Raw genomic sequence first — 119,562 nt, 5'->3', positions numbered from 1 at the left:
AACATCAGTCATCCTTTGCTCAATTATTTTATATATACAATTATCAATAATGTTAGAGTCCCATAAATAACTTAGACCTAGTCTTCCCAACTCTTCTTTGATGCATGTAATCTAATTGTCATTACGCAAAACCATATCCTCATAACAGGCACTGATTATACAATTATCAGACCTTCTTAACTTAAGCCAATATTTAAATTTTTTTTTGTAATCGACGTTACATGACCTAAATACATAGAGAAAAACAAAAAAGGTTCACCGAATAAAAACGAAATTAAAAGCATTTTGTAGCGGATGTTGAAATGAATTATCTTGTACATGTTTAATAAATTAAATTTATTAGTGTTGGTCATTTAATCAATACATATTTCAAAAATGAGTTGCTTTTTTTTATGTCAAGTTTGTTGCCGCTGCGGAAAAAGAAGAGAAACTAGAAATGACAGACTTTATTAGTGAATTGGAAAAGGTTGGTCTAAATAATTGAATTATAATTCTCTAACAATAACTCAATCATTAAAGGAATCAAACAGTTCAATTTACTAAAGTACCTGCCAATTGTTCTATTATGGTTTAGCTTAAATGTCTTCGGGCAGAAGTTTTCGAGGATTTATTTGGAGACAGAAATCCCACAGGAGTATGGACATATTTAACACAGAGAAAAGGAGGCAAGGTATCAGTCATTTGCAATGCATGATCTGTAACTCTTCAAGAGGGACTTGAATACGGTAAAAAAAAAATAGCATAATTATGCTTAAAATATGCAAACTTAGGGGAAAATTCTGGAAAACTAAATTAGACAATGACTGACAGAAAGGGAGACAAACGGACAGGATACTTGCACATGTCAGTCATTCTACGATATAAGGACCATTTCAGGATATAAAACATGAAAAAAAATTTAAATTGTTTCAAATAGCAAATTGACATATCAGTGAACTTGAAAAAAAAGAACTGTCCACGAATCTGGTATAGTTAACTTTTTACATCAATTTCAATGTACAATTGATTTTAAGGTAATGTTACGGAAGTTGAAGCTTGAGCAAGTCTTACTATTTTTTAAATAAAGCTGAATTTGACCAGTTTTTCGTTTTTTCTATGTTCAGAATAGAAGGCTGGAGTATGATCTGGCATGATTCCCATATCAAGTTAAAATTTCGGTAAAAATATCGTTACGGAAGTTAATTTCCAGCAATAAAAGTTGAAATTCTCGACAATAGTTAAAACTAAAGTTTAAAATGTTTAATCTTTAATGCAAAAACATTCCTAAAATACCGTTACGGAAGTTTATTTTTTAAGAGAGTCTAATACATCTTGTTATGTCGAAAATGTAAGTAGCTGAGTCGCAGCTAGAATAGATGATATAAGGTTCCATGGTCACTTTCATATAACTTTAAGTTCTTTTTGAAATCTGCATTCTGTGCGTTTAATTTAAAACAAAATCGTTTGAAGTTAATTGATTTTTGAACAGCGACATCCTATGATTTCGAATGAAAGAAGATCCATGCATTTCTTTGTGAGAAGTGGTTTGTTTACTTTTTATATAGGAAAAAAACTTTTTTAACATTCATTGCAATCTATTCAGAACGCTTTGTGGCAATGCACTTTGAAAAAATTACGCACTTTGAAAAAAATTTTCAAAGTGCGTTAAAATTGTGACAAAATCAATGCACTTTGAAAAAAAATTTTCAAAGTGCGTTAAGAGTGTACATCAACATTTTTTTTTACCATGGAGACACTTAGCGCACTTTGAAAAAATACGTATAAAACAAAAGTTCTGGACTTAGATTTTAGTAATAGATAGCATTAATTTGTTATATTTCTTCCGAAAAACTGATGAATTGATCTACCCTCATCGAGAACGAGGAGAAGACAGGTAGAAAATCCCTCACCCCAACTCTCTATCTTTCCTCCACAAATATATGTACATTGTATATACATAAGTGGTATGACATTGACTTTATTTCTCTCAGTAAATTTGAGTTAACGTAAAATAGATGAAAAAATTGAGATGAGCCGCATAACCTTTATTCAAAATGTATCCACAATGATTCCTTAGAAAAAGGGGCATTTACATGGTAATTAAAACATCATATTTGACATGTCTAGCGTTTTAATGATATCAAATCACAGATTTAGAAGTAATCTGACTGCGTAATTTTTTTGAGTAAAAGTTATTATTGAACGAGGTAAAAATTTCAGTCAAGTGAGTAATGTGGCTAAGGTTTATTTTCTTACTATCAAATAAATGAGTCAACCATTGTTTCATATATGTTAACAATAGATAGATAGATGAACATGATAGAAAGATAGATGAGGGAGAGAATTTTCATGGTATGGAAAAATCATAATTGCTCCCTTTTCCCTAAGAAAAATGCGATGCGTAAGTCACTTATCGACACCTACATCTATCGAACTTATTAGAGATTGGATAAAATTTAAAAAAAGAAAAGAAAAAAAAGAAACGAAACTGTGCTATTAATAACAATCATTCTTCCGTTATTTCTAAAAGACCCATTTCCCTTTTATAACAGCTACGAGAACCTTTGGAAACAAGACAACTCCTAAAAATCTTTAAAACGTCTTTATCTCAGATCCTGAAGCCATCACCGAAAAATTATCCAATCAGGTTCAAATACATGTAATAAGCTATCATACCTAAAATTTGCAAGAATATTGACCAAGCCGTGCACATTTTTTTTTCAAAGTGCGTTAATATGGTCAATATTAACGCACTTTGAATTTTTTTTTTTCAAAGTGCGTTGACGTGGTCCAAAATTAAGGCACTTTGAAAATTTTTTTCAAAGTGCATTGTAACAACGCTTATATATATATATTCCTATATATTTACAAAACCATGTATACATGTTCAGTCTTTGAGTTGAAATCGATCTTTAGAATTGTCGTTAAAATATTACAACGAAAAAATTTGTAAGCGACATAAAAAATCTTAATTGGGCATGTTTATATAGAATAACTGATGTACATCATTTAGTCCCTCTTTTTCCAGCGGTAGGAAACAAATAAGATAATGTAAACTGTATTTTTTTTTTACATGACGACTACCTCCATATCGTTTTTTTCTGAATTCCCAACTGTATTATACATTTATAATATAAGAATTAATTGTTTCATTTTAGATGGAATTTTCAGATATAAGTCGATTCATAACAAGGCACACCGGTCACAGTATAGATCAATGGTACAGCGGCTTCTCTTACAAACCTTCTGGCACAACAACAGAGTTCTTAGGTTCTCTACTCACTACAATGATACTTAATTCTAGCAGGATCTATATGAAGGTAAGTTATAACTTTATCATGTTGTAAATTTTGAATTAACTAGGTGGGCGTAAATGCAAAATTTACAACACGATGCATTTACCCCCATGTAGTAAATTCAAAATTGACAGCACAATGTATTTACCTCCATGTAGTAAATTCAAAATTGACAGCACGATGTATTTACCTCCTTGTAGTAAATTCAAAATTGACAGCACGATGTATTTACCTCCATGTAGTAATTTCAAATTTTATAACATGATAGTATCACAGAATGTCACAATTTTAATATTTCATTTTATCGAGATAGGTATTTATTTATGAATGTATTTCATTTCGCTTTTATGCCTCCGTAATCGAAGATTCGGTGATGTATTGTTATTACCCTTTTCCCTTCGTCTGTCTGTTTGTCCGCAAAAACTTTAACCTTGCCAATAGGTTTTGATTGGTTGGAGCTATGGCTTTTATATTTCACATATGTATTTCTTGTGACAAGACCTTCCTTTGGGTATCAACATATTTGACCTCTTGACCTTGACCTTAGAGTTTGACCCACTTTTAAAAAACTTTAACCTTGGCCATAACTTTTAAACAGTTAGACTTGCGCCTTCAAATTTCACAGGTATATTCCTTATGAAAGGACCTTCCTTTGGATACCAAAAATTACCTACTTTTGAAAAATTTTAACCTTCGCCATAATTGTTGAACAGTTGGTGCTAGGGGTTTTATATTTTCCATTTTGAAAAACATTAACCTTGACCATAACGTTTGAATGTTGGTGCTTGGACTTTCATATTTACCAGGTATATCTATTGACACAAGTAATTTCTTTGGGTAACAATATTTTTGATCTCTTGACCTTGATCTTGGAGTTTGACTTGCATTTGATCTGAGAAACTCAACCTTTGCCATAAGCTGCCATACGGGGGCATCAGTGTTTCACAAACACATTTTTTTTTTTTACTATTATTTGAAGTGTGTTATTTCATTGAAATACAATGTATCAGGTATATATATATAAATGTAATGATATATTTCAATAGTTACACAGTTCAGAATTCATATCAAAGTTTGGACACATACTTTAGATTCAAGTTTGACTGTAAGAATTGTACAAAGGCCCTGGTCATTAGATTTTTGTGGGGAACTTAATAACTTAAATATTCCAGTATTTCAAGAACTTAATAGTTGTCTTTCTGATTTACCTTGACCTTTATTTCGTAAAACAGGACACAGATATCCCCAGAACAGTCGGAATTAACACAAAATACATCACAGCTCTCGACTTTGACATGGAGGAGGATGACAAAAAATTATTGGTTCAAGTATTCTATCCTTTTGAAGACTTGAATTATATCTGGATCGTTTTTATAGTCTATCTCTTTTTTTTTCAAAATTACAGATTTTGCTTATTCCTTCATTTCAGTGTGGAAGAGATGCGACTATAGAATTCTTGAAGGACAGAGGCTATAAATTTTAATTTGCACAGGAAGCAGAATATATTGTGTTAACTCGGACTGCTACAGAAAATTATGTACTGCATAGTACCTTGTCATTGTCACTTATTATACTGTAATAAACGCAGCACATTTAAGGCTACAAAAAGGGGGTGAAGCCTAAATTGTACGGGAAATGTTCACTATGACATCATACAATACCAACAATTCTTAAAAATACTACAAAATGAAATAATTTGCTATTTTAAACTATAGGAAACCATCAAACTACATCTAAACTTACTTTAACATGCTGTTTTGTCTTTAGTTAAATTCCACATAGCAAGGTATAAACGGTGGAACTTCGTTTGTCAAACCGGCTACGCCGAATGCGCCGTTTGGCTTTTTGATTACCCGGCTTGTTACTTCATTTGACCAGGGAAGGTTCGCCGGCGTACGCCGATCTAGCCGGTTTGAAATGACAGGCGACGCGGGATTCGCCGGTCTTAGAAATATGGCGGGAAGATAAAACAACTGTTAAAATGCAGATACTTTTTTACCAACTCGGCATGTTCTTTTAATTGTTTGCATTTCTTGAACAAATCTCCATTCATATATTTAAAATCTGTTGTTATTTTCGAAATTAAAATTTTTCATGAGGTCCATGATTTTTTTTTTAAATACATTTATGAATTTTGAATAATTCAACCTTTTCCCGCTAAAGATATAATGTAAAAAGTGATAGATCATAATTAATTGATTATTATTTAGTATAATTATATTTTATTTTCGCCGGTTTACTTTATTTGCCACTTAGTCGTTTTACGCCGGTCATATGACCGGCGCAATTCGGCATACGCCGATCTGTAACAAATGAAGTCGGCCCGTTCACTGATCGCGATGCACTTGTCGATGTGACGTCATTTCGTAAAACCTGACGCAGTTTGTATGCAGTGAGTGGCGGATCTATGAGGCGCCGTTTTGGTATTTACTGCCAAAAAGTGATATCACCTATTCGAATAGGTGATATCACCTATTCGAATAGGTGATATCACCTATTCGAATAAGTGATATCACCTATTCAAATTGAATAGGTGATATCACCTATTCGAATAGGTGATATCACTTATTCGAATTGGTGATATCACTTATTCGAATAGGTGATATCACTTATTCGAATAGGTGATATCACCTATTCGAAATGAATAGGTGATATCACCTATTCGAATAGGTGATATCACCTATTCGTGCTGAATAGGTGATATCACCTATTCGAATAAGTGATATCACCTATTCGAATAAGTGATATCACCTATTCAATTTGAATAGGTGATATCACCAATTCGAATAGGTGATATCACCTATTTGCATTTCTTACAACAATAAATAATGAATGCTCCCTTCCTCAAGATTATCTACATTTTCATAATGGAACCAAGCAAATTCGGGCTGCATTAGGGTCTGTAAGTCTCGTCACGTGACTCGCGAGATTTTTCGATAATATTAACTTCCGGGTACCTCACACATGGAGATGCAAGATGTGTATTGCGTTGTGCATGTTTATGGTTTACACAAAGCGTATAAGGAAAGTTAAGCAGTTGTACAAAGCCGAAGGGTTCTCCGACTTACGATGGATAAATTGAGGGTCGTAAAAGCTTGGGTGCGAGCAAGTAGGAGGAGAATTTCAATCGAAGTACAGGTAAACAAGTCAGAGAATGTCACCTGTTTCTTGGGTATTCTTGGGTGAAATAGAAGTCTTATATTATACATTTGTATCTGATTAGAATAGTTTTGTTATCATCATTACAACTAATTTATTAACAGATTTTTCTTGAAATCGAGGATAATGATATTATTACCAGCTGATTAAGGAGGAGTAGTGTAAGTGTCAGATGGGTACGAACGTCATCTTGTGACAGCATCACCTTTGTTTGGGTAAATAATTTGTTCAGAATACGCTTCATTTATCAACAGAAATTAAGCTGTTGCATGTCAGTGGGTCTAGTTTTATAAGTATTCAATGTTTGAAAGCACTTATCAGGTCCAGTACAATCTTTTGATTTAGCTATATTAAGCTTTATTAAGCTATTCAGAATAGATAGAACGTTCTATCGTTAAAATGATATTGTCCTACGGACCCGGTTTAACGATAGAATTTGTTCCGTGTATTCGCAATGTAGCAAAATAAACACGGGCGATAACTCGAATTCTCTGCATTTTGTATGAAGAATCCAGAGAGTTCCAAATGTCAACATGGCGTTAAATTTGAAGCGAGGAAAAAACGTTGAGAAAATGAGTTGAATTTTCGTATATATATGGATTAATTTGTAGGTTAAAAGGCATATACAATCTCAAAAATGTTTGTTATGATTAATTTGGTAGTTATTTTCAATGCAACTCCTTTTGTATTCTTCAAAATCATTTCGAGTGGATCCACTCCGATTTGCTACGTTGCAAGTATATGGGACGTATTCTAACTGTGGTGAGGGCTTGTCCCGAGACACAGTTAGATTATTCTAACTATATTCAGAATAGCTTAATTTAGCTATTTTATATCAGTTTTTCTTAAATGTGTACTTTTCTCAGCATGCACAAAAAGTCGCACCTTGGTGCAGTGATGATACTCAACCTTGAACTCATCTGAAATTGATGCATTATAAAACTCACTCATTAAAATCTCCTTGCATTCATGTAATAATTTTTAGGCCAAATACTGTACAGCAGTCCTCAAAATACTGGAATTTGGGTGAAAATACTGTACATTGCTCATAAAAAAACTGTAAAAAATATCAACCAAAAATCAATGTAAGAGGTTCATTTTTAGCTCTTCTGAGCCAAAGGCCCAAAGAGCTAATGCTATGGCCATTTGTGCGGTGTGCGTAAACTTTTTAGAATATGGGCCATAACTCAAGAACCTTTTGGCCAATTATTGTCAAATTTGTCACAGGGTATCCTTGGGCCAAGGGCTTCCGTTTATACTAAAACTAGGGTTGTGACCCTTAAACAAGGGGAGATAATTAGGAAAATAGAAACAAAAGAGACTTTGTACTCAAAGTTCTAAAAGTTTTTAGGCTACATGCGCAATTGATACAGTTACTTCTTCAATGAAATTATAAAGGAGGCCAATTATGGTCAAGAAGATAATTGATTGGTAATAATTCAGTACAATGAGAAGCAATCATACTTATCCATGCCTCAATGCACACAAGGTAGTGGACAGTTACTCAAATAATAGAAATTTATCTTTTGCTTAAAAGTATTCAAAAGTTGCAAAGTTGGAGATATCTTTGATTTTGCTTGTTGTTTCGATAGCCCATAGCACATATATGAATGGTCAAATACATGCGACTTTTTGTTTATTTCTTACCAAAATAATTTTTGTGAAAAACTGCATATAAATAGCTAAATTAAGCTATTTTGAATAGCTTAATAAAGCTATATAGCTATTTCAAGCTATATAGCTAAATTAAGAGATTGTACTGGACCTGCTTATTTCCCAACGATAAGACTTTCTTTATATATTCTGCAAATTCTCTCTGCATTTATCATTGAACAAAATTCATATGACTGCAATTATATGACCATACTCTTCAGTTTAGAGAGCATGTTAAAGAGGATATTTTGGTTAAAGTTTTTGTCTGTTAAGGTTTCAGTCTGTTTCAGTGTTTGAAATATTCTTTCATCTTACACAATTGTATACATTAAAATTTATTTTATAGCTAAAGTACAAGAGAACTGCAGCATGTAAGACTACATGTACATCGACTTTGAATAATCTACCTGGTATATCCTCAAAAAGGCAACTCAAATACAGGTATGAAATTGATGTCACAAAATAAGTTTTTGGACTTACATTTACTCTTATAATTCATATACATATAAAGCATATAAAAAATAGAAAAGAATTAAAGGTTCATCAGGTGACAGCTCAATCATGTATGGAATATTATTAGGCCAAATAAAAAAATATGTGTGGTTCCCGTTACCCGACCGTTGCTATTTTAGATCCCCAACCCTTAACTTTTTTCTGGCAATTTTCATATTTATTTTCCGGAATTTTCCGTGATTTCCGTCATCCACTTCGGTATTAGTTTTAGTTCCAGCAATGGCGACCTCCATGCAAAAATCGTTTCAACACGTAGTGCAAGTGTTTGATGGTGTTAAATCTAAAGCAAGCTAGCATGGCGCAGCAGTATACCTTTTTCCAGCGCCATGTTTTTTGTTTGTTTGTTTTTTGGTTGCCAAAATTAAATAAATATGCCCAAGAGTGGCGAGATTCAATTAGTTGCTCTGTTTACAGCTGGTTTATAACAAGTGCATGCTGATTAGTCCCTTTATTATTAATGCACGCAAAGGTGTGAAGTCAGGATAGGAAATCACTTCTCGCTTGAAAGCACACAGACAGCTGGCCAGGTAACGTTTTTTGGAGTTAGAGGGAAGATAACATGAGAAAACATTTATTTGATTGCATTGATTATGCAAGAATTAGCCCAATGTGTAAGATAGATTAACTTGTAAATTATTAAATAATTTATATCAGGATCGTTTCTTTTAAACCGAAAGTAGAAAAAAAAAACAGTTCATGAGGAAACGTGAAAAAGAAGACTGCTGATTTCACCTGAATAAAGTCAACTTGCAAAACACCAATATATATGAGAAATGAGCTTGGAAGTATGAAGTTTTCAATGAGGCAAAAAGGTTTCATGAAAGGATTTAAAATTTTAATAATATTAAATATTTGTAATTCTGACGAATTTGAATCATTCTATGTCATCTTGCTTAGGTGATTTATTTTGTTTTAAACATTACTGTACAAAGTATAGGTGTCACATTCTTTTCCTCTGACAGCTCTTAAAAGTTTATCTTTCAAAATTTATTATTAAGTAAAATAAGAACCATTCTGGATAAAAGTAATTAATTTCATTTATAAACACTGATTTTGAACAAAAGGATGTTCACCTTGGACTTTATTTTTTACAAAAAGAAAAGATTGTGTTTTCATTATTTTTATGCCCCTGGATCGAAAGATCCCGAGGGTATATTGTTTTTGTCCTGTCTGTCTGTTTGTCTGTTTATCTGTTTATCTGTTTGTCTATCTGTCTGTTGTCAATTTTAACCTTGCCCATAACTTTTGATTGGTTGGAGCTATGACTTTCATATTTCACATGTGTATTCTTTGTGACAAGACCTTTCTTTGGGTACCATCATATTTGACCTTTTGACCTTGACGTTGGAGTTTGACCCACTTTTGCAAAATTTTATGAGACTTTAACCTTGACCATAACTTCTGAACAGTTGGTGCTTGGGGTTTCGAACTTCACATGTGTATTCTTTGTGACAAGGCCTTTCTTTGAATACCAACAACTATGACCTTTTGACCTTGACCTTAGAGTTTGACCTACTTTTGAAAAACTTTAACCTTGGCCATAACTTTTGAACGGTTGGAGCTAGGGCTTTCATACTTCACATATGTAATCCTTGTAACAAGACCTTTCTTTGGATACCAACAACTTTGACCTTGACCGTGATGTTTTACTTACTTTTAAAAAACTTTAACCTTTGCCATAACTTTTGAACAGTTGCAGCTAGGGCTTTCAAATTTAACATTTTTTATCTTTTGGCCTGGATTTTGACTTGCATTTGAGAAACTTTAACCTTCGCCATAAGATGCCATATGGGGGCATCAGTGTTTCACAAACACATCTTGTTGATTTAAAAATATTTGTTTCATATTCATAACTAGGGTGCCCCCTACCAATGTTGACTAGTATATTTCACGCCACATCGAAATGCCACTTATTTTCTCCTTCACTCTGTTCATCCACAAATAAAACATTTCTTTTCTGAACCATAGTTGGAAAAGACTGAATTCAAAATAAACAAAACATTTATTAGTTATGATTTATATACTCAGCTCTTCACAAAATATTTCTGTTTTTTCGCATTCTATAATATACAATTTTAGATTTTATATACCTGTATAAAGTTTAAGACTTCCGCAGCAGATTCCGATGGAGAAATCATGATCTATATTTAAGATTTAATGTAAAATGCTTAAGATATCCATTAATTTTACTTATAATATACAATTCTGAAATTAATATCATCCTTTAAAAACAAGGACAGCACTTATCATCTTCGTAAAAACTTAACATTCTAAAAAAAGAAAATATAATATCCAAATAACAGTTAAATAATTCAATTTGCTCATGCTGATTTTCTTCAAACATTGTATTTTCTGGATGAGTATGAACTCGAATGAATAGAATCAGCAAACAACTGTTTAAATACCCAAGACATTTTATTCACACATTAAAGCACATATCTAATCCATATGCTTAAGAGAAAACATATCTAACACTCTACACATAAAATAGTTCACTTATGCTAACGAAAAGAAATAGGTATTATTTGGAAAAATTTAGAAAATCATTTTGTAATAATAATAAAAAAAAAAAAACCCTACCCACCTTCCCTATTTTTTTTTGGAGGTGTAACCAGAACCACACATATTTTTTGTTTGGCCTTAACACTGGGTTTCCAAATGTCAAAATTAAGGGTATTCGATATATTCCATACAAGTTGTCAATCATTTATAAGTGATTTGTACAGAGGTTCATTTGCATATAAATGTTGTTAACATTGTTTTACTGTCTTTATTAACTTGTAATACTAAATTTTATAAATTGACAAATTCATTCTTTTTAGAAAGTGCATATAATTTGGAAAAGAGACCATCAATCCACTGGGGGGTATCGCATGAAAGCAATGATTATAGAATATTGTAAGGTTGGAGGATCGAGTTATAGTACAACAGGCAGGCAAGTAATGGTACTTTGTTCTGGAAATTTTTCGCCCCAGTTAAGTTTTATTTTTCTCATTCTGCCCTCCTTACAAGTAGGTGAATTTAAAACGGGACAAATTCGAAGAAGGCAGCATATATCTTTTAAACACAAATGTGTCTGATCAAATTTTAAAAGGGCAAAATTGTTTTCAAGGGTGAAAGAGTGAATATTTTAAAAATTAGAATGGGGTGAAAATATGCAATAATACAGGTTATATGTATTAAAACAGTACATATGCATTTCTCTTTTCTTTAAAATGAAAATAATTTGTTCTGTAAAAGGACAAATTTTGTTCTGATTTGTATCAAATAAATAAATATGTGCCAGATTTATTATTTTGCAGGCACCTAAGATACCATCAGTTGTGCGTCAAGCTGTGCAAAAATTCTATGTCATGTTACAGAATCTTTCTTAAATACAGGTATATGTCTGCTCATCTGGCAATCTTAGGACATCACTGGATGGTTTTGTTTAAAAAGATTACAGAGTTAACACACACTTCCAGCATGAAGACCAGCCAGTTGCCTCACCTGTCCTGACATTGTTAAAGGTAAATGGCCCTTTCAGAAAAGGATCTGACAATGCAAAGGCTTGCTAATCAATTAAAGATTCCTATTTACTAATAGGTAATTAATTTGAATTTCTGTAGCTTAAAAATTTAATGATGTGAATTAAAAGAAATATTTTAATCAAAATTATTTTTATTTCAGTACTTTGTGACAGTGAAAAGACATGGCTTTAAATTACTGCATCAGAGATCAGTCCAGGTTATAAATCTGAGGAAAACAATAAAGCATCACTTCGAGCTACTTATATCACTGCCTTAATAAGTTGTCTGCATGTGTAACTAACAAAGGACAGTGACCAGTTGTACCTATGATATCAGAGGGCATCCTGAAAAACACTCATCACTAAGAACAGAAAACTTCAAATGACTTTTGTATCAATCCTTTTGAATTTCATCTGGCTTGGAATTTCAGTAGCCTTTAGCATCCTTCAAGCATTTCATGAAGTACATGTACCAATTTGCAGGTATAAAATGTTTGAAACAGATTGCTTGTCCCAAATAAAAAAAAATAAATTCTCTGCCAATTAATAGTGTCATAAGCAGTTGATTGATATCACAGTTCCACTGGCATAGTATTTGTAGTTGAATGGTGCCATTTTTAAGAAAACTTTTCACAAAAACCTGGAAAACATCAGATGGAAAGGAGCATCTACAAGAAAAACAGTGAACACTTTCTTGAATATTAACAATGATATGTCATGTCCATTTACATCCTTTATATAAACTAATTAACCAAATCATAGAGAATTATGTACAAATTTGTCCTTTTGTGTATTCATAGTGTATTAAATTGATTTTACTAATTTATAAATATTTACGTTTTTCACAGTCATTAACATTTACAAATAGAAGTACATATAACATGAAAATATTACATGTTTAGTAGGATAACGTGAAATTGTTATACCACAAAAACCATCGCTGACCTCGCCTCGGTCAGCAATGGTTTTTAAGGGGTAAGAATTTCACATCACCCAAAATAAACAGGTAATATTTTTCTTGTTATAGAATGCATTTTAAAGAAAACAACAAGGTGAAACGAACGTGCAAACATTCTGCACAGTTAACATTTTTTATTACTATATATACTGTTACCCGTAGTCATGCATTTTCAACCATTGGGATGTAATGTCTGGCATGCAGTATGGTAATAGTACTTGTTAACAAATGTTTTTTAAACCAATCAAATTTGACTATTTAACATGAAAGTGTATAACAAATTTATCTAGCATAATGGTGTTGTAAGTAACCATGGAATGTGAGCTTGTGTGAACTTGATCCTGAATTATTAAGTTTTGAATATTGTAATAAAGAATTGTGCAGCCTAAACTTTAACTTGTACCTGATTTAAATGGAGTTCCGTCATTAACAAGTTGGAAGTTGTTACACTCTCCATGAGTATAATAACTGGGGGATCTGCTTCATTTGCAGATTCATGGATAACACATTCACTCAAAGCGCTGTCCCTTTTTCAGTACCTTGTGCAGCCCTGTAATATGTTATGACAAATGGAGAAAAATGCCTATTTCAAGAAAAAAAAGTCTGTCTCATAATTGTAGAAGTATTGGAAAAGGGGGGGGGGGGGTCATGAAACTTGGCAGTTAATACAGTTTGTATGTGTAAATGAAAAAAATGCCTTCTTCTTTGTAGAATAAAAAATAATTATTTTTTGAGTGTATGTGACCATTTTTATTTCTGAATAGACAGGGTAGCCTACAGAATGACCAATTTTGAGCTGGCCATTTTTATTTATTGTAGTAATTAAATTTTAAAAAAATGTGTTTTCTACAAAGATCATATGTTATCGACGTGGTATTCAACTTTGTATTCCCATGGTCGATGCATTTGGGTACATCTATTTTTTTATTTGCTTTCAATGACATCGCATTCAATATCCCAATCTCATGTATACCTGTCCAATACTCCAAATTATACCATACTGTAAGCTAAATCAATGCTTTAAATTTATGAAACCAATCTGTAGATAAGCGTACCTTTTGAATACAGACGATTTTAGAATAAAAACGATTTAATTTTCCCTTTATGCTTAAGTATGTTGGCTAATCTTGGCCCCCTCGGAATAGCTTGTGTTTACGTTATGTAATGAAAAAATAAAGCAATTAAACGCTATTTACCTGCATCTATCAATCCATTTTCTCCTCTTCTTTGCAACAATCGGGAATCAAAACAAACTACAAGTTTAATAATTCCACTGCGATGCTTACAACTTTTAAAGTAATCCATTGTCTCCAAGAACGCTCAGGTACCCGGGAGTTATAAAACGAAAGTGAAAGTCAACGAGACCTACAGACCCTTTGAATTTTCCTATAGTATACATGATAGATAAGTGTAATAAATATAATTTGTGAGCAAAACAAACTACAAACTCTACTGGGCTGCTTAAAACTAAATGCGAAGCTGTAATCCATTGTCTGCAATAATGGTAAGTTATAAAACGAAAGTGAAAGTAAAAGAGAATTAAAGGCTATAGTCTTGGGAGCAGTTGTTATTTCATAAATAATTTGAATAGGTGATATCACCTATTCGAATAAGTGATATCACCTATTCAAAATGATTAAGTGATATCACCTATTCGAATAAGTGATATCACCTATTCGAATAGGTGATATCACCTATTTGATTTGAATAGGTGATATCACCTATTCGAATAAGTGATATCACCTATTCAAAAGGAATAAGTGATATCACCTATTCGAATAAGTGATATCACCTATTCGAATAAGTGATATCACCTATTCGAATAGGCGATATCACCTATTCGAATAGGTGATATCACTCATTCAAATTGAATAGGTGATATCACCTATTCGAATAGGTGATATCACTTATTCGAATAGGTGATATCACCTATTCGAATAGGTGATATCACCTATTCAGAAGCTGAATAGGTGATATCACTTATTCGAATAGGTGATATCACCAATTGAATAGGTGATATCACCTATTTGAATAGGTGATATCACTTTTTGGCAGTAAATACCAAAACGGCGCCTCATAGAAAAATGTATTCTATAAATTAAATAAAATTTTATTTAAAGATATTTAAGAGGTCATTAACTTGGATGCAATGTCTTCTTTATGATTTTATTTATATATATATTACGTATATTTCCTATTTAATTGATACTGCCGTATATTTTGTATGCAAATACATCGGAGGGTAATGTAAGGGTCTTAATAAATCGATCAAGTGCAAGGGCATACTCTCAATGGATCACAGCATAGACATATAGGAGGCTCTATTATATGTCTCTGATCACAGTTATCTTTTACATATAAACTCTAGAAGTATTAAGGTATCTGAAAAGTGCAGCGATCCTGGTGAAATCATTATATAGATCTATATTAAATGCCCTTGACCAGCCAAAAAAGAAAAACAGAATGTGGTCATATAAATTTGATTTTAACAATGAAATGGTAGAATCTATAGAGGATCGCAGCACTTTTCAGAAACTACGATGCGTGTTGAAAATATTTATACTCAGTAACTCTAAAGGACCAGGCAAAATTTATCACAATCTGACGGGACCAGTACAAACCGGCATGGGACAATGAATTTTTTCATCGAAGAAAACCATGGGACAAAAACATTTTTAGCCTAAGTACCCATGGGACACAAACTTTTTTTTCAAATGAGTTACTTAACTCAAGAGACACATTAATTATTTATAAAATGATTTTTTTTTAAATTCTTTAAAAAAGTCATATCTTTTAAAGTCAAACGAAGGATACAAATGGAAACATAAATCTTCAAATTAATGGGAAAAAAATAAGAAAGTAATAAACAATGTTAATAAGAGTTATGAATATGAACAAAAAACTTTCATCGATGTTTGAAATATCTGTAATCTAAAGACCCCTAATTTGTTAACATTGTACTTTTTGTTATTTTTGTTCCAATAATCTCACGAACTTCAAGATGAAACCATGGGACAGTAAATTTTTTGTAAGTCTAAAGATATGGGACAAATATTTTTTTTAAATACGAATGTCATGGGACACGTAATTTTAAAATGAGAATTTTGTTTTGTACCGGTCCCATCATTGTGATAAATTTTGCCTGGTCCCTAAATTTAGAATTTTAACTTGAATATGCCCTTGCACAAGTCAAATTTATACTGAGGTGATCTCGATACTGCAAGTATATATGCTATATCACGTGGCTGCCACATCACGTGACAAGTCTAAATATAAAATTTTATCGTCTTTAATATGTAGTTATTATCCATAATTACATTTGTCGGATGTCAATAAAGTACTGAAAAGAATCGCCATCCTGATTAAGAATATATTCTCAATCACAAAAATTGCCGATATTTCCATTGCGCACCTTAACTGTACTGCGAAGAATGAATGTTTATCATCACAAGGAGAATTATACACATATACATCATAGTACATGTACACGTATATACGAGGGGTTATCAAAAAGTTCGTGGACTAGCGCCATAAAATTAAAACCGCTTGAGGTACATCAATGAATATTTAAACTATAAATAAGCATCATTTTTTCTATCTATAAAATATACTATGTATCATAAGTTTTATTTTTCAATGAATTGTTGATGTTTTTGTAAGCAATGGTATGTCCAAGCGGCGCAACCTCCAACATGACGTATTTTCTACCTGAGTGTAACTGAGAAAAACTCTTTTGAAAAGAGCATTTGTCATCCGAAAGTCCCATACATTCACTCATGTGATATGACACAATTGATTCGTAAAAGTTGCAATTTCTACCTCATTCTGTAAGTTCTATGAAGTTTTATGGTATAATCTTTATATGGAATGTTCGAACAATCAAAGGGTTAAAAATGACGTCAAAAAGGGGGGGGGGGCGTCATTTTCCAACATTCTATAAGGTTTCAGCCCCGAAAAAATGGGCGTAGACCTAGAAAATGTTTAAACGGGCTACAGAGAAATAAAATGCATCCAGAGTACTTGTTTCTTAATTCCAAAACAGTTCCAACTAGAGAAGAGACGCACAATTAATGTCGATTTGTAGTCAGGGTGTCCAAAGTCAGTCACGCCGAAAAGTGACGTTAATTATGTGAGGTAGACATTGAACTCCGAGAAGCAAATTATGCTGGCATACTCAAGCGAGGACCTTTTCCTATGTAAAGTTTTATTTACATTATTAATGCATTGAAATTAGCTGTTCATGACATTGTAAAGTCATATAAATAAGACGGGTTTAGGTTTTTACTTAACTACACTTAATCTCATCAAGATAAGTGTATTGAGACAGAGGGAGCAAACAATGAGAAATAATGACGTTGTCCGACGTTATTGAATTCAATGGCGAAAGCGCCGGGTGATCATACAATGTCTTTTTTATTTGATGATAATTTGGCAAATTATTAACGTATTAAGCTGAAATTTTCAACACTTCTTTAACTTTTATTGTTTTATGTACCTTCTTAATTTTGTAATCAACGACGACATAGTAATAATTTTATCGCATCAGTCCACGAACTTTTTGATAACCCCTCGTACCCTTTTCCATGAAACCAATATCAGCCAGAGGGCCGAAGGTCTTCAGTCCTTGTGCTGATATGGGGCCACTCGGGCTGATATGACATATAATATGGATTTTGGTCTGTAAAATTCTCTATATAATTGATTTGTACATATAAACAGGACGTCTTGTATTGACTTTAGTATAATAAATAATAAATTCTTAAGAAATTGATTTGGTTTTTTTTTTTCAAATTTATGAAATGTTAACAATAATTAATTTTTTGAGATATTTTAGTTTTATACCCCCGTAGTCGAAGATTCGGGGCATATAGTTTTCAAGTTGACCTTGGAGTTTTACCCACTTTGCAAAATTTTATTAAACTTTAACCTAGGCCATGCATAACAGTTGGTGCTAGGGCTTTCATACTTCACTTCTAAATTTCTTGTGATAAGACCTTTCCTTTGGGTATAATATTTTTTACCTTGTCATTTGAGTTTGACCCACTTTTGATAAACTATAACCTCGGCAATAACTTTGAACCAGGCCCATAGGAAGCAATTTCAGTGGGGGGGGGGGGGCACAGCCATACACTTTTCAGTTGACAGTTGAGGGGGCACTACCAAAAATTTCCTGACAAGCAAAAAAAAAACAAAAACAAAAACAAACAAACAAAAACAAAAAACAAAATAAAAAGGTCATCAGACGTTTTTATTGAAGGGGCACAAGCATATACATTGTAGTATCTATGTTTACTATAGTAATCTATATATCGGAAAAATTATTGGGGGGGGGGGCACGGCCCCCCGGTTCCTACGGCCATGCTGAACGGTAAAGTACTAAGGCTATCATATTTCACAGGTGAATTCCTTGTGACAAGACCTTCCAAGGGTATGAAAAATTATGACCCTTTTACTTTGACCTTGGAATTTGATCTATTTTTGAAAAACTTAACCATTGAGATTTTAGCTACTGTTGATAGTCTGAGTCTTTTTCTTTTTCATAACTACATATATACACAAGGTACCTTGCCAACTGATAATTTTTTTTTCTAGATATGCTTAAATTAAGACTATAGTGCCATCGGATGTTCGTAGACAAAAAATCAGCATGCATTACCAGGGGTTTCTAAAAGATATCATGATGAAAATTCTTGTATAATGTAAAGAAAAATATACAAAAAATACTAAACATATATTCTAGATGTTTTGTTTTATCCAAACTTGTTTTAGAAGTGTATGTACAACAGCATGATATATAGACATTAAAATGTAGCACACAGTTCCTTTAAGTATTGGAACTCTTCAACTCCAGAGTAAAAGTCAATAAAGTTCAAACTACGTTGTGTAATGTTATGTCCTTAAAAACCGCGGTGTACCTTTCTATCATTTATCCGGGAAAAAATCGGCTTGTTTAGACGTTTTTGTAACTATAAATTTCTGTAATTTTTATCTAATTTTTTTATTCTTAATCTTGATTTCCAAAAACTTTATATTTTTATACAAATAACTGCTATATGTATATATTCTTTCCTAGATAATTTGCAAAACAAATTAAAATAAAAAGATATTATTCCCGAATGACCGGAAGTCAAAAACACGCACATGCAACTTCCTGTTGACTGAAGACTTGGTGGCAACTTACTTAGTGAGTTGGTCACTGGAAAAGTCGTCGTATCGAGAGATGGAAAGTAAAACCCTTGAAGTATCTACACCTGAGGTAAATACAAAAGCAAAGAAATGAGTATTTATAATGCAATACACAGAGAATGTCATTCATAGATCTCACATTTTAGTGTGTTCAGAATATGTGCATAAAAAGGAAGGGGGGTTAATAAGACTGATCTAACTGCAGTGCACGATATATTGGGACAGGCCTTTGCTAAATACATTGTATGACATTTTGACAGTATAACACTATCTTGCGGAACTACAAGAAACCATTTTTTCGTTGTTTTTTTTTTACAAAACAGTGTTCAAAAAATTACTCTGACAGAAGTCAGAGATACTCGGGGGATACAGCTGACGTTAATGAAGGATTAACCTGCGTCATCTTTCAGAGTTGCAAATGAACTTGTCCATGCATTGACAGTTTTTGGAAAAGTTACCTGAGATTCCTACGCAAACAAAAGAGCGAAATCTCTGTATAGAAACTGTTGCGACTGCGGAACATCACTCATCATTCCTTCGTCATAGAATTTAATAGATATATAACACTTGTTATCTTTGAATATGTAGATGTTTTCAAGAAAAGCTAAAAAAAAATTTCGTCTAGAAATGTTTTTATTTACACAAAGGATATATTTTTGTGTTTTTAATCTGGGTAAATCAATTACCAAGTATCATATTAGATAACTCAAGCCCCTCAATGGGTTTGAGTTAAAAAACAATGAATCCTTTTCTATTATGAGTTTCAGAATGGAGACTAAAATAACAAATAGGTAATATGTTGATGGTGCAACCGTTAGGGCGAGCACAGATACCTGTTCAGTTTTAATTTAGATTGGGCATGCTATTTGGTACAACTACACTCTGACGTCACATAACACCATTTGTAAGTTGCATTTAAGACCAAAAAAGTCTGAACAATGCCAATTTTTATAGCTCGCTGCGTCCGCTGCATGAAGCACTGATCGCAGTGTGAGCTTTTACGACAATGCCTGGGCAAAGAGAAAATTTGGACTTTGCACATTGATGCAAATGAATTTTTTCTGCAGTAACCTCTGGACCCACAATCCTTTGTGAATTGCATCTCCCTGCAAACTACATTCTTGCTGTAACAACAGAAGTTCAACACAAAAATAAATTCACCTTGATTTACTGGATATTTTAGTCGATTAAACATTCTTTACTAAAATTAGCACTGTTCAGACTTCGTTACGGTAATGAAACTTATTCATACGTCATGTGACGTCAGAGTCTAGACATACCAAATGTGCAGGTTGAAGAGACTGATCTAAAGTAAAACTGAATAGGTATCTGAGCTCGCCCTAATGGCCGCACTGTCAACATATTAAAGAACATTTAATCTATTATTTATCTCCTATATATCCATTAAATCAAGGTGAGTTTTTTTTTCTTTGAGCTTCTTGTTACAGGGAGAATGTAGATTGTGACAAGATTCAATTTGCTAAGAATTGTGGGTCCAGTGGTTACCGCAGAAAAAATCATTTGGATCAATGTGCAAAGTCAAAATTTTCTCTTTGCCCAGGCATTGTTGTTAGAGCTCGCTATACTCGCTATTATATCTCTTGTCCTAAGGCATGTAAAGAAACAATAATCACTAGTGTCTCTTGGGAGAAAAAAATTAATAGAATAGCGATGTTTAGTGGTTGAGGTGTTGGTATTGCTTTTGTCCCTTCGTTCCTTCATAAAGTTGCTAAACTGAAATGCCAAATTAAACCAAAGACATTCAGGGATCATTATATCTCAAACATAGACACTAAATATGTACCGGTATGATAACAGCAGAGGACTAGACATACCAAATAGCAAAACAATTCAGAACAAACATTCATTTTGCATTGACAAAATTTATCTACGGAACCACCTTCCAGACTCTGTCCTGCATGTCCAGGGATTCAAGATCACGCTACAAGAACATTGCCAGTAATACCAAGCAGTCTCTTAATTCTGTTGAAAAATAACTTACATGGAATCTACAATGAATGCCTTACACAGATACAGATACCACTCAAATTCAGCTTGGCCTTGTGTGAAGGCATCAGTTTAAATATCTAGCTAAACTGAATTTGAGCCAAGATTACTTACATCTGGTTTTGCAGGTTACAGTGTTCCGTTATTACAGTGTGTGCCAAAAACTTTTTTCGGCACTAGCTCGGTCGGACTAGTAATGGCAAAATTTTACTAGCCAGAATCACTCATAAAGGTGTGAAAAAATGACAGTTTTGTTTCCTAATCTACAAGGCTCATCATTTAATTTGAAAAATTAAATTCCTATTAACCATCTGTTTTGTCATTATTTGTCAATTATTTGATCCTGTAATTAACTGTTTTGTTATACACAACGATGAAGTCCAATGCACTGTATGATAAACATTTATTCACAATCTGTTCGGAGTGATGGATTACTGCACACCATTTTTCCATTCATTAGAAACTCCAGGGTGCATTTTAATTTAATACTTTTCTTGAGTCAGAGGCAGTTTCTGTCTCTACTGTTTTCTTTTATTAGCCATTTAAACAATTGGTGACCGGAAATGACAAATTATTAATAACCAAATAAGCTTGGACAGAAAGATAAGAAAGTCATTGAGAAAGTCAAAAAATTTTCAATCAAAAAAATTAATTTTTTCAGATAATTTTTTTAACAATTATTAAGAGTACTTAGGTAGAAATGGATTACATGTATATGTAATACAGCTGAAAATTCTACAAGTCTGATCGGGCTAGTGCCAATCTGCATTCTGCTATCCTGATCGAAGTTTTACTAGTTTCCAGGCATCGGGCTAGTGCTTTTGGCGTACACTGTTATTATGAGAAGGAAAATAAGAAGCCTCACAACTTACAGCTGGTTCAGTTACATCTATTGTTAGCTCTTGATGACTATATTTTTTCAAAGTTCTTACATCCAATCACACCAGCCTCTCTGTAGTTTACTAGCTGTCCTTTTTCCAACACTTGTCACATACATGAATTAAAGTAAACTATAAATGAGTTGCATCTTAGCTTTAATTATCAATTAAGTGTCAGTCAACTAAATATTTGAGCAATTCTTAGCAAAGGATGCGTCCATGAAAAAAGAATTCAGATTTAAACTATTTGTGTAGTTGAATATTTTATTCATTTTCTTGTTTGTTTTTTAAACTTTGGGTATACTATGCATGTCATACATTGAGCTTTTTCTTTTATATAATTATATGTGGTAGTTCTCACCTAATATTTTTGATCCACTTACATTTTTCAAGATCAGCTGTAGTTTTTTTTTATCTACATGTATAAATATCATAGTAATCTACAAGCTGTTTGCTATCTTGTACTTTAGAAACCAGTAAATGAATGATTACCTAGCAGAGATTCAAATATCTCAAGTCTGTCATGGCTTAAAAGAAAACAATGGGGGGGGGGGGGGATCAACATACTTGTACAATTTATTTATTTACTCAGGTCTGTGTTACTGCATGAAAATTATTACAGTGAAACATGTCTAGATCTAAATGTTGTGTATTCAGAAGTCTTTCCTAATATGATATCAACTTTAAGTCCTTTTCAGTAAATTCAGTTCTTCATTAATATGTTGTCTTATTAAGGAATGAATTTAATAGCTACCCAAGTTATACTGTGTTGCACAGGTTATATGATATAAACTTATCCACTGACACGTTACAACAAAAATTAAATTATTCTGGAATGTTGTCTAATCTGACCAACTTATTCGAAACAAGTAGTGTCCAAATAAGAGAAGTTTTACCGTAAGTTTATAAATTTTTTTTTTCTCATCACAGCTGCGGAAGGCAGTTGCAGGCCTGCTGAAGTTAATCAAAGTGGCCGATAAAAAATCGGACATACTACAAGAAAGAGAGAGGATTAATTTACAAATCAACATGAAGAAAATTCCTAACATGCCAGAACTGACCATTCAGATGTAAGCCATGGGCTACTTTTAATATATATACAAACACAATAAAGGATGAGCGGTAAAACTGATATATCAATATGATTTTCAAAGACTCTGCTTTAATACCAAATCTAGCAGTACTACAAATAAATTAAAAATTCCCAAATATTTTTATTCAGGAATCTACCACATGGACTTTTTACACCTGACACTGATGTCTGTCTGTTCGTCAAAGACCTAGATAAGACAAGTCGTGAGTTTGAACTGACAGAGGACCATTTTAGGGACATGCTGGTAGACAAGGGAGTTAACTGCATCCGAAAAGTAAGTTGGAAAATGTAAATTTCTAATATGTTGATAATTCATTTTAATGAGCTTTCTGAAGTAGTCATTTAAAATTGAAGATGAGTTTCTCAAAATATTTGGCAAAATAAAGAGACAAGTATAATCATGCCACTCAAACAAGAGTAATAGTAACATATTGCTCTTTATAGCAGATACATGTATCATGTGTATGATCAACAATAATGTTGACCAAATCAGTAAAGAAGAAGAAACATTCATGTTGTTATATGTACATCAAAAGTCTCACTGTAAGCAGCTACAGAACCAGTCCTGGGATCAGATTCTAGACAACATTTATGTATATACACATACAGTATTTCTCAAATAGGGATCACTGTAGAATTACGTTGAAAAAAAAAAATTATAATGTATTCATTTTATTATGAAACTGCTATAAATGAAAAGAAAAATTCTGTTTTAAGTGCAGGTGATATTTCTCATTTCAGATTATACCACTAAAAGAACTGAAGTTGGAATACAAGCCATTTGAAGCCAAGCGTAACTTGTCCAATGAATTTGGTTTGTTTTTAGCAGATAAGCGGATCATGAGACTTTTGCCGTCTCTACTTGGAAAGAATTTTTATGGAAGAAAGAGGTAAGGATAAAAACTACTACCTCGTTTTAACCTTTTTAACTTCTAGCTTTCTGAAAGATATGTCATTTGTTAACTGGGTATTTCCACTGGAAAAATCTGGTTACTGAAATGGAGAAAATGGTGGGCAGGTGGCCCGGGTGGCTGCATGGCTGATAGAAGGATACATTTGTTAGGATATCTCCTCCTACAGAAAAGAAATAAAATTGCATGTACATGTATAAGAGATGTGCATTGTACTTTAATTGTATTTTTTGCTGTGGAGTTTTTTCCCTCAGTAAAGAGAACAATTTTTTGTGGTACCAGGCAAATGTTTACTTGGAATGTTGTTAGTTTAAGTAAAGATATTCCACACATCAGTTTATGCAGTTGTGGGTACATTCATAACTTCTTACACATAAATCAGTCAATGTTATTAGAAATCGAGCTATGTGACTTTTAGCTATATGTTGTCTTAGATGTAATTTAATTCTTTTTAGAAACCCCATTCAGGTGGATCTGGAGGCTAAAAATTTGAAAGCTGAGGTGACAAAGGCAGTAAACAGTACCAGATGTATCATCAAGAACAGAGGGTCTTCAAGGTAATCAGGGAGGAAAAATTAGGTTACCCTTGATAACTTATCTGTATTGATAACAATTATTGAGATGATATTTCATATAACAGAATTCAATTCAGCAAAAAATATTATATAGCTGAGTTTCAGTTTCAGAATGAAAAAATCATCAAAAGTAAAATCAAAGTTCTTGCTAGTTGTTATTACATGTACATGTATAATTGCATTTTTACTGACTGTAAAGCAGTTTTGAGCCTAAAAATGTTCTTTTTAGTTTGAAATTAAGTAGTATAAGATGAGATTCATTTAAATGAAGAAGATAGCAAATTCTGACAATTTCTTAATAATCTATTCTTAATACCAGTATAAAGATTATATGAAAGAATTTTTGAGTTGAAATGAAGATATCTGTATTTGTAAGCAACAAAGATTTGAAATGAACTGAAGATAAAGCTACATGTGTATTTAAGTTCTATATAACTTTTACTTTAGCGTGGTGACCATAGGACACACAGAACAGTCATGTGATCAGATTGTAGACAATGTACTGAAGGCCATTGAGCTGCTATCACAAAAATTCCCAGGGGGACCAGACAACATCAAAAGTCTTCAAGTCAAAACAGACACCTCTATGTCCATTCCATTTTACATGTCACTTGGTGAGTTTAACACTTAGTAATTTCTACTGCAGCTAAATTTTAGGGAAAGGAATGGTGACCTATGTTCCCATTTGATTTCAAGAAAGTATTTCCCATCAAGGTGAACAAATGATTTCATTGGCAAACATTCTTTAGTGGTTTTATGTAAAAGACCTAATCTGTGATATTAGAATATTTATTCAAGTGAGGGTTACTCAAGAAGTGCATGAAAAATGCATAAAATAATATGATTCCAGAGTAATAATTAAAAGCTAATTAATAATTATAATTTAGTTTTATCTTATTTGTCAAAAGATACTGTTTCATTATATAAAATTAAAAAAACAAACATACATGCATTGTACTTTGTAGATATCGGAGAATCTGTTGTGTTTCCTGAAAGAAAAAGAGCTAAAAAGCAGTTTGTCATAGAAGAGGTCACTACAGTTACAAATGGAAAGGTTAAAGTCACAGAGGATGGTCGAGTCAGGATAATTAAGAGTGGTGGCAGTAAAAAGAGAAAGAACAGGAAGAGGAACTCTTCAGAGATCAAAGGTGAAAAAAGTGGGGAGAAAAAAGAAGGTATTATTGAAGGAGAGGAGGAGGTGGAAATTAAGATAGAATATGACTCCCAAGAAGAGATGAATGAAGAGCCTGCACAGAAAAAAGCTAAGAAAACACCCAAGAGAGATTCCAAGAAAACAGAAGCCCCTGCTGGAAAAATGAGAACACCAATGGCTACAGATATTGGTTCATCTTTAGATAAGGAAGATCAGAAATCAGGCAAAAAGAAAACTCCAAAGTCCTTAGGTTCAGCACAGATGGATGTACAGTACACTCAAACATTTAACAAAACATCCTCTCAAAATTTAAAGAAAACACCGAAGTCACAAAGGGCAAAGAAAGAAATGAATATTGAAACTGTTATAAAGCAGGAGGATGAAGATGAAAAACTTCAGGCAGTACAAACACCATTAAGTGTAAAGAAATCTAAAGGAAAAACACTTAAAAGTCCAGCAATAGACACTGCTGAAAAGAAAACTCCTAAAAGTGAAATCAAACAGAAAGTGGCAGGAAAAACACCTAAGAGTGTCACCATAGAAAAGACAGCCAAGAAATTGAAAGAAGTCACCCCTCCTACAGTGAAAAGACTACAAACCAAAGTAAAAACAGTGACACCTGGCACACCATCAAGGAAACAGAAGAAAAACTGATGTTGAAAATGTGTAATATTGAAAGATTAATTTTTAGCTAACCTGAGCCAAAGGCTCAAGTGAGCTTTTCTGAATAAAAAAATATACAGTGTCGGTGTGTCTGTTGTCTGTAAACTTCTTACATTTTCAACATCTCCTCCAGAGCCACTGGGCAAAGTGTATGAGTGTAAGGAATAGGGGGCTGGTTAACCAAACTGGCCTTAAAATTTAAAATGTCTACTCATATATTACATGTAATATGCAAGCATCCTTAGGTAGTGCATAATCAGTAACCTAGTTTAATGATATCAGCCCCCATAATTAAGGTAGAATCACCAAGGGGATGAAAGTTTTAAATGAAAATTTATAGGAGAAAATCCTTAAAGTTAAAAATTTTCTCCTCACAAACAGCAGGACTAGGACTGTCTTATTAAAGCAATATAAGCTGCAACTTTGATGTCTGAAATTTTTGTTGCAATATTTTAATTAACTATTTCAATGACAGAAAAAGGTTTATAAACTTCTGTTGACTTCTAAAGTCAGCATTTTGTAAATTTTATTGTCGTTATAATGACCTTATTAGCAAATATAACTTATCACTGGGTCGTATTTTGGCTGACTTGTTTCATACCAATTGTTAGGCCTTTGTTTTTGTATCAAATTGACTATGGATAGTTCTGTCTACCTGATCAATACATAGGGCTCACGGCAGGTGTGACCGGTCAACAGGGTATGCTTTCTCCTCCTAGGCAACTGATCCCACCTCTGAAATTTCCAGGGGTCCGTGTTTGATGCCCTATTCACGTATTTGTATTGTTTGTGGATTTTTTTAGATTGATCAATGTTCATTAATATCTTTACCTTTTACATTGTATATATTTGCAATGGAAAAACTATTTATAAGCTTTGATTAAAGCAAAATTACATTATTGTCATCCTGTACAATATTGATTTCTAATATATTATTATACATTTCATTGTATGGAAATCTTTCTTCTGAAAAAATTAATGCTTTATTTTAGTTTAATTGATCATAAATGTTTTAAATTAAATACAGATTTATCATAACAGCACGTTTTAACAGCAAAATAAAATGCTCAAAAAATGCAGCTCATTGCTTTTAGGAAGCTATACACACTAATAAAAAATGTTTGACTTTGTAGTTTGAGAAAACTATCATAAAAAGCTTTACATATTAACTTTTATCTAGTTAATTTTCAACATATACTTTGCCTGCAACATTTCTACAGGAAAAATGTTCAAAGATAATTAAGCAATAGTGAACAAAAATCACTGTTATTTACTAACATTGGGAAAATACATTCAAATTACTTTTTTCAATTCCTCTTATCCTAGACTAATGTATTAATTCATTTTGAATTGTGTCATTTACTGTAGAATCTACTCCATTTTACACCAAAGGGCAGATCACTCTAACTAAGTTTTTCTTTGTATGTACGACGGGGGATCAAAAAGTTCGCGAACTAATTAATTAACTTCCTTAAAAGAAATAAAATGAGGTTTCAGTGTTCATTATTTTTTAAAGTAGTCCTCCGATTTTAATGCACATCTGCCCATGCGCGAATCACGTGAGCCAGGCGGTCACATGACATGCTTCGTAGCGGTCTGTTCACAGAAGCGAAGAGATTTTTCCGAGTCTTATTTTTCTAACCATGCAAGTAATTTTTTATAACAAGAACAGACCATCTGTCAGAAACGGCCACATCTCGGCAATAGGAGGATATCCCTTCCCAGAATTAGCATGGTGACCATCACAACCCAAGTCCTCTGTCTCGGGAGCGTCGTTTATCCAATGTGCAAAAAGTATGGGCGCCTTCTTTTTTTCATATCTCATATGTTTAAAGTCTAAAGTAAACGATATTTTAGGGATTTAATAATTATATTATTAATCAAATATTCAACTATTTTTCTTACTGTAACTTGGCGATCTTTTAAAACAAATTGCTCAACTAAGGACACGTCTTTTTACCGGCTTGCTTTCGCTGGTCAACGGAACAAACATCATTTTTAACCATATCCCTGCCTTCACTAAAACATTCAATCCAATAAATGATTGAACTTCTGGTAAGTCTTTTGTCTTCATAAACCTTGTACAAATTATCATATTCTACTACAAAGGAATTTCCGAGATAAACGTAAAACTTTACAGCCGTTCGTTGCTCGACACGACCGAGTCGATCATTTTTTGTCACAAGTGACCTACATACTGACGTCATTTTCACATTGTGAAGTCACAAACACGGAGCAAAACATTATTTAACACCTATTTATAGAACATGTGTGCCAAATTTCATTCTAATCTGAATTGTGGTTTTTTAAATATAGAGATAGTTCGCGAACTTTTTGATCACCCCTCGTATGTTGTTTAACGTCCCTCTCGAGAATTTTTCACTCATATGGAGATGCCACCACTTGCCAGTGGAGAGCTGCAAATTCTTTGACCTGTACTCAGCACTGAGGGCAATTGAGCAGTGAGGGATCTTTTTCGTGCCAGCACCTACTGCGACACGGGACCTCGGTTTATACGGTCTCATGCGAAGGACTGGTCTCCACGTCCCACAGTGGGATTCGAACCCGCGACGTGAGGATCAACTCCTTACTTCGCGACTCTAGAGCAGACGCTCTAACCACTGCGCCACGCGGGCGACCTCTAAGTAAGTAAAATTACTAAGGAATTGACATTCTCTATCCAGAGTTGTTGTTCCCGCAAAGCTCCCACATATTGGGAGCGTAGTGGAAGACAACTCTGAATAGAGAATGAGGAATTGGAACTCTTTGGTGAGCAGTGTTTAGAGCTTCCTTAATATGCAGGTACTTTTCACATTTTCCACTTTTCCATAACCACTTGGCAATTTTCATCAAACTTTGTACTTAGTATCCTTGATTGAATTTTCAAACGAAGGGGAGAAAATCAAAAGGCAAAATTGGGTGTGGTCATTTTTAAAATCTTCTCAAGAACTGCAGGGCCAGAAAAGATGAAACTTAAGTGTGTTTTATAAAGAGTATTAATGATGCACATGTAATTTTTGGAAGCTTGTGACAATAAGCACAGGAAGGTCATGATTTTATATCAATATGCAAGCATCCTTAGGTAATGGAGTTTCAAGATTTTCAAATCATGATCTCCAGGTTCAAGATTGTCCAAATTATGGTCTTCAGAGGTTGCATTGGACTAAAATAGCAGTTCAAAGTTTTATAAGCATACATGAGAAATGAAAAAAAAAAGGAGTAGACACACAGAGTCACACGAGGTAACATGCAATCATACCCTAGTTACCCAATCATACTCAAGTTGTGTGAATTTAAGTGTTTATTTTTTTCTTTTATTTTGGACCTGCATAGGTAGGGATGGACTTAAATTATAGGTTAAAATTTATAACATTAAGCATGTGTGAAAGGAACAAATCTCCTCCAGAACACATCCCGATGTTTTGTGGTTGAAACTTTGGCTAAGTCATGACCCTTTCAGTTTGGAGTTAGAGTGGCCCACATTACAGATTCAAAATTTTTCATGGGGATGAAGAGGGTAAAAATCTTTCTAAATTAAAATCTTCTGAAGAACAGCAGGGCCAACGATGAGCGTTGTGGCCTTGAGGATTTTTGAATTATCTCTCTTGAGCAATGTTCCAAACTGCCATTACAAAAAGTTGCATGGAACATTTTATGAATCAAAATTTGAGGTTAGTTTCGTTAAAAAGACGGACATAACGATTTGTATAATTTGAAAAAAAAATATTCCTTAGAATGGTTTGAGGAGTAACATTTTTGAAAATAAAAGAGCAACCAAGGAACTCTTTGTTTTCTTTCGGAATGGAATACCCCGGTCTTTAGAAAACTTTTAGACCTGGAAAGTATGCCATTTATATGAAGATGGGGGAAGAAATTCAAGACCAATGTTTGTTGCAAATTAAAGATCCTTTAGCGAACCATAAATTATCAGATTTATCAGTAGAAGATTTTATGAAAAAGCAAGATTGGCAAGTATAAAAGAGTTTTAAAGCTTTGATAATAATCTGATAAATGGGCATCATGTTGCAGGATATTAAAGCTTATAATGTATACACCCTCGATAAGTTTCAGTAATGTAATGGGGTCTAATTTTGTCATCCCAATGTAGGATCAAAAACAAGGGTTGTTTGTCCAGGAATTGAAATTTGCTATTCCATGCCAGTTTGTGGCTCTATAGATATACATAATACGTTATCATTATATAAAAGAAAGCGCAGTCAAAGATTGGCGACAGTGTGTGTATTTTTAGTCAGTTATTTTAACAATTTGTGCCTTCTAATGAAAGAATTTCCTTGTATTATGTACGTCAATCATGCAATATTTTATATTTACTGGGTAGAGGTAAATAAGAATTCACAACATAATTCACACCTTCTTCGACGAGACTCATGAAGAATTTGAACCTGACAGAATGGAAACGTGCTAAAAAAATTATGACGATTTTTTTCCCTAACTAAATAGTTATGTCTCTCCGGACTACACACAGTGCTATAAAAACTGACAATAAAAATAAAACTTGGTAAAGGTTGTAAAAGTATCAAAGATCTTGGGGAAAAGACGATTATTTTTTTTGGTGAGTTTTTAATGACTAAAAATCGTTAGTCAAATAAACGAAGTATTCAGTTTAATTTCAAATCTAGCTGCAGAACTGTAGCTCTCTCGAAAAAAAAAATATTGAGATTTTTTTCAGACTAGCGAGCTACAGGTCTGCAGCTAATCCAAAATTAAAATAATAATAATAAAAAATAATCCATTTCCCAAACGTGAAAAATTCCTATTTCGTAGTGGTGATGGTGGGGTCCACGTTTTCCAGGGGATGTTCAAAGTCATTTTTTATTTGCTTCCATAAATAACTCTACAAATCCAACCCTCCCCCTCTAGATCCGCGCATGAACTTAAAAGACATTCTTTTGCGCTATGTAATATTTCCAAATTTTTTTCAAATGGAATGCATAGCAAAAATATAATAATTTTTAATAAAAGATTTATGTTAATCTATAAAAACATGAATATATTTTCTAAGCAACTCTGTGCGACAAATATCCTGTCTGTGCGAAAGGGATTCAAGGTGACTAGAAGTAACCCTCGTATTACGGCCTTATGATTTACGATATCTTTTAGTCAAAAACTGTATAGTAAAAGAGTCGAAAGTAAAATTAAAGGAAAACAGCGACACAGAACGAGGGAGAGAGGGGAATAAGAAAAATGTCTTTTTGAAGTAGTGCTAATCTTGCAATCTCAAAAAGTTTTTATATATATACGAAGAACGTCTTGAGATAGAAAAATTATGGAACACATTTTGTTTTATATATATATATATATATATATATATATATATATATATATATATATATATATATATATATATATATATATATATATATATATATATATATGTATATATATAAATATATATATAACTTGCTTTGTATTTTGTTATCTCTAGCTAATAGCTATCCATGCTTTGAATACTTTTAAATTTTTCTCTGTCAGACCTATCAATCTTTTAATTGGCAATTTTATTTCACTTATAAAATATGCTTTTATAAACTGTTGGTAAATTCATTTACATGTACGTGTACATTGAAATTGGTCAATAAATGTCTGTTAAGACCGAGAATGACTAGAAAAGATTGCAAATAAAATTTTCATTTGTCGCATGAACCACAGTTGAATCCTGAAAAGAATATTTCAATATTCAATTTAGAAGAGTAACAAATTTTTATTTTTTTTTACTTAAAATGTCGTAATTTTTAAAATAAGTAGAATAATTTCAAATTATCCAACATGTCCGACCAAAATTCATTTCTAACGTATATATATAGTGCACATTTACGAACTTTGGTCACATTACGTAATGTTCACGAAATCATGTGTCCTGCAGTTTTTTTTCCGGGTCATATTAGCTTAATAATGTTTTCAAAGACCCCATAGATTAGATAAAAGCCTATAACAAACACTAAATAATTTCATGTTGTGTGATCTTAAATCGACTTGTATTGACAACCTGTGCTCTCTGGCGACGAGACGATCTAGGCCCTGCACGTAATGCACATTGATTTTAGTGCACTCTGTTAAAATAGGTACTGAAGAATGTAAATATTTAAGAACGGCAGAAAGGCAAAACCAAATCAATGTACCTATTTCAGTTATTGTTAAACATACATATCTATTTTTATGTACAACTAACCTGTATATACAGGTCTGTAGAACGCTGTCGGGGGGGGGGGGGGGGGGGCTCCACTTTTTTCTGAGTATGGTATTCTGCATTAGTAAATTTTTAATTAGATGCTGCCCCCCCCCCCCCCCCACCACCTTTTGTTGCTGTAGGCTCGAGCACTTGTGAATTCCGGGATACGAACAGTTTTCATCCCTTTTTTCCTTGTCAGATTATTGGGGAAGTTGCCTCCCCCTAACTTTTTAGACAATTTAGGGTTTGTTTGTTTGTTCGTTTTTTTGTTTGTTTGTTTGTTTTTTTTTGGCTTGTCAGAATTTTTTTGGGAGCCCCCCTTTAAAACCGTTGCTAAGGGCATACGCATGCTTTACAAATCTATATTTTTTTAACATGCAGTGCTACACTGCAGATTATCTGAAAATACCCTGTCAAGAATATCTCGGTACCCAACTCCCTTTGCAGTCTTGTTAGCCATCATGTGCCCTTTATGGGTATTTGTTTTGTTCCCTTGTAGCCTTGAAAGCCATCATGTCCACTTTAAGGATATTTGTTTTGTCCCCTTGTAGCCTTTTAAGCCATCATAGGTCCTTTAAGGATACATGTATTTGTTTTGTCCCCCTGTAGCCATCATGTGCTCTTTAAGGATATTTGTTTTGTTGTCTTGCAGTCTTGTAAGCCGTCAGGTGCCCGTTAAGGATATTTGTTTCGTTTCCTTGCAGTCTTGTAAGCCGTCAGGTGCCCGTTAAGGATATTTGTTTCGTTTCCTTGCAGTCTTGTAAGCCGTCAGGTGCCCGTTAAGGATATTTGTTTCGTTTCCTTGCAATCTTGTAAGCCGTCAGGTGCACTAAGCGGATATTGTTTCACCCCCTTGTAGTCTTGTAAGCCATGATGTTCCCTTAGATACGGATATTTTGTTTGGTGTAAGCTTAATGCACACTTTTAAGGATATGTTATCTCGGAGAAGGGTGCACATTTTAGAAATATTTTTCCATGATTGCTTATTAAGAAACCACTTGTTTCAAATGACATGCATATAAATGTGTAGATACTGTAGACATGTTTGGTGTGTTGTATGTACAATAAGGTCATAGTATGGTGCCAGTTTTTACAATTTTGCTGTGATTCAAATCTGAGTAATATTGGCCAATGTTAATGACTAGAGTTACAATGTATACCGGATTCTATCCGTAGTATATTGTATACTGTAGTACAGGTATTTACTTGTTTGTTTACGTCTTATGTATATTCTTTTCTGTTATGTTTTATTTTTTATGAGGAAGTTTATGACATGACATGGTATTTTAACAACAATGAAGTTCACGCCGATTTATCGACTTCTCAAAAAGAAATAATTTTTAAAGCTGGTAATGTTTTGGATCAAATCTGATATCCTGTACGCGCATTATAAACAAGATATTAAATTTCTAAAGAGAAGATTGTATCGGGAACAAACTAAAAGATGTTTTGTAATGCTGTCTAGAGAAAGATAAATGGCAAATCCAATATTAAAACAGAGTGATAAATTTGACAAAATGTATGTTCATCCATAATATAATGCTCTACTAGTGTGAAATAAATGTCTTCACAACACTAAATACTATCTCTGCCGTCTGTCAACTTTGTATTCAATGTATCCTTATTTATGTGTTTATTGGTATATACTAATATACAAAAACGGTCTTATTTAGTAACTCTTGTAAACAAGCAAAATGACAATCGGTGCAAGATCGTGCAATAGTTGCAAGATTAAAGAGTGTAGAGAGATATGAAAGGGGAATAACTAAGATCTGAAAATATTTTTTGTGTTCAAGCTGAGTACATGTTCAATAATAACTATACAGAATCTTTGCGAGATAGTCTGTTACGATTTCAGTATAATTAATATCAGAGTAAAAAAGAAAGGGATGAAATCTTGGTAGTTGCTTATTTGTAAAACCTATTTGCAGATGGTCTGTTTCTACCCCATGTGCATATGGCCTTTGCAAGAATCAAAATTTCTTTAGCACCATAAATATTACTATCTTTTTTCAACAACGAACGTTCTTTTGTTATTCTCAAGGTTAAAAGAAACTATAACAAAAGAAACTCGAGTTTTATGTCCTCACAAAAGAAACTCGAGTTTTATGTCTTGTCATGTAGGACAAGGATTGGGGGAAAGATGGTTAAAGAGATTGCATGTAATATTGCAATGCACCTTGGTTATTAAATAATATGCAAGAATAACCCGGTCTAAATTTAAATAACATTTTTTCCCCAGCAAACGTCATATCACAAAGGGGATGAAGTGCAACTTGGTGATCATTGTGCCCTAAAACAAGGAATCCCGTAGAGGATTGTTTCAATATTTTTTTTTTGCCGGCATCTGGGTAAAAACTTGGGGTGGGTTTATTTCATTGTTCACTTTTAGATTTTCATCAACGGAAACCTCCGTGGTAGATACATGTACATGTATTATGATGTGAATATATTGCAAATCATCGTTTGATATACAATGAAAGATATTAAATTAAATTTGGTGTTCTAGATTAAAAGATAAGGTGGGGAACATGTCCAGGTATTCAACGCGTGCGCAAGATATAATTAGAGATAGAATTCAAAGCAAGTGACAAATCAAGATTTACCGCTTTGTAACTCCAAACACAAGAAGTGTTCGTCACCGCGGGTGTTTGATGGTCTTTTTCGCTCCATGGCCAGGCGTGGTAGGAGAGATCCCCCCACGAGTTTCCTTGTTTCTTTTGTTTTATTTATCTGAAAAAATATCGTATTGGTTAACTTCAACTTCTTAAATGTCCGTCAATGGAAGACTTCCAGCGATGACAAAGACTTGTCATTGCATTAAAACAGGTAGCTGCAAATATGTATACGTAGCTCATTGATTTCAAAACAAAAAGGGCTGGGCGACCTTTTCGATTTTATTTAGACTGGTGAACTGCAGATTTGCAGAAACTTAAAAAGCTAGCACACTAGTAAATTTTGGTTATTACTAAATATCAGGGTAAGAGAAGGGTGAAGTTAAGGGGGAATCATTGTAATGTAGATAAAGTGTTAAAAAAAAAAAATTAAGCAAAAATTCGAAGAATGTTCTTGTCATAATTATCAAAATTACCGGATATACATATGTATTTAGTGTATGTATGAAAAGGTACATATCTTTCGCAAAATCAAAAGAAAACAATTTCGTCAATTTTCATTCTTTCATTCATTTATTGACTCAAAAAACCATATAAATGGTACAAGAGGTACATATATACATATTTACAACAAATATGGAAGAGCAGAGATTATTTCGATTGAGGATAGAGAATGTCATAAATTTTGGTGATAATATACACAGATTTCTTAAAAATGTAGGATCAGTATATGTCATCAATTTACAGAATTTTATATTTGGATGTACATATTTTTGTAAACCCTCCCCCCCCCCCCCCAATATTATATATTCCATTACATTCCAGTAGTAGTGAAATTCATATCAAATTTGATTGCACAGATAACACACTTTTTTCATTTCCATCTACCTATCTCTATGGGTAGCCGATGGTTACTTGCTCTGAATTTTGCAAAAAAATATTTCTGAATTTTCTTGGTAAAAAAGTAAAGTATTATTCATATTCAAACTTTGTTTTAAAATACTGTATGTGATACCCTTACTGGAATTGTTTATATCACTATACCATTTTTGAGCTTTCGGTTTATTATTGTAGCAATCCATTTATCATTATGAAAAGTTCCATCATTCCAAAATTTTCACAGTCCTGTTGTGTATTATATTATGTATGCAAGATCTTATCTCGTTTTTGGTATACTTATTCAGGAAAATTTTTTTCTTTATGATTGGGACCTAACACAGCCTTTTTGACACATGAACTTTTAATGGAGCTTGCTGGGTTCGCCTTATGCATTTATGATTTTCAGAATATTTTTTAATCAACATAGAACTACCTTAGAAGTATCATTGGCTTGATACAGTAAAATAGTTGCATGTAGGCAATCGTTGTCACGTGACTGATCTGTACATGTATTCTGTTATGAATAACAGATAAACAGAAAGAATTATTCTAAATTCAGCAGAGATTTTAAACCCGAAAAATTGAAACTAACAGCCTCAGAACATTACGGTTCTGGAGTCATGGAGAGGTCCGATGTTAGACAAATGAAAAGCTATAACGGCTGTTGAGGACTGATTCTCATCACGTATATAAACACACCCAGATAATGTGAACATGTATATGTATATGCAAACTTATTTTTCAGTCAAAACATCACTAGGTACTATTTGTTGTAAACTTTGTAATTATGACCAATATTATTATTTTTACAGAAACGCGCTATATATTAATATCATTCTATAAGTTTCTATAATCATAGATGAATAGTGCAAGTCGTTTTTCTGGGCGTGATTAAAGGACTTTTGGAATTTCCTGTTAGCTAAGGGACCTATTAGAACATATTTTATTGAAAACGTGTCCACGGGATTGGGCACAAGTACTAAAAACTTAAGTAGTTCTCTCCCAATAAAAAAGGAATGTCATAGGGACCTATGGTAGTATCTTGCCAAAATTCATCCTCAGGTAGTATTTGATCATACATTACAGTTTGATCTATCAATCTCGTGGTTTCTTTGTTTACATTACTTTTTATTACATCTGAAGTTGTTTAGTTGACCCCTCTTTTCAGGTTATGCAGAAAAATTTAAGTCTGTCATGACGTCAAATCTCTTTTCATATATCTTTGCTGTAAGTTTTCTCTTTGGATGACTGAACTCTTGGTAAATATCTTAAAAACTTGTTAAATATTTAAGTCTATATTTCACAGAGTGCAATCTTCTTATTTCGGTAAGTATATAGAATTATGGTGTCAAATGTTGTTCTGCACTTGGATATCTAATACATTTGCACCAGAACTAAACTGTTTTTATTTGAATGGCGACTTTGACCTGTCTTTGTAAGTTTGGGAGTATCCCTTGAACACAACTTAAAAAATTTTATATATATATATATATATATATATATATATATATATATATATATATATATATATATATATATATATATATATATATATATATATATATATATATGCTACCAAAGAATATTAAATTTAGAGGAATTAGTTTTTTTTAATTCGATAATCATTATCACAGGCCACAGTTTTTGTGTTCGTTCCATTTCCACAAACCAATTTTGTGGAAATAGAGACATATATACCTCCCTGGTGGAAATAACACGTGACTTGCGACAGCTCGTCTTAGAATATTCAGTGTTTTTTTCTGTCTTTAAATTTCTTTTCCATGAGTTCGAAGTAAAATCTCATCACAATCACCTATCTTCTCACCTTTCTTGCAAACCATTTTTAACAAGTATGAATCTAATAAACAACTACAAAAAGAAAATTAAATTCCACTTTTATTTCCAAATTTTTTTTTTTACAGATCCAAATACAATATATATTTTAATTTTTTCGAAGAACATATTTTTCACATCAGAAATTACATGAGATCAGAAATATTGAAAGTCCCAACAAACTTCCTCCTTGCATAGCGAATACAAATACAGCGAAATTCACAAGGAAGATTTATGGTACTTTAAAACCCCTAACCTAAGAGAAAAACGAAGCCCAAAAAATTTTATAGTTGCAAATTCAACGTTAATTTTACATCCCCCCATACATTTCGTCAATACAATATCCACCAAAACAGGCAGTGACTGGCGTCGTTAAATCGCTAAGCTAATCGTGTTCTGCCATTCACGTCTTTTTGAAGGACACACCATTGAAGAAATGTGTAAAATGATATTTTTTTCCTTCTAGCGCTCCCTTTTGTATTCCATGAATTAAACGTTTCTTTTTCTTACATTTCAAATAGGACCTATAAAATTAAACTTTGCCAATATATTAAACAAAAAAATTAAACATGAAAAAAAAACGAATGCAAAAAAGCTTTTCGTTTAAGAATTTCCTTTAAAAAAATCCAAATATATACATAATTCAGAGCGATCCAATTACGATATTTTCAGATAGTTTGTAGGGAAACGCCAGGCAAACATCATAATCCCGTGTATCTGTGAACCTCTAGCACCTTGTTTATGAAAAGTCACCATCCTTTAAGAAATAACAAGTATATATGACGATTTTCAAGGTATCCCACATATGGTGTGTTCGTCGATAAGTAAAATAACATCACATATACATGTTTTTCAAAAACTGCATGTCCTGAGATCGTAAACTTCATAAGGCGCGACAAATTGTTTGTATGATTGTAAAGTCTTGTTGATGAACACAACTTTGACGAACATCATTATTGCATTTGTTGGGTTAGATAGTAAGTTCACGGACTTTCTACTAGGAAAGCATCGCAGATGCCAGAATCACAAGAACTTTGATCCTCTTCACTTGTTTGTTTGTAAATGGCATTTCCTATTTTAATTTTAGACATTTTCTCAGATGGTTTATTTATTTTCTTTGTTGAAGTTTGAATGTCTTGCGTAGTGCATTTGTGCTTCAATGTGTTTGACAGTGATGTCACTTCCGGAATTTCTGTTTCCTCAGATTGGCATTTCCCGGAGATATCGCCGCAGGATTCGAACAAATCATTGTCTGATACCGACCAATCAGAAACATCGAGTTCGGCGGAACTGTCAGGCATTGAATCATAGCTGCATCTCCTTTTCCATTTTAGTTCTTCTATTGTCTCGTTTAAGGTCAACAGTTGCTTCATCAGAGAAAGATCTTGGTCCATCAAAGAATTCTAAAACATAATAAATAAAAAAAAATATATAAACTGATTGAAATATCCTGAGTAAGATAAAACAAATTTTGCAAAATCTCCTATCCAACTTTTTCTTTCTTTCTTTTAATGTATTGTAGCTTGTAAATCTTTCTCATTGTTTGGTATGTCTTTGTTTGGTCTTATTTAGAGTTTCGGGTATATGCTGCCCCTAAAGTTTGGTTTTTCCTTTTTTGTTCTCAATCGCTTTTCGAGGCGTCTCGTCTTGGCTGCGACTTCATCTTGTATTTACTCAGTACTAACCACACGCGGCGATTTTTTTGCTTTTTAAACATTTACACACACAAAAAACCTCTCTCTAGAAACCACCTTGCAACCTTCCGTCTACTTGTCATGGGTGATAAGGAAAACAAAAAGCCCGCAAGAAAAGCAATCTACGTAGGTTTTGAACAAAGTTCCGTAATATATATTGATTTTGTCAAAATCACCCAGTTCCCCTGTTAAATACTTATTTAATATCTTTTATCGTGAAAAGGTATCATTTCCCCCCGTTGCTGGGTTCAGTGTAAAATTCCAGGCTTTGGGACTTCAGTTTGGATAATTTTGTCACGACGTGGGATTTGATGGGTAGAAATACATTCCCTCCAAACAATGCAGTGAAGATAAGATTTGAAGGGAGGTTAATTCTTTATTGATCAATAAAAATCGTGACCATAGTTCTCAAAAGGAAATTCTATCGGTTTTAGATTCTTATGTATTCTGCATCCATTTAATTTTCATAGATTTAGATGACATTTCCCATTTATCCATTCACTCAAAAGTGACGAATCCAGTTTCTATCTTCTATTAAGAAAAAAACTTTACAATTATGAGTGACTATGAGGAGATTATTTTCATGTTCTTAACCTCTATTTAAGGAGAAGAATTGGTTGTTGTTACGAACAAAGTAAAGATAAACCCGCAATGAAATGGCTTCAGAAATTTTGCTACCTAAAAAACAAACAAAAAAGGCATCTATCATAAGGTCTTCGTCATGCTTGTTTTTGTATGTTTAGGAATAACGTTACGTGTACCTTTAAAAAGCATAAAAGAATCAATTTTGATAGCAACTCAATCCGTCACCATAAAAGATTCATCAAGCAAAAATTTAAAAGATCATCAGATAAAGAATATCCAAATTAAAATTATTATCGCGATAACACCGTTATAGTTCAGGAACGCGATGCTTTTCAATACGAGGGGTTCATATTGGGCGGCAATTACACACAATTAAACTTGTGCATTATTAATGATTCAGTGTTAATTGCTGTTAATTGACAAGAGATCTCCCAAAAAGAAGGCCATGAATGTTTATATATGCTCAAATATATTGTTTCATTGTTTTGTGATGACCATGCGATGCCATCGCACGTCTGCCTCGCCCATATCTAATGGCGTCTAACTCTACTTGGCATGAAACCTAAAACGGTTGTATTTTTTCTCCGTCTTTGATATTATAAGTCAATTTAATATCCTTCTTTAGAAAAAAACATGGATGCATTCTATTGCAGGCGACAGTATACTACCTGTATTTAACCGCGTTTTCTTCAAATACAACATTGACAAATGATTAAGGTTTGCAGAGTCATGGTACGATGTGTAATGTTTGCACATGTTGCTATTTTTTAAACCAAATTAATTTTTCAATATTGTTTTGACAACGTTTTACTCAACATCTGATTTATTAATATTTGAATTGATAATATAAGAGTAGATAAACTTCGCCCTATATCAATACCTTTATAAAAAAATCAAACATCCAAACAATGTATTAAAAAGATAAATATTGATCTTCAATATTTTCAATTGAGAGCTTTCAATTTCTTCTATAAATGTTGAACCCCTTTATTAGTTTGTTTGACTTACTAAAAATACACCAAGTATAGTGTATAAAGTTTGGAACATATGTACCCGACCAAAATATACTTTTGTAGAATTTGTCGTATCTAACTTATATTGAACAAGGAGGGTTATTGTATGTTATACCCTATTCATGGACCAAAAACTCTTTAAAATACCGAGAAAACTGGGGGGGGGGGGGGGGGGCACTATATCATATATACATTCCAACATATCGGTAATTGTTTAAGTCAATATTTGAACATTTTTCTATTTTGGACAGCGAAGTTTATGTATTAAAAGGACTGCAGTTTCCACTGCAATCAATTTATCGCTCTGGTTTCTATGTTTTTATTACAATACAAATATAATGTCATGACAACCGAAAATCAGAACAAATTAAACTGCGCAATGGCATTTAAACCACTTTTAAAATTAACAAATCTGAAAGCAACAAAATTTTAAAATATACCATCATTTTACGGTTCTTAATTTTTCATTTTTATTTATCACGAAAGGTAAAATTACTTCCTTCGATTTTGATTATGAAACTGGCTACATTACCGTTTCAAATAGCTTTTACTTTATAATCTTAAATTTCATACTAAGTTTTAGCACACTTTACATTAAGTTATCAAGACCAATTCCAATGGGTGCTTATCTTTATTTTTTATGTATTTTTTTTTTACGTCAAAGAGGAAAGAGAAATGACTGTATATTAGATTGAGGTCGTAGCAGAGATTTGTCACATACACAACAAACTCAGGAAGCTGCTCTTCAACCAAGTTCCTGTGTTTTTCATTGTTTAAAGTGTTATACAGAAGTTGTATCATAAATGAAGAGTAGTTTAATGCCATTTACGTGCTTTTCTTCTACCTACCACTCCTCTCTTTTCCCAGTTTCCTTTAGTAGAGTAGCCTTCAGAACTTTTTTGAACATTTTTAAGTTTAGAAATCTTTTTTTTTTTTTTGGCTTGTTTGTTAGTTTAGAAAACGTGTATTAGACTCAACCATATTTTTACAGCCTTCACATCAATTTATTTAATTGTTTTTATACTTAATATTGATGTATTCTGTTTACTAGCAATCATATAGGCTTGTGAAAGATTTTGACTACATGTATTATGTATTGTTTTAATCATTAACCACTTGTAACTTAATTCAATCATATTATTTTAGGTCGCGGTTCTTCCAACAACTGCAACAATAAACAAATGTAAAGCAATATTAAACGCCTGATGATTTATTTTCATACTCTCCTTGGAAATTTGGGTAGCTGGCACTCGAACTTTCTCAGAGTATTTGCATTATTTGGGGGAGCAAAGGAACAAACAGCTTGCTAATGCAAACAAGCGTTGTCGCTTCACAGTGCAAACAGTGTCTTATTTGTTCCTTGTCAAAAAGACCCACCACATAAATTTTGCTCTGGAGATAAGTTTAACCAAATATTGATCGAAGTTTTATTAAAGTTTATCTTGCTGATATGTAATTATAGGTCAAAATCGGTTTGGAATGTGCGTTTCCAGACTTTTCGCAATTTCTGGGACAATGATTCTTTTCTGTGTGACTACCAATAATGGGCGGTGGCATTCTGTCGAGGTCGGAAACTGATTTCAGACGGACTATATTTTGTATAAGTACTACTTGCTGCAAAGGTTTTACATTTGGAAAAGAAAAATTTGAATTTAGAATTTTGAAAAAGTTAGTTCTTCAAATATTTCTTGCAGAAAGTAGTAAATTGTAAACAAAGGAGCATTCAATTGGAAAGAAATAATGGAAAGAAAAATAACAGATCTTGCAAAATTATCATGAACAGCAGTAATGGAAAAAATCATAAATATACAAATTCATTCTGTTTCTTTTCAGGAATTCAACCATGCATAAAAATAAAGATTAAAAAAACATTTAAAAAGAAAATGCAAACTATAAAAAAAGAATTCGAATGAAAAATTTTCCAAGTAATTATTAATGAAGAAGACGTGTTTTCAACCTAATTAACATATGACAGAAAACTCACCATTTCTTCTCTGAGTTTGCCCATGGCTATATCGATGGATGTCATCCTCCCTCCCCGGGGGGTGGGATTCGTCTTAGTGGTTTGTTTCCTTGTCTCAGAAGCCTCCATTCTCTTCAGGTAAAACTCTCGGCACTTGTTGGATAGCTCGATAGATTCAGTATATCTATCCGTTGTCAATTCTCTTCCGTAATTTTCTTGTTCCATTGTAATTTTGATATTTTGTTAATTAAGAGTTCGTTCTGGAACTCGCGTCTTTGGATTCTAGTCTATGACTGAAGCACTCTTAGGTTAACAATAATGTAAATATACTTCTATACAATCGCGATTTGATTGACAGCGTTTGTAAAAATCTCCGCCTCCAATCGATTCAAAAAATTAAACACAGGTGACTCACTGTTTCATGTTTGTAAGTATTTACCTTTACGGAAGTGTTTAACTCCATTTACCTGTCCTTCTATATATAGGTTCCCACACTAATTAATTCTAATTACCTTTTTATTTCTATTACTATTCCACTGCCATGTGGATATGATAATCTGTTAATACCGGATAATCCCCACAAAAGTGATGACATTCGAATGTTGTGATTTTTGTGGATCATTTTTTTTTTTCAGTTAAAGGATCAACGAGCTGTTGAAACGTATTTAGTTCAATTATATTTTAATTAATCAAAATATCACGTTTATCTAGTTCCTTGTTTTCTTAGAAACCAAACGAATTAAATTAAACAAGACAGGCGATTATAAATAAAAGAGGATTTAAAGACCGAAAATAATGGAGAAAATGACAAAATATCAAATGGAGTCCATTAACAGGTGACATGTTGTCTTGTTTTACAAGAGGCGAGGAAAATTAGAAGCTTTACAGAGAGATGACACAGGGAAATTTGAATTAAAATTTGTCATCTAAATGGATCAATAAGAATGCTATCTTGTACGGTGGTGTGGGAGAGAACATAAATATTACTCATGTTTCTGGTCTTTATGCCTACATATCTAACTTTCTAAATTAAGCTAAATCCTAATATACATTGATGAAAACCTGTTTTAGATATTTTTCACCTGCTTGGTATGTATAAACGTGTAGATTTGTATTGATACGATCAATACTTAACCAACTTGCTATACTCATGTTGACATAATTTTGTGGGGGAGGCATAAATAAACTCTTGCGTTACTGATGGGTTTTTCTATATTTGGTGAACAATCCGATTTAAGGTATCCAATGTATTATTATTTACCTAAAAAATAATTGCATTAAACCAACGTTTTAGAACCATTTGGCTCATTTGCGAGTAAGAGGATTTTTGCATCTTTAATTTTGCACACAAAACTTTTTGAAGAATGGTAGATAGCTTCAATATCAGTTGAATTTCATGAAGAGCAGTAAAGGTCAAAACATTCTGCAATTTTTCAAAAGAGCATACAGCTTCCCCCTTATTTTAACATATGAATAATTTACTTATTACCTTGAAGTTCAAATAAAAATTATTCTTATATTTAGCAATACATTCTCTATAACTAGATCAGTACTGTGAAATCCACTATGCTTATGTAAATATCTCCGTAATATGACATCAGATGGCTTTAAATAACGGGGAAGGATATCCAAGACTGGCATCAAACCACCACTTAACAAGTAATGTTCGATCTATTCATATATTTTTAGATTTATATTGGAAATTCCTCGTGATTTACATGTTTTGAATTTCCCTTTGATTTTTTTCTTAAAAAGCCCTGCCCATTTCAGATTGCGAAAAAAGGAGTCTTTGTTGCATTTACTAAGTAAAATTTACCATTAGTGAAAAAATACACCAAAGGTTTACATGTTACCATAATTGCAAAACATGATTTCCCTTTGTTGTAACGTTTTTCTGACATCATGAGTAAATGATGAACCCTTATAGACCCTTATTCTTTAAAAAAAAAAAATAGATAAAAAAGTAGAGCGATTTGTAAAAACTCACTTGAACTTGCAGGAAAACAGAAAAATTACCTTGAAGGAACCAGGAAATACGGTTGATTTAAACGGTAGTACAGCGAAATACTAGTATTTGGCAATTGCGAAGACCCCCCCCCCCCTTCCACCAGACAAGTACAGTGACATTCCAGGTAATTTATTGAGTCATTTGATGCAATACTCTGAAAGCCTTTTAGGAGCAATCTATTGAAGAAAAAAAATAATAAAGGCGTAATAACGCCTTTTCAAAAAACGTAATAACGCGAAGTTACGGCGCCAATAAGGGCATAACAACGCGAAAATAGAGTAATAACGCGAAGTAAAAAGGCGTTGTTAGGCTTTTTTCAAAAATGCATGACCATCATGGTAGCTAAGTCGGTAGAGCGCTCGCTCCGTGATCGGAACACCAAGTTCATTGCTATTGCAAACTAACAGTTCAGAAATAAATGCTGTCAGCTGCAAAGTTGAAGGTCGTGAGTTCGAATCTCGGCCGCGACTGACCTATTAAAGTTGATAAAAAATAGGTAGCAACTGTTCCTTCGCCATGCGCTCGGCACTTTGAAGTGAAAGCTGCGGGTGCTTCGGATGAAACCTTAAAAACCGAAGCCCCGTATCACGACAGGTGTTGGCACGATAAAGATCCCTCACTGCTCAATGGCCCTGAGTGCCGAGTAAAGGTCTTCGCCGGTATATGGTGACGTTCCAGTAAATGTTCAACCAAGCCTCTATCTTTACTCCTCACTAAGATATTAACAGTGGTGAAGGAGAAACTTCAAGAGTACTGTGCAACAATATATTCGAGAATTGGTGTAAATCAGATGTGGATACTTAAAAATTCCAAGGAACTTTTGGAAAATTTGAAATCACAAGATTTTACCAAAATCAACAGCTTAAAAACTTACGACTTTTCAACTTTATACACAACCATTCCCCACGATAAATTAAAGTCCAGGCTTTTTGATATCATTGACAGCTGCTTTTTCAATAAAAATGGAACTCGTAAATATACTTACCTTGTCATTGGTCATTTGAAAAATTATTTTATTAAAAAACATTCTGATTGTACACACAAGTACTCTGAAGTTGACATTAAAAAGATGCTTGAGTTTCTGATTGACAATATCTATGTGGTTTTTGGAGACCAGGTCTTCCAACAATCTATTGGAATACCTATGGGTACCAATTGCGCCCCGTTATTAGCAGACCTTTTTTTGTATTCATATGAAGCAGAATTTGTCCAAAATCTTGTACGTGAAAAGAAGAAAACACTTGCTGTGGCCTTCAACTCGACATTTAGATATATCGACGACGTATTGTCAATTAACAATGGCTATTTTCATTCTTATGTCGATACGATATATCCTGGTGAACTTGAGATAAAAGATACCACAGAGTCTGATACATCTGTTTCATATTTGGATATTTTACTTGAAAAAGACGTTAATGGTAATCTAACAACCAAGCTTTATGATAAACGTGATGACTTTAACTTTTCAATCGTCAACTTCCCTTACTTATGCAGCAATATACCTTCATCACTTGCATACGGGGTATATATCTCTCAGTTGATTCGATACGCAAGAGCATGCTCTACGTATGTACAATTTCTAAAAACGAGGTAAATTATTGACAAATAAGTTGATGAAACAAGAATATCAGGTGTCTCGTTTAAAGTCATCATTTCGTAAGTTCTATGGTCGATACAATGACCTTGTCAGCAAATACAATTTATCATTGAGTCAAATGCTGACTGACGTTTTTCATACTAATTGTTAGACCATTATTTACACACTGAATTGTCGACGGATTTTTCCGTTATTTCCCGATCATGACAAGGAGCACACGGCGGGTGTGACCGGTCGGCAGGGGATGCTCACTCCTCCATGGCACCTGATCCCACCTCTGATGTTTGGAGGTCCGTGTTTGCTCTGCTCCTATTTTGTATTGTATAATGGACTTTTGAGCTTGAATACTGTTCGTTATCTCCATATATGTCACTCTATATGAGTGAAAAATTCTCGAATTGGACGTAAAACAACATACAATCAATCAATCAATCAAAAAGGCGTTATTACGATTTTTAAAAAGGCGTTATAACGCAAAGTCAAAAGGTGTTTTACGCCTTTTCAAAAGCATAGGCCTATTTGAAAGGCCTTTTAGGTTCGAGTTATTACGCCTTTTTTTCCGTTATTACCTCTTTATTCGAGTTATAACCCTTTTATTTCGCATTATTACGCCGTTATTCGAGTTATAACCCTTTTTATTTCACATTGCGCCCTTTTTTGCGTTATTACCATAGGTACTTGTGGACAAGACCCCCCCCCCCATTCAAGGTTTGTTGGACATTTTTTTTCACAAATTATATTTATTACACTTATTCATCATGTGTACCATAGGAAAAAATTGTGAAAACCCCAAAATAATCGTTCCACACAAAAATACCCCACTATACATTAGAAGAGAGCCACAAGTACCTGTTGTTCCAATGTAAAACTTTGATCGCCCATTAATTGTGGTCCCATCCTACCCCCGGGGGTACTGAGTTGAACAAACTTGAATCTTCACTACCTGTTTCCATATCAATATGATAATCAGGGCTTTGCTGTTCTTGAGATAAAGATTTTTCCTATGTATTCCTATGAAAAAATTTGATCACCCATTGTGGCTGCAAATTGGAATTTACATTACCTGGGGATGTTTCCCCATAAGTTTTATCTTTCTGGCATGGTTGTTCTTGAGAAAAAGATTTTTTAAATATGCCATTAATTTGTCACTAATTCATAATTATCTCCCCTGGGAAGAAGGGGTTGCCATTCGTTTGAACAAACTTGCCTTTACCCTAAAATATTTTGTGGCAAGTTTTGTTGAAATTGACCTGGTGGTTTTTGAGAAGTCGAAAATGTGAAAAGTTTACAGACAGACGGACAGCTAGACAGACGGACGCCAAAATGTGATCAGAAAGGCTCACTTGAGTTTTCGGCTTAGGTGAGCTAAAAAGACGATGTGCACTGTACTACACGCCTTCAGATCGCTCTAATCTGACTGACATACGGGGCATAAAAAAGCACATGCTATAAACAAAATATTGGATGCATGAAGTAGTATAGGTATTATAATATATCTTTGGACCCATTTTAGTTATAAACGCCTATATCAAATCTCCAAAAGTATTTTTAAAATATAGACTTTACAAGATCTTCGTTTTGTCATCTCCCTTAAATTTTTTAAAGGACATTATTGTCATTATTGCAAAACTATGAATTAAATATGAAACTTTACTGGGCTAAACTTAGTCATTACACTTAAATAAACATAGATTTAGTTGTTATTTTCATCTGTCCTTGAAGCGATCTGAAGGCCTGTGCAATAATTATATGCAAACCCAATTATACTTGTATATTGCATAACAAACTACCACAGTAGACGTAATTACTTTTAATTTGTTATTTTTTTTCCAAACTTTGTTCCAAGTCTAACTATATCTATGCTGGAAATGTTTGGAGCAACCTATGTTTATGTTCAGACAATTGGTTGACCTACTCAAGATTATCGCAGTGATGTCCCTTGATCATGTTTATTACATGTAGTATTCATAAACTAAATGATTACAAAATATCAAGAATATTTATGATTACAACAAACATTTTACTAGACAGTTTTTAACCAGAAGTCTCTGATGAGACTGTAGCTCTACTGGTTTGTACTTAAAAATAAGAAAGAGAAAAGTAGTACTGCTATGAAGAAGAATAAATAGAATAAGCTTCTTGGTTTAATTTTTTTGATTTATTGAATTCAGACTAAAACGGCAGTAAGAGTAGAATTTTGCAAGTATTTCACAGAAGTTTCTTTTTTTAGTAACCAAGGTAAGACCGCTAAATCAAAAACCGATAATCTGAATTATGTGTTTTAGTGTAGTCTACTTGTGTGCCAAAAGTAATATTAAAATCAGACCAAAAATGTAGAACTAGTGTTTTTTTTTTAAGTATTTCACAGAATTTTCTATTTTTAGTAACCATGGAAACACCGTTCATTGAAATCAAAAACCAATAAATAGAATTCTGTATCTTAGTGTAGTCTACTTGTGTGCCAGGTTATACTTATAAATCAGACCAAAACTGTAGAAGTAGCATTTTGAAAGTACAGAACATGTATTTCACAGAAATTTCCAATTTTAGCAACCATGATAACACCGCTCATCAAAACCAAAAACCGATATATAGAATTGTGTATCTTAGTATAGTCTACGTGTGTGCTAAGTTATTTTGAAATCAGACCAAAACTGTAGGAGGATAAGCGTTTTGAAAAATTGTTTACAGACGGACAGACAGACGGACGGATGACGGACGCCTTACTTCTGGTCTCTGACCAGTAGAGCTAATAAAAAGAGGTGTATAATGTTTTGTAGTTAGATATGAAACTTATTAAACGAGTGGCCCGGGACAGGACTTATTTTTAAAAAAAAAATACTGAATAGATACGCATGTATGTGTGAATCAAACACTTCTATCATTCGATTAAATTTATAATTCTTTAGCAGAAAAAAATATTCATGTTTTGATGAGTATATAAATGACTTATTGTAACCTGAAGTACGTATATCAATATGTTTTGTTCTATCGAAATGAATAACATAACAAAACACACATTGTAAAGAGTATGGAATTAATTTTTTTTTTGTCAAAATATACTCATATGATCATATCCATTGGAATCTAACTGAAAACTATCGTAACCCAAACATTTTGATTGAGCAAATATTTATTTATTTTATTTATCACATTTTTGATAATTGAAATACTGTAAATTATTCACGGAATAAAATTGAAATGTTATTTAAGATTGTGAAAATAATGAGTGTGTTGTTAGCCAGAGTCCTTCACTTTTAAATTTGTCATATTCTCAGACGGAAGAAAATATTTTGTCCCTTCCGTTTTCATAAAAATGAAAAAAATATTACATGTAAAAACCTTCCTACCTGAAAGACGAAAAATAATATCAGATACTTTTTTTAAATTGATATACATGTTGTTTTTATCTACGTATTATTTTTTTTATTTTCATCCCCCTTTTTGTATAATTATTTTTTACTTCACCTTATGAATTGACATATTTTCTACAAAATATTAAAGACTGAACACTTAAGGTATGTCACTCGTGAAATTTGTTATATCAAGGATTTTTTGAGAAGTATATTTTGGACAAGTACTCATATAGTATGACTCAAAATCGCAGAGAAAATGTGGGGTCAGTGTGCATCTAACTGAGCTACGGTACAATTAAGTTGACCTTTTTGCACTTAAATTGTAACTCTTTGGTTAATCACTTTAACCGTTATCATATTTTATCAGATGTAACCATGGCAATAAACATAATCTTATTTTACGTAAAATAGTTTGAATAATATTTATCATTGAACAAATCATGCAAATTAATGCGCGTAAATTATTGTGTGACCTTTTTGCACTAAAAAAGTCTCATATTTGGGGCATTAAAAATCTAAATAGGCAATAGAATATTTTCTTGTATCAAACTTTTTACGACTTAAGTGCTGGTCGGTCAAAAGTATCGAGTAGTTTAAAATTATGAAAGAAAAAGTTTGGGTCAGTGATGTAAATTTTGAAATATTGGTCAAAATATGCGATTTTCTGGCAAAAAACTGTGTAAATTTTATCTCGACTTCCTTAATACATCTTCATTTCTTGGTAAAGTTTGTTGAGCGAAGGTGTAAATTTTGTTATAAAAATATAAATTGAGACCTATATTTAATATTCCAGGCATATCATAACGGAAAATATTCTCTGAGTAAAAGTATGTGAGGCTAAAGTTCCAAGATATTAAATTTAATGAATGTGTAGATTTGCAGAATTTTCTGCTAAATATCCTTCCACCACAAGAAATAGTCCCTTATAAATCTTGCTTCTTTATGGATTTTTGAGCAGTTTTTTAATTGAATGTTGAACATTTTATATTGTTTAATTTAAATATGTTATAAAGATTGAATTGTAATAAATAGTTTTTAAGTAAGAGGTTCTGACTGAAATTTTCTAAAAGGCTGACGAGTGACATACCTTAATAACAAATTTGTAACGCATTAGCACAATTTTAAAGATTTTCATCGCTTTGATACGTTAAGTCAGATCTAATAACGTGGGAAAGATGGGAACTTGAAGAAGACACCTCATTATGTATTTAATCGCAAATACCAGAAAATGTTTTGAATAAGAAAGCTTTAACCTATGTCATATGTAAAATTATATGTTATTATTTTTTTTTTATTCATATCAATGGGTGACTATTTTAAAGATAAGTATTATTGACATTGAAAATGAACATAAAAATTATTTATAAAGCAATCAACATTTCTTCAGGCTTCTCAACTGAATTCAGCACAGGGATTTCATGCCCAGTATTTTTTTGCAATTTACATGGAAATAGTTCAATTTTGGAAACGGTGTTTTATATAAGAATATGGAAATTACTGAGGACTACAGGCCCGTAGGAAGCAATTTCACTTTGAGGGGCACAACCAAATATTTTCAGTTGGGGGGGGGGGCAATATCAACTACCAAAATTTCTTGACAAGCAAAAAAAAAAATGTCATCAGCCGTTATTATTGAGGGGGCACAAGTATATAGTAGCTATGTTTTCTATAGTGTGCTATATATCGGCAAAATTATTGCCCCCCCCCCCGTGCCCCCCCCCCCGGTTCCTACGGCCATGGACTAGACAACAGGCTCTTTCTATACAAACAGCTTTATTCTCTATGAAATTTAATTATTCTTTGAAGCACGTGATACTTCACATGAAGGGCAAAGCAGTGGTTCTGGAGCATTAGCTAGTCTAGTTTCCATCCACTGAACGTTGAGCGGCTCCATATAGCACTGCTTTCTACATTACCAATAAGCTGGCCTTCAGGATGAGTGCGGAGGAACACGACGTCTCCCTGATTAGCTCTAATAACAGCCACACCCGTCGTGGACCTCCCATGATCCGCTCCCTGGGCATTGCAATGATTGGCGTCTATAACGTCAGAGTTAAGGACGGCTTGGACATTTAGGTATGCCCCGGTGCTACAGAAGACTGTGTAAGCAAACACATATGTCCCTTGCTGTGGAACAGTATAAATACCAGAGAACTTGTTATAATGATTCCCATTGTCAGTTTGAGCAACATCAAATACTAGTATGTGGTGATTGCTCGGGGCTGTTTCAGCGGCACTCATATAGGCATAAAAGGCTGGATTGACAGCATCTGTGTATGACAGTAGGGCGACTGTGTGAATAACATGCTGTTGTTATATAGGACTACAAAAAAAAAATTAAACCAGAAGTCTCTGGCGAGACTGTAGCTCTACTGGTTTGTACTTATAACAAAGGAAAGAAAAGTAGCACTTGGACTTGAAACTTTACAACAGAATAAATAGAGTAATGATCCTTGGTTTAATCTCTTTTTGTGGCAAGATTTATTGCAATCAGACTAAAACTGTAGGAAGGGTAACCTTTTCAAAGATTTTTTTTTCGGAAATTTTGATTTAAGTAACCATGGCAACATCATTCATGAAAATAAAAAAAATGATAAAGAAAATTATGTATCTCAGTGTAGTCTATTTAATTGCCTAGTTACATTGAAATTAAAGCAGAACTATAGAAGGAGCAGCATTTTGAATGTATTTCACAGAAATTTGTATTTTTAGTAACCATAGCAACACTTCACCAAAATCAAAAACCAATAAACAGAATTACGTATCTCAGTGTGATCTACTTGTGTGCCAAGTTATATTGAAATCAAACCAAAACTGTAGGAGGAGTAGCATTTTAAAGGAATTTCACAGAAATTTCTATTTTTAGTAACCATGGCAACACCGCTCAACAAAATCAAAAACCGATGCACTGAATAATGTATCTTAGTGTAGTCTACTTGTGTGCCAAGTTATATTGAAATCAAACCAAAACTGTAGGAGGAGTAACATTTTAAAGGAATTTCACAGAAATTTCTATTTTTAGTCACCATGGCAACACCGCCCAACAAAATCAAAAACCGATGCACTAAGTTTTGTATCTTAGTGTAGTCTACTTGTGTGCCAAATTATATTGAAATCAGACCAAAACTGTAGGAGGAGTAGCATTTTGAAAAATTGTTTACAGACAGACGGACAGCTAGACAGACAGACAGACGGACTGACGACAGACACCTTACTATCGCATAAGGTCTTCTGGTCTCTGACCAGTATAGCTAAAAAGAGACCCAAGGGCCACAACCCTCACTTGAGTCACATTGGCACTGTTGCCGCTCATCAGATTATTTTTCTTTTCAAAAATGCCAATAATTACCCGGTATTCCAATGAAAATTTTTATCCCATATAATGTGGCCCTACCTAGCGTTATGACTTAACCGAACTTGAATCCACACTTCAATATCGGTATGAATAACTTGTTGTTCTGGAGAAGAAGATTAGCATTTCTTTTTCTGTCTACATGTTTATATAAATTTTGATTCCAGACTAACCCCCCCCCCCTCCCCCGGTTTATAATTTGAAGGGAAAAAACTTAAAACATATCTTGGGAATAATCATACAACTGAATGGTTTTAGCGTGACCCTACTAGTCTTTAGAAAAGATTTTTTTTAATTTCCTATTTTCCTACTAAAGTTTGAAACCATGTTTTAGCCCAACCATAGCCCTAAGGGCCATGATTGGAACAAACTTAATTTGCACTGCAATTTAAATACTTGCATATTAATATAGTGGCTCTGTTGTTTTTTGAGAAAAGGATTTTAAAATATTTAATCCCTTATTGTATCCCAATTTCATGTTTCCCGGGTCGTGATTTGAATCTGCACTTTCTGGGGACATTTGCATAATAATATGATCATGTTCTGGAGGAAGACTTACGAAGATTTCTGTCCTTTACATTAATATGAGAAATTGCAACACTGCTGTTTTGAGAAGAGGAATCCTAAATATTTTCCCCTATAGACAGTTAAATATTTTATCCATCATTGTGGTCCCCAAGGGTAATGGTTCAAACACTAGTCTTGATATGCCTTCCCTAGGATGCTTGTACGTACAAATTAACATTAGCCAGTAGATGTGGTGAGGAAGTCAAAAGAAGTTAAATAGAGAATACATACCATTTTCTTTATCACATCCTTATCAGCACGAGACACCAATATCAGCCAGAGAACCCAAGACTACTGGTCGATGGTTGATACAGGATGTGATACGGAAAAGGGTCTTTTTATTATATTCATACTTCATAGTAATAAAATACAGCACACATCTTCTTGAGCAAATACAAATAAATAATCATGACTAGCTTATTATATATATATATATATATATATATATATATATATATATATATATATATATATATATATATATATATATATATATATATATATATATTAGGGATGTCAATTTTGTCAATAATACATATTCGAATATTCAATGAAAGTATTCGAATATATTCGAATATTCGATAAAATAAATAAAATCTGTGTTATTTTAAATATGCATCATCCTACTTTCATGAAAGGTTTAGCGTAAGTATTCTTATATTGGAAATAAAATTGTATGAAGACTTTTGTAGGTGTACAATAAGGAATTCCTTTTGATATTTGTCAATGTTTGAAAAAAAAATAATTGATTAAAATGTAGAAAAGTATAATTTTAACAAATGATACATGTGTATTTATAGTAGCTCCAACTAAGGAACCAGTCGTCTTACCAAAGGCAAGATGGTCGTATACTGTTCAGATTTCAATACGTGTAATTAATTACAATTATCAGCCTAATCAGAGATATGATTATAATCTTTGATACAATGTTTTAAAAATATAAACAAACATTTCCATAGACAATTTTCCTAGGTAATTAACTAATTTCCCGATAATGAATATAAAATTCAGGATTATGTACAACCCGAGATAATCAAGTAATTTACACATTTATTCTGAAATTGAGCCCTTTACAATATTAATTACAGACTAATTCTATCGGACATTCATTTGGATGATCAATTAAATTTGTTTTGATAAGTATACTCTTCAAGTCTTTTAGACATTCTAAGAAGGTTTTCATTTTGTTGTCCTCGATTCTAGATCCGATCGTATTTAACTAATAAAAACTACGAAAGTGTGTTTTGTATTATACATAAAGCATTATTGTATAATTCTTTAATACGTCACTCAAAACAAAATAATTTAATAGATCTATATAAGATAAGAAAGTAGTGAAAGAAATCAAGCGATCGAAATTGATCGCTAGTAAATTAAACAGGGGTAGTAAATTCCACCACTGTTCTAATCAAAATTTATTAATCACAGTACTTCTTTTTAAGAAATCTGAAAAAAACACCGAATATTCGAATCTTAAATTCATATTCGAATATCAACTCATCGAATGAATATTCGAATGTTCGAATATTCGTTGAAATCCCTAATATATATATATATATATATATATATATATATATATATATATATATATATATATATATATATATATATATATATATATATATATATATATATATATATAAAACAAAAAAAACAAAAAAAAAACAGTGATTCAAAATTAAGGTAATGTGATAAAAAATCTATCTATTCAATTATTCTTTAAATGGATTTCGCCGCAGCTTCGTGAAGATTTTTACAACCGCTGTATTACAAGATATAAGTGTGCCTTAAAAAGAGAGATGAATATCACTTCAGTTGAAACAATTTCGTTACCTGGAATTCTTTTCTGAAGCATACTGGTTCTTGAAGTAACATCTCTGATTCTCGTGCTTGTGGTCTCAGAGGCATTGCAAGGCGGGCTGCTCTGTCTATTCTTGTCATTTACTGGAATTCCTGAATCTTTAAGACAAGTCACTGTATATATACAAGGGCAAATTTTACCCATCATTTGACTTTCAAAACGCTTTTTTTAAAAGATGATTTGTAATTAATCTTAATAGTTAATACTAGCAGTTGTTGGGTCAAAAACCATGCACCACTGTTTTTATGAGCATACATAGATGTCATAAGGTAGCGATCTATTTTAAGAAAAACACATTCGTGAACTCTTCGTTATCACTTAATTTTTGACAAACAATCTCACCGGCATACTAGTAGTTGCCTTTATCAACAATGAACTATAGCATTCTCCTGAGAAGCAACCAAAAACCGAGGCTTAAAAGGGGTTATTTATTTTACATGTATTTACCTACCTTGTTCTTCCTTCCTAACATCATGGATCTGAGACTCCAGCAAACGGATCCTCTTTTCTTGTCTTTCCAGTTTTTCTTCAAGAGCATGTATTTTTTCCTTCAGAATTCCATGATTTTCCTCCTCGACAATAAACCTGATTGTTTCCCCTTGGTTCTTTTGAATTTCTTGCAGTTTCAAAATCATGGACTTCAGAATCTGAATTTCGGCTGAATTGGAACACTGACCATAGTTAAACAACGATAGAAATAAAGATAGAAAAACATAAAAACATTCTGTTGACGCTAGATGTTCAAAATGGTTTATTGCCCAAGACACTCTTGATAAGGAATATGATCGTTCATTAGAAATTATCTTAGAGGTGAAACGGTAGACTGTATAAAATAGAAGTTATCTTAGATGTAAATACATGTACAAGACAGTAATATCAAAATGACAACTGTTACATGGTTCTATCAAGGACACGTATACCGTCACCAGAAGAAATCTAAAGCCACTGATAATTACAACAGACTGCAAGAAAACTTCACACAATGATTAGGGCCTTGATTATATTTCAGCAAAATAGATTGTAATGGTTTATAAGGCCGTGGTTATCAACCTGGATAGCTTATTTGGTAAAGCACATGTCTAGTGATGCAGTGGTCCTGGGTTCGACTCCCGGTCCAGTCATACATTTTCTCCTTTCCTGATGCATAAATTGGTGCCATTGACCACCCCTGGACTTGCAGGTAAAAGTCCTGCCAGTGGCAAAACGAACGAATTTTTCTTTTTACCTAATCATGACAAGAAGCACATGGCGGGTGTGACCGGTCAACAGGGGATGCTTAATCCTCCATGGCACCCGACCCCGCCTCTGTTTTCAGAGGTATGCGTTGCTCTGCTCATAACTTGGTTTAAACGGACTTTTGAGAATGATCACTGTTACCTTCACATCCACGCATAAGAATGAAAAGTGATGTCACTATATACACTAAAATGAACCATACATGTATGGTACATTTCATACTTATTACATGTATTGCAATAGTTTTGATATTTGTCTAATCTGCATCTTTAAATATCAAACTTTTTCTGCTTTGTCATATTATGGATCATAAGTTTCTCAAAATAAAAATTTATTTAATCAATAAGTAGTTATACTAATTTAATCAGTTCTACCCACTTACCCAACACTAGTCAATTTCTTAGTACAACCAAAAAATTGCCATGAAGGTTCATCGACTCTCTGTAGTCAGTTTAATTAAGGTTCACTGATCCTCTGAGGAGAGATAACTCTTACAGGGTTTAATGTCTATTACTCCCTTATAAAATTGTCAAGATACATAGCCATTTCTGTCCCACGAGGTATGCTGAAATTGTGTGCAATTTAGTTTTAAATTTGATTTCTTTTGCAAGAGCATTAGTTTATAAGAGTAAACAGAGGGGTGAGGAACCTTAAAATTTTCAGTATGGACTCCATTAACACAGCAGAAACACCTGCCTGGCTGAATGGACACTCCAAGTTAAAACCATTACTTATGTTACCTATTATTGGAACGGTACTTCATTGCTGCAAGCAACACAAACATCAGCCTCATAAAACTCTTTAAGGGAGCAGACTGGGGTTTTATTGTGTCAAAACTATGGACAAACTCTTTAATTTTACACCATATGTTACTTGCATCGACTTCAGTAAACATGCCAAGTTTCAGGAAAATCTACTATCTAGGTATTATTTAGGGGCCATCTCAAAATACAGGTACATTTACTATTGGATTATATGGGAAATGCCAATTTTTCACACGTCGAAGCATATTATACAAATTATACTACAACAGACTTTTTGCTCAAATTATAATATTTGATGAGTAATACTACACTGTAGATTATATGCATGATAAACAAAATTCTATCGTCTGGTTTTCAGAGGGGGCATCTCAAAATGAATGATATTTTCCTGTTTTTATGGAGTACAACAAAATATGACAGATACTACAGATTTATTTTTTAAAAAATACAAAAATAATTGCAAGATTCTCAAATTCCATTTTTTCAAAATTTCAAGAGCATATATTTTATAATTTTCAATTTATGACATAACTAATTACCTTCTTAAAGAACTTCAGTTAATCATAACGTCAAAAACATACTTTAACAAAGTTCATCTACTTTGAAAAATCGTTTAAAAAAATCAGTTACTTAAAAACGTAATTAGATTTTTTAACCTGTGATTTCTTAATTTTGTTAATTTTATGAATTATGAAAAAATAGTTAACGTTGCTTTAAAAGAGTAAACACACTTTAATTTACTATGTTGCGCTAGGTATGGTGGAATGAAAACCAGTCAGCCCCTTTAAGATATAAATAGATTGAATAAGATATACTATGAATTTTTCCCTCACAAATAACAATGTAGATTAGCTCAGATTTGGCAGTGCTTTATTGAACACATAAAGATAAATATGGAAGACTTTTTCTGGTGGTACGTGCTAACAACCACTCTTAGCCCTGATCATCATTAGCTGGTCCAGGGAACAATAAACGTTTCAGATTTCTTCGTCTGACTCTGTTTCCACAGCCAGGACAGGTTTTATCCAGATTCTGTCACAAATTCAAAGAAAATACATATCTAATAATATATTCTAAATACCTGTATGCACACAACTTTCCGAAGGTGTACATCTTAAATATTGACATATAAAAATGTCTTATCTTTGATATGTTGATTATGGAATGTAATCTGTCAGAATGATAATTAAAAATCTTATTAAGCAAGATATGATTTTGAATCATAGTGGTACCACTCTATTGATTATGAATCACTTACATTAAAGACTTCCTTCCAACATTTGAAGCAGCAAACATGATCACAGGTCGATTGGAATGGAACTTTTGCCTCACTCTGACATTTACAACACACATAACCTACAAAATATGGGGATATTCCTACAGGTTTATTTGTTTTTGTGCATTTGTAATTCATTGATTTCTGAGTTATGATCCAATTAGTCATGAACCAATCATGAATTAGCACCCTCAATATTTCTATATGTAGTATATGTACGGTAATTTCTATTATGAGCCTCTGAAGTTTCTCTGTTACAAATTTATGCCAGAAAAGATATCAATCCTCTTCTTCTTGTCAAAGCAGTTATGTTAAAAAAAATTGTGTCTTTTTTCATTTTTTACAAATCAATCTGAAAATTAGGGTGCACAAATTCAAATGGCATATATTAATTCTACGAAGTTTGAAAGTTTCAGAAATATTTACATTTCTGATTGTTTTCTCTGTGATAACTCTTTAAAAGCTGGATGAGTTGATTTCTTGTTAATTACATATGAATGTAAATTTCGCCAAGTGAAAGGTCAGGAGCCTAATATGCAAGTCAATCTTGTGCGGTTGTGTCTGACATCAGTGGGTGGGGACTACTGAAATTAATATGGGAGGCCTCGTGTATTTTAAATCTATTAGACAGCATTTTTAAAAGAAGATGGGTGAACAAGGCGGGCGAAGTGCCTCTAGTGCGACAAACATGAAATGAAAAATAAAATCTCAATTATATCAAAATTTTCTTTGATATTTCATATCACATTTTAGTATACTTTATGTAAAATCTCTACAATTTACAAAAATCTCACAGAGACTGAAATTATCTGCCTACAAAATAGCATACACACACTCAAGAGGACAAAAAGGATCATTTTCTCATACTTAAACAGAATTTTTAGATATGAGTGGGTCTTTGCTCCATTTTTTTGAAAGTTGATCCTAAAAGTTTGCATAAAAATATACATTTTTTGGTTTACAAAAACATGGAGCAAAGACCCACTATACCTTAAAAGTACACTTTTATGACAAAGCATTCGCATCTTTCCGAGAAATACTTGAAGTCCACTAAGTAAAGGGTCATATCACAAACATTATTTAAATGCCACTATTCATCAGGATCTGTGTAGCATAGTGGTTAGCGTGTTAGTCTCAAAGCAATATGATACTCCGGATTTTTATTGTTAGGGGTTCGAATACCATTTTAGTTTTTTAATAAAAGAATAATTTTTTCCGAGATTTTTTTTCTCAGAAAAGTTTGTTGATCATTATTCCATAAATTTCAATAATGAGAACTTTACTTTAAATATACTTAATTCACAAATTGCATATGATTTTTTAAATATCTGAAGCTATAGGCATTCTGCACGCCCCTTGCTCACCCATCTTCTTTATATTTTCAATTTTATTTCACAACAAAGAATGTAAATACAAGTATAAGGAATCGCTGTCTAGTTTGTTGGGTATGCCAGGGACGTCAACGACAGTTGGAAACATGAGGTAACTTATGCATAACAGGCTTTGCCCGTTATGCAAATTATCCCATGTTTCCAATATTTTTGATGCCCTGGCATACCCAACAAACTAGACAGTGATCCTTAAATCATCACACAAAAAAAGTCTACAGAGAGACATATGAAATGAAAATATAACTCAAAGTATCATTGAATACCATATATAATCAGTATAACATCATCAAATTTAAAGAATGAACCTAAATTTTAACAGACAAACAGCTGTTTTCCAACTGTTTACAACAGAATTGTGTAGAACAGAATCTTGCACCCAATATTTAATCCACTTCCTGCTCAAAGATGGTGTATTAGAAATTGCCAGGTGATCTGTTTTTAGCCAATCAGTATTCTTCAAATTTGCCTGACGTGGGATACATGTAGGTACAGAGAAAACTAACCTGACTTGTCCTGAGAAGGGCTCCGTATGTCTAGTGGTCCAGCCACATTCTTGAGCCGCTCACTTATACTTTCTCCTGTACTTTGTTTACAGTTCTGTATTTCATGATTGTCCTCACATTTCACAGACTGTGCTCCATCACTACTCTTATTGTTAAATTTCAGAGAGGACAGGTCCCCTGTCATAAACTTCTTGCTGGATGTGTCTGACTGATGAACATTAGATAAAGTCTTGGGCTGCAGAACAGATCCTGAAAATTCTGTTTTCTGTTTCTTTTCTGGTTGCTCTAATAAAAAAGTATCAACTTCAGTGCATATTAGAATTCATTCACTTAAATGATTATTTTAAGTCAACTAACTTGTACACTTAAAAAACAAAAAGAATCATGTTATCTTTATACAAGAAAATAAGTTAAACCTCTGTTATGTCTATATTATTCTACCTGTGATTAATTCCTGATATTAAAAAAATACCTGATACATTGGAGGCCTCCGACTGAGCTCGTTTCTTTGGAACTGAATCTTCTGGTTTATAGCCACACCCCTCTCCCGTCAATTCCTTACAGAGTGAATCAAACTCCTTCTTATCTTTATGTCTCACAAATCGATAAAACTCTGCAAATTATAAAACTTATATTATTGTAGTCTTCAAAGATTAAAACTTAAATTTTACATCAAGTATCTTCTACCTTAAAATCATTAGTAGTTTTTTTTTCATTATATGTGAAGCCAGGACAAATAGAGGCTTATTCATTCAGAGAAAAGTTTTACTTCTGAAGAGATGATATTGTTTTGGATCCTCGGTAAATAGTCCCGCCATTACTCCCACTGCTTGGGACAGCTCCCCCGTTTTCTTGTACAGACCCAGTGCTTTAGAGAATGCCATATAGGATTCTTTACTAAGACAACACTTCACCTGCAAACAAACTCAAACTTTTAAATACCCTAGTATTAAAATGAAATGTGCTCTCAGCTTCATTGCCATAACCTTCAAATCTGATAAAAACTGTTATTAGTAAATTAATTGCTTTTAATTACATTATATTTAAGGCAGCTGAAATTACAAGAGGCCCATGGGCCACATCGCTCACCTGAGCACATTGGCTAGGCAAAAGCACAAATCAGTTCAGTATTGAAAAGATTACCTGGGGGTGGGGGGGGGGGGGGGGCTTGAATTTTAAAATTATACTTGAGAAGATTTTAAAATAATTTTCCCATATATTCCTTTGTAAAAATTTGATCCTCCATTGTGGCTCCTCCCTATCCCAGGGGTCATCATTTGAACTTGAATCTACACTACATGAGGATGCTTCCATATCAATATGACTAAACATAGCTTTCCTGTACTTGAGAAGAAATATTTTTTCTATATGTTCTTATGTAAAACTTTCCATCCCCCAATGGGCCCCATCCAACCCCTGGGGGTCATCATTTGAACAAAACTGAATCTACACTACCTGAGGATGCTTCCATATCAAAATGACTAATCATGGTTTGCAGTTCTTCAGAAGAAGATATTTCCCTATATATTTCTACTTAAGACTTTGATCCTCCAGTGTGGCCCCATCCTACCCACGGGGGTCATGATTTGAACAAAATAGAATCTACACTACCTGAGGATGCTTCCATATAAATATGATCAATCAGGGCTTTGCTGTTCCTGAGAAGAAGATTTTTAAAATTTTTCCTATACATTTCTATGTAAAACTTTGATCCTCCATTGTGGCCCCGCCCTACCTCTGGGGGTCATGATTTGAACAAACTTGAATCTACACTACCTGAGGACGCTTCCATATAAATAGGACTCATCATGACTTTGTTGTTCTTGAGAAGAAGATTTTTAAAGATTTTTCCTATATATTTCTATGTAAAACTTTGATCCTTCATTGTGGTCACGTCCTACCCCCGGGGGTCATGGTTTGTACAAACTTGAATCTACACTACCTGAGGATGCTTCCATATAAATATGACCCATCATGGCTTTGCTGTTCTTGAGAAAAAGATTTTTAAAGATTTTTCCTATATATTTCTATGTAAAATTTTGATCCTCCAAAGTGGCCCCGCCCTACCCCCGGGGGTCATGATTTTAACAAACTTGAATCTACACTACCGGAAGATGCTTCCATATAAATATTACTCATCATGACTTTGCTGTTCTTGAGAAGAAGATTTTTAAAGATTTTTCCTATATATTTCTATGTAAAACTTTGATCCTCCAAAGTGGCCCCGCCCTACCCCCAGGGGTCATGATTTTAACAAACTTGAATCTACACTACCAGAAGATGCTTCCATATAAATATTACTCATCATGACTTTGCTGTTGTTGAGAAGATTTTTAAAGATTTTTCCTATATATTTCTATGTAAAATTTTGATCCTCCAAAGTGGCCCCGCCCTACCCCCGGGGGTCATGATTTTAACAAACTTGAATCTACACTACCGGAAGATGCTTCCATATAAATATTACTCATCATGACTTTGCTGTTCTTGAGAAGAAGATTTTTAAAGATTTTTCCTATATATTTCTATGTAAAACTTTGATCCTCCATTGCGGCCCTGCCCTACCCCCGGGGGTCATTGTTTGAACAAACTTGAATGTACACTACTTGAGGATGCTTCCATATGAGTTTCATCTTTCCTGGCCCTATGGTTCTTGAGAAGAAGATTTTTAAATGTTGCCATTATTTTTTCACTAATTCCTAATTATCTCCCCTTGAAAGAGGGCGTGGCCCTTCATTTGAACAAACTTGAATCCCCTTTACCCAAGGATACTTTGTGGCAAGTTTGGTTGAAATTGGCCCAGTGGTTCTTGAGAAGAAGTCGAAAATGTGAAAAGTTTACAGACAGACAGACAGACGGACGCCGGACAAAATGTGATCAGAAAAGCTCACTTGAGCTTTCAGCTCAGGTGAGCTAATAAAAAGTCAATTCTAGACAGAAAACCTATTGACTGTGAACATGAAGATGAATTCTTATCAAATCTAAACTTCAGACTTTATTTAAACTTCCTAAGAAATTTCAGTAATCTTAATGCCCCGCTATTTATAATATCGTCTACAATCCTCCCATTAACAATGTAGCAAAAAATCCAGTGATTTCATTTTTCCAACTTTATTTTGATTTTCTTTCTAGCCTTCCTGTTCTCACCTCCATTATGTAGCTCTCTGCTGACTGTAGATGAGAATTTGTCACTGCGGGATTGGCTTCCACAACAGAGCTTGATTGTCCTTTTGTCTGAGAACTCTCCGAATCGGAATCTCTTTTCTGAAAAAAAGTGGACATACTGAAAAGAATGAATTTTGAATATACATGCAACAGTGTTTGAGTTTTACTAATTATCTTAAATTTATACAGTAAAAACAGTTTTGATTGGATATTAATAACTTTTAATTACCTCCAATTTTTCATAATTACACAAATTTCCTAACATTTTGCATTTTGATGCTTGCTGGTAACAAGGATATTAAAAAAACCCTTGCCTTAATAATGATCTTTTTTTTGCTAGGTAGTTTCTTCATCTCAGTCTTTGTTGTTTTTGATACAGACTATCAAAAGGAAAAGATATTAAAATTACCAATACAGACACTAGATTTTGCTGGAAAAAAAAATATCATGGAAAGTGAAAAGATTTCTTACAGCTTTTAACATCAGTGAAAATTTGAATTTTTATTGCTGAAAAACTAAGTGTGCAATTTTTATCATATTATTAATTATTGAGCACCATCATATTGTTTTTGAGAACTTCTTGATATTATATTCATACCTTATCCACTTCATCATATAGATCTCCTTCTTTCTGGAAAATACAAAGAAAGTATAACAACATAACATACAGAGAGAAAGAGAAGAGAACCAGGCAAGGCTTCAATTAAAAGTCTGTCTTTTCTTTGCAGTTACTTGGCTCATTAAATTTTACTAGTTTTCTGAAAAATATAATTCTGAAACTTTATTAGAATCTACATTAATGTCACACTCAAAATTTTGTTTTGGAGCAAATTGCTGTAAACCAACTTTTATTCACGAGCGAGAAATATCTGCGAGTTTCGCGACCTTCTCTAACTCGCGAATATTTCTCGTCGCGAACCAATTTCTTCACCTACGTATTTATGTAGAATATTGCCTAGGTCACGAATATTAGCAGTCATGGATAGATTCTAAAGAATCGCGAATAAAAGATGCCGTGAATAATAGTTGGTTTACAGTAAAACAGATGAAGATGGGTAGCTGCCATGAGGAAAGAAATATTTTAATTTAGCCCTAAAAATCTCTTTCTATTGTAAAGATCTTTATACAGCAATGACATATCCATGCCCTCCAAAAAGTCAAATTTTGAAAAACTCTTGAAATGTGCACAATTGTATATGTTTTATATTCTGAATTTACAAAATGCAATATCGATTGGAGAAAAAATATTGGCATTTTCTTGGATATCTAAAAATTGACAGGTCATAGGGATATATTTTTTTTGACAGAAGCTCAACTATGAAAGATATAGTTAAATATAAAAATTCATGGAAAACATAGGTTTGTGGGTGGGGATTACATTACCCACAAAAATTTAACCCACACAAAATATAGATTCCAAAGTACCTCTGAAGAACTAAGAGCATCTAGGAGATTTTTCTTGCTAAGGCCACCACTGTTTGATGAGGGTCCTCCTTCATACTGAATCTTTAGTTTGGCTAAGTTTGTTTCTTCATCTGTAATGTTCAATACTTCTTCACATTCAAGCAAGTTTTTTTTCTCATATACATGTAGATGTCAAGATGTGGTCAAACAACAAAACATCAGAAAATTTTTTAATAATTTTTTTTTTTCAGTTTGCAGCTTTCATAATGATTTTAATCACACAAACAGATTTATTATAAAATCAGAATTAAAACAGCCATGATGTAATATAATTTTTATTATCATACAGGGTTTATGCATGAGCTTATATTCTATACTTCGATAATTCATAATGCAAAAAATATACGTGGCAGTAAATGATTACCTGCAGATTGACGAAGGCTTGGCACGTGTTCTGCTACACTGCGGGCTTTTGCCTGTGAAGGTGGTGGTCCCATTCTATTGACCGTGGGCATAAAATGAGCCCCCTGACACCCAGAGGAACCAACTGATCCCCCAGCTCCGTACTGCTTCTTAGCTGGTGTTGGTAACTGTATAGTACAAATTGACAGGTAATACCACTGGAGAGTATATTTACACACTGGAATGTGAAAAATCATCAACTTTACATTCCTGATAATAAGTTTGTAGCTCACCGTTTGTTCTGCAGTTTTGAAGAAAACAATCATGTCCCTAAGTGCACGTCCAAATACGTCATATTTACTGACATGAGGTCTTACCCATACTGGAAGCTGACGTATTGCTGATTCCCCAGCAAATCTACAAAATAATGACATCATTGACATAACAACATCCTAAACAGACATCTACCTATAATAATTATTCATGAAGAGGAAAAAGTAAAAACTTTTCAAACACAAAATTCCTGTTGTTTTTCTGTACCTCTCATCACATAATAGAATGGCTCCATAATCGTTTCTGTGTCGGATGACCCTCCCCACTGCTTGATTGACAGCTCTAGATGCCTGCTGTCTGTACCATTCCTGTCCTGACAAGCTCTGAACATAAACAAAAGAAAATATCAGTACCACAATTCTTAAATCATTGACAGATTCTGAGAATCATGTTCTACCATCACCTCCAAAACCATTTGAAATCTTAACTGATACAATTTTTACAGAACAATATGTGTGTTAAAAATGCTTTTAGATATGACCAACTCTTGATCAACAACATACAAGTACACCAAAAAAGTGTGAAAAAAAAATACAAACAAGATATCAACTTCCTGTAGTACATGAACTTTCTACAACACAATCAAAGCCACAGTAACAAGGAAGTTCTGGCAGTTTGCAGAAAATGAAAATCAAATGCCAGATATCCTCTGATCTGCTCACGTAGATCTCCAATTAGAGTGAAAGCCAATGTTACAAGGAAGCTTAAGCAGCTTGCAGAGAATGAACATAAAATGGCAGATTAAAACTCCCATTCATAGATGTCACATGAAATACATAAACAGGATGTGGTGAACAGATTTCTATTTTACAGATTGATGGTTGAACTCTGAGTAATTTTCCTAATAATCGATCACATGACCAGGAACTTTTTATTCATACTATCATTCTTAATTGATATTGCTGAATATGTACAAGTAGGTATGAAATTTTATTTTAAAGGATTATTTCATTTTAAATCGAAGCCATATCATATTGCTTTTCTTACTTTTCATATGTACATCTAAATGGATAGAGTTTATCCATATTAAAAATTTCAATTAAATTTAAAAAAATAAAATGTGTCAATTTAAAATCTTATGAAAATTAAGTAAAAATTTGATCATCAAGATTCACTGAATATCAGAGAGGGCTTTCCCTATGACATTTTGAGAAGAAAATTTTAAAACTAAAACTGCAATTTCAATGGCATATGCCATGAAAAAACAAAATTCTTTTTAGGAAAGCAAAAGATATACAATGTAATGGCAAATTAGTATGTTCTCACTCTGCTATCTAATATATACTGGAGTATGAAAATAAGAATTGAAGCATCTTTTGCAGATACGGAGGCCTGTACTTATATAGATTTAAATCCTTGTGACCCTGGCAATACACAGGTATCATGACAAGATCACTTACAAGTGTACACAATGTTCAAAGGCAGCCGAACAAGGAATTTGTTGACTGGAATTGAATCTGAGAAAAATTCAAGCAACATAATTCAGTGTCTGATCTAGTAAAGATAAGCAAAATGGAAGACAGTCTTCAATGCATCTTGCATCCAGAACAGGCATGTGCTTCGTACTGTCTTCAGTGTAGTGTTCCCGTCTGTGGTAATTGTATTACTGAATGTCACCAACATCATGGCATGGCTGACATTGAAGAAATGGAAAGCATTAAGCAAGTAAAGAGAAGAGAAATGGAGGAAGACAGTGCTGAAATTGAGGAGATTCTTATTCCACAATTCCGGAAAGAGGACACTAACATAGAAAATCAAATATCAAAAACCTTAATCAGATACGAAGCTTTGGAAGAAACGGCAGAAAGTTACAGAAGCGAATGGCACGATGCAGTGGACAAGATGTTTGACGAGTATCATAGAGAAATACACAACGCAAGAGACAAAGATATAGCCACACTGAAAAATGGTCAATTACAAATAAGGAAAACCCTTCTCGAAATGCCGCAGATCATTCAGCTTAACACAGAGGCACTCCAATCAGATAATAATTCCAACAAAATCATTCAATACAAATCCAAACTGAGTGCATTAAGGAACAGTCTTCCTAAATTTGAAGTAGGGATTCCAACATTTACCACTCCTCCCATACAGGTGGGGAAAGGACTCTGTGTGGAGTTTGGGGAAATCAGATCATTGCTTATCTCCATGAATTCTTTTGATTCTATGACAACAGGTCATCCAATAAAACGACTGCTTGACAGGTTAGTTATCAAGGCTGATTTCTCCTCAAATGTTGAAAATCTGTTGCGTATGGTTTACAATGGTAGGAATGAGGTCTGGCTCAGTGGGAAAGAGGGCAACATAAGTCATGTGAATATTCATGGGACCAATCTTGAAAGTCTTGAAGCAGTGATTACCAAATTACAAGACATCTCTGTGACTTCGGAGGGAGAACTGATCTACAGTGATTATCTGAACAAAACTTTGAACATTGTCAAAGGTAGTCAAACAGATATACTGCTGGAGATGGAGCCAGGATGGCACCCACAGGGAGTCTTCTGTACAAAAGTAGGTCATATCCTGGTAACCATGAGAACAGCAGGTGACAGTCGCTGCAAAATTGTCCGATATGAAGGAAAGGACATAGTCCAAGAAATTCAGTATGACAAGTCAGGAAACTCTCTTTTCAGTAGTGGTTATAAATGTGTGTTCTTAGCAGAAAATAACAATGGTGATATATGTGCCTCCGACACAAATTCCAGCTCTTTAGTTGTTGTGAACAAGGCTGGAGATTTGCATTTTGCATACCATTGTGACACTAGTTTGAGAAGGAAATCATTTGTCCCTGACCAAATTGTGACAGATTCCCTATGCCAGATTATTTTAACTGACTATGTCAACAATTGCCTACACATATTCCATAGGGATGGCCAGTATCTGAAATGTATCAGCCATCCTGATATTGACCTCCCTATAGCCCTAGCCATAGACAATGAAGACAGGCTGTGGGTTGGTCAGTACGTTTCAGGAAATGTCAAGGTCATTCAGTATATGAAATGACCTGAAAATGCTCTACCTTTTTGACCAGGCTCTGGGGCCATAAAACTTAGACAAGGTCACTTTTGATTTCAGTCTCACTTTTACAAATTAAAGGAATTATAGTGGAAAAGTGAGACTGAGATCAAAAGTGAGCTTGTCCAAGTTTTATGGCCTGGGTGCCAGGACTAAGTCTACCAATGGTTCAAAGTATCAAAAAAGATTATTTGTAATTTTCAGGATCAAGTGATAAATATCATTTTACAGAATAAAAGATCTAAAAACTGTAGCATATTCTCCTTTTTTGCAGTAAAAATTACTTTTTTCTAGGGAAATATTTATCTACATACAATTACTCTATAGGAATAGTTTACATACAAGCAGTGGATGGCGCTTCATGAAATAATACGCAAGTCTTGATATCTGAAACTTTGTCTTCATTCACTTACTGATCGCTAAAAATATAATTTCATTTTAGATTTAGCACTTTTCTTATATCACAAAACCAGAGTACTAAGTCTTAAGAATGATACTATTTATACATTCCTTGTGTCTGTCAGCATACGGAAGAATTCTGATGTATGTATGTATGTACTAACATCAGCAAGTGTTGCTCTTTCCTGTTCCATTTATACACAGGAAATGCAAAAGTACTCAATATAACAGTATTTAATAGAAATAAGTGTTTGAACTGTAAATACCAGGAAATCATACATGGTACAGATCTGCTATAAACTTTTGATTTTGATAATTATTTGCTTTTTTTAACAAGTACAAAGCAGTTTTATCACTTTTGGAATAAAAAATTATCAAAATGACATGTACCTTGAATCCCATTTTCCCTCTTGACTCATCCAAAAACTGCATTTTGAGCACCACTTTAGGGTCCATACGAGGAGGGAAAGGTAAACCAGTGATAATCACAGCCCTGCCATTGTTGTCTGCAAAGTCCAGGCCTTCACTTACCTTAAATGTTAAAAAAATAAGTACTTTAAAAGCAATACCTATGGAAAGTAATTTAGAGAAATATACAAGTACATGTATACTAGACAAAATTGCTAATATACAATCATAAAAAAAAAAAAAATTTTACTTTTTGAAAAGTTTTTTTAACATTTAAATATAAAAATATGTAACCATGATTAAAAAATCTTTAAATGCCCAAACTAGTAAATAAATAAAGGATAACAGAAGCATACCCATTTCATAGAAATGAACAAAAATCATGCTCACATTTTAGAGGAAAAAATTTTCATTTTCTTCTTTGAAATTGTGTTATGTTTGCATTCTTTAAGAACTAAGAAAAGACATGTATTTATCAAAGGTTTTAATAACATGTGTTCGTGTTTATTTATATCTGTAATCTATTGGCTGCAATACTGGTCACCTTGTCAGGTGACATTTAAATATTCATTGCACGGGTTTTAACTGACTGCTGTTAGCGCCAAAAGTTCTATAGCCATTCGAAGGCTCTTTTCAGTGCAGATAACTGAATCCCCACCCCACCTGCCCTTGCTTTTACATGTTTAATAAGATTTTATATTAAAAAATACTGTTTTGTTTTGTAGAAAGGAAGACAAAGAAGAATTGTTGATGACATTTGTACATATGTGTAAAAAGTAAACTGCACTATCAGAGCGCTTCACATCCTAATATACGTGTTTGTGTATATTTTATAAATTATTTATGTTCGTTTGAGTGGCACGAATAAGAACATAAATGACCAGGTATGCAGCGTTTGACAATAGAAGAGCATAGTAGGGCAGTTCGTATGGTGTCTGCAAGGTGTTCCTTTGGAAACGTTTTTAGAAATGAAACGGTTCAAATATTGTTGTTAGAGTAGCTCGACTAGATCAAGGAATGTAAAAATGTCTTCTATGGGTAAAAATGACATTTAATAGACATCAAATGACTACTGCAAGATTGTACCATAGAACTGTGTGATGGATTGGGTATAGATGCCAAAGCACCAAGTGACTAATAGGCAGCATTAGACACTTTGCTTGATATCATTTGAGAGACAGGGTCATTATTGTTCCTTCATCAATAGGGTCATCATTGTTGTAGCAACCTCTTTGACAACCATTGATAATCACCAACCTTACAATGGAATCATTGGATTTTGTGGTTGTTCAATGTTTGTGGAATTTGTGGGTACCTCTCATCCATGAATTAATGAACTAGAATTACAAAGTCATATTTCCTCTTGTAGGTATAAGAGAAAACAAGAAAGTACGTCCCCACGAACCTAAAAAAATACGAGCAATCCACAAAAATTGGCCACCACGAATTTTAATGATTTTACAGTATATCAACGCACAAAAGGTGAGCAATCGGCTTTGGGAAATTAGTTTGCAAGTAAGAAGTCTATTTGATGGTGTTGTGTTGAAATTAAGACATCCCCAAACTTGACTGTAGTAGGCAAGACGGCAATTAAGATTAACTTGTGTCAATGAGGCAAATGTCATTTTTGCAAACGAAAATACTGAATGGGTCATGTGTTTGCAATTTTGTCCAGTGCTAATAGATATTGACTGTTTTTTTTTAATCCCTTTATTGTAAAATTATGTAAATTGATAACCTGAAATTTAAAATATTCAGATCTCAAGGATCCATGTGAAACAACTGGCTTGGCAACATTTAAAAAATCATGAACAGAATTTTTCATTACCTTTCCCCTGCAAACAGCTACAAATATGGCTCCATTTAGGGCTGGGTCATTAATTTTATCATAAAATTCTTCAATGACCTGAATAATTAAATGTAAATTCATCAGACTGACATACATGTATTTTTAAAACATACAAACATGCACAGAGAGAGAGAGAGGGAGGTTCTTACGTCACTGAAAGCCTGTTTTCCCCTTGGTTCAACCAGAATAGGCTTATACTGTGTAATTGAGTTGTATACACCATTTTGCTGTAAAAAAAAAAAAAGTTTGCAAACATTTACATGTATATGTTCCAAACAAAGGAAACACGTTACCTGTAGAAAGATGTACATAAGAAAACTTACGTGCCAGTTTTCAATACATTTCTCCATCACAGGGTAAGAAGGGAAAAACACCAGGAGACCATTAGGCACCACTCTGGCAAAATTTACTGAAATGATGCACAGATCAACTGTTTGAAATGAGGCACAGTGCTACTTTGAAAGACATGTATTTAGTGTAAGAAGTGTTTATCAGTTACATCTATATTTTTTTCTCTTTGTTCAAGTATTGGTTTAAATATGATTTTGTACAAACCTAATGCTTTTCCTAAAGAGGCTTGGTAATTTTCATTGAACCTACAAAGGACAAAAAAAACCTTTAATTACTTAATCTATGAAAGAAAGAAATATCAATGAAGTTCAACATCGCCTATCCTCAGTTAAATCATGCAATCTGATGCATCACTATTTAGAGATTAATCTGCAGCAACTATCAGTATACTGTGGTCCCAACTTTTTCTTTTGTTAGAATAAACACAGTATGTGTGTAACAGAATGAATTGAAGATATACTAATTAAAGCAATTTTCAGTTTCAAATTATTTATTGTGATCATTTTCACAAGAATTGATATGTACATTTTACTATTTTCTTTGTGGATCCATCAACTGACACCTTTGGTTGTGTTAATTCCGGTAGGAGATCATTATCCCTAGATTGGATTTCGAGCTACTCTTGATGCCATAACCAGTCTGCAGTATTTCATTATCAACCAGACAATGCATGCATGCATAAACTAAACACATACTAGGATACCTTGTTTGGTAGTTCGAGTTGAGTCCCACTCCATCAGGGCCTTTATTGAGAGTCCCCACCCACACCTGATGCCTGTCAATCACATGGGGGTTCTCCAAAGTCACAGGGAAGGGACTGCAAAAACAAGATTAGTTTAGTGACTAAAAAGCTTTAAGACAGCTTTTCCTTTTCTATCTTTATACATGTACTTTGTATGAAGCATTTTAAATTCTATATGTTAAAAATCAACACATACATCTGCATCTCGGCACTAAAGGAGTCGAGGGGAGACAAGGTACCACTGGTCAGGATCACACACTTCACTCCGTGGGCAGTCAGGTCAAGCATACTATGTCCAGGGCTAAAACACCAGTAACTTAAGGTTTTACCTGTAAAAAAAAGCCTACAGTCAAACTAAATCTATACAGTTCTGTTCTTCACTTGTATGAAAATGCTGCACAGATTTCATTTATGTGCAGGTATTTAACAAAGTCCCCTACTTACAAATAAGAATTAAACAGTTCTTTACACAAAGAAACTCAAAACACTGACCCATTTTGTCTGCCCCTGCTGGGGTAGCCCAGGAGTCTATCTTTTTCTTTTTGTTGGGTTGGACGGGCTGGATATGTACCTAAAGGCAAAGAACATAAACATGATAGGACATCAATTTAGAGAAAACGCCTCTGCACTTACAACCCTACAGTATTTCAAATCAAAAACTTATAAAGTCTAGAGGACTTTGGAAGCAACTTTAATCACTGTACACAAGAATTTAAATTTCTTTTCTTGCCCAACCAATACATTCCAAGTATAATCAGATTTACCTTGTAAGACTTGGCTAGCATCTGCTGTAGCTGATATACAGATCCCCCATCTGGTACCTCCCTGCTGAATACTATCTAAAATAAGAGGCTTATTTCAAAATAGTCTGGTGAAATACCACATAATACAGAGTTTATATGTGTGGTTCTCAGTGATGATTCTGTGAATTGGCCAAAATATCTGAAAAAGTTTGAAAGTCGAGGGGCTGATGAAATATGGGCTTTAGCAATCCCAAAATAGGTTGAAATGAGGGACAAAAATTGAAGTGTAACAGTTTGTTTAAAAACTTTTACATCTTGACCTGGCTGAATAAACCGACACGCCATTGTAAGGAAGTCTCAATTATCCCTGCTTTTGTGTTTACCTTACTTGAATATATAAGAAAACGTCTGGATGATGCAGATTAGATCAAAACACGGATGAAACAACTTGAATTTTTTACCCGGACAAAAATGGAAATGGATCGCTGCAAAAATCGAAAGTATCGAAATATCGGAAAGCACTCGTAAATATCAGATTCTTGGATTCAAATTAGCGGAATTCCGCTTAATATCGGAAGAGAATCATCACTGGGTTCTACAGAGAGGATTTATATGGGGTTTCAAGATTCTGCATGTTCAATCCTTTACTATTTTGAATATAATGTTACTTATCGAACTTCATCAAACATTTTTTTTTTAGATCTAAAACTCATATGTACTGTATCAATTCAATGTCTTCCATATTGTTCAATTAACAGAATCACAAAAAATTTGCCACCTTTGACTGATCAAATCACCAAAATTTTGTATTTCAAAAATTACTTGTTATACATAAATTATATACACTAGTGGTCTATTTTGACAGATTTTGACTTACTCTAAGTACGTCAGACATCTTTGTTAAGCCTGCTCCTTTAGAATGGAATCCCATTCCTGTAGCTAAAAGAAGAAAAACATAGGCAATTTAAGACTCCAAAGTCCTACTTAATGTTCATTATTAGTGAGGCCAAATCCCTGCTTACAAATGTACATGTATAATAAAATATAAAACTTAATATTATCATAAATGACTTTTTAAATGTATCATCCATGTGCTGTAAATGTAGAAAATTTTGCAAGGGGAATATTTGCAATTTTGTTTTATGTGTGGATTGTTTTTGTAAAAATATGGAAAACTGATTGATGACATATAACAATGTACACGTATATGGTACTAAAACTTAATGAATGTTTCACATGAAAGTTGTAGTCAAATTTCCAGTAATGTTTAACTGTAGTGGTTTAGTTTTGTTTTTTCTAAAGCCCTGGTTTCGTAAATGATATATTACAAGTAATTGCTGATATTTCAGTATGATATTTCTATTTATCTTATGTTTCAGTTGTTACTTACATAAAATGTTTTTACATTTATTATTTGTCTTTCATAAGTCAGGTCATGTGTTGACATTCCACATTTTACTTTTTAAACAGGAAGTGTCATCCATGTTGGCAGTCTTTCCATTGTCTTTTGACAGCTGTGGTTAAGTTAGCCATAGGATCTTTGATATTTACTGGCTTTTATTTTGGGGCCTATAGCTAAGGATATTTAAAGCCATGTTTGTGTAGTTTTCTTCACTTGGGTTGGGGAACACAGCCTCATGGTTAGTTCCTCTTTACAGTGCTGGAAAGCCTCATGGTTTAACAGAACTATTTACTTAGTACCTTTTTTTACAGTGCTAACATCTCATGATTTAACAGCACTCAAGGTCTTAGCTAGCTTTAGTTGCACGTTTTTCAAATTAGGTTTTGATAACCTGGGATGTAGGTTTTATAGAGTTAATTTAAGTTTCCCCTATTCCAAGTCCAGCATGATCTAGGGATTTGTAGATAAGAGGTATAATTTCTAGAACCACTATATTGCAGTTTTAGTTGAAAATACATTAAATTTTACTTTGATTCTTGCTGACTGCATAACTATTAAAATTAACCTAATTTTCTTGCTATTTCATGCATTATGATGTCATAATATCCCCAAATCCTGAACAATTTTTCAAAAAGGCCCAAAATTTAAGATGTTTTTCAACATTTTGCATAGACCCCAACCTCTGATCTAAAACGTTGAATTATATAATGAAAGTACTGTTTCAGAAGATTATAATCCTTGTTTTATTTTTTGGATCACAGGGTGGGCTCATATTTTAATCCTTTGCTGAAGGTGCTCAAATACACCCATTTTCATCAAAATTCAAGAACATTACAATTTCACAAAGCCACTTTTTCAATACCTGGGTTCCGAAAGGAAACTTTTTTAAAGGAAATGAAAGCATGAAGTCTCTACTTTATATTGATGCTCAGAATGGGACATTGGGACTTGGTCAGTTAATTTGTATATTGACAGGGCCATTTTATGGAGTTAGTGAACCTAGCTCTTTCCAATTTATTTATTGAGATTATTGTTTTTCACTTGCCAAATTCAATTATATTTTTGATAAAACTTTATTTATACCTGTGCAATTTTCAAAGGCTTTATTCTCTGTTAAATTTTGATTTTGATTTATTATTTGTTATCATTTACAAAGGTTAATTCTCAGTTTATTAAATTCATAACCATTACAATAGTGTTTTCATTTAGCATTGATCATAGTTCAGAAATCCCCTTACCTGGGTTGATCATTGATAACTGGAGGTATAGTACAACTTTAAGCCAAGTTGGCTGGTAACTTTGACAATTTATTTATTAAAGAGTTCTACTTCCAGTTACACAACTATGGTTTACAAATTATACAAGGAAAAACATGCTCCAAAATCTTCAATATACGAGTAGGAACTGCAGAAAACTGTTAGAATGCACGGTGTGCCTATAGTTAAATCAGAATGTACATGCTTTAACCTGGCAAGTCATCCATTAAATATCAAAGACGTCCAGTTTCTAAAACATTTAGCTGCATGCATCCAAAAAATGTATCAACCATGCCAGTTTGGATTTGATATGATTATAGTTATTTGGAAATGGAACTGCTTTCAAAAGCTTTAAACTGGGCACTTTTTCAGAAAACACTACATGTAGGTCAGATTATTCATCCTTTACCTAAATATTTGACCTGCTACAATAATTTTATTTGGGATGAAGTCAATCGCCCCTGGATTCTAGTTTAGGCAATCCTCCATGCTGTTGAGGAGAGTTAAAACAATTCTTGGGCAGCATCTATATATTGTAATACAATGTATGAGAGGAAGATTTACAAGAATTAATGCATTTATGAATTACTTACAATCACCAGTTACATAAGAGATGATTTTATCCAAGAGATCCAGCAGAAAGTTTTTGGTTTCAAATGCAATGTTCACTTTGGATAAAAGCTCAAATATAAATCTGAAAACAGAATTTAACATTTGATTAATTCCATTTAAGGGAGCCGACTGCGGTTTTATTGTGTGAAAACTACTATAGAGAAACTCTTTAATTTTATACCATATATACCTTACATTGACTTCAGTATATATGCCAAGTTTAGTGAACATCTACCGTCTGGTTATTTTTTAGGGACCATCTCAAAATACAGGTACATTTACTATAGGGTTATATAGGAAAATACCATTTTTTCGCACTTCGGAGCAAATTATACAAATGCTACTAAAGACTTTTTGCTCAAATTATATTATTTGATGGGTAATACTATATTGTACATTTTTTGCAAGAAACACAAAATTCTACCGTCTGGTTTCCAGAGGGGGCATCTCAAAATGTCAAAAATCATGATATTTTCCTGTTTTTAAGGAGTACAACAAAACATGACAGATACCACAGATTTACATAAAAAAATAATAAAAATGATTGTGAGATTCTCAATTTCCTGTGTTTAAAATTTCAAGAGCATCTATTTTATACTTTTTATCTTATGACATAATTAATGACCCCGCTTAAAGAACTTCGGTTATTCATAATGTCAGAAACACGTTGTTACGACGTCTATCTACCCATCATTTGAAAAATCGTTTAAAAAATCAGTTATTTAAAAACGTAATTAGATTTTTTAACCTTAGTTTTCCTAAATTTGTTAATTTTTGTAAATTATGTAAAAATAGTTCCTTTAAAAGAGTAAATACACTTTATTTTACTATGCTGCGCAAAGTATTGCGCAATGAAAACCCCAGTCGACCCCCTTAAATCACAGACAATTATTTTAAACTTTTGATTCCATTATACAAATAATACTTAACTTACGTTCCAGGTTTTGTTACGCCCTTTTCTTTGTTAGGAATTTCTATCTTGTCTATTTCTTCTTCTAGTTCTTTGAAAGTTGCTACAGAGATAAATATAACATTGATATTGATATCTAAATCCAAAACATAAATTGATTATAGATACATTTCTCTTCATCAAATAGGAAGTTCATTGAAAGTTTCCAGATGCCAACTTGAGGCATTATTATGCTATAAAAACCATGTAAATTTCATTCTTTAATAAAAATTAGAAAACTGACCAGTCAGCAAGGGCGCCCCACAGAGATACAGAAATCTAATAGTGCAGCTGAAGGGATAAGAATACTTAAGGAAAAAATTTAAAAGGAAACTTAAAAACATACATGAAGAATTTGAAACAGCAAATGTATTTATGTAATTTCAAGATACATGTATTTTCTAAATGACAGATGAGATTATCCAACTACCTGTAAGAAATTAATACCGGTAGTACCCTTGTATTTACAAAAGGCAGTAAAAACCATCATATCTTATAATAATTCAATTAAATGTATATTTAAAGCAGAATGAAGCATGCATTTATTCAAATGAAATTAAAATTGTAACTAGTGGGTATTGTTTTTTTTTACAAAAAAACAAAAAAAAACCCATGTGTATCCCCTTCTTTACCAACATTAACAAGTGCAATAATACGATCAGGGTAAATAATAATGCGGTGCATCTCAGCTCAAATTCCTCGATCTGTGTACAAAATTTCAAGTTTTCATGTCAAAAGGATCTTAAGTTATGGTCTGGTCGTGTTTTTCTTAATTTGACCTTGAATGAATAAAGCGGTCAATGTCCAATACTATGATGCAGTGCATTTAGTCTTAATGTTGTCTTTCCTTGTTCCAAGTTTGAAATTCTTTTCTTACGTCAAAAAGTTCTCAAGGTATGACCTGGACTATATTTTCATGTAAAAGATTGACCTTGACTTTGTTAAGGTAAAGGTGAAAAAAAAAATGTTGGCATTCACCTTTCCTCTATACCACCACTCCATCTCTTCAATGTCAAAGGGTTCTCAAGTTACAGTCTAGTCATGTTTTCTCAGTTTGATCTTGATGAAGAAAGGGGTCAAGGTAAACATTTTGGTGAAGTGCTCCTTGTATTGATGTCTTCTTACTATGTTCCAAGTTTTAAAATCCTAATATCAAAGGGTTCTTAGATTATGGCTTGGACTTTATTTTGAAGTAAAAGATTGACCTTGACCTTATAATAATTGAATCAAGGTAAAAAATTTTGATGGCATGCACCCCTCCTCCATGCCACCTCTGCATGTTCCAAGTTTGAAGTCTTCATGTCAAAGGGTTCTCAAATTATGGTCAAATCAAGTTTTTTCTCTATTTGACTTTGAAGAAAGAAGGGGGTCAAGGTCAAAATTTTGATACAGTGCATTTTGTATCAATGTCTTCTTTCTATGTTAAAAGTTTGAAGTCCTAACATCAAAGGGATCTCAAGTTATGGCCTGAACTCTATTTTGGTGCAACAGTGACCATGACCTTATAAATAGTTCAAGGTAAAAAATTTTGGTAAGAAAATCGACAAAAACAATCAATAAAATGTGTATTTTAACAATAATAAAGTACGGACACCATAAAAAAACCTCCACCCTACCTTGGATGCAAACATCAATCAGGATTGACCTTAACTTCAAAACAAACATCACTTGCAGACAGTGGTGTGAATTTCAATGTGACAAATAAAGATTAGCCTTTGGATTTTCTACAGCAGACAAGTTAATTAATCACAGGGAACTCATTGCAGATTTCATAGTTTACTAGAGGAACATTTTCAGCAGTTATCTCTCTTTGCCCATTCATTTTATATAACAGCCCTACCCTACCCCCTGGGGGCCATGATCTGCACAATTTAGAAACTCCACTACCCCATGAAGCTTCCACATATGTTCCAGTTTTTTGGCCCAGTGGTTCTTGAAAAGAAGATTTTTAAAGATTTTTCCTATATATTTCAATGTAAAACTTTGATTCCCTATTGTGGCCCTATCCTACCCTGGGGGCCATGATTTGAATAATTTAGAATCTCCACTATGCCAGTATGCTTTCATGTAAGTTTCAGCTTTTCTGGCCCAGTGGTTCTTTAGATTTTTTAATAACCCCACCCATTTTTTGTCTTTTCTTGATTATCTCCCTTGTAAGGGGACTTGGCCCTTCATTTTAACAATTTACACTTCCCTTCACATAAGGATGTTTTGTACCAACTTTGTTTAATTGGCCTAGTAGTTCTTGAGAAGAAGTTGAAAATGTAAAAAGTTTACGGTTGGACGGACAGATGGACAACAGACAACAGGTGATCAGAAAAGCTCACTTTAGCTTTCAGCTCAGGTGAGCTAAAAAAAAAACCCAGAAATTTTGTGGACAGAAGAATGACAGACAGATAGATAGATAGACAGTGATTACTATAGGGCACTTGCAAATCCTTGCTGGTCCCTAATTATAATTTACATTTACTGTTGAAACTTAATTCAGTGAATATTTGGCTTGACCATCAGTTGCAACACATTAAATTTAATACTATTAGATATACATTAATATGGCTACCTTTGAGTCGTAAAACATCTTCCAAAGTAAATTCTGGTTCTGTAATGACAATTATTTATTTTCACATATGAAGCATAATACTAACAAAGATAATTAAAACACGACTCTGAACATAAAAGTTTGAGTCTTGATCTGAACCTTCCTCAAATAGTTGTCAAGGTCTGATACCACAATGATATTTATAATGGGGCAAGACTGACATTGTATCACATCCCAAATACATACAAACATATACGTAATGAAAATGTACATAAATTAATGCTTAAAATTTAGTGCAATATTCCTTATCAATTTCTAGGACACTATATAAGGCAAAAGAAGGGTTTGAATACATTTTGCTTTGTGTTGATGCTGGTACAAGGTGGATTCATTAACATAATATAGGCCTTTCAACTAATTTTTCAAGTTGCACATATGGTAAAAAACATTTGATAGATAGATTTGTAGGTATGTGAAAATCTCAAAAAAAAGATTATAACTTATACATACCTTTAATTAGATCATTAAAAAATTAATTATCACTATTTGATTTGTACGAAATTTAGGGCTGTCACGAGTACCCGAAATAACCGAGAACCGCAGTCCAAGTTGTTCGGTTCAGTTCCGGTTCCATTTTTCCGGATTTCGGTTCGGGTCTGGTTTATATATTAGTCTGTTCAATACAAAAAATGGCGTCAAAATCAAAGGAATGATGACGATAACAGTGATTAATAAACATCACAACTGAAATTTACTTCATTCCATGACAAATCACTTGTCACGGAAGTGTTAGATAATTATCAAAACGAGCAGGAATGGTCAGGTTGTGACTAATAGTAGGCCAAGTCACCGATGTCTAGACATTCGCATGGTTAAGACTTGTTTTCAATGTAAATTTAATGTAACAAATAATGATTTTTCAAGTTAAATTCATGAAATTAAGGTTTAAAATAGATGTAAATACCCGAAAAACCCGAAACCAAACCGAAAATTTACAGACCCGACCCGACAAAATTTGGAACCGTGACAGCCCTAACGATGTTGTGTTTTAAGGACAGGTAACTCAAATGTAAAACACGACCAACAAAGTGCCGATTTTTGAGTTATCATTTATAGGAATGACATATAGGCTGCTTCAGTTGGTATTGTTCTGTACACAAAAGGGTTCCTTATATTCTTTGGCACACAAAAGGGTTGACCAAAACAAGGAGAATGTCTTCACTCAATACCTGAAATAACGGGATCTATGAATGGGGAACGGACTATATTCAAGATTTTTAACTCTTTCCGACAGTTGCTATGAAGAAGAAAATATAATGCCATGTTTTTTATGTGTGCTTTTTTATGTTTTGCTTCATCTATAAAGACATATAATTCTACAATTAATACAACAATTAATTATCTTATTCTTTTCACTAAGCACAAAGAAGAAAGATCAAGTATATAAATTTAATCAGGTCAAAATTAAGAAGGGGGATGGATTTCACTTTATATTTTTATTTAAAAATTCACTTATATATTACTGTACAGTGTCGGTAATTACATGATAATTGAGTTGAACATTTGTGCTAAATTTTAAAACCACTGGATTCCACTGACAGTGAAGGAACACTTGGGAAATGCTAAAACTTGACATGCTTAAAAACAATTAGTTTCCTCGGACCCGCTGTAAACAAGTTCCGGTAATGGGTTATCGTTCTTTTCATCGAATCCTAGCGGCAGTTGAAAGGCCTACATAATAAAATATTAGTCCATTTGGAACCAAACTTCTATATATGCAATTGCATCAATCAAATATTAGTGTGTACTTAATAAGCAGACAAAAAGCAGCATGAAAGGTACTAAAATATGAATACATTCTAAATTAAGAACATTTGCAGTATATATTGTTGTACATTACTTATATGACTTGTCACCTGGAATAGCACTGGAATCTGTCATTTCTACCAGAGAAGTTTCTTCATTTTTGGCCAGTTCAAACAATTTATCAGCTAGACGACTCAGTTCCTCAAGTACTGTCGCCAAATCTGCAGACGTCAAATCAAACGAGGAGCTGTCCTCGCAAATCTTCTCCTGAAAAAATACAACAGGATGTTCATAATAACTCTTCATTTATCTCAGCTTCATTAGGGACATTAAACTGCTTAAACTATCCAAAAATATTTTTTTTGTTATTGAAGTCCTCACCAAATTATGGGCTTCATCAAAGATGACAATGCTTCCTTGCACTTCAACACCATGAGCTTTTCTTGACTGAAAAAATCCAAACAGGTATTTTATATAAATAGTTATCTGCTTACTGGAGAATTCATTATAAAAAGAAATGATTAAGACACAGTTTAAAAATTTTTTTTTTTTTTTTAAATTACAGTACAAAGTAATTAACTAGAGGTACTATGAGCACTGAGCTCACAAAATAATAAGCCCTGCTCCCACACGAGTATAATGGTTAAGTCCATTTCTTGCTATGGGAAACCCCAAATATTGTCTAATGGAAATGTAAAATAGGAGGTGCACAATGGCACTATACAATAAAAATTCTGTGAAAGCCTTGTAAATTTTATTCAGTGGTATAGGAGGAGTATCAGATAAGAGTAGGTACCCCCAATATTATAGAGAGAATGGCAGAGCCGAGGTTTTGCTATGGCAAACCCAAAATATGCGTCTCATGGAAAGGAAAATTAAGAAATGCACAAAAAGCACTATGTTATAAATATTCTGTGAAAGTTTCATTAAATTTTATCTAGTGGTATAGGAGGAGTTGGGATTAAGAGATGGGTACCACCAAGAGTAACAGACATGCGGATGGAAGGACTTTTAGACAGAAACCCCTATCACTATATACCTCCTGCTTTTCAAGTGGGGGGTATAATAATAAATCTTGGCAAAAATAAATGATTATGATAATTTGCAGCACAACATTCATGCTGCTTGAAATTAAACAACAATACATCACGAATCATCTTCAAATGTGTGATACATGCTTTAAGGAAAGTTTCATACTTTACATTACCTTGGCATCAAGTAAGTAGTTGTATGGCATAAATATTATATCTGCATCATTTTTCAGTTCTTTTGCAATGTAGTATGGACAAACCCTAAAATGAAGTCAGAGGCCTAGATCTAGAATACATGAACTTCAAAATCACTTTCCTTTTCAATGATCATCATCACATTTCATAGAAATGAATGTATTCATAGAACATGTAGAAATGAATTTACATACCTTTGTTTTTCTCCAAATCGCACCATGTCTTCAATGTCCACCACATCTCCTACTAACTGCCGAGGGTCACTGTTACGTTTGATCTCTGAAACAACCAATAAAAAATCATCCATATTATTTGATAATTAAAGTTTTCATGAAAACATCACGTTTTCTTTTCAGCAGAAAAAATACAACCAAAATGTCAGACTCAGTATATTTATTCACATAATTTATATTCCTCGTTGAAATTAACTTTAATAATTTGTTTGTCAGATAAATATTTTTAACCCATTCATGTACCTTCAAAGTGATTGAAGTAAAAACATGTTCTTCCTGCTACTTTAGCTCTGCACATATGAACCTGAAAATCAGCAAAATAAAGTGTAAACTTTGAAAAACTCCATCTATCTCCTGTACTGAATCATCACATACATCAGAACTGTATTGTACCTTTGCAGCATTACTCATTTCCTTCCGGACATGTTCATGGATACACAGTTGTTCTCTTGAACCAATGACACTGACTTTGACCCTAAAAAAGAGTTTATACTCCTTTTAATAGAAAATCAGTTACATTGTCATTGATACTGAAAAGAGTCACATCTTTGCCTAATCAGTTATTCAGATCAGGGGCTGACAAATCCCATTGCCCGATGCCCAGGGCTAATGAATTTTAAGGGTGGGCAATTGGAATTTTATCAACCACTTGCCCGTGGGCAAGTGACTTGAAAAAAAAAAATCCATATGCAAGTCATAGATCTAAAGCTTTGTACAGGGGTTTGCATGATTTACTCAGTAGTTGTATTCCATTTTTTTTAAAATATATATAAATATGATAATTAATAGTTCATGGTGGAACAAGCCATTATTCAGGTAGGGCAAGTGAATTTTGACCATGCACTTGCCCTTGGACAAGTGCCTAAAAAATCTATTTGTCAGCCCCTGCAGATTTTGACCTTTAAAAACAGTTACCTGTAGTTAACCAATTTTACTGACCTTGACCATGAAAAGAGACTTGACACTTTTTTAAAATGAAACTATTTTGGTAATTCAAAAGAGAATCACATCTTAATTAAGCATTGCCAGATTACACAAATTTGGATCTGGAAAGATTGACAACATTATTTTGCATGAAACTTATTGTTCTTTAACTATCCAAAGAGATAGTAAAGTTGTTCATCTTAAACTATTTGTAAGTGCTATAAAAAAAATTGCTGGCTTTGAAAAGACAGGCACTAACAGCATCTGGCAAGTTTTAATTCCAAAATGGTCTTTTTCAGTAAAATTTTGGATTTATAGTTTTTGAAGAAGTCCTACTACTGTATATATATCACTTAATTTAGTTTCAATGACCCTTAGTCAATTCATTGGAGAAATTTCACAGATTTTACTTATATTTATCTTAACCTCTATACACCAATGAAAAGTCTTTCTGAGCTACTTAAGGACATACGCAACATACCTTACCTACCGATAATTTTTCAAGATATTCTAAATTTAAGATTACAGTGCTATCAGATGTTCGTAGACAAAAATCAGCATGCATTACCACGGGTTTTGAAAAGATATTAATTGATGAAAATTCTTGTATAATTAAAAGAAAAATATACAAAAATTACTAAACATATATTCTAAATGTTTTGTTCATCCAAACTTGTTTTAGAAGAAGTGTACAACAGCATATATAGACATTAAAATGTAGCACACTGTTTCTTTAAGTATCAGAACTCTTCAACTCCAGGGAAAAAGACAATAAGGTTCAAACTATGTTGCGTATGTCCTTAAGGAAGCTCTAGACACTAACTGTAAAAATGTTTTTTTGGACTTTAAGAAATCCTTTCCTTCAAATTCAACACATCTGTGTTTCTTGACACATGCAAGTACGTAACATCATTCCAGGAAATCGGTATACAGTAAAACAAGCTTACATGGAAAAGCCAAGGACAAACAATTTTGATTCGTTATAAAAACAATTCATTATAAATGCAATTTGTTGATGAATAAGATCGTAATAAGCTTTAGAATTACAGGGAATGAAAATCCCTTCGCATGTATTTATTATAAGCATGTTTGCAATAACCATCTTTTCCTGTAGTTTACATAATAAATACCATGTTTAATCCCTCTGTCTGTGATGCAGTATGTTTGGTTCAATTATGCAGTTCCCATAAATATTTAAATTTCCCTAGAATTCTTTTAAATATTAAACTGGCATTTTTGAAAACTTTTTAGTAATATTACTCATCTAAGGCTGCATCAGCTACTTGGTACAATATCTGACGAATAACCCAAAAAGGAAAATCAATGATTCATAGTCTTGTTTTCTCTTGTACAACTATTCATCTTATCCATAAGCTTTAAGCATGCCAGATCTACACAATTACCACAAATCTCTACAGAAGCATGAAAGAAAATAGCTACTGGAAAAATCAATGAAATGAAAGACTCTACTGACAAAAGTTATGTTTTACCGAATTCCTTAAAGAGCAAAAGACAAAAATCACTAATGTGGGTTGAAAGAGATGGAACCCTGAAACTGCCAGCATTGCCAATAGTAATTGAATTGATATCTAAATTAGGATATAAAGAAAAGTTTCATTGTCCTTGAAAATGATTGTAGAAATGGTATATGAATGCAAGCAATTAAAATGAACTTATATAGACAAGTATACATTTTTTTCAAGAAAAAGACTGTAGGAGTGGTATATGCATGCAGACAATGTAAATGATCCTATTGATTCTGCCTAATAGGCAATAAAACGTTATGATACTTCTATGCACAAGATGACCCTAAATAACCCAAGCAGACATACACTCTGGGAATAGAAGTTGCATTATCAATATAGCCCCGGGTTCAGACTACTTGGGAATTACTAGGATGCAGAACATTAATTTGCTGTGGTAAATGTTTCGAATGCTGTCACAATAAGCCATTAAATTGATTTGTTTTCCTTATCCAATGCACATCCTCAACTACAGGGCAATTTTTTTTCAATTACAAGTTCAAAACCCTGGATATTAATTATGGGCATCAAGCATTTAAAGTTGGTCAACTTGTAATTGTAAAAAAAAAAAAAAAACACTTCTTGTTCTTCTTGAAAAATAATTCTCCAAAGATAATTTCCACCTTTTGTAAAATTATATTTTCAGTTTCTTTTAAAAGATATTACATGTATTAAATATATTAAATTTTAAATGTAGTTTTTGTTGGGTTACATAAAAAATAAAGATAATGAAGAGCTTGTGTATGTGCAGTGGATTTGTAAACAATTAAATCGCACAATGAAAGTCAAACAAACGTGGTGGTTAAAAATCTCTTTGACTAACTGACTCTTGGTGTAAAAGAAACCCAAACTGGAAAAAAGACAGAAAGTAGTGAACATGTATCTATAGAGGTGGGCACATGGGGGATACTGTATACAGGGTTATTTTGCCTTGTTTATTTTGCACTGGCAAAGCTCTTTCACACTTGCAAACAAATTTGTCCGGTTTTAAATTTGTCCAATACAGTTTTTGTTAAAGAGATAATAATGTTACCTTGAATTTGCCCCATTTTAAATTAACTCACTTATTACAACAGCGAAAATAAAACGGGCGAAATTTTCCCTGTATACAGTACCTGCAGGAATCGCTTGGGCTATGTAAAAAATAAATACAGGGAATGTTCTCCATAGTGAAAATACCACATTAAGGACCCTCTATACACCAGTGCAAAATGTTTCTGGACACTGAGTGAGAAAATTATATTGTATAAATATGTAAATATTGAGCTTATATATGTAATTTTCAATATATGGTATGTGGCATTTACCCCCAGGAAAAATGTTCAAAGACAACAAAGTATCAATGAACAGAAATCACTGTTGTTTACTTCAGAGGAGAAAATAAAATGTGCAATTAATTTATTTTGACCTTTTAAAATGTTTAGAATGCTTCAATTGATTACAAATTGAGTAAAACACATCACAATTTATTTAAATTTAGATCTAAGGGCAGATCACTTTAAATGCAGAAAAACACGACAGAATCGGAACTCTTTAGTATGCAGTGAAGAGAGGGTTCTTAATTTTTTACCCATTCCTGCATTAAAACTTATCACAAATGATTCATAGCCACAGGATTTAAAGATAAAATGAGATACTGTAAATCTGGAAATTTTCATGTCAATTTATTTTTTGCTAATTTGGGTCAAAATGTAATATATATTAATTTTTATGTTTCTAAATTTTGTGAATTCACATCATTGCTGATTAAAAATAAGGAAAACTTAACTAAAACCTCAAGGATCTTTTTTTAAATCATGCATTTATATACAAGTGTATATACGCTAAAAATTTTTTCTATTATTTGTATGTGAAAACAGGTCCAGTGTTTTTACTTAGTCATCCACACTTCTTTGTTTACATGTATTCAGACAAACTCTGATTTTTTTAATCAGTGCGCGTGCGATGGGAAATTTTGTGTTGCTTTGCACACATGGTTCAGGTAGACAAGATTAGACAATAGCTTCCAAAGGCAATTTTGGGCTGCAGAGAATCAATAATTAGTAAACTGGAGGAGTGCTTTGTCAACTGTTTGACAATTAAAGTCTCACTCATTACTGTTATCATCTCCAAAATAGTGTCAGGTTGCAAAGATACATATACAGAAAGCAGGCTTAAATCATGTAAACAAACCTTCAGATATAAATTATTGACTAAGAATAAGTTTAAAATAGTCCAGTTCATTTGAGTTGAAAAATATGTTATTTTAGACCAAAATCTGTATTAATCTGTTTCTGTTTCCTTTTACTACTAACTATTTATTTGTTTAAATAGCAGCGATGCTGGTAAATTTTTATATGTTAACTTTATTTTTAAGAAAGATATTTTTGCAAATTGACTACATGCATGAAATTGCTAAGAATAAATTTACATTAAAATTTTCTAGATTTACAATACACATGTACATTAAAAGGACATTTTTTTTAAGTAAAACATTTTTCCTTACATGTTATAGGCAGATCTTTTCAGCTCCTGAACCGCTTGTGTTAGCTGAGAGTGGGTCCGAGAGGCGTATATTATCTTGGGCACAGCTATTGAAAACAATACCTGATTAGTCTACATGGACAAACATAAAATACTTATGTAAATTTGGAGTACATATAAATTACAAGCATCATTTATCACCTAGCAAAATTAATCTTTCCTTTTGATCAAAATCAATAACATTTAAATAAATGTACTAGGCGCCTATCACATTGACTGATGTCATTTGAAAAACACTGTGGCATGCTCTCATTTGTTTACTTCATATCAATTTGTTCAACATTGTTAAATTTGTCTATTTTACATTGTCAGTGACTCATCTTTTTTTCATTACATGACTCATCCTGCTGATCAACTGGAAACAACATCGATATGATGATAAAAATCTACTCCACAAATTAAAATCTTCAAAGACTTTCACTGCATCTCAATATCCAGCTCCATAGATGTATATGTATTATAGGAAATCTTACCAAATTCACTCCCTCCCCAAGTCATGCCCGTGCTGGACTCTAAACTCTTCTTCAGAGCCTCAATCTGGTTGTTCTGCAGACTGCCATTGTCCCCCATTAGGGAGGATATGTTGGCCTGACGATTGAGTTCCACCTGAGCTTTCTTGTCCTGGAGCCACGCCAGGGATGAACACAGAAGACACAGGGTTTTGCCAGTACCTGTGGGACTTTCCAAGATTCCATTGACATTCTAATAAGACACGTTTGTATGATTTATGTATTATATAGAATTTTAATGATGAGCAAATTGTGTATTCTTAAAATCTTAAGTCAAGAGTAAAAGGTTAACAATTATTCTTGTAGTAACATTGAAAGATGATGTAACAGAGTTATAAATCTTTAAAAAGTGTAACATCAAATAAGGACCAATTACTAAGTCAAGTGTTGATTAACAAGTCTATGCTCCCAACAAATAATCCTTTGCTCCAAACAAATTATTCTAGTGACCTTTTTCAAAGATGATGTAGTGAAGTTGGCAATTATCATTGTACGATAAGTATTATAAATGAACTAATTATTAACAGTTTTAAGTTCTTCACAAGACCAGTGAACCATTTATTATTCTGATTCTATATCACAACTCAAGGTAAAAAAATGATGATGGAGCAGGCAGAACTGTTGAACTATACAGAAAAAAACCAACAATAAAATGATTTAACAGTAAAATGTGTTTATATTGGACTAATAGGACATATTGTTACATTTTCAACAGTGAAATACTGTGATTTATTTATTGAATAAAAGTGATATTCTCTCACAGTGTGAAAGGATACCAAAATGATATTCTCTCACAGTGTGAAAGGATATCAAAGTAAGTAAAAAAAAATTTCTGGCATGTCATAAGATAGAGATATATAGTAACTAAACATCTTGATAGAGCTAAAACTGCAAATTTCTTCCCAAATATGTTGCTAAAATCCATGCTATGTAACGTATACGTTTTCAATCTCACAACTGCTAAGCTATGACGTCTCAACCACTCAACTATGACGTCACAGCCTATGACACTGGGTTAAGAAAAGACAGACGCAAAGGGAAAATCAAAGAAAATGTAATAAACAGAAAATTCAATGTTTTGTAGATGAATATGGAATTTATTTCACTCGTGAGACAGGATTTTTTGATATTTTCATTCATGCTTCTCACTCGTGAAAATATCAAAAAATCCTGTCCCACTCATGAAATAAATTCCATATTCATCTACAAAACATTGAATATCCTCTATTTACAATGCCTGTGTATTTTATTTGTAACTGTTCATGTCAGAATAATCAAAATTTATAGCTCCAAATCTGGCCATTATGTTACCATAAAGATTGGCATAAAAATTCCCAAGGGAAACGGCAGGTTACAATCAATATATGCACTAAATCTTAAAGAAAATGAATTTATGTACAAAACTCTGCACCTATTGTTTACTTCAATATTCCTCATAGCTAAGATTCACTTAAAAATCTCAAGAATACAGTGTCCATTTCCTTATGAATCATGGTATATTGTAGTAATCCTGTACTTACCTTCTGAAGGCATTCAATCACTTTTTCCATGTATGTCACCTGGCAAGGATATGGCTCAAATGGAAAGTTGACATGAACACCTTTAACATCAATTAAAGGCATTTTAAAGTTTGGTTGCCAACAGTCAACAATTAGCTCTTGTTCCAGACCCTACATATTGTATCCTCGCCTTCAAAAGAAAAAAAATAAACTGTTTTACAAGTCAGACAATTACAGCGATAAAGAAGGGCAAAGATTCAGAAGCAGACTGGTTCATAAAAATCACATACTAGTGCACAGAAGTGGGAAAGCTAGGGGATGTTACATCTTTTGTGCTAGTTTCAACCGGTCTCTTGAACAACAGCAATATTTGGAAGAAGACTGAACCATAACAATTGATATTCCTATTTTAAATATTTTAGTTTTTTGTGTCATCTGCAGAGCAGAGCAACACTTAGGGATCACTAACCAAGAGTCTGTCTGTCCGTCCGTCTGTCACACCCTATATCTTGAGAACTGTAAAAGGTATGGATTTGAAATTTTGCACATATATTGCTAGGAACTTTGAATTTTGTAAAATACGAGGGGCATTTGAAAAGTTCTAAGAACTGCATGCTAAAATATTAACCATTTCACAGAAGTTAATAAGTTTGATACCAATGAAAAGAGCTGAAAAATTTGCACTTATATGAACGTCATTTTCTTATATTTATGACGTAATTAACTCCAAAAATGACGTCAGAATCTCAAATGTTGAGCATACTGAAAAGTCGCATTTTTTGTTCACATGAGAACATCGAAAAAGTGCTGTCAAAGGCTTCTTTGAAAAGATATTGCAAAGAAAATTTGCATAGAAGTAGAGTAAGACTATGAGATTGGTACGGTAAATCAGCAATTCCACATTTTAATTTTCTGCTTAGTTAATAAGCACGGTAATGTTATCTTATGCGTTTATAACAGAATTTTATTTATATGATATAGCTGAATTTTCGGTCTATTATAAAGCTCTCCACTATATTAAATAAAACATATTCTATATAAAACTGAAGTGTAACAATGCAGTTTTCCACAAATGTATCTTGAGTGTCAGGACTCTTACCGTTTACGAATAAGACGTACAAATTAAAGTCTTCCCCGGGACAAGTTTCTGTGCGTATTTATTCATATTATTTCAACTTCGGCAATCCAAAACTCACTACATGTATTGCTTTTGACTTTCGACTCAAAAAAATAAATCTGAGTTTCATTGCCATGTATAATCTTATTTATTTTCCATGATTGAAAATTTTCGAACATATCGAGTTACGGTGGGGTTAAAACTACACCGGCGCCATTTTGGTTTTTACGAGAAAATATGGGACATCTTTAGCTTAACCTCTCTTGAGCTTTAATCGTTCCCACATAATTGGTTAAAATACCTGACGAATTAATGCCAGCAAATTCTGTAACACTTTCCACTATTCTACTGTGGTTTTAAACTTTGTGTTTTTCTCACAGCAGCGTCTTTTTTACCCAATATTTTGCGCGAGATTCGATAATAACATGCTATGTTTGACACACTCTTAAACCACCTCAGAATTATAAGAGTTCCTGAATATAACCTCCATATGATAGACTGTAGTCTATGTAAACATTCTACCAGTTGGTAGTTGTGTCCGTTAGCCTGCATCCGAGTAATGAACAAATGTTGACTTTAGAATTTTATTTCACAGAAATTATGTCTCTTGTTACTTCATTTCTATGGTCAGTATGCTAGACATTCGAGATTCTGACATCATTTTCAGAGTTATTACGTAATAAAATGATATCAAACTCAGTAATTTCCGTTTAACGGTTAATGTTTTATCAATCAGTACTCAGAACTTTTCAAATGCCCCTTGTACAATGCTTGCCGACCTTGTGACCTTTGAACTTGACCTTCATTCAAATTAGTTCATTGTGCTGTTATACAGTAAATTTTTCACATTAAAGAGGTAAGTCTATGCTATTTAGCATGTGCACTGTTTAACATAAAACATCATCAGGGATTATTCTAGGTTTTGGGGGAAACAACCCTTTTTGGAGAAACTGGGAAAATCAGCCGGAGATCTGGGGGCTCCAGACCCCAAGCGGGTGCAGGACAAGCCCTGCTGGGGGGTCCTCGTTTTAGAAATTGTTCATAAGTAGCATGCTCTTGCATATCAAATCAACTGAGAGATATACATCCCATATGCAGGCGATAAGGTATATTGCTGCATAAGTAAAGGAAGTTGATGATTGAAAAGTTAAAGTCATCACGTTTATCATAAAGCTTTGTTGTTAGATTATCATTAACATCTTTTTTTTAGTAAATATCCAAATATGAAACATATGTGTCAGACTCTGTGGTGTCTTTTATTTCAAGCTCACTGGGATATATCGTGTCAACATAGGAATGGATAATTGTAAGTTAAAGGGTTTTTATCATGTATCTAAATTTCTTAAAATTGAAACACTATTGTATTCTTGAAACATATAATTATTGTTTAATTCTAAAATAATGTTGAAAACGGCCGTAATTAGACGATAAAACGCCCGTAACATAGGATCTTCTAAATAAAAATCTCCACTAATTAGATAGGGGTCACGTGGTACTGAAACATCTTAGGTGTCAATGGTCAATAGAGCTCGTAAAGCTTATCGTCAGAAGAAATATATTGAATAGATTTTTACGCTAAATAACTAGAGTACAAAATATGACCGGTTGAAATTTTGACATTGACGATATTCTTTTAGTTATGGACGTCAATCTTTTATGTAATATGAACATCTAGCAGAGAGAAATAATCAGAAAATACGCCAACAACTGGAGAGGTCACAGAAGATGAAGTCGTTGACAACTCGGGACTTCGACTAAATAGAACGAATTACTAAAGTTTAACTTCGTAAACATTTATAAATATGGGAATTTTGAATTCTCCTTCATTATTATTATACTTAATTATATATAAATAAATCCTGTATATTTTCTATCTGTTCCAGCAGTGAATATCATGTACTAGAAATGACAGTTCTTCAGTGGCACCGTACGCCATTACGAAGTTCACAACATTCCTACTAGATTCTTTCAAAAAATGCATGTTTGTCATTTATTACTTTTTCAAAAGGTATCTTTTCTTAAAATATTTTATTGGACAGAAAACAAAATCGTGACTGATCGGGCATAAATGATAGTTCTGAATGGAGATAAACTGCATCGCATTTGCAGAATCTCGACCAAGTCCAGGAAATGTGGGAAAAAAATCTTCCCAAAACCTTTCTTGTGCACATTTGTGCATCCTAAAGCCCTAAATTATACCTTACCAGCTGTCAATTATCCAGTTATCTCTTAATTATTTTCTAACAAGTTTAATAGACACAACAAATGAGCCCTTTTTTATACACAATAAGTACTTCACTTGACCTGGATTGACACCTATGACGTCAGAGCAATGGCGCGTAACATCGGCAATCAAAATATGCATATTGAGAAATTCAAACTCTGAATCGCTGAAACATCAAAAATATTAATTTTCTAGCAAAGATTTTTAAATATGTTACGGTTCCCTATTTATTCCCACTATTATGGGAAACACTTTCTGTGGAAATACACAGTACAAGTTAAACAATTCTCCCTGTAAAATATTGGACTATAAAACGACAAATAATATGTTTAATTAATTGTATATTTATTGCATCATCAATTGTATAGTTACCAAGTTGGGACGAGGTCGGTAATTAGCATTACCCCGAAATTCCTCGACATCTTACATTCCCAAGTCACGCTTTAACTGTTTACGATTGCTTTTGTTTATGTTTACGAAGTTCATCAGCACAAGTCCCAAATGTACCAAACAGTAATTATCCGCGCCCTAGGGTGCGTGATTCCTTTCGTCGATCCGATCGGCATGGCAGCATATCAAAGCTTCTTTGCAATAACAAAGATGCCGGGTATTTTCACTTTGTCGTGACGTCACGACAGTCGAGCCCGATGCCTATATAAGCCAGTGCAGATCGATCGACTTGTCAGTTTGTAAGTTGACTTTTACAGCTCGCATCTCCAGAATATCTGGGAGTGAAAGTCAATGGATAACTCATATTGAAAAATAATTCATTTATGGGAGCTGATGAATTTTTTGGGATATTTTATTTTTACTTTTAATAATTATATTGAATTGTTCTGTGGGAGACAATCAGTGGGAGGTGAAATAACTCTCCCATAACTATCAATTGTATTGTTAAGGGACTCCCAGTATTTTTGGGAAATACTTTTGTAAATTTATTTATAATTCCCTAAAACTTAATTCTCCCATTTGAGAATATTTTATTCCCATTTCTAATTGGGAGAGAAATAATATTTCTACGGGAGCAAGAAATAGGGATAATCATTCAAAGAGATTGTGCAAATTAAATACAACAAGAAATAATAAATATTTATACATTTTAATCCTGACTTAGAGTTCTTTTGTCCAATATACAGACTTGGGAGACCCACAAGTTGCATAAGGGAGAAAACCCCTGAACGGCAACAAATATATGATTTTGATAGCATGTAAACTTTGTCATATCAAAATATTTTGAGACATGATAAAAACCCTCTAATATTAAGTCGTTGATATATCTAAGTGTCGAGTTGAGTGCCACAGCAAGAGTTTCTTTTTCTCATGTGTAAGATTTTGAATAAACTCTGCTTCATATAAATACAAAAATAGGTCTGCTAACAACAGGGCACAATTGGTACCCATGGAAATTACAACACAAAACCACATAGAAGAGAATATGGTAATTAACAGTTTGCCAGTGCATTTTTTTTTTCTGAAGTCATAAATTAAGTAATTCTGGGGAAGGGGTGCTCCATGTAATTCGGAATTAGATAGTCTAGGGCTGTTTATTGAGCAAAATATTTCCATACGATACGATACGATATTTTATAAAGCGATATGCGATATATTGGATTATTAATTAAGTCTTTCAAAAATGTCTTGTAAATGAAATTTAATGCATAAATTTGATAAAAACTGTGTGAGTCTAACATAACATGTTAAAATATAGTTGTCTATGTATTTTGTAATAGTTATTTAAGATGTGCTATCTCCTTAATGTTTATTTCATTATTGACCAGTTTTAACTCAAAACAGTTAAAAATGATCTTTGGTAACTGAAATTCCCAACTTTTTTACAGAATTATAAGGAAAACTGCCTGTCCGATACATATTGGAAGTTATTTTTTCGATACGATACATTCCTGAATATCGATACGTATTGAATATTCGATATATTGACACAGCCCTATTAGATACCTTGTGTTATTAATATGCTATGGGTTAAAAATTTTATTACAGAAACAACTTAGTGCATGTGCTTCTTATACCACTGCAAATAAAATATTCATCAAAAACCATTAATTCAGTGTTTGAAACTGCCCCAAGCCTGAGCGCACAAATTATGCCGCAGACAAAGAAATTTGCAAGTATCAACGCCCAGCTGGACATGTTAAAATTTGCCATAAATTAAAATTCATATATTCGATAAATATCTCTCAAATCAACTAATAGTATTGGTAGCTAAGTGTAACAAGGGGTAGAATTTGACAGCCTATAGATTTGGGATGGAAGTTATGGTGATCGTGCCCCAATAACATTATCGCTAAAAACAAATTTATAAAAGACTTTTTCTCGGGCTAGTAGAGTTTTGGCAGGATTGACAATTTTCACCAGCAGTCAGCCCTGCATGTCTAGCTATCTACCTCGAGTTTCAAACACTGATTAGTTAGGTATTTACATGTGTATAGAGTTATTATAAAAGGTAATTTAAGTTTTTCCTCTTGTGTATCGCAATATATATAGATTTGTTTCCCTAATTGTTGAAATAAAACTCATCTATTTCATAATTCTTTAGTTAATAATGTAATTATCTGAGGACATTCGAACGGGATAGCATGCACACACCTCTGACACAGACACACTTAACCCTGAAATGGAGAAATCAATTCGTTTTTAGTATTAAGTTCCACTGCTCAGATCAAATAATCACAAATATACACAACATATCATTTACATACTCAAGGAGACAAATCATCAAATGTTCCTATATTCCAGCTGAAAGTTGGCGGGGATCCTTAAGTCGAGAAGGGGAATTCCATTGCATCAACCAATCATTGTCGAGAATGGAATAAAATCAACCAATAACTTTTATTTTGAACGTCACTTCCTTTGCGTGAGAAGCGCGCGATCCGGTTGTAAACTGAGAGAAAGAGAAGAAAAGAGTTTGAAAAAGGTGTGTTTATGTACAGTTTGTGAATTGTGTAATTATTGATAATTATTTTTAAGAATATAAGGCAACTGTCCCATCTCATATCTGAAGTACTTCTGGCCAATTGCTGTGAAAGTAGGTGTATAGGCCTAGTTAACAATTGACAGAGGAATATTCTACCCTAGTCGTAAACATGGTGAAGGATATATGGTGAAGGTTTGCTCCTCTGTCTTCAGCAACACAGTTGTATCCATTTAATACATATGTTGACATGCCCATTGTGCACTGTCAGTGTCAGTGTGTGATCTAAGGAAAGGAAATTGTGCTTGTACAGAAATTGATATGTTGACGATTTTATAGTACAGCTGTCCATGTCTGGAAGAAAAAAGGTTGTAATGTGTTCTGATTCCAAAATAGTTTTTTTTATAAAGCTTCATGTTCATGTTCAAAACTTTTTATTGATGCCATACTCTTGTCAATCATTTGATGGCCTTGTTCTTTGCACGTGATATTCGCATAGCTTTGATAACTTCTAGTTAATAGGACTAGGGGTGAAACGATACACCTCCTTCACGGTTCGATACGTATTGTATAATTTTGTCTCAGTTCGGTTATTTTCGATACGATACATTTTGATAGAAGGAAACAAATTCTACGTTGTTTTATGCTTTCTTTTTCTAAATCTAGTCACATATTTTACGAATTTTATTTGCAAATTGACTAGAAGAAATTGATTAAAATTATTTGACTGTCAAAAATTATTTTACAAGCTATCAGTCATCAAAAATTTACGTTTTCTATACTTATTTATTCTGAGTAACGTGTTATACCTTATGCCAAACCCGACTGAATAACGATCCCGACCGAAAAATGAACCGAACCGAAAATTAGAGATTTTGCACCGTGTATCAAACCGAGAAAAAATACCGCGGTGCATCGATACCGCGGTGAACCGTTTCACTCCTAAATAGGACTTTGAAGTCAAGGTTTATTAGTTTGCCTATAACCTTCCAAGTGATGGATGAATGCTACATTATTGTACATAGCATGCTACCTTCACCCATTTTCTTCACCATCACTTTTCTAATCTTGTTAATACAAGTAGTTTCTGTCAATTTGATTGTCAACAGCATTTCTTTCACTGAAAGTGCTGTGTTTTTTAACTGTACATATGGACTTTTATCTTTTAACTTGTGAATGTTTTGATTTTAACGGCACGCTTCTGCTGGGCATGCAGAGCAAATAACGTCTGCAATAATACACCAGAGGAGGTTTGCAGTTTCTTGGAAGAAGAAAGTGGGAGATATTAATTTGGGTCTGTCTGTGTGTAACACTTGTTTCCAGATGATATCTCAAGAAGCCATTCAGCTTTTGCAATGAAATTTTATACTACAACTCCCTATGGCCTAAAGAAGACCCCTATTCAGATCAAATATTGAAAGGTCAAGGTCATAAATTTATGCACTCTGTAAGTGTGTAATACTTTTATTTCTAGAAGATATCTCAAGAAGCCTTTGTAAATTTTATATCACAACACCTTATGATTTGAAGTTAAAAGGTCAAGGTAAAAAATTCATACATTACAAATAACATTTTTCAGATGATGATTTAATTTAGTTCATAAATTCATACATTGCAAATAGCATTTTCCAGATAACTTTTAAGTTTCTTTGAGCTTTTTTCAATAAAATTTAATATCACAACTCCCTATGGCCTGAATAAGAACCTTAGCAATTTTGAGGTCTAAAGTTCAGAGGTGAAGGTTATAAATTCATACATTCTGTCTGTGTAAAACTTTTTTTTTTTTGCAATAAAATTTTATAATCACAACTCCCCATGGCCTCAAAAAACCCATATTGATTTCTGAATGTAAATTTCACCAAGTGAAAGGTCAAGTGTTTAATATGCACATCAATTTCCCGTGGCTGTCATTGTGTCTGACGTCAGTGGATGGTAGGGCTGAAACGATACGCCCCCTCCACAATATGGTACGTATCGCAATACTTGTGTCACAATTCAATTTTTTCAATACATTTTAAAAAAGAAACAAATCATAAGGTTAAAGAAAACATGAATTAAGATTTCAAAAGGCAAGTAAAAGGTGGTGATACAATAAAGAGCACTACTTGTGCTTCTGTAGATTAAAAGAGCACTTTGTGTCAATACTAGCAGTGGCAGCCTGCTCTGAAATTTTCTCCATTGCAGTCTTCTCCCTCGTGTGTGTCAAACTATAAAAATGAGGTTGAACTTGATCTATTTCAAGGAATAACCAAACTGATTATTTAAAAAAAAAAAATGCACCGAACCGAAAATCAAGATAGTGAATCTAACATTGAACCGAGCAGTAATATTGAACAATATCGATATTTCGGTGAATCCTTTCAGCCCTAGTGGATGGGGCCATTTAAGAGAGACCTTAATATTATAATTTAAAAAATACAATAAACTAGAGGCTGGCTAATTCATGAAAAGATATTCTTTTACCATGTGATCTATGTTTTATTATATTAAAAATATCCTAAACAGATCATTTCATTTCCCTTTTTAAGCCTCTTACAAGGGAATGAATTTCTTACTAGAAGCATATGTTTGTTTCAAGTAAGTTAGTTTATACTACATCAAATACACATATATAAAATATGCATCTGAAGTTTTTATGTGTTGTATTTACTTTTAGAGCATGCTTTGAGCACAAGTTACACCCAAACAGTCTTAGAAATTTGTGCCAGATCCCTCAACATTGTCAGAAAGTGTCAAAGTAAACAAGCTATAAAGACTTGATAAAATCTGTTGAACAAGATTTTTGTGCAGGATAGTATTGATCAAAGATTATACAGCACCAAGAGAGTAAAGGAATCTCTTGTCATGCTCGAGTTGTGTGATTACTCACCATCCTTTGTGAGTACAGGTAGAATGACTCATTCCTCCATATTGATTCCATATTTATTTATCCTCAGAATTCTATTGATTTTAGAAACTCAGAGGAAATGGCAGGGAGGGAAATGTTTAATTCAATCTCTCCATTATCTTGACACTGTCATACCACATAGTATCATGTTTCTCAGGTTGTACATATGAAATATTATGTATATGGTACTTTACTGTATTTGTCATTGAATTCAATCTGAGAGTTCAGTTATACCCAAAATGTGTAGATATAACATTGACCAGTATTTGAGCGTACACATCAAAATGATTATTAATTAAGGTAATAATTGCTAAATTCCAAGTATACGACAAATGACTTTTATGTGTCATCTGTGCTTTGCAATCCCTCTTTCAGTTAAAGGTCATTTTGCCTTTATACATTTATATGGAATATTTTGTACAATTCATACTTCATCAGTTTCATTAGGTTTTAGTAAATTTGTTTTTGCCAAATTAGTAGTAAGATGCAGTGAAATGGTAAATTTCCATAATAAAAATGGATCTCTGTGGAAAATCTGATCAAGACATCAATAACAATTCTCCCAATCCAGAACAAATAGAGCTATAGCATTTTTAGATGAAAAAAAAACTTCTAAGGAGATATTGGAAGTTTTGTGCAGCGGCAGGCGGTTGGGTAATGTATTCAGAATGACTAGGATATGAGTCATCTCAGTCTGCAGTCCTGCACGGCACTCGGAAGCTCCGCATCGGAGAGAAGGAAAAAGTGTGTTTGTAGGCTGGGCTGTGGTGCGAGTCGGGATAGGATAGAGGATTGTTATTCACACTGGGGATAGGTGTGGTTGTTACTTTCTCAGTATTAAAGCATGATCAGGTATGGTGATACTGTGAGACTAAATTTCAAGACTTTTGGGGGGTTTGTAATTTTGGGATTTTAATTCTGAGAATTGTATAAAGGAGTGTTCAGAATTAGAATTCCTTAATATTTTGAACAGAAATGATAATTCTTGAAAAATATTTGTAAATTTCAATTTGGAATTATTAAGTTGTTAGCATTATGTATATATTTATTAAAAATGATTTTTTTTTTCAGTGAGTTTGATACTTAACAGAAGAAATTAAAGTTCATGATACATTGCAAAAAAATATTTTTCTTAAATTTTATTTTAATATTGTTTCTTTGTATGTTGTAATTTTAAAGCAGATCTTTAGTATTATTGTTCACAAAAGTACTTTGTATTCCTAGGCTCAAAATATTTTTTGAAACCTTTAGTTTGTCAAATTGCATGATTTGAAGGCCCGTTCTTAGACTTAAAATAGTCATTAAAGCTGTAAATGATGATTCTATTTATTTTTGCACTTAGAGACATATATCACATGGTGTACATGTATGCATACTAAATTAGTAAAAGAGGTTGCAAAAATTGACTTGCACACCCTCTTCTGATTTAAGAGACAATGAAAAGGAGACTTCATTTGATTCTTGCATTTTCATATATTTCTTAGCACACAGGGTTTAACTTTTTTTACCACAGGCTAAATTTAGCCTATACATATAAAATCACAGGCTAAAATGAAGATCTACAAGCTAAAATTAAAAGTTTGATTAAATGCCCTTTTCATGCTTTATTTTAATCAATTGATAACAATACAGGGCCTACTATAGTGGGTCAGTACAGAATTATTTAGATTGTTTCAACTTTAGTGCTTGTCAGACAGTCACTGATGTGGACCATATGGTGCAGTGTTGGGTCTCTTGACCCTCATTCCACTAATCAACCACCTATTTACAGGTTGAAAATAAAAATGTTTTAGCAATGGTAATCATCTTGTTTCTGTGACCTTTAAAGCATTTGTTTGATTCTGATTTTCTAAATAGATATACCAGATAATAGAAAAAGATAGATAAAAATGGCTGCTTTAATCGGTGTGTTATCTAAGCGTTTGCGTGACTGTTAAAGTTTCAAAAAAGTAAAAGACGCATTCCCAAAAAAAATGGATACGAGACAATCGAGGTCACAAATCACCACAAAATTTCGAGTGTCTGCTATTTTTGCTTGCTTTTTTTTTTTTAAATCAACTCACAATTTGCGAGTATTACCCACTAAGTTCAATCGCTGGCACACAATAATTTAAGTTTTAAATCTTTTTCCTAGTTTATAAATTTCAGATATTGACCTTCCCTTTGACCTTGATCATGTTCATGTCACTTTTCTGAAATTTGCATGTAGCTTGATTTCAAAACGATTCAACATACATGTATTTTAATCTACACTTGATATATTGGTAATAACTATTCAACTGTTCAAAATGTATGACTGTGACCCTACTTTGCTTAATTTTGCAAATATATCAACTGTGTCCTTTACTTTATTTTTTTTTTTTTTTACCTTGACCTTCCCAATAACCTTTCCCAGACTTTACTATTTAGTGTGTATTAAACTCGCTTTTAAAGGGGCCTGAACACAGATTTGAAGTTAATATTTTCTCAAACTTTCTGTATAATATCATGACTTATATGTTGCTATAGCATTTCACACGGAAATATAATAGAAGTGTGTTCAGAAACTTTTTATCTGGAAATTATTGAAACTACAAATTTCGGGATGTGTTTGATTGACACATCATTACAACCTATGGACATATTTCTAGTTTAAAGAACAAGGTTCACTAAAGACCTTTTTTTGGCCCTGTGAATTTCTGAAAAATAAAAAATGCTCACCTAAACTAGAATTGCTCAAGTTTGTCCAAATTGTTGTAAATATCCATGTTTACAATTTTCAAGCTCACAGTCACTTAGCTATGATGTCTCATACCTCAAGAAGATCTGGAGCATTCATGTCTTATGGATAAGAGTGCAACGATAAACCGTTTGACGGTATATCGCGGTATATTTTTCCACGGTTCATTTCACGATACACTAGACTGGTACCGCGGTTCGGTTCAATCGGTCCAGAATTATCCGAATCGTCCATTTTGTTTCCTTGTTTACAATTTCAAAATGGCTTCTGCGCAAAACGTGAGGTCCACATAACGCAGATAACGACATTAACGGCAGTTAAACTCATCTCCAGCATCTTACAGACCTCAGATTTAACATGGAGAAGGAATTTATGTGATTACAAGTTATAGATGTTAAGACAAATGATGAACCCTTTAGATCTAAACATATTCTTTGGTAATACACGATATCACATCACGCGTGTATTTCAATGAAAATTCGCTGTCTTGTTGGCTAAAACGTGTTAACACGAGCAATATGACAACTGGTTTTCTACGTAAATAAAAGGAATAAAAGAATGAATGTCTTCCTTTTTCATTCCAATTTAAAAGGAAGATTATTAGGAAAGGTCCCCGGCCGTAGTTCCCTGTAAATGTTCATCACTGGTTTAGAATATTGTCACAACTCGAAGATCTACCTATCAATCTAGTTCAAGTTAGCAAAATAATATTTTAATTATTATAAAAAATATGAACATTTGATATAACCCTGTCAAGTTTAAAAAAATATGACAAACTTGAAAGACTTTTTAACCTTGTCATGTATCGTGATACGTATCATATCGTGAACTGAATACCGTGATACGTATCGTATCGTGAGGTTAGTGTATCGTTGCACCCCTACTTATGGACATATTTCTAGTTTCATGAGGTATGAGACATCATAGCTAAGTGATTGTGAGCTTGAAAATTGTAAACATGGATATTTACAACAATTTGACAGTTTTAGTTTAGGTCAGGATGGTTTACTTACTCTCGCTATCTAATAACAGACTAGAAAGTACATGTATTTTTTATAATGCTTTCTGCAAAGAGAAGGAAAACTTTGAGTTTTGCACATTTTTTATATTTTTTCATTTCCAGTTTGATATTTTTTTCACACTGTCAAAAAAAATCCATTAGTAGATTACAATTTCAAAATGTTGAAAATGTAATGAATTTCAGTATTTCACTGTTGAAAATGTGATAAAAATTGAATGTTTATCATGATGAAGTGTACATGTATTTATATTCATTAAAAATATTTTGAATTTTATATTCTTTTCACTCTGTGACTAAATTAAGCTCATCATTTTTAGGCCCTGAAATTATTTTCAATTGGAAACACTATTAAAAAGATAAATAGGTTTAAATTCTGAATTTTTTTTAAATAATGGCGGAATAGCGATTACACAGTTTGAAAGGCAAGCGAGTAACCGGTTACTAGGATTAGGAATTGATCTGACAATTACATGAAGCATATATTCTTGTAAATGATGATTACATTTTTCTTTTTCATGTGTTTACAGGTGCAAAATTAACCAGTGCCTTTAGAATTAGAATTCATCCACAATGTCAACAGGTAAGGTACTACATCAATACAGTAATTGTGTGAATGAATACAGGTCTTGGATGCTATTGAACAATATTTTACAGAAGGTTTGGTCTGGCAATTCTGGTCTATGAGGAAGAATCATACTGTTTTTAATTCAGGACACTAAAAGAATGTTGCATTTGTTAATGTTATATCAAAATGGCAAATTGGCTTTTCAGATTACATTTAACATAGTTCTCCTGTACCAAAGGATGAGGTTTGTATTTGCTGGGATGCATTGTACAGAATATATGTACTGGTAGACTTTGAATTTCACACATCTCCAAGCCATTGCAAGCTTCCATTATCAGCTAACCTTAATGACATTGGAAGGGCTATTGTTATGGTCACAACCAGGGCTCAATATTAACTTCGATAAGCACTAGTCCACCAATACATTAAGAGGAGAAGCTTAAAGTTGCAAATTTTGTAGCTACATATATTTTGGTGACCTTGGTTTACCATGCGTACATGAAACTGATCTGCTCATGATCAGTAAATTGCCTTTTTTCAAACATTTTAATATGTTCAAGCACATAAAAGACACCTTTATTTTGGATAACTAATATCAAACTCAAACTGGGACATATTTCTAGAGTTACAGTTTTGAATTTGTAGTCATGAGTTAATTGGGAACCACACACCATTAATATACCAACCCAAATCAAACTTGCGTGGATTTTATATAAATACAAGTATACAGTTCTCTGCCTAAACTTACCTGGACCAAATTGCACTGATGAACATCTAAGTATGCATAATATTTTTCATGCTTTCAAATGATACAGGGATATATATGTGTTGTTGCCACATGCAGGGTTGTGGATAACCACTCGCCCACTCGCAAATGCGAGTAAAATTTGCTGTGGGCGATCACATATTAAAAATCTGTAGCCCTTTTCACAAAAAATCTTAAGTTTTTGCGTAAGATTTTAACTTAAGAATCTCTTATGACAATTCTTAAGTGCGTTTCACAAACGCATTCGTAGCAGATTGAACTTAAGATTTTACTTACGACAGACTTCATCCCTAGCTACGACTTCAATATGCTTTATAATCCTTAAATAAGTGGGTGAAAATAACATAAAACTCAGTTTTCAACATTTGTCAGCATAACAAACATTATTGACAACAAATATCGAATGCAATCATTTGTGAAGCAAGAAAGTTTAAAATCTGATGTCACAATCACAAGTCTGACGTAAAAGTAGGTCATACGAAAATCTTAAGTGAAACTTACATCGTAAATATTTTGTAGTGTATTTCATTTAATTTTTCGACAATGATTGTGAAAAAAATATAAAATATTATTGTAAGTTGCTCTACAACGTTCAATTTAACGTGTATTTTGGTTTTTGCGGTTACATTTTTACAATAAAATCGGTTTTAAAATACTTAAGAGAGGGTTGGGGCTCTCATAAAGTTACAACAGATTTTGCACTTACGACTTTCTTAAGAATTTTTGTGAAAATGATTTTTATCGTAAGTTTTCACTTAAGATAAAAATATGTCGTAAGATTTTTTGTGAAAAGGGCTACTGGTTGCCCACATGGCGAACAATTTTTTCCCCGAACATAATCATGTACTTTCAGTTTTTGAAGAAACGCTCTAACCTAGATTATTTTTATTGTGTGCAAGCATATAAGTAACATTTACGTGACTTAGATCAAACATGGGATTTATCGAAGCGGTTAATTTGCAATCTTGATGATATGAGAGTAAACGTTTGAGATTGTTCTTAAAGAAATATTGTAACAATCGGCTATGGCTGTGAGACACTCAATCAGGACTAGTTATTCATAGATAGAATTTGAATTATCCTGTCAAATACACACAATATAAGATTAGAATCAAACTTCATTACAGGTTGTATGTAATTAAGTATGCCCTGTTAAACCATAGATGCTTCTGTTGTATGGTTAAATGCTACAAAATGAAATGAACATATTACTGTGCCACGATTTTTTTCAAAAAGAGAAAACCTGATGGAAATTCAAATGCTGCAAACATATTGATATAGGAATTTTAAGAAATCAGTTTTAAAAAATTTAAGGATTTTTGTTTTTATTTTTAATTGACATAAAATGTGGGCCCCTGGGTCACATTGTGGGCCCGTAAAATTTGAAAAGTTAGGAGCCCACACGGCCCCTAAGTTTTCAAAAGTTAACCACAACCCTGCGCATGGGGCCGCAATAAAGGGTAGAGATATATAAAGTCATTTGGGTAGGAAATCAAGAGCAGGAGGCCAGGCCATAACTTACTCATATATGTATACAAGCATTTCTGTGCTGTGTCGAATCAGTATTGTTTAATGTTGAAATGGCCCCAGGGGCAACAGTAACAGATCAAACAACAAAGTAAAAAAGCATAAAGCTTCTAAACAGCAAGTCATAACTACCAGGGTTAGAAACTCCCTAAAATTACAACTCACAAATAATTCCGAGTACCAAGAAAGTGAACTCGCAATTTTCATATAAAGTTAAATTTATATAAATTAAATACATGTAACTTACGGAAAAAGTAACTACTGTACAATACACAAAATACAGCTACAGAGTGACTTTTATTTAAATTACTGATTTAAATCAAAAGCATGATTGTCGTCTGTCATATTATATAATTTTGCTACAGTTTCAATGCCAAAAAATCAACTCGCAAGTTTTTGCGAGTTACCTAATTTTTAACTCGCAATTTTGGAATTCTAACTCGTGTTTTGCGAGTTGTATATAGTGAATTTCGAACCCTGAATTACTCTCATTACACATATACATGTATGTCATTGTTTCAGACCATCACACTTCAAATAGTTATATAGTATAATACAGTGGAGCTTCATTAATCTGGACACTTCTTCAGTTCCTGGCCAAATCATCTGGATAACTGAATCTGACCTTAAATATTTGTGAAGTAGGTTTGGAATAACCCAATTTATGAGTTTAATATGAATTCATTTTATTTGGTTACCGTTAGGCACTGCAATAGTTTAATAAATATCAATATGTAAGGGCAATTTCATCCTCGCAAGCCAGGGTTTTTCGGTCCGCTTTGATCCCCACAGACCCTTGGCAGATAACACCACTAAAATTATGGTCAACTTTAGGGACATCCTCTCAACGCACTAAATTTTAACTGGGTAACAGTTTTCAAATTGTAGTTTGGTATCCATTGTAAAAAAAGAAATGGAGAGGTACATGAAAGCAGAGATTTAAGAACTACAGAAGGCAATAAATATAGTTTTACGGGGATAGATACAAATTGAGAATGTAATGTATACATGTACGTGTGAACAAGAACATGGAGTAGCAAAACATTTATAAATGATTGTTCATTTGTTGTTTTTATAAATGACGTAATGCAACATGAAAGCAGTCTTCTCATTGGTTCCAAGGGTCTAGCTTGGAAGAAACAATGTATTGATGCAGTAAGAATATCATATCTTTATAACTTTATAAAGGTAACATAAATTGAATGTAGACAAGCCATGTTCTTAGTAAGGCCTAGGATTACCAAAAATTCACAGGTTTTATATGAAATGAAGCATAACTAATTCAATTGGTCATCTACTGTGGGTGAAATTATGATATAATCAAGCCACATTGTGTGTACAAGTTAGTAGTAATGGTTTTTGGCACTTTTTACACAGAATCAAACTCTAAAGTGTAAAAAAAAAAAAAAAAAAAAAACTGCATATATGACAGGTCCAGTCACAACTGCATAGAGTTGAAACAATGTACAGCTTGTTAGCAATGATTTGTTTATGCACACATTATTCAGAAAACATAATATTTATCAAACACTCAGAAGATGAATTTTTATAGCATTAATTCACACTTGTCAATCACTTGTCCATTTGAAGAAATTGATCTTTGAAAGCTGCTGTCCATTGAAGCTTTTTTCATTGAAAATATGTTTAATTTTTAAAACCGAAAATCGAGATCCGGAACACAAAGGTCCAGATTTTTGAGACAAAATAACATTAGAAAAATGGGTTACCCAAAAATCATCCCTAACCTGAATCATCCAGATAAACGAGCCTCCTCTGTATTCCAATGAAATGTAAATGCTTATTTGTTCCAATCATGGCCCTAAAGGTCAGGACTGGCCACTGATGGAAAACCAAGCTTTATACAGAAATATTATATTGACATTCACAAAATGACTGCAACTTGTAAAGTTGTCACGAAGCCTCAATATACTGTAAATACAGATTGTTGAAATTAGAACTTTAAGGACAGATGATATGTTCCTCAAATTTCTGTTTTGTATATCTTTGTAAATTATGAAAAATATTTAAAATCATAATTACCCTGTGATTTCTAAACTGGTTTCTAATTGTCTTTAAAAAACCAAAACTCTAAAAAAAAAAAAATGATATTGGCAAATTAAGTTATTCCAAAAGGATTATATAGGAAACACCATCCTCTGGTATTTTGCACAAATGCCAGGTTATATACCTCAATTTTTTGTGAGTAAACATGTTAAAGTAGCAGTACTTCAATGACAAAATCTTTGAAAAAATTATATATAACTGAGGTACATATCATCTGTCCTTAATTTGGTGTATAGAATAAGCAGTTTTACTTATCCACATATTCATTTGTCAGGAAGAGAAACTGAATGGTGACTCAGGTGAGCTTTGTGGCACATGGGCCTTTTGATATCAATTGCTTTATACAACTACTAGAATTATAATATAACAGCTAATTGACTTTAATTAAGTTTTTAAAAAAAGAAGAAAGAAAAAGACGCTATTATATTGTGTAAAAATAAAGCAATGTAAATGTAACATTAGAGTTTGTAAATGTCTTGACAACAGAAACAGTGTATGTTTACTAAATTAATTAACCATCTCATAATCTGCAGCATGTACTAGTCCATGTATTTCACAACTGCTGATAGTTTAAAACTTTTCTCCTACTCAAAATGTCTATTCAAAACAAAAGAGGTTTTTTATGTTCTGTTACATGAAGAGATGGAATCAGACAGTGTATCAGTACAGTGTAGTACTAATACAATCAATGACTTTCTGAAGTTTTAGCTGCAGGCAGACCTATGCAGTATGTCTAGACCTTGCGTCTGATATCGATTTCTTCCATATTCTGAGGGGGAAAATAACATGCTGCATTGTTTGAAGATCAGATTTTCTGTCGGAACTGAGAGATCATGAAGAACGATTATATATTTCTAGCAATTAGGTTCATAGTTATTAATTAATTGAGTTAAAATGAAACGATTTTGTCTGGAAGAAGAAAAGAAAAAGCTGAAAAAAATGGAGTGCCCTTGGCTTCCCAATCACTATGAAATCTTGTTTCATTTTGGTTAAAAAAAAAAATGTAGTAGTGTAACTTGTTGCTGATGTGAAAGAGTTGAGTCTTAGTGGCCCCAGGTCTGAATTATTGATGAAGGGTTTAACGATTATGGCTGTTTAGTTTTATACTTCGATTAGGAAGCAATCCATGAGGTGCATTACCCATTAATGGATTATTCTACAGACAACAAGGAAAGATAGTTAAGTTAATGGTCCACAGTAATTTTCTCATTAGAAAATAGGTTGGCATATTTTTATTGAAACATTATTAAAAACTGACATTTAAACTTAGATGTATCTGTTAAATTTATCTTTTAAAAATCACAAAACATTCAGAAATTTAAAAGTTCATTTGGTGATTGATTGCTAAAGTGGTTTATGAAGCCTATAGAAAAGGTGTCTCTAAATCATTTTTTAAAAAGTCTAGTAAAATAAAACATCCCTTTAAAATTGAACCAGCACCGGCCTTTTTATAAAGCCATACCCAATGTCGACCAAAAAAAAGCATTCCTATTAGATGAATAGAGGATATGATTGAGTAATGATTGATTTCTTTCCTCTTTGCTGCCGGGATTAACCAGCCTGTAACTGGTTAAGCATTTTCTTGTGCTTGAGGGGCACAGCCAATAATAAGAAGGCTATTCATCAGATTCATCCAAACCAGAAGTCATTTGATGCTGTTGTAGTCTGGAAAGGCAAAGGTGACAATGCTGTCAATGTTGTGTCAGAGTGTTGTATTCAGTATGTTCATCACAATGCCTAAGCTTTTTGTAGCTCTTGTTTTATACAGATATATTATGATTTGCACCATTGCCATATATTTAGTCAGCAGTGTACATGTGGATATAGTCAACTTTTCATTTCATATGACATATGATATTAATTGCTTTCTGTTTGCTTTGATTGAAAATTTCATTTTTAACCAAGACAATTCACTTTCAAATTGTCATTAAAATCATTATTCATAATGAATTTCAAAATATTTTCATTCTGTTTTATTTACCTTTGCCATTTCCTTTACAATGCATATTCTGCATAGTAAATTGAATCATCTAGATACCCGATTTTATGGTAAATGATCTATGATCTTTTTTTTAATTGAGTGTTTAAGCCTTCACTATTTCAAATAAAGTTTCATCAAGCAATAAGTTTAACAGATATTAACATAGAAACAGAAAAAGAAAGCAAACATAAACCAGAAGACAAAAAAAAATTGACAAAGTCTTTGCATCTTCACAAGCATATTTTTGTCATATGCTCTTCAAAGTAATGTTCAGAGTTCAACAGTGATATTTGCTCTTACATAGAATGTGATTTGTTTTTATAGCAGGTTTACAAAAGAGCACAGGTGGTGTGGCTTATGACTACATCTTAAAGCCAGCTGCTGATGCAGCCCCAAAAATCTCCTCCCCTCCTAAGGAAAAGCCCCTTACACACGATGAAATCTTTGAAAAGCTACAAAAGGCAGAGGCCAGAAGACAGGTATGAACATTTGGGTGAAAATAAAGTTGGGGTGAATTTACCATGCATCAAACACTCTTGTACTTCAACAAGGTCTAGCGATATCGCTATAGACCAAATACTATTAAAATAGAGCTTAACATTTAGTATGTGATTAAAATATGAATTTGAGACACAATTGTGTGCTATTTATTGAGAAAATATAACTAAAAACTCAAATTTTTTCAAATGACTCAGAATTCACCATGGATCGGAAATATTTACCATGCATCGGACAAACAGTATTTGAACCGGAAAAAATTTCTACCTTTATCACGGTGCTTTAAAATTATTGATATGGAAATGCTTTTATCTTTTATTTAAAAATTAACCTTCAACTTAAATTTAATAGACAATGTCTTTGCACAAATGTGGAGAGATTTTAGTTGCCTTACATTGCCTTAGAAAGGCTTTAAAATGCTAATTATACGTCAATTCGCACCTTTGTCTCATGGGTTATTTAAGGAATGAAGCTTATTTTAACCTATGTTATACGATATAACATAACTTGGGACAGTTTACGCTTTTTTTATAAACCGCTTTGCGATTTATAAAGCGTAAACTGCCCCAAGTTATGTTATATCGTATAACATAGGTTAAAATAAGCTTCATTCCTTATAATTTAATTTCACTGTAGACAGTAAGACAATTTTTCCTCCAAAAATGGCTTCAAATTAAGCATATTTTAAAAGTAACGTCAAGCGGAGTAATACATTTTTGACCTAACTCATTGTGATGTAGGCATGTTATACGATATAAACGAAATCTTTTATCCAATCAAAAGACGGGTTACAACTAAAATTAAATTATTATACTCTGGTTTGTAGAAATAAATTGAGTCTAATTCTAGACATCATATATCGATAACATGTATTTTCACTGAAAGTTTAGAGTTTCTATTTCCTATTTCTGCAAAAAACAGCTGTCGGGTTTAATATGAAAATGAAAGTGATTACACATGCATCAGAAAGTGTCTGATGAATGGTTAATTTGTGTCTGATGTATACGGTGAAATGAACATGCTAGTAAAAATTAGGGATGTCAATTTTGTCAATAATTCATATTCGAATATTCATTGAAAGTATTCGAATATATTTGAATATTCGATAAAATTAATAAAATCTGTTTTATTTTAAGTATGCATCATCCTACTCTCATGAAAGGTTTAATATTGAAAGTAAAATTGTATGAGACTTTTGTAGGTATACAATAAAAAATTCCATTTGATACTTGTCAATGTTTGAAATAAATAATTGATTTAGATGTAGAAAAGTATAATTTTAACAAATGAAACGTGTATTTATAGTAGCTCCAACTGAGGAACCAGTCATCTTACAAAAGGCAAGTTAGTTGTAATGGTATACTGTTCAGATTTCAATACGTGTAATGAATTACAATTATCTGCCTAATAAGAGATATGATTATAATCTTTGATACAATTGAAACAAATATTTCTATAGACAATTTTCCTAGGTAATTAAATAATTTCCCGATAGTGAATATAAAATTCAGGATTATGTACAACCCGAGATAATCAAGTAATTTACACATTTATTCTAAAATTAAGCCCTTTACAATATTAATTAGACTAATTCTATCGGACATTCATTCAATGATCAATTTAATTTATTTTGGTAAGTATACTCACGCCTATTAGACAATCTAAGATTTCATTTTGTTGTCCTCTATTCTAGATTCGATCATATCTAACCAATAAAACCTATGGAAGTACGTTTTGTATTATACATAAAGCATTGTTGTACAATTCTTTAACACCTTACTCAAAACAAAATACATGTACATGTAATTTAGTAATCTATAAGATAAGAAAGTAGTGAAAGAAATCAGGCAATCGAAATTGATCGCTAGCAAATTAAACAGGCCGGGATAGTTCCAGCACTGTTCTAATCAAAATTTATTAATCACAGTTCTTCTTTTTATGAAATCTGAAAAACACTGAATATTCGAATCTTAAATTCATATTCGAATATCAACTCAACAAATGAATATTCGAATGTTCGAATATTCGTTGCCATCCCTAGTAAAAATCAACGCTAAAAATATTATACAAACATTGTAGTGAAATTTCTAAAAAAAAAGTTCTGTAAAATTACCAATCATTTACAAATGTCACCTAAGTCCGACGCGTTCCGTTGAAGTCTAATTAAGAGAACGACAACTCTTAAAATTTGCAAAATTGTAAAATTCTGGGTACTCCCACTTGATGATGTAAAATATGACCTAACTTCAAGGCCATTCTCGAGTTATTTTAATCACAACACGATAAAAAAAATTGGCATCAATAAAAAGTTTAAATCTTCAGCTTCAAGACAGAAACAAGTAAAAACACGGGAACATTCAGTTTTAAAGAAAGTTTATTGCTTAAAGTTGTCTGAAGCAAGGTATGTGTCCGATGCATGGTAAACTCACACTTCTAATAGAGAAACAATGGCATTGTTACACTAACAATCTGAATCAAGTTTTTGTGCATTGTTTTTATTTGATATATATCCCTGATTCACATTAATTCACTTATGTCCAGCTGTACTTCTGTCGGAATTGAATTATAAATGTATTTCCTTTGCTGATTTCAGTAAAAACATATTTTACATATGTATTCCTTGTGATAAGACCTTCCCTTGGGCACCATTAATTTTGACCCTTTAATCTTGGAGTTCGACCTACTTTTGAAAAACATTAACCTAGGCCATAACTATTGAATGGTTGGTGCTAGGGCTTTCATATTTCACAGGTGTATTCCTTAATTGTGTCAAAACCTTTCCTTGGGTACCAACAATTTTGATCTCTTGACTTTGGGGTTTGACTTGTATTTGAGAAACTTTAACCTTTGCCATGAGCTGCCCTAGGGGGCATCAGTGTTTCACAAACACAGCTTGTTTCCAACTTTGAACCTGTCACATGACAAACAACTGATAGAACGACATTGCTTTGGCCGAAATCATATGCAAATCTTTCCTATCCATCAAAACTCATGCTGTTTAAAACAAATACCAACACAGTATTCATTTCTCAGAATATTTTAAGGCATATTTCCTATGGGTGTCCTTAATATAGCTGCATAGTGACAAGTGACAGTCTAATTGGTCTATAATCAGGGCTATTGAACCTAGCTCCTTGCACATTATGAAAAGAAACCACTGTTGTTAAATATTAATGAATACAAAACTCTTGTTTATTTTTTCATCATGTTCATGTGGATGAAATTTTATTTACAGTCTTTAGAAGCTCAAAAGTTAGAGTTTGTTGCAAAAGAAAAACAAAAAATGCAGGAGGCCTTGTTAAAATCCCAGAAAGAAGAAGAAGAGAAAGCAAAGGCTGCTCAGGCCAAGCTTAGGAGATCCATGGAGGTCACCAAAGAAAACCGAGAACAGCAAATACAGAGTCTGCAAGAGAAACTACGTGAACATGTAGGTATCTGGCTGGGAAAAGGAATGTTACAGTTTTGTTTTAATCCTACATTTTTATTTATTTATTTTTTTTTTATTTTTTTTTTTTTTTTTGTGGAAAAATCATATAAATAAAGTGTTGTCCATTTAGTGTGATTGTGGTAGAAATGTAGTGTTACTATTGTTTTCAGTTTATACATTCACACTCTCAGTTAAAAATTGATATATCAATTGAAATATGCAAGACTTCAAGACGAAAGATATGAGGTTGACACTTCAAGTGTTTTGAAATGCTCCTCACTCCCATATCTCTATCTCCTCAGCTGGCCAAAGTAAATGAAGTGTGTAGAAATAGTGAGACTGAGAGCAAAGAGCTAGAAGATAAACTTGCCCAAAAGTATGAGGCTTATGAAGAAAACCGCAAAAACCAGCTTCAGTCTATTGTCAAGCGCCTACAGGATCATGTAAGAAATTTTAGGAGAATTTTTTTTCTATTACTTTTTTAATCACACATCCCTAACCTTCTTGCCTCTAGCATAATAATGACTGCAGAATTATTTCTTTGAGAGAAAGCAGTTTGTCTTAAGAAGGTAGAAAAAGTCTTTTACAGTATTTTCTCTGTATGAATGATTTCATTGTATTCCCCAGGCAAAACATATTGAGGAAGTATGCAAGGCTAGTGAGAATATGAGCAAGACCTCTGAGGAGAAAATTATCCAGAAATTGGAGAATGCCCTCAAGAACCGTGAAGAGCATTTTAAAGCACTGCAAGAGAGACTTAAAGATCATGTAAGACTTTAAAATTAGTCTGAAAATAGTTTGTAATTTTTTATCTGCACTTTCATTGACTTCATTTTACATATTCGCATAGTACAAGGAAATTTATAAAATTATTGGATTTTTGCAAAGTTGGCATATAGGAGGACATTAATTTGCCATTCATAAGTGCATGCATGCATGTATACAAATAAGAAAGACTATTATTGTCAAACTCTGCTTTATTTTTGAACATTTTAGATGACAAAATGTAGATAATGTGCAAAACTCGTGAATGTTTTTAAAACTATATCATTTGGGAAAATATGGTATGTTTTCAAAGCAAAATTAATTAGAAGTGATTGTCTCAAATATCTATTAAGAAAATGCTGATAATTTTGTCCTCTTTTAGGAGCGCAAAATTGAGGAGGTGAGAAAGAACAAGATGACCATGTCTGCCTGCTCCATGGAAGGAAGTGTGACCTGCTAGACTTCCAAAACACTCAAATCAAGCACCAGCTTTTCTGCCTAACAGACAATATTTACAATATCACAGATAAAAATACAGATAATTGTATGAAAGAAATGATATTCTTTATGCTAAATTTTGGATTACTGACATTTATAATTCATGAAGCTGAGAGATTTTTGTTTCATCATCTAGATTGTGAAAATATATATGGGAAGGCACAGGCCTGAGTGCTCAGAAAACATTAGTGCTCAGTAATTAGAAAAAGTGCTCTGTTGTTTTTGAAAACCAGTTTGGTGTTGCAGTTATCAGTCCTCAACTTTGAAAGTTAATAATTCAATAAAAAGAATATGTATCCTCATGGATAGCTCTGCAATAATATGTATGTAGTGTTCATTCATTGTAAGTGTTATTGGCACTCTCTTCAGCTTTCATGATCAGTTAGAAATTGTACCCGAAACCTGAGCAGTTAAACACATGTATATGCATTTTATGGTCGGTGAGAAACATTGTACCTGAAATTCCACCAGTTTAACATATGCAGCAGCAATATTAATGATAATGAAGTGTTTAAAGAATAGAGATCTATCAACCATATTCTACGTAGTGATGTAATACATTTCTTGTCCATAATTTAAATGTCTTTGTCAAATTCGTTTGATAATGTTTTGCACTGTTAAGAATTTTTATGCTTGAGATAATTTTTACTAATTTAGATATATATATATATATAATATATATATACATGGCAATCATCAACTTAACAGCTTCCTAGTTTGTTTATGAAGATGTCTTTAGCAAATTTTGTAAATTTTATTCACTATAAATCTTCAGTATGTAGCATTAAGTAATGCTTTTCAAATTGTTGAAGAAGTGTCTGTAAAATCCAGAGGAATGTTTCAAATCTTGTTCAGGTGTGTAGGCACACAAGTACCATTGCAGTGGAAATACACTATCATTACAGTGAAAATACACTGTTTGCAATGTAGCATAGATGGAATACAACTGTCTTTGATCTAATACAGTGGTTAAAAAAATTATACGTTGTTCAATTGGAGATTAGTTAGATTTAGTCAGTGTACCAATATATGTATAATTGCGATCTCGTTTTGAACACTGTGGAATTTAGTTTTAGCTTTTGTAATGTGGCTTGTATTGAATTAATAAAGCCTGAATGTACAGTTTTTTTCTGAGGTCTCAATAATTCTTAAACCATTATAAAGATATGACAGGAAAGTTGCTCAGGTTGAGTGACATCTGAACCCAAGGTTTTGAAAATTCTTGTAATTTGGAGAATATTTAACAGCATGCATAGCAGCATACAATGAAGCGCATTGAAGTGGTAAAATTTTCCGTTTGAAAGGAACGTTTTGAGCTTTCTTCAGAACGTTGATTGTCTATAATGACATGCCCATTTCTTTAGAAAGGAAAAAAGCGGTCAAATGGTTCACTCGAACACCTGATGAACAGGTATTCAATAAATACAGTGGTCAATCAAACTGACAGTCTACATAAACACCGAGTAAACACGTGTTCGACAGATTTATCTGTTGTGGTAACTCCAATGAACGATAAATTCATAATTATGTACAAATATTCGATGCAATACGTGTTTTACAGAAGCGGGGTCTCTAACTTTATAAAATCTCCATTTCAGTGTAACTCATATTGCTAGTCGCAGAGAGTGGGGGTGTCCTAAAGCATGCATTACGACGAATATTTGTTTCTCGTTTCTAAAGAAATGGGCGTGTCGTTATGTAGCAATTGACGTACGATAAGAAACACCCAAACTTTCCACTCAAACGACAAATTTTACCACTTCAATGCGCTTCATTGTAGGTTGTCAGCTATCCAGAGAAATATACTAGTAGTATGATGACCGTCACGACACAGTAGTTGGTAAAGCGCTCGCTCCGTGATCGGAAGGTCGTTGGTTCGAACCTCGGCAGCGACTGACCTAAGTTGATAAAAAATAGGTAGCAACTGTTCCTTCGCCAAGCGTTCGGCACTATGAAGTGAAAGTTGCGGGTCTTTCGGATGAGACCTTAAAGACCGAGGCCCCGTGTCACGGCAGTCAGTGGCACGATAAAGAACCCTCACTGCTCAATGGCCCTGAGTGCCGAATAAAGGTCTTCATTTGAAGCCCTTCACCGGTATATGGTGACGTCTCTATATGAAAATCTTGAATGGGACATAAAACAACATACAATCAATCAATATAGTATGAAACATGTCGGACTAAATTCGGCTTAACAATAGGTTGTACTTGCGAACAAGATCATTGTATCGACCATAGAATTTGCGAAATATTGACGTTAAACGAAATTGTTGATATCCTTGTGTAATCAACGTATTTGACAGTTGCCTATATAGTTTAGAAATTGATCGTACGTAGAACATGTCTTGCTTATCGAATCAACTGAGAGACATAAAACTCATCTGCAGGTGGTATATCGCTACATAATTAAAGGATGTTGACGATAGGAAAGGTAAAATCATCAAGTTTATTGTCTTTTTCTAGTAAAACATCCAAATATGAAACAACACTACGTAAACGTTCCAGCTCAATGATGCAGACAAGTACTAATGGTACAGAAAGAATAAAAGCAGACACACTGAATTGATTAAATTCAAAGGTACAAAAAAAAAAAAAAAAAAAAAAAACCAGACATTACAGCTCTTGTAGACGAGAATACCTGTATGGAGTAAGACAGAGTGAATAATTCTTAACCTGAAAGAAAGTGTGCTACACTGAAATGTATTTCCGCATGACTGCGTTTTAATTTCATAGAATTATGATAATGTACCTGAATTACATTAGAAAATGTTGAAAGGGGGGGGGGGCAAAATTGACTCTTCATGTATAGTCCTTTGAATAAGGTAGACATACAAATATAAATTATGAACATTGATTGATATTAGAATGTGACTTTTCAGGAAAATTGTTCTCTCCTATAGGTCAATTCTTTTGAAATTTCGAAAACATCCCTAGTAGAAATTAACTATACAATAGTCATGCATCTGTGCTTGCGTTAGATGCTGTTTTACTGCATTTGACTCTCTTCATTTCTGAATGATTTACGTATTCCATTCATTTCCACTGCAAAACGTCTATAGAATTTTACCCTGTAAATATTTTGAATTTCAAACTGTGGTTGTCTAAAAGTTCCCAAATTAGGCCCATTGTACTGGGATCAGCAGCTCTTTAATTATGTTACTAAAAGTGCCGTTTTGTCTATGGAGATCATACATGTATGTAGTGGTACATATCAGTGGCACACTGAAACCTAGAAAAATGATATATACATGTAAATAGGAGAGTAAGAGACAAATGGTGTGCTTTTCTCGCCATTCTATTAAGGACATACGCAACGTAGTTTGACCTTTATTGTCTTTTTCCCTGGAGTTGAAGAGTTCCGACTGTGTGCTACATTTTAATGTCTATATATGCTGTTGTACACTTCTTCTAAAACAAGTTTGGATAAACAAAACATCTAGAATATATGTTTTGTAATTTTTGTATATTTCTTTGAATTATACAAGAATTTTCATCAATTGATATCTTTTCAAACCCCCATGCAATGCATGCTGATTTTTTATCTACGAACA

General features: G+C 33.0%; 6 protein-coding genes and 2 long non-coding RNA genes across 14 annotated transcripts; 5 read left to right on the top strand and 3 right to left on the bottom strand.

The window, feature by feature from the left end:
* Positions 1–6,280: 6,280 nt before the first annotated feature.
* On the top strand, positions 6,281–11,535 carry LOC133199575 (uncharacterized). The gene is made up of 4 exons (XR_009722805.1): positions 6,281–6,413; positions 6,539–6,649; positions 8,434–8,528; positions 11,423–11,535. It is a non-coding gene; the product is annotated as an uncharacterized LOC133199575 (long non-coding RNA).
* A 445-nt stretch (positions 11,536–11,980) lies between these two features.
* LOC133199582 (uncharacterized) lies at positions 11,981–12,940 on the top strand. The gene is made up of 2 exons (XR_009722806.1): positions 11,981–12,109; positions 12,270–12,940. It is a non-coding gene; the product is annotated as an uncharacterized LOC133199582 (long non-coding RNA).
* A 6,319-nt stretch (positions 12,941–19,259) lies between these two features.
* Positions 19,260–26,582, top strand: LOC133199565 (ribosomal L1 domain-containing protein 1-like). The gene is made up of 7 exons (XM_061335384.1): positions 19,260–19,322; positions 23,068–23,207; positions 23,360–23,504; positions 23,972–24,120; positions 24,597–24,698; positions 25,164–25,330; positions 25,682–26,582. Exons 1-7 carry the CDS (start codon positions 19,287–19,289, stop codon positions 26,521–26,523), a joined length of 1,581 nt encoding a protein of 526 aa, XP_061191368.1. The 5' UTR covers positions 19,260–19,286; the 3' UTR covers positions 26,524–26,582.
* Positions 26,583–38,099: 11,517 nt separating this feature from the next.
* On the bottom strand, positions 38,100–43,613 carry LOC133206119 (uncharacterized). Its single transcript, XM_061342053.1, has 2 exons — positions 43,326–43,613; positions 38,100–39,452 (listed from the first exon to the last, which is right to left on the bottom strand). The coding sequence occupies exons 1-2, from the start codon at positions 43,527–43,529 to the stop codon at positions 39,033–39,035; spliced, it is 624 nt and encodes a 207-aa protein (XP_061198037.1). The 5' UTR covers positions 43,530–43,613; the 3' UTR covers positions 38,100–39,032.
* An 8,506-nt stretch (positions 43,614–52,119) lies between these two features.
* LOC133203873 (uncharacterized) lies at positions 52,120–56,680 on the bottom strand. Its single transcript, XM_061339674.1, has 3 exons — positions 56,497–56,680; positions 56,018–56,143; positions 52,120–52,556 (listed from the first exon to the last, which is right to left on the bottom strand). Exons 1-3 carry the CDS (start codon positions 56,678–56,680, stop codon positions 52,120–52,122), a joined length of 747 nt encoding a protein of 248 aa, XP_061195658.1.
* Positions 56,681–58,898: 2,218 nt separating this feature from the next.
* On the bottom strand, positions 58,899–97,119 carry LOC133206062 (regulator of telomere elongation helicase 1-like). Its single transcript, XM_061341987.1, has 35 exons — positions 97,083–97,119; positions 91,046–91,214; positions 89,490–89,718; positions 88,979–89,063; positions 84,440–84,521; positions 84,290–84,350; positions 84,008–84,092; positions 83,795–83,879; positions 82,969–83,034; positions 82,698–82,854; positions 80,803–80,841; positions 78,228–78,306; positions 77,275–77,375; positions 74,901–74,962; positions 74,045–74,119; positions 73,773–73,851; positions 73,477–73,609; positions 73,242–73,355; positions 72,743–72,783; positions 72,511–72,596; positions 72,337–72,414; positions 72,167–72,244; positions 70,321–70,461; positions 66,724–66,839; positions 66,477–66,600; positions 66,206–66,371; positions 65,803–65,912; positions 64,976–65,008; positions 64,692–64,757; positions 64,360–64,476; positions 61,985–62,129; positions 61,688–61,828; positions 61,216–61,500; positions 59,304–59,401; positions 58,899–59,077 (listed from the first exon to the last, which is right to left on the bottom strand). The coding sequence occupies exons 2-35, from the start codon at positions 91,145–91,147 to the stop codon at positions 58,979–58,981; spliced, it is 3,558 nt and encodes a 1,185-aa protein (XP_061197971.1). The 5' UTR covers positions 91,148–91,214; positions 97,083–97,119; the 3' UTR covers positions 58,899–58,978.
* On the top strand, positions 68,029–69,688 carry LOC133178401 (uncharacterized). The gene has a single exon (XM_061313137.1). The coding sequence runs from the start codon at positions 68,029–68,031 to the stop codon at positions 69,517–69,519; it is 1,491 nt and encodes a 496-aa protein (XP_061169121.1). The 3' UTR covers positions 69,520–69,688.
* A 93-nt stretch (positions 97,120–97,212) lies between the features above and the next one.
* Positions 97,213–117,137, top strand: LOC133206069 (stathmin-4-like). Of its 7 annotated transcripts, none has more exons than XM_061342007.1 (8): positions 97,213–97,297; positions 104,449–104,501; positions 110,403–110,522; positions 111,149–111,303; positions 114,558–114,749; positions 115,052–115,192; positions 115,377–115,517; positions 115,897–117,137. In XM_061342007.1, exons 2-8 carry the CDS (start codon positions 104,492–104,494, stop codon positions 115,972–115,974), a joined length of 837 nt encoding a protein of 278 aa, XP_061197991.1. In that variant the 5' UTR covers positions 97,213–97,297; positions 104,449–104,491; the 3' UTR covers positions 115,975–117,137. The 7 variants fall into 7 exon arrangements, with proteins under 7 accessions (XP_061197991.1, XP_061198018.1, XP_061198012.1 ...); XM_061342015.1 differs by lacking the exon at positions 97,213–97,297 and adding an exon at positions 100,878–101,033 and having other exon boundaries at positions 111,152–111,303; XM_061341999.1 differs by lacking the exon at positions 97,213–97,297 and adding an exon at positions 100,878–101,033.
* Positions 117,138–119,562: the final 2,425 nt, after the last annotated feature.

Source organism: Saccostrea echinata, unplaced genomic scaffold (assembly GCF_033153115.1).
Source record: "Saccostrea echinata isolate AGI-Se365-2 ecotype Australia unplaced genomic scaffold, CSIRO_AGI_Sech_v1 ptg000002l, whole genome shotgun sequence".
NCBI lineage: Eukaryota > Metazoa > Mollusca > Bivalvia > Ostreida > Ostreidae > Saccostrea > Saccostrea echinata.
Note: the sequence above shows the minus strand (reverse complement) of the source record. Positions and strands in the feature narration are given on the sequence as shown.

Bases quoted from the DNA above. Each gene is read 5' to 3' on its own strand.
- LOC133199565 (XM_061335384.1), top strand. From the start codon at position 19,287: ATGGAAAGTAAAACCCTTGAAGTATCTACACCTGAG. The intron at 19,323-23,067 runs GTAAATACAAAA...TTCTCATCACAG, and splicing joins TTGAAGTATCTACACCTGAG to CTGCGGAAGGCAGTTGCAGG. The intron at 25,331-25,681 runs GTGAGTTTAACA...TGTACTTTGTAG, and splicing joins TCCATTTTACATGTCACTTG to ATATCGGAGAATCTGTTGTG.
- LOC133206119 (XM_061342053.1), bottom strand. From the start codon at position 43,529: ATGGAACAAGAAAATTACGGAAGAGAATTGACAACGGATAGATATACT. The intron at 39,453-43,325 runs GTGAGTTTTCTG...ATTATGTTTTAG, and splicing joins GCAAACTCAGAGAAGAAATG to AATTCTTTGATGGACCAAGA.
- LOC133203873 (XM_061339674.1), bottom strand. From the start codon at position 56,680: ATGATTTTGAAACTGCAAGAAATTCAAAAGAACCAAGGGGAAACAATC. The intron at 56,144-56,496 runs GTAGGTAAATAC...CTTGTCTTAAAG, and splicing joins TGTTAGGAAGGAAGAACAAG to ATTCAGGAATTCCAGTAAAT. The intron at 52,557-56,017 runs GTAACGAAATTG...TTATTCACACAG, and splicing joins GCTTCAGAAAAGAATTCCAG to TCGCCCTACTGTCATACACA.
- LOC133178401 (XM_061313137.1), top strand. From the start codon at position 68,029: ATGGAAGACAGTCTTCAATGCATCTTGCATCCAGAACAGGCATGTGCT.
- LOC133206062 (XM_061341987.1), bottom strand. From the start codon at position 91,147: ATGCCTTTAATTGATGTTAAAGGTGTTCATGTCAACTTTCCATTTGAG. The intron at 73,356-73,476 runs GTATGTGTTGAT...TTGTTTTTGCAG, and splicing joins TTTAGTGCCGAGATGCAGAT to TCCCTTCCCTGTGACTTTGG. The intron at 66,601-66,723 runs GTACAGAAAAAC...ATTATTTTGTAG, and splicing joins ATTCTATTATGTGATGAGAG to ATTTGCTGGGGAATCAGCAA.
- LOC133206069 (XM_061342007.1), top strand. The intron at 110,523-111,148 runs GTGACAATGCTG...TTGTTTTTATAG, and splicing joins TGTAGTCTGGAAAGGCAAAG to CAGGTTTACAAAAGAGCACA. The intron at 111,304-114,557 runs GTATGAACATTT...TTTTATTTACAG, and splicing joins AGGCAGAGGCCAGAAGACAG to TCTTTAGAAGCTCAAAAGTT.